General features: G+C 41.6%; 2 protein-coding genes across 2 annotated transcripts in view; both read right to left on the bottom strand.

Annotated features, from left to right (window-relative positions):
- Positions 1–33,314: 33,314 nt before the first annotated feature.
- On the bottom strand, positions 33,315–109,509 carry LOC139766862 (transmembrane protein 138-like). Its single transcript, XM_071695849.1, has 6 exons — positions 109,484–109,509; positions 108,167–108,251; positions 51,940–51,977; positions 45,209–45,281; positions 41,459–41,633; positions 33,315–33,580 (listed from the first exon to the last, which is right to left on the bottom strand). Exons 1-6 carry the CDS (start codon positions 109,492–109,494, stop codon positions 33,486–33,488), a joined length of 477 nt encoding a protein of 158 aa, XP_071551950.1. The 5' UTR covers positions 109,495–109,509; the 3' UTR covers positions 33,315–33,485.
- A 13,878-nt stretch (positions 109,510–123,387) lies between these two features.
- LOC139766861 (uncharacterized) overlaps positions 123,388–144,179 on the bottom strand; it is a 53,803-nt gene continuing 33,011 nt past the window's right edge. Inside the window, exons 3-4 of the mRNA XM_071695848.1 lie at positions 141,524–141,789; positions 123,388–125,712 (exon numbers count right to left, since the gene is read on the bottom strand). The gene's annotated coding sequence lies outside the window, so the exon portion shown is untranslated. The remainder of the gene's footprint in view (positions 125,713–141,523; positions 141,790–144,179) is intronic.

Genomic DNA, 144,179 nt, shown 5'->3' with positions numbered 1-144,179 from the left:
AGTGAGGTAGCACAAGGAAACAGATGAAAGAATGGCCCAACTCACCCACATACACACGTATATACATACACGTCCTCACTTGCACATATACATACCTATACATTTCAACGTATACATATATATACATACACAGACATACATATAAACACATGCACATAATTCATACTTGCTGTCTTTATTCATTCTCATTGCCACCCCGCCACACATGAAATGACACCACCTCCTCCCGCACGCGTGCGAGGTAGTGCTAGGAAAGGACAACAAAGGCCACATTCGTTCACACTCAGTCTCTAGCCGTCATGTGTAATGCACTGATATCACAGTTCCCTTTCCACATCCAGGCCTAACAAAACTTTCCATGGTTTACCCCAGATGTTTCACATGCCCTGGTTCAGTCCATTGACAGCAAGTCAACCCCGGTATACCAAATCGTTCCAGTTCACTCTATTCCTTGCACGCCTTCACCCTCCTGCATATCCAGGCCTCGATTGCTCAAAATCTTTCTCACTCCATCCTTCCACCTCCAATTAGGTCTCCCACTTCTCGTTCCCTCCACCTCTGACACATATATCCACTTTGTCAGTCTTTCCTCACTCATTCTCTCCATGTGACCAAACCATTTCAATACATCCTCTTCTGCTTTCTCAACCACACTCTTTTTTATTACTTATTACTTATTTTATTTATATATTTATTACTTATTTTATTACTTATTTCATTACTTATTTGATCAGACCACCTCACACCACATATTGTCCTCAAACATCTCATTTCCAACACATCCACCCTCCTCTGCACAACTCTATCTATAGCCCACGTTTTGCAACCATATAGAATTCTTGGCACCCCTATTCCTTCAAACACCCATTTTTGCTCTCTGAGATAATGTTCTTGCTTCCACACATTCTTCACTGCTCCCAGAATCTTAGCCCCCTCCCCCACCCTGTGACTCACTTCCGATTCCATGGTTCCATTCACTGCCAAATCCACTCCCAGATATCTAAAACACTTCACTTCCTCCAGTTTTTTCTATTCAAACTTACCTCCCAATTTACTTGTCCCTCAACCCTACTGTTCCTAATGACCTTGCTGTTATTCACATTAACTTTCAGCTTTCTTCTTTCATACACTTTACCAAACTCAGTCATCCGCTTCTGCAGTTTCTCACCCAAATCAGCCACCAGTGCTGTATCATCAGCGAACAACAAGTGACTCACTTCCCAAGCCCTCTCCTCCACAACAGACTGCATACTTGCCCCTCTTTCCAAAACTCTTGCATTTACCTCTCTAACAGCCCCATCCATAAACAAATTGAACAACCATGGAGACATCACACACCCCTGATGTAAACTGACATTCACTGGGAACCAATCACTTTCCTCTCTTCCTGCTCGTAGGAGGTAAGTTTGAGTGGAGAAAAACTGGAAGTGAAGTGTTTTAGATATCTGTGAGTGGATTTGGGAGCGGATGGAACAATGGAAGTGGAAATGAGTCTCAGGGTGGGGGAGGGGGCGAAGGTTTGTGGAGCGTTGAAGTATGTGTGAAAGGCGAGAATGTTATCTCGGAGCAAAATTAGGTATGTGTGAAGGAATATTGGTTCCAACAATGTTATAAGGTTGTGAGGCATGGGCTATAGATAGGGTTGTGCAGAGGAGAGTGAATGTGTTAGAAATGAGATGTTTGAGGACAATATGTGGTGTGAGGTGGTTTGATCGAGTAAGTAACGTAAGGGTAAGAGAGATGTGTGGAAATAAAAAGAGCGTGGTTGAGAGAGCAGAAGAGGGTGTTTTGAAATGGTTTGGGCACATGGAGAGAATGAGTGAGGAAAGATTGACCAAGAGGATATATGTGTCGGAGGTGGAGGGAACGAGGATAAGTGGGAGACCAAATTGGAGGTGGAAAGATGGAGTGAAAAAGATTTTGTGTGATTGGGGCCTGAACATGCAGGAGGGTGAAAGGAGGGCAAGGAATAGAGTGAATTGGATCGATGTGGTATACTGGGGTTGATGTGCTGTCAGTGGATTGAATCAGGACATGTGAAGCGTCTGGGGTAAACCATGGAAAGCTGTGTAGGTATGTATATTTGCGTGTGTGGACGTATGTATATACATGTGTATGGGGGTGGGTTGGGCCATTTCTTTCGTCTGTTTCCTTGCGCTACCTCGCAAACGCGGGAGACAGCGACAAAGCAAAAAAAAAAAAAAAAAGTCTTGTGTATGTATATGTATGTATATGTTGAAATGTATTGGTCTGTGTATGTATATGTATGTATATGTTGAAATGTATAGGTATGTATATGTGCATATGTGGGCATTTATGTATATACATGTGTATGTGGTTAGGTTGGGCCATTCTTTCATCTGTTTCCTTGCGCTACCTTGCTAATGCAGGAGACAGCGACAACTCTCTATCCATATCCAGGCCCCACAGTCCTTTCCATGGTTTACCCCAGACATTTCACTTTCCCTGGTTCAGGCCATTGACAGCACGTCAGTATTATACTTGTTTATTAGACTTGATAGCTGTTTCCTCTGTCACAGTAGCATCAGCATAGTAGATTCCATCCACATTTTTATATATTATATATATTTATCATATTAATATATATAACTATATAATCCACTTCCGCTTCCATGGTTCCATCCGCTGACAGATCCACTCCCAGATATCTAAAACACTTCACTTCCTCCAGTTTTTCTCCATTCAAACCATGTATATATATATATACACACACACACACATATACGCATACATGTACATATACATATCAACATATATACATACACATGCACAGATATACACATATATACACATGTACATATTCATACTTGCTTGCCTTCATTCATTCCTGGTGCTACCCCATCCCACAGGAAATAGCATTACTACCCCATGTTTCAGTGAGGGAGCACTGGGAAAACAGGAAAAAAAAAAGGGGGCCACATTTGTTCACACTCAGTCTCTAGCTGTCATGTGTAATGCACTGAAACCTCAGCTCCCTATCTACATCCAGGCACTACAGACCTTTCCATGGTTTATCCCAGACATTTCACATGCCCTGGTTCATTCTGTTGATCGCATTTTGACCCCGATATATTACATCGTTCCCATTCACTCTAATCCTTGCACGCCTCTTACCCTCCTATATGTTCAGGCCCTGATCGCTTAAAATCTTTTTCACTCCATCCTTCCACCTCCAATTTGGTCTCCCGCTTCTCCATGTTCCTCCACCTCTGACACACTGACACATTTATCCTCTTTATCCACCTTTCCCCACATATTCTCTCCATATGTTCAAACCATTTCAACACACCCTCTTCTGCTCTCTGAACCACTCCCTTTTTATTACCACACATCTCTCTTACCCTTTCACTACTTACTAGATCAAACAACCTCGCACCACATATTGTCCTCAGAAATATATTATGCACATCTCCCATAGCATTTTGATGGTCACTGACTTGTTCCATTGAAAAAGTTTGGGCTAAGGATGTAGGATCATTTCTCAAGTTCCTAGTAATCCTTTCCTTACTCACAACTTTGCTAATTTTAAGTGCCCCACTGTATATACAGCAGTCATATATCAGAGTTGTTCTTTACTGTAATAACAACACCAGCAACCACTAGGTTAAGGGAACTTTAACTTAAAAATTAGTACAGTTTTCCCCCTTTGTATGCAAAAGAATGAAAAATGGAATTCCTTTATGAAATGATATATATATGCATGCAAAAGTGCAAAAAATACACCATAAATGCATAAGCACACATCATATACCTTTCATTTTTTAGGAGTGTTAGGGTGCTGAGAGAGACAGTATAATATAGCACTTATGTGTCGTGATTTTTTTCTCTTCATGTAAAGAATGGTGGACATTACTGTCAGGTTTTTTATTTTCTCTCCCAGTTTGTCATATCTTACACTAGTTTCTTACACAGGCTTAACATCTTTGGTGAATATATGAATATGAATAACATTTGCATTGTTTAAATGTTTGATATTATATAATCTCCATACTTTCTACTTTTATATACTCGGTGAACATTTTTATAATTTTGAATAATACAGTTTTATACGCATTTAGCACTTGAATTATTGGTAAACCATAAAAATGCAGAAAAATATATTTCTTCATTTGTTTTGGCATGTTGTATAATGCAGTAGAACATGTTGCTGCATCTGGTGTGATCTTTCCTCTCTTCTCAGTAATAAAGATTCTTATTTTGGTCTTGCATGTTTGTTTCCTGTCACTTATTGTAACTCTTTACTCAGATTTCTTTTGCAGCGATAACACTTGTGGTGAATAAGATGAATGATATTTATGCTGAGAGCTCCACTTGTGTATCCTTGTATTTTATACTTTTACATTGCTCAGTGTACTATTATGTGCATTTCCTGTACTGAGGTATTGGTTCTTGTACTTGCCAGGGATTGAAAGTTTCTGCAACATTCATCATTACACTAACCAGTCCCACATTCTTAGCAACATGCCAGCTAATTGTCTTGTTCACTCACTTTATAGTGTACATATTTATGTAGTGCTGTCTTTGTGCCATTGCTTTTTTCCTTTGTGTGGCACTGGTTCGAGTGTTGTGACATTTTGTTGTGACCAGTCTGTCTGGGGGATGGTTACCACTCACAGGTTAAGAGTGTTTGGTGATGCCTCTTGTACTGATCTCATTTCTTACGTAATTCTACAAAAATTAGTATCTATAACTCATTTATTTCATTGCATTTTTTTATGATAGTTTTCTTCACTTTCCTACTAAATGTATGCATATCATAAGTGCTCCTTGAACTTGTGTAGCTCATCCCACTGTTTGAAGAAAAAAAATATCCATGGAGTCACCATGGAAGCACAGCCTAAGGCTGAAGGCTGTGCACTTATATTGATGGTTGTAGGAGAAGTGAGAAGAGAATTTCATCCTGTGTTTTTTTTAGTGACAAGAGATATCCACATTATAGGCTGCTAATAGTATTAGAAGTTAATTGGATGTTTAAACAGTCAAGAAGAGTTAAATTATGACAGTGATGTGAGTAGTTCTGTAAGGATTTTCAGTTGAATGGGAGCAGGAAGGGTTAAAGCTTTATAATTTTTCATCAGTTTGGCATTTGATTAGAGGAATAATGCTAACTTTTCCAGATGATTATAAATTGGTAATGTCAGATGGTTTTTTAATATGTCATGCAGGGCACATAATATATTTTATTACATATTATGAAATATCCCTGGGGATAGGGGATTAAGAATACTTCCCACGTATTCCCTGCGTGTCGTAGAAGGCGACTAAAAGGGGAGGGAGCGGGGGGCTGGAAATCCTCCCCTCTCGTTTTTTTTTTTTTTTTTTTTTTTTTTTTTTTTTTTTTTAATTTTCCAAAAGAAGGAACAGAGAATTGGGCCAGGTGATGGTATTCCCTCAAGGCCCAGTCCTCTGTTCTTAACGCTACCTCGCTAATGCGGGAAATGGCGAGTAGTTTGAAGGAAAAGGATATATTTTTATATTTATTTTATAAAAAAAAAAAAAATATATATATATATATATATATATATATATATATATATATATATATATATATATATATATATAATATTATTATTAATTGCCGTCTCCTGTGGTAGCGAGGTATTGCAAGGAAACAGACGAGGAATGGCCCAACCCACCCACATACACATGTATATACATGTATATACATAAAAGCCCACACACACACATATACATTTCAACATATATATACATAAACATAGACAGACATATACATATTCATACTTACTACCTTCTTCCATTCCCTTCGCAACCCTGTCACACACACCCCAAGCAAGGCAGCACTAGGGAGACAAAAAAGGCCACATTCGTTTACACTCAGTCTTTAGCTGTCATGTGTAATGCGCTGAAACCATAGCTCCCTCTCCATATCTGGGCCCCACACACCTTTCCATGGTTTACACCAGACACTTCACATGCCCTGGTTCAATCCATTGACAGCAGGTTGACCCCTGGTATACCACATCATTCCAATTCACTCTGGTCCTTGCCTACCACTAGCCTTCCTGCATGTTCAGGCCCTGATCACTTAAAATCTTTTTCACTCCATCCTTTCACCTTCACTTTGGTCTCCCTTTTCTTGTTCCCTGCACCTCTGACACATATATCCTCATTTGTCAATGTTTCCTCACTGATTCTCTACATATGACCAAACTGTTTCAACACACCTTCTTATGCTCTTTCAACCACACTCAATTTATTTCCATTCATCTCTCTTATACTTTCATTACTTACTCGATTAAACCACCTCATACCACATGTTGCCCTCAGACATTTCATTTCTAACACATCCACCCTTCTCCATACAACCCTATCCATAGCCCATGCCTCATAACCATATTCTATTGTTGGAACTACTATTCCTTCAGACATATCCATTTTGCTCTCTAAGATAATGTTAACGTCCTCTCCTTCCACACATTCTTCATTGCTCTCAAAACCTTAGCCTCCTCCCCCACCCTGTAACACATCCTCTTCCATTATTCCATTCGCTGCTAAATCTACTCCTAGATATCTAAAACTCTTCACTCTTCCAATTTTTCTCCATTCAAACTCACATCCCTAATAACTTGCTCCTCAACCCAGTGAACCTAATAAACGTGCTTATATTATCATTTATTCTCAACTTTCTCATTTCACACATTCCAAACTCAGTTTTCAACTTCTGCAGTAAAATTTCAAAAAGGGGAAACAGAGGGAGCCAGGCAGGGAATGTTTATCCTTCTTGAAGGCTCAGATTAGGGTGTCTAAGAAGAGAGGAGAGATAGGTAGTGTGTTTGAGGAAAGAAACACAGGTGTTATGTCTCTGAACAAAATGAAGCTGAAGGGTAAGAGGGAAGAATGGTTTGGAAATATCTTTGGAGTAAAGTCAGGGGATGGTGAGTGGATTAAGAGCTAAGGAAGTTGTAGCACTGCTTCTGAAGCAGGAACTGTGGAAGTGTGTGTGTAAGAAAGTAAATTGTGGATTGATGTTGGTAAAGCTGAAAGTGGATGGTGAGTTGGGTTATTATTGGTGCTTATGCACCTGGTCATGAAGAGAAAGATCATGAGAGGCAAGTGTTTTGGTAGCATCTGATTGATTGCATCAGCAGTTTTGGTGCATTAGACTGGGCACTAGTAATGGTTGATTGAAATGCGAAAGTAAGTAATGCAGTTAAGGGTATAATTAGGTTCACATGGGGTATTTGGTGTTATGAATGGAAATGAAGAGCTTGTAGAATTTTGTGCTGAAGAATGACTGATGATTGGGAATGCCTGGTTTGAAAAGATAAACGCAAGTATGTGTATGTGAGTAGGAGAGATGGTCAACAGGCATTATTAGATCATGTATTAATTGATAGACATGTAAAAGAGAGACTCTTGGATGTAAATGTGTTGAGAAGGGCAGCTGGCAGAATGTCTGATCATTATCATATGAAGGGAAGGGTGAAGATTTGTAGAAGTTTTTGAAAAGGAGGAAATAATGTTGGGGAGAAGAGAGTGGTGAGAGTAAGTGAGCTTGGAAAGGGGACATGTATGAATAAATACCAGGAGAGATTGACTGTAGAATGGCAGAAGGGAAAAGAGAGCAAATGAAGTGAGGGGAGTGGATGTGGGAATGGGAGGTGTTTAGGGAAGCAGTGATAGCATGTGCAAGAGATGCACGTGGCATGCGAAAGGTGGGAGGAGGGCAGATTAGAAAGGGTAGTGAGTGGTGGGACAAAGAAGTAAAGTTGCTAGTGAAAGAGAAAAGAGAGGCATTCGCATGGTACTTACAGTTAAGGAGTGCAAATGATTGGTAGTTGTATAAAAGAAAGTGGCAGGGGGTCAAGAGGAGGGTACAGGGGTTGAAAAAGAGGGCAAATGAGTTGGGTAGAGTATAATTAAACTTCACTGAGAATAAATAGATATTTTGAGAAGGTAAATAATGTGTGAAAAACAAGAGCAAATGGGAACATTGGTGAAGGGGGCAAAAGAAGAAGAGAGAACAGGTAGTGATGAAGTGAGTATTTTTAAGGATTGTTAAATGTTATTGATAGAGTGGCACATGTAAGGTGTTTTGGTCAGGGTGGTATGTGAAGTGAGAGAGTCATGGAGAGTGCTTTGGTGAAGAGAGAAGAGGTGGTGAAAGCCTTGCGAGAGATGAAATCTGGCAAGGCAGCGGGAGTTGATGGTGTTGCAGTTCAGTATATTAAGAAGGGGTTGACTGTGTTGGTTGGTTGGTAAGGGTATTTATTGTATGTATGGATCATGGTGAGGTGCCTGAGGTTTGGAGGGATGCATGTATAGTGTCATTTTATAAAAGAAAGGAGAAAAAGGCGAGTGTTCAAACTACAGAGGTATAAGGTTGTTGAGTAAACCTGGTAAGATGTATGGGAGGGTATTGATTGAAAGGGTGAAGGAATGTACAGAGCATCAGATTGGGGAGGAGCAGTGTGGTTTCAGAAGTTGTAGAGGAGGTGTGGATCAGGCATTTGCTTCAAAGAATGTGTTTGAGAAATACTTAGGAAAACAGGTGAAGTTGTATGTGGCCTTAATGGATCTGTAGAAGGCATCGCTGAAAATAGGTGGATTTGTATGTGGCCTTTAAGAGTCTGTAGAAGGCATAGATAGGGTTGATGGAGATGCTTTGTGGAAGGTCTTAAGAATATATTTTTTGGGAGGAAAGCTGGTAGAAGCAGTCAGGAGTCTTTATTGCATGTGTAAGGCATATGTATGGATAAAAAGAAAGGAGAGACGAATCGTTCCAAGTGAAGGTCAGTTTGTGGCATTGGTGTGATGTCAACATGGTTATTTACTTTATTTATGGATAGGGTGGTATGGGAGATAAATGCAAGAGTCTTAGAGAGAGGGGCCTTGTCAAAGGTAACTTTTCATACCTGCTGTAACCTCAAGCCAGCAGAATCCAGTAGCATGTGTACATACATACGGGTGTTACCCAACTTTGTCTGATTGAGGTCATACCATGAGTAAAAAGTCAACCTTGGTAAGATTGTACCATCATCAGTTGACAAAATAGAGTACAGTCACTTTAAAGAACTACTTTCTTTAAAGGAATCCATCCTATCCTTGAGAATAATTCTATCCTTGAAGGTGCAAGAGCTACTGGATCACAGAGAAAGAGGTCCTTGGGTTGTATAATAATGATGATGATGTATACTGTCCACAAAAAATGTCCTCCCGTATATTTTCAAAGGCAGTATACGGCTAAGGTTTATTGTGGGTACAAGCATGTGACACTCTGGGTGAAATCATCATACATGTGGTTGGTGAGACTAGTGTTTCTAACAGTGTGAGCACCAGCAGCTTGCCTGAGCATGACTCAGGCTATCTTGAGAGAATGATGCTCTTTCTTTACTCCTCCAGACAGCCATTTCATATTGGAATTTTGCCTATGGGTGTTGTATTTCATCTGTGCTCCAAGATTTTTGGCTCTAGCCTTTCTAAGGGGGAGAAAGTCAAAATTCTAGCCTGGAAGCTAGAAAATAAGGGTATATGTGAGATTATTAGGAACACTGGGCGCTCAAAATGCACAATCAGATGGCTGCTTCATGCAGCACCTCATTCAAATGATCAACTATATGGGCTCAAAACATAGACCCAAAATGCTTTAGGAACCTTGCCAAAGGAGAGAAAACAAAGTACTAAAATGTAAGTGTGACAATACCTTTTAAATGCATGGGGAGGCAGACAAGGTTTTTTTACCGACACTAAATAAGTGTAACCAGATAGCTTGCTTGTGGTTTACACTGAGTGAAAATTCACCTATGGTGAGTCTTTATTATTATCAACAGAGGAATAGGATAGCAACTTCTCAAGAACGTTCTTGTTCCACAGAAGTCCATTTCCCTCATTTGCATGAGTAATTATTTGTAAATATTTGTTTGTACTTATAGGATAGGAATTTTACATTCACTGGGCCCCATCTCTTTGACTGCTGTCATACAGCCTCTTAAATGTATGTATTCCATCTGCATTAACCATGGCCTCAGTCAGTCTTGTTCAATTCATCCACCACTCCAATGGTATAAAAGTATTTCCTTCCATCCTTATTCACAAGTTTCTTACACAATTTCATGTTATGTCCCCTGGTTGCTCTCTCCCTGCATTCTCTCAAAGAACAGTTTACTGACCATTTTTAAAACGTAGATTTAAAAAACTTAAAGGTTGTGATCCAATCACCGCTCAATTTTCTTTCTTCCAAGGTGGGTAAATATAAGGCCTCCAGTCATGAAGCTGCAGCAACCTTACAATAGAGATCCTGGATTTGTACAATAATGATTATTTATGTATATCTTTATACAGTACAGTTGTTGGCTGTTTTCCACCTTAAGAAGGAAGCATCAGGAGCTGATGACCGAGCCTTTAAGGAAAAATAATTTTACCTTTTTTTGTACCCACTTTTAGAAAGTAATAAGGGATTGGGTGATTTCTAGCTACCGTCTACCCCTTTTCATTGCCTTCTATGACATACAGGAGGTAGAGATATATAGTCTGTATTTTCTCCTGTAATTTGGTTTTTAATTCAGATTTAAAATTATGGCTTTACCTTCTGCTTGGAGAGAAAACTTTACTTGTAAGTTAGATATGTAGATGTAATATCAAAGACTCATTTTTAAGCACTGAAATTACAGACTGTAAGTCTGAAAGAAGATTTCTTCTGAATCAAGAATAATTTAAACAAACTTCGTATATGTGTTGAATGTAAATCAATGAAGTGGTAGGCAGCAGCTGAAGCTTGGCAGGAAAAAAGTAAATTACACACTAAGCAGCAGCACTGGAATCTAGAGTGGAAAAATTTTTCAAAAAGCTTATAGAGTGATCCAAAATGTGTGTATGGGTTCTGGTTACTTTCAAATGCATTTGTAGTGGGAGACATTGGAGTTTCTGTATACCAGAGGTTTCTGGTTAGTTAAATGCCAGATAATAAAGCTTTTCCAATTTTTTCTTATATAATTTTAATCAATGTAAAGTGAAACGAGCTCATTGTAAATGTATCATTCCTGTAGTTGATACCCTCACATTCACTGATAAAGTGAGAAATGCTGCTAATGTAACTTGGCTTGGCTTGGATTAAGCCTTTCAGCTTTGACCCGTTTCTTTTCATTTTTTTGTAACAGTGAGGGTCACATGTATTTTAAGTGATACTAAGTGAGAAATGTGATTTATATGCTTTGCAAGGGGTAATCAGTTTTCAAGTCTTCTTGACATTACTTCCTCTCTTAAAACTAGTGAATTATCATGATTACTGCTAGCAGAAGTAAGAATAGAGCCTACACCATTTTTTTTGTTTAATATTACATTACTTATATTGGCATAACCCAATTATAGTTACTCAGTAAATTGTGATTTATCACAATTCAAGAAAGTGATTTTGCTTCTATTTCTTACCATTTATCATTTGATGATTAAAATGTTTATGTAGACCTGAATAAATTCCTTTGTATCACTAATAATGACCCCCACTGGATTTGCTTTTTTTCTGAATTATTAATGACTGTTATTTCAATCTTGTCCATTTGCTTGATGAGGACATTCATTGAATGTGTTTTTATATTGAATGTACTTTGAGCATTTACAGTACTGTAGTAATATATGATTCCAGGTTATAGTGGAAAGAGTACATAAAGTGCCTGCTTATTGGCTACTGGACGTACATTGCTTTCTTTTGAGTGTTACTGTGGTTTTAGATATGTGTAACATGTCATGTATAGTTGACCCATGGTAATAATGACAAGTGCAGTTTTCTTGTCCTCATGTTGAAACAATCACCTGGCCAGGAACTGAAATTCTGTACCATTTGCTTTGGTCAGTTATTCAGGGATATTGGTTAGTTGTAGCTAGCATTGACAATTTTGTAATTTTTATACATAGAGCATTTGTAAATACTTCATTTTTAAAAACTAATACTTCTCAAGTTCAATACTCCAATGACATGTATTTCATCAGTGGTCCAGTAGTCATTCTTAAGATTATTAACTCATTGCACTGAGTTATTGTTGTGGTATGTTGGAATGAAGTTTATATTCTGAAGAGTTTGTATGATTGAACTTATTTGTACTATGTATGATTTTAGAAATTCAAATAGTACATTTAAAAAATAGATCTTTGAAGTGTCTGTTTTTAACATTTTTATTATTCACAAGCATTAGGCTTTGAGTGAAGGATCTAAATAGAATGACTACGAAACTATACAATCCATTGCTGGTAGTCATGTGCAGACTACTCCATCACAACCATGTACCTGATGTCTAAAGCAGTCTACTATTTGAGCAAGAAATAAACAACAGAGAACCAATTTTGTTTAAATATACGCGCACAATTTCATTTTAGTCCCCTTAGTTGGTAAAATTTTGATTTATTTTTACCCATGTATTTCCACTATTCCTAACATTAACATTCAGCAGATCCTAACTTATGCTGTTTACAATTTCTAGACAGTTGATAGTTTGATGGTTTCTATTTTATGTAGATAATATTCATACTTGAAGTCCTTCCCTCCTGTTTTACTTTCCAAAATAAGGTACAGAGGCAAGTTGTTAGAAGCAGTGAAAAGTTTTTATCGAGGATGTAAGGCATGTGTACGTGTAGGAAGAGAGGAAAGTGATTGGTTCTCAGTGAATGTAGGTTTGCGGCAGGGGTGTGTGATGTCTCCATGGTTGTTTAATTTGTTTATGGATGGGGTTGTTAGGGAGGTGAATGCAAGAGTTTTGGAAAGAGGGGCTAGTATGAAGTCTGTTGAGGATGAGAGAGCTTGGGAAGTGAGTCAGTTGTTGTTCGCTGATGATACAGCGCTGGTGGCTGATTCATGTGAGAAACTGCAGAAGCTGGTGACTAAGTTTGGTAAAGTGTGCGAAAGAAGAAAGTTAAGAGTAAATGTGAATAAGAGCAAGGTTATTAGGTACAGTAGGGTTGAGGGTCAAGTCAATTGGGAGGTAAGTTTGAATGGAGAAACACTGGAGGAAGTAAAGTGTTTTAGATATCTGGGAGTGGATCTGGCAGCGGATGAAAACCATGGAAGCGGAAGTGGATCATAGGGTGGGGGAGGGGGGGAAAATTCTGGGAGCCTTGAAGAATGTGTGGAAGTCGAGAACATTATCTCGGAAAGCGAAAATGGGTATGTTTGAAGGAATAGTGGTTCCAACAATGTTGTATGGTTGCGAGGCGTGGGCTATGGATACAGTTGTGCGCAGGAGGATGGATGTGCTGGAAATGAGATGTTTGAGGACAATGTGTGGTGTGAGGTGGTTTGATCGAGTAAGTAACGTAAGGGTAAGAGAGATGCGTGGAAATAAAAAGAGCATGGTTGAGAGAGCAGAAGAGGGTGTTTTGAAATGGTTTGGGCACATAGAGAGAATGAGTGAGGAAAGATTGACCAAGAGGATATATGTGTCGGAGGTGGAGGGAACGAGGAGAAGAGGGAGACCAAATTGGAGGTGGAAAGATGGAGTGAAAAAGATTTTGTGTGATCGGGGCCTGAACATGCAGGAGGGTGAAAGGAGGGCAAGGAATAAAGTGAATTGGAGCGATGTGGTATACTGGGGTTGACGTGCTGTCGGTGGATGGAATCAAGGCATGTGAAGCGTCTGGGGTAAACCATGGAAAGCTGTGTAGGTATGTGTATTTGCGCGTGTGGACGTATGTATATACATGTGTATGGGGGTGGGTTGGGCCATTTCTTTCGTCTGTTTCCTTGCGCTACCTCGCAAACGCGGGAGACCGACAAAAAAAAAAAAATATATATATATATATATATATATATATATATATATTTATTTATTTATTTTGCTTTGTTGCTGTCTCCCGCGTTAGCGAGGTAGCGCAAGGAAACAGACGAAAGAATGGCCCAACCCGCCCACATACACATGTATATACATACGTCCACACACGCAAATATACATACCTACACAGCTTTCCATGGTTTTCCCCAGACGCTTCACATGCCCTGATTCAATCCACTGACAGCACGTCAACCCCGGTATACCACATCGATCCAATTCACTCTATTCCTTGCCCTCCTTTCACCCTCCTGCATGTTCAGGCCCCAATCACACAAAATCTTTTTCACTCCATCTTTCCACCTCCAATTTGGTCTCCCACTTCTCCTCGTTCCCTCCACCTCCGACACATATATCCTCTTGGTCAATCTTTCCTCACTCATTCTCTCCATGTGCCCAAACCATTTCAAAACACCCTCTTCTGCTCTCTCAACCATGCTCTTTTTATTTCCACTCATCTCTCTTACCCTTACATTACTTGCTCGATCAAACCACCTCACACCACACATTGTCCTCAAACGTCTCATTTCCAGCACATCCACCCTCCTGCGCACAACTCTATCCATAGCCCACGCCTCGCAACCATACAACATTGTTGGAACCACTATTCCTTCAAACATACCCATTTTTGCTTTCCGAGATAATGTTCTCGACTTCCACACATTCTTCAAGGCTCCCAGGATTTTGGCCCCCTCCCCCACCCTATGATTCACTTCCGCTTCCATGGTTCCATCCGCTGCCAGATCCACTCCCAGATATCTAAAACACTTCACTTCCTCCAGTTTTTCTCCATTCAAACTTACCTCCCAATTGACTTGACCCTCAACCCTACTGTACCTAATAACCTTGCTCTTATTCACATTTACTCTTAACTTTCTTCTTTCACACACTTTACCAAACTCAGTCACCAGCTTCTGCAGTTTCTCACATGAATCAGCCACCAGCGCTGTATCATCAGCGAACAACAACTGACTCACTTCCCAAGCTCTCTCATCCACAACAGACTGCATACTTGCCCCTCTTTCCAAAACTCTTGCATTCACTTCCCTAACAACCCCATCCATAAACAAATTAAACAACTATGGAGACATCACACACCTCTGCCGCAAACCTTCATTCACTGAGAACCAATCACTTTCCTCTCTTCCTACATGTAAACATGCCTTACATCCTCGATAAAAACTTTTCACTGCTTCTAACAACTTGCCTCCCACACCATATATTCTTAATACCTTCCACAGAGCGTCTCTATCAACTCTATCATATGCCTTCTCCAGATCCATAAATGCTACATACAAATCCATTTGCTTTTCTAAGTATTTCTCACATACATTCTTCAAAGCAAACACCTGATCCACACATCCTCTACCACTTCTGAAACCACACTGCTCTTCCCCAATCTGATGCTCTGTGCATGCCTTCACCCTCTCAATCAATACCCTCCCATACAATTTACCAGGAATACTCAACAAACTCATACCTCTGTAATTTGAGCACTCACTCTTATCCCCTTTGCCTTTGTACAATGGCACTATGCAAGCATTCCGCCAATCCTTAGGCACCTCACCATGAATCATACATACATTAAATAACCTTACCAACCAGTCAACAATACAATCACCTCCTTTTTTAATAAATTCCACTGCAATACTATCCAAACCATCTGCCTTGCCAGCTTTCATCTTCAGCAAAGCTTTTACTACCTCTTCTCTGTTTACCAAATAATTTTCCCTAACCCTCTCACTTTGCACACCACCTCGACCAAAACACCCTATATCTGCCACTCTATCATCAGACACATTCAACAAACCTTCAAAATACTTTCTCCTTCTCATATCACCACTACTTGTTATCACCTCCCCATTAGCCCCCTTTACTGAAGTTCCCATTTGCTCCCTTGTCTTACGCACTTTATTTACCTCCTTCCAGAACATCTTTTTATTCTCCCTAAAATTTAATGATACTCTCTCACCCCAACTCTCATTTGCCCTCTTTTTCACCTCTTGCACCTTTCTCTTGACCTCCTGCCTCTTTCTTTTATACATCTCCCACTCATTTGCATTTTTTCCCTGCAAAAATCGTCCAAATGCCTCTCTCTTCTCTTTTAATAATAATCTTACTTCTTCATCCCACCACTCGCTACCCTTTCTAATCAACCCACCTCCCACGCTTCTCATGCCACAAGCATCTTTTGCACAAGCCATCACTGCTTCCCTAAATACATCCCATTCCTCTCCCACTCCCCTTACCTACTTTGATTTCACCTTTTTCCTTTCTGTACTCAGTCTCTCCTGATACTTCCTCACACAAGTCTTCTTCCCAAGCTCACTTACTCTCACCACTCTCTTCACCCCAACATTCTCTCTTCTTTTCTGAAAACCCCTACAAATCTTCACCTTCGCCTCCAGAAGATAATGATCAGACATCCCTCCAGTTGTACCTCTCAGCACATTAACATCCAAAAGTCTCTCTTTCGTGCGCCTATCAAGAAACACGTAATCCAATAAAGCTCTCTGGCCACTCCCCTACTTACATGCATATACTTATGTATCTCTCGCTTTTTAAACCAGGTATTCCCAATCTCCAGTCCTTTCTCAGCACATAAATCCACAAGCTCTTCACCATTTCCATTTACAACGCTGAACACCCCATGTATACCAATTATTCTCTCAACTGCCACATTACTCACCTTTGCATTCAAATCACCCATCACTATAACCCAGTCTTGTGCATTGAAACCACTAACACACTCTTTCAGCTGCTCCCAAAACACTTGCCTCTCATGATCTTTCTTCTCATGCCCAGGTGCATATGCACCAATAATCACCCATCTCTCTCCATCAACTTTCAGTTTTACCCATATCAATCTAGAATTTACTTTCTTACACTCTATCACATTCTCCCACAACTCCTGTTTCAGGAGCAGTGCTACTCCTTCCCTTGCTCTTGTCCTCTCACTAACCCCTGACTTCACTCCCAAGACATTCCCAAACCACTCTTCCCCTTTACCCTTGAGCTTCGTTTCACTCAGACCCAAAACATCCAGGTTCCTTTCCTCATACATACTACCTATCTCTCCTTTTTTCTCATCTTGGTTACATCAACACACATTTAGACACCCCAATCTGAGCCTTCGAGGAGGATGAGCACTCCCCGCGTGACTCCTTCTTCTGTTTCCCCTTTTAGAAAATCAAAATACAAGGAGGGGAGGGTTTCTGGCCCCCCCGCTCCCGTCCCCTTTAGTCGCCTTCTACGACACGTGAGGAATGCGTGGGAAGTATTCTTTCTCCCCTATCCCCAGGGATATATATATATATATATATATATATATATATATATATATATATATATATATATATATACGAATAAAGTGTATATGAACGCGCACCTTCATAGAACATACAAAGCTCCATCAGCCAGGATCAAACCTGGGACCCCTTGTGCAAGAGGCAGGCATGCTAACCGCTAGGCTAAGGGACTGTATAATAGGAAACAACTATTCGAAATACTAAGTACTCGAATACCCTTTGTCTCACTATGGTGAGCAACGGGGTCTATCGGTTGTTTCTGAACAGAACACATAGCCAGCTGAAAGCGTTTTTCCGAACCTGACTGTACAACGCGGAGTTATATGAATACGAATAAAGTGTATATGAACGCGCACCTTCATAGAACATACAAAGCTCCATCAGCCAGGATCGAACCTGGGACCCCTTGTGCAAGAGGCAGGCATGCTAACCGCTAGGCTAAGGGACTGTATAATAGGAAACAACTATTCGAAATAAATAAATAAATAAATATATATATATATATATATATATATATATATATATATATATATTAAGTATTATACTTTGTCGCTGTCTCCCGCGTTAGCGAGGTAGCGCAAGGACACAGATGAAAGAATGGCCCAACCCACCTACATACACACGTATATACATATATGTCCACACATGCACATATACATACTTATACATTTCAATGTATACATATATATACATACACAGACATACACGTATATACACATGTACATATTTCATACTAGCTGCCTTTATTCATTCCCATCACCACCCCGCCATACATGAAATGACAACCCCCTCCCCCCCGCATGCGCACGAGGTAGTGCTAGGAAAAGACAACAAAGGCCACATTTGTTCACACTCAGTCTCTAGCTGTCATGTATAATGCACCGAAACCACAACTCCCTTTCCACATCCAGGCCCCACAAAACTTTCTATAGTTTACCCCAGACACTTCACATGCCCTTGTTCAATCCACTGACAGTACGTCGACCCCGGTATACCACGTCGTTCCAATTCACTCTATTCCTTACATGCCTTCCACTCTCCTGCATATTTAGGCCCTGATCGCTCAAAATCATTTTCACTCAATATTTCCACCTCCAATTTGGTCTCCCACTTCTCATTCCCTCCACCTCTGACACATATATACTTTGTCAATCTTTCCTCACTCGTTCTCTCCATTGACCAAACCATTTCAATACACCCTCTTCTGCTCTCTCAACCACACTCTTTTTATTACCACACATCTCTCTAGCCCTTTAATTACTTACACAATCAAACCACCTCACACCACATATTGTCCTGAAACATGTCATTTCCAACACATCCATCCTCCTCCGCACAATGCCTTGCAACCATATAGCATTGTTGGGATCACTGTTCCTTCAAACATACCCATTTTTGCTTTCTGAGATAATGTTCTCGCCTTCCACTTTTTTCAACTCTCCCAGAACTTTCGCCCCCTCCCCCAGCTTGTGACTCACTTCTGCTTCCATGGTTCCATCTGTTGCCAAATCCACTCCCAGATATCTAAAACACTTCACTTTCCCCATTTTTTCTCCATTCAAACTTACTTCCCAGTTGATGTGTCCCTCAACCCTACTGTACCTAATAACCTTGCTGTTATCTACATTTACTCTCAGCTTTCTTCTTTCACACACTTTACCAAACCCAGTCACCAGCTTCTGCAATTTCTCACCCGAATCATCAGCGAACAACAACTGACTCACTTCCCAAGCTCTCTCATCCTTAACACACTGCTTACTTGCCCCTCTCACCAAAACTCTTGCATTCACCTCCCTAACAACCCCATCCATAGAAAAATTAAACAACCATGGAGACATCACGTACCCCTGATGCAAACCAATGTTCACTGAGAAGCAATCACTTCCCTCTCTTCCTACTCATACACATGCCTTACATCCTCGATAAAAACTTTTCACTGCTTCTAGCAACTTGCCTCCCACACCATATATTCTTAATACTTCCACAGAGCATCTCTATCTTATGCCTTCTCCAGATCCATAAATGCCACATACAAATCCATTTGCTTTTCTAAGTATTTCTCACATACATTCTTAAAATCAAACACCTGATCCACACATTCTCTACCACTTCTGAAACCACACTGCTCTTCCCTAATCTGATGCTCTCTACATGCTTTCACCCTCTCAATCAATACCCTCCCATATAATTTTCCAGGAATACTCAACAAACTTATACCTCTGTAATCTGAGCACTCACCTTTATCCCCTCTGCCTTTGCACAATGGCACTATGCATGCATTCCACCAATCCTCAGGCACCTCACCATGAGTCATACCTCTGTAATTTGAGCACTCACCTTTATCCCCTCTGCCTTTGTACAATGGCACGATGCATGCATTCCACCAATCCTCAGGCACCTCACCATGAGTCATACATACATAAAATATCCTTACCAATTAGTCAACAACACACACCCCCTTTTTTAATAAATTCCACCGGAATACCATGCAAACCCGCTGCCTTGTCGGCTTTCATCTTCTGCAAGGCTTTTATTACCTCTTCTCTGGTTAGCAAATCATTCTCCCTAACCCTCTTACTTTGCACACCATGTCGACCGAAACACCCTATATCTGCCAGTCTATCATCAAACACAATCAACAAACCTTCAAAATACTCACTCCATCTTCTCACATCACTACTACTTGTTATTACCTTCCCATTAGCCCCCTTCAAAGATGTTCCCATTTGTTCTCTTGTCTTACGGACTTTATTTACCTCCTTCCAAAACATCTTTTTATTCTTCCTAAATTTTAATGGTACTCTCTCACCCCAACTCTCATTTGCCCTCTTTTTTGCCTCTTGCACATTTCTCTTGACCTCCTAGTCATTTGCACTATTTCCCAGCAAAAATCATCCAAATGCCTCTCTCTTCTCTTTCACTAATAATCTTACTTCTTCATCCCACCACTCACTACCCTTTCTAATCTGCCCACCTCCCACACTTCTCATGCCACAAGCATCTTTTGCGCAAGCCATCACTGCTTCCCTAAATAAAACCCATTCCTCCCCCACTCCCCTTACATCCTTTGCTCTCACCTTTTTCCATTCTGCACTCAATCTCTCTTGGTACTTCCTCCTGGTACTTCCTCACACAAGTCTCCTTCCAAGCTCACTTACTCTCACCACTCTCTTCACCCCAAAATTCCCTCTTCTTTTCTGAAAATCTCTACAAATCTTCACCCTTCGCCTCCACACGATAATGATCAGACATCCCTCCAGTTGCACCTCTCAGCACAATAACATCCAAAAGTCTCTCTTTCGCGCGCCTATCAATTAACACATTAACCAATAACGCTCTCTGGCCATCTCTCCTACTTACATATGTATACTTATATAAATATATCTCATTTTAAACCAGGTATTACCAATCACCCATCCTTTTTCAGCACACAAATCTACAAGCTCTTCACTATTTCCATTTAGAACACTGAACACCCCATGTACACCAATTATTCCCTCAACTGCCAGATTACTCACCTTTGCATTCAAATCACCCATCACACTATATATATATATATCCCTGGGGATAGGGGAGAAAGAATACTTCCCACGTATTCCCTGTGTGTCGTAGAAGGCGACTAATAGGGAAGGGAGCGGGGGGGCTGGAAATCCTCCCCTCTGTTTTTTTTTTAATTTTCCAAAAGGAGCAGAGAAGGGGGCCAGGTGAGGATGTTCCCTCAAAGGTCCAGTCCTCTGTTCTTAACGCTACCTTGCTAACGCGGGAAATGGCGAATAGTATGAAAAAAAATATATATATATATGTGGAAGGTATTAAGAATATATGGTGTGGGAGGCAAGTTGTTAGAAGCAGTGAAAAGTTTTTATCGAGGATGTAAGGCATGTGTACGTGTAGGAAGAGAGGAAAGTGATTGGTTCTCAGTGAATGTAGGTTTGCGGCAGGGGTGTGTGATGTCTCCATGGTTGTTTAATTTGTTTATGGATGGGGTTGTTAGGGAGGTGAATGCAAGAGTTTTGGAAAGAGGGGCTAGTATGAAGTCTGTTGTGGATGAGAGAGCTTGGGAAGTGAGTCAGTTGTTGTTCGCTGATGATACAGCGCTGGTGGCTGATTCATGTGAGAAACTTCAGAAGCTGGTGACTGAGTTTGGTAAAGTGTGTGAAAGAAGAAAGTTAAGAGTAAATGTGAATAATAGCAAGGTTATTAGGTACAGTAGGGTTGAGGATCAAGTCAATTGGGAGGTAAGTTTGAATGGAGAAAAACTGGAGGAAGTAAAGTGTTTTAGATATCTGGGAGTGGATCTGGCAGCGGATGGAACCATGGAAGCGGAATTGGATCATAGGGTGGGGGAGGGGGCGAAAATCCTGGGGGCCTTGAAAAAAGGGGGGAAGTCGAGAACATTATCTCGGAAAGCAAAAATGGGTATGTTTGAAGGAATAGTGGTTCCAACAATGTTGTATGGTTGTGAGGCGTGGGCTATGGATAGAGTTGTGCGCAGGAGGATGGATGTGCTGGAAATGAGATGTTTGAGGACAATGTGTGGTGTGAGGTGGTTTGATCGAGTGAGTAACGTAAGGGTAAGAGAGATGTGTGGAAATAAAAAGAGCGTGGTTGAGAGAGCAGAAGAGGGTGTTTTGAAGTGGTTTGGGCACATGGAGAGAATGAGTGAGGAAAGATTGACCAAGAGGATATATGTGTCGGAGGTGGAGGGAACGAGGAGAAGAGGGAGACCAAATTGGAGGTGGAAAGATGGAGTGAAAAAGATTTTGTGTGATCGGGGCCTGAACATGCAGGAGGGTGAAAGGAGGGCAAGGAATAGAGTGAATTGGAGCGATGTGGTATACCGGGGTTGACGTGTTGTCAGTGGATTGAATCAAGGCATGTGAAGCGTCTGGGGTAAACCATGGAAAGCTGTGTAGGTATGTATATTTGCGTGTGTGGACGTATGTATATACATGTGTATGGGGGGGGGGTTGGGCCATTTCTTTCGTCTGTTTCCTTGCGCTACCTCGCAAACGCGGGAGACAGCGACAAAGTATAATAAAAAATAAAAAAAATAAACATATATATGTTAATGTGCTGAGAGGTGCAACTGGAGGGATGTCTGATCATTATCTTCTGGAGGTGAAGGTGAAGATTTGTAGGGGTTTTCAGAAAAGAAGAGAGAATGTTGGGGTGAAAAGGGTGGTGAGAGTAAGTGAGCTTGGGAAGGAGACTTGTGTGAGGAAGTACCAGGAGAGACTGAGTACAGAATGGAAAAAGGTGAGAACAAAGGAGGTAAGGGGAGTGGGGGAGGAATGGAACGTATTTAGGGAAGCAGTGATGGCTTGCAAAAAAGATGCTTGTGGCATGAGAAGCGTGGGGTTGATTAGAAAGGGTAATGAGTGGTGGGATGAAGAAGTAAGATTATTAGTGAAAGAGAAGAGAGAGGGATTTGGATGATTTTTACAGGGAAAAAATGCAAATGAGTGGGAGATGTAAATAAAAAAAAAAGAGACAGGAGGTCAAGAGAAAGGTTCAAGAGTTGAAAAATAGGGCAAATGAGAGCTGGGGTGAGAGAGTATCATTAAATTTTAGGGAGAATAAAAAGATGATCTGGAAGGAGGTAAATAAAGTGCGTAAGACAAGGGAGCAAATGGGAACTTCAGTGAATGGGGCTAATGGGGAGGTGATAACAAGTAGTGGTGATGTGAGAAGGAGATGGAGTGAGTATTTTGAAGGTTTGTTGAATGTGTGTGATGATAGAGTGGCAGATATAGGGTGTTTTGGTCGAGGTGGTGTGCAAAGTGAGAGGGTTAGGGAAAATGATTTGGTAAACAGAGAAGAGGTAGTAAAAGCTTTGCGGAAGATGAAAGCCGGCAAGGCAGCAGGTTTGGATAGTATTGCAGTGGAATTTATTAAAAAAGGGGGTGACTATATTGTTGACTGGTTGGTAAGGTTATTTAATGTATGTATGATTCATGGTGAGGTGCCTGAGGATTGGCGGAATGCGTGCATAGTGCCATTGTACAAAGGCAAAGGGGATAAGAGTGAGTGCTCAAATTACAGAGGTATAAGTTTGTTGAGTATTCCTGGTAAATTATATGGGAGGGTATTGATTGAGAGGGTGAAGGCATGTACAGAGCATCAGATTGGGGAAGAGCAGTGTGGTTTCAGAAGTGGTAGAGGATGTGTGGATCAGGTGTTTGCTTTGAAGAATGTATGTGAGAAATACTTAGAAAAGCAAATGGATTTGTATGTAGCATTTATGGATCTGGAGAAGGCATATTATAGAGTTGATAGAGATGCTCTGTGGAAGGTACTACGAATATATGGTGTGGGAGGCAAGTTGTTAGAAGCAGTGAAAAGTTTTTATCGAGGATGTAAGGCATGTGTGCATGTAGGAAGAGAGGAAAGTGATTGGTTCTCAGTGAACGTAGGTTTGCGGCAGGGGTGTGTGATGTCTCCATGGTTGTTTAATTTGTTTATGGATGGGGTTGTCAGGGAGGTGAATGCAAGAGTTTTGGAAAGAGGGGCAAGTATGAAGTCTGTTGGGGATGAGAGAGCTTGGGAAGTGAGTCAGTTGTTGCTCGCTGATGATACAGCGCTGGTGGCTGATTCATGTGAGAAACTGCAGAAGCTGGTGACTGAGTTTGGTAGAGTGTGTGAAAGATGAAAGTTAAGAGTAAATGTGAATATGAGCAAGGTTATTAGGTACAGTAGGGTTGAGGGTCAAGTCAATTGGGAGGTAAGTTTGAATGGAGAAAAACTGGAGGAAGTAAAGTGTTTTAGATATCTGGGAGTGGCTCTGGCAGCGGATGGAACCATAGAAGCAGAAGTAAATCATAGGGTGGGGGAGGGGGTGAAAATCCTGGGAGCCTTGAAGAATGTTTGGAAGTCAAGAACATTATCTCAGAAAGCAAAAAATGGCTATGTTTGAAGGAATAGTGGTTCCAACAATGTTGTATGGTTGCGAGGCATGGGCTATGGATAGAGTTGTACGCAGGAGGGTGGATGTGCTGGAAATGAGATGTTTGAGGGCAATATGTGGTGTGAGGTGGTTTGATCGAGTAAGTAATGTAAGGGTAAGAGAGATGTGTGGAAATAAAAAGAGCGTGGTTGAGAGAGCAGAAGAGGGTGTTTTGAAATGGTTTGGGCACATGGAGAGAATGAGTGAGGAAAGATTGACCAAGAGAATATATGTGTCGGAGGTGGAGGGAACGAGGAGAAGTGGGAAACCAAATTGGAGATGGAAAGATGGAGTGAAAAAGATTTTGAGTGATCGGGGCCTGAACATGCAGGAGGGTGAAAGGCAGGCAAGGAATAGAGTGAATTGGATCGATGTGGTATACTGGGGTCGACGTGCTGTCAATGGATTGAATCAGGGCATGTGAAGCGTCTGGGGTAAACCATGGAAAGTTCTGTGGGGTCTGGATGTGGAAAGGGAGCTGTGGTTTCGGGCATTATTGCATGACAGCTGGAGACTGAGTGTGAGCCAATGGGGCCTTTGTTGTCTTTTCCTGGTGCTGCCTCGCGCACATGAGGGGGGAGGGGGATGTTATTCCGTGTGTGGCAGGGTGGCGATGGGGGTGAGTAGGGGCAGACAGTGTGAATTGTGTGCATGTGTGTATATATGTGTGTACGTTGGGATGTGTGGGTGTGTATGTTTGCATGTGTGGGGGTGGGTTGGGCCATTTCTTTCGTCTGTTTCCTTGCACTACCTCGCAGGCGCGGGAGATAGCGACAAAGCAAAATATATATAAATATAAATAAACAACAATAATAATGTGAAGTGTCTGGGGTAAACCATGGAAAGGCCTGTCGGGCCTGGATGTGGATAGGGAGCTGTGGTGTTGGTGCATTACACATGACAGCTAAAGGCTGCATGTGAGCGAATGTGGCCTTTGTTGTCTTTTCCTAGCGCTACCTCGCGCATGCGCGGGGGAGGGGGTGCTGTTTCGTGTGTGGCTGGGTGGCGATGGGAATGGATGAAGGCAGCAAGTATGAATATGTACATGTGTATATATGTATATGTCTGTGTATGTATATGTATGTATACAATGAAATGTATAGGTATGTACATGTGCATATATGGGCGTTTATGTATATGCATGTGTATGTGGGTGGGTTGGGCCATTCTTTCGTCTGTTTCCTTGTGCTACCTTGCTACCACGGGAGATGGCGACTAAGTATAATAAATAAATATAAATATATCTTTTTCTTTTGTGAAGCGTCTGGGGTAAACCATGGAAAGCTGTGTAGGTATGTATATTTTCGTGTGTGGACGTATGTATATACATGTGTATGGGGGGGGGTTGGGCCATTTCTTTCGTCTGTTTCCTTGCGCTACCTCGCAAACGCGGTAGACAGCGACAAAGTATAATAAATAAATAAATAAATAAATCTTTTTCTTTCATACTATTCGCCATTTCTCGCCTCAGCGAGGTAGCATCAAGAACAGAGGACTGGGCCTCTGAGGGAATATCCTCACCCGGCCCCCTTCTCTGTTCCTTCCTTTGGAAAAAAAAAAAAAAAAAATTATTTTGCTTTGTCGCTGTCTCCCGCGTAAACGAGGTAGCGCAAGGAAACAGACGAAAGAATGGCCCAACCCACCCACATACACATGTATATACATACACGTCCACACACAGCACATATACATCTCAATGTATACATATATATACACACAGACATATGCATATATACCCATGTACATAATTCATAGTCTGCCTTTATTCATTCCCATCGCCACCCCGACACACATGGATTAACAACACCCTCCCCCCCCATTGTGTGTGGGGTAGTGCTAGGAAAAGACAACAAAGGCCCCATTCATTCACACTCAGTCTCTAGCTGTCATGTAATAACGCATCGAAACCACAGCTCCCTTTCCACATCCAGGCCCCACAGAATTTTCCATGGTTTACCCCAGACGCTTCACATGCCCTGGTTCAATCTATTGACAGCACATTGACCCCGGTATACCACATCGTTCCAATTCACTCTATTCCTTGCACGCCTTTCACCCTCCAATTTGGTCTCCCACTTCTTGTTCCCTCCACCTCTGACACATATACCCTCTTGGTCAATCTTTCCTCATTCATTCTCTCCATGTGCCCAAACCATTTCAAAACACCCTCTTCTGCTCTTTCAACCACACTCTTTTTATTACCACACATCTCTCTTACCCTATTATTACTTACTCGATCAAACCACCTCACACCACATATTGTCCTCAAACATCTCATTTCCAGCACATCCACCCTCCTCTGCACAACTCTTTCTATAGCCCATGCCTCACAACCATATAACATTGTTGGAAATACTATTCCTTCAAACATACCCATTTTTGTTTTCCGAGATAATGTTCTCGACTTCCAAACATTCTTCAAGGCTCCCAGAATTTTCGCCCCCTCCCCCACCCTATGATTCACTTCCGCTTCCATGGTTCCATCCGCTGCCAAATCCACTCCTAGATATCTAAAACACTTCACTTCCTCCAGTTTTTCACCATTCAAACTTACCTCCCAATTGACTTGTCCCTCAACCCTACTGTACCTAATAACCTTACTCTTATTCACATTTACTCTCAGCTTTCTTCTTTCACACACCTTACCAAACTCAGTCACCAGCTTCTGCAGTTTCTCACCCGAATCAGCCACCAGCGCTGTATCATCAGTGAACAACAAGTGACTCACTTCCCAAGCTCTCTCATCCACAACAGACTGCATACTTACCCCTCTCTCCAAAACTCTTGCATTCACCTCCCTAACAACCCCATCCATAAACAAATTAAACAACCACGGAGACATCACGCACCCCTACTGCAAACCAACATTCACTGAGAACCAATCACTTTCCTCACTTCCTACACATACATATGCCTTACATCGTCAACAAAAACTTTTCACTTCTGATAACTTACCTCCCACACCATATTTTTTAATACCTTCCATAGACCATCTTTATTAACTCATATCATATGCCTTCTCCAGATCCATAAATGCTACATACAAAGCCATTTGCTTTTCTGAGTATTTCTTACATACATTTTTCAAAGCAAACACCTGATCCGCACATCCTCTATCACTTCTGAAACCACACTGCTCTTTCCCAATCTGATGCTCTGTACATGCCTTCACCCTCTCAGTCAATACCCTCCCATATAATTTACCAGGAATACTCAACAAATTTATACCTCTGTAATTTGAGCTCTCACTCTTATCCCCTATGCCTTTGCATAATGGCACTATGCAAGCATTCTGCCAATCCTCAGGCACCTCACCATGAATCATACATACATTAAATAACCTTACCAACCAGTCAACAATACAGTCACCCCTTTTTTAATAAATTCCACTGCAATACCATAAAAACCCAGTGCCTTGCCAGCTTTTATCTTCCGCAAAGCTTTTACTACCTCTTCTCTGATTACCAAATCATTCTCCCTAACCCTGTTCCTTTGCACACCACCTCGACCAAAACACCCTATATCTGCTACTCTATCATCAAACACATTCAACAAATATTCAAAATACATTCTCCATCTCCTTCTCACAGAGAAGGGGGCCGGGTGAGGATGTTTCCTCAGAGGCCCAGTCCTCTGTTCTTAACGCTACCTCGCTGATGCAGGAAATGGCGAATAGTATGAAAGAAAGAAAAGATATATATATATATATATATATATATATATATATATATATATATATATATATATATATATATATATATATATATATATTGGATTACCTTTATCTTGTGGAGGCTAAGGTGAAGATTTGTATGGGTTTTCAGAAAAGAAGAGTGAATGTTGGGGTGAAGAGGGTGGTGAGAGTAAGTGAGCTTGGGAAGGAGACTTGTGTGAGGAAGTACCAGGAGAGACTGAGTACAGAATGGAAAAAGGTGAGAACAATGGAAGTAAGGGGAGTGGGGGAGGAATGGGATGTATTTAGGGAATCAGTGATGGATTGCGTAAAAGATGCTTGTGGCATGAGAAGAGTGGGAGGTGGGTTGATTAGAAAGGGTAGTGAGTGGTGGGATGAAGAAGTAAGAGTATTAGTGAAAGAGAAGAGAGAGGCATTTGGACGATTTTTGCAGGGAAAAAATGAAATTGAGTGGGAGATGTATAAAAGAAAGAGACAGGAGGTCAAGAGAAAGGTGCAAGAGGTGAAAAAAAGGGCAAATGAGAGTTGGGGTGAGAGAGTATCATTGAATTTTAGGGAGAATAAAAAGATGTTCTGGAAGGAGGTAAATAAAGTGCGTAAGACAAGGGAGCAAATGGGAACTTCAGTGAAGGGCGCAAATGGGGAGGTGATAACAAGTAGTGGTGATGTGAGAAGGAGATGGAGTGAGTATTTTGAAGGTTTGTTGAATATGTTTGATGATAGAGTGGCAGATATAGGGTGTTTTGGTCGAGGTGGTGTGCAAAGTGAGAGGGTTAGGGAAAATGATTTGGTAAACAGAGAAGAGGTAGTAAAAGCTTTGCAGAAGATGAAAGCCGGCAAGGCAGCAGGTTTGGATAGTATTGCAGTGGAATTTATTAAAAAAGGGGGTGACTGTATTGTTGACTGGTTGGTAAGGTTATTTAATGTATGTATGACTCATGGTGAGGTGCCTGAGGATTGGCGGAATGCGTGCATAGTGCCATTGTACAAAGGCAAAGGGGATAAGAGTGAGTGCTCAAATTACAGAGGTATAAGTTTGTTGAGTATTCCTGGTAAATTATATGGGAGGGTATTGATTGAGAGGGTGAAGGCATGTACAGAGCATCAGATTGGGGAAGAGCAGTGTGGTTTCAGAAGTGGTAGAGGATGTGTGGATCAGGTGTTTGCTTTGAAGAATGTATGTGAGAAATACTTAGAAAAGCAAATGGATTTGTATGTAGCATTTATGGATCTGGAGAAGGCATATGATAAGAGTTGATAGAGATGCTCTGTGGAAGGTATTAAGAATATATGGTGTTGGAAGGAAAGTTGTTAGAAGCAGTGAAAAGTTTTTATCGAGGATGTAAGGCATGTGTACGTGTAGGAAGAGAGGAAAGTGATTGGTTCTCAGTGAATGTAGGTTTGCGGCAGGGGTGTGTGATGTCTCCATGGTTGTTTAATTTGTTTATGGATGGGGTTGTTAGGGAGGTGAATGCAAGAGTTTTGGAAAGAGGGGCAAGTATGAAGTCTGTTGGGGATGAGAGAGCTTGGGAAGTGAGTCAGTTGTTGTTCGCTGATGATACAGTGCTGGTGGCTGATTTATGTGAGAAACTGCAGAAGCTGGTGACTGAGTTTGGTAAAGTGTGTGGAAGAAGAAAGTTAAGAGTAAATGTGAATAAGAGCAAGGTTATTAGGTACAGTAGGGTTGAGGGTCAAGTCAATTGGGAGGTGAGTTTGAATGGAGAAAAACTGGAGGAAGTGAAGTGTTTTAGATATCTGGGAGTGGATCTGGCAGCGGATGGAACCATGGAAGCGGAAGTGGATCATAGGGTGGGGGAGGGGGCGAAAATTCTGGGAGCCTTGAAGAATGTGTGGAAGTCGAGAACATTATCTCGGAAAGCAAAAATGGGTATGTTTGAAGGAATAGTGGTTCCAACAATGTTGTATGGTTGCGAGGCGTGGGCTATGGATAGAGTTGTGCGCAGGAGGATGGATGTGCTGGAAATGAGATGTTTGAGGACAATGTGTGGTGTGAGGTGGTTTGATCGAGTAAGGAACGTAAGGGTAAGAGAGATGTGTGGAAATAAAAAGAGCGTGGTTGAGAGAGCAGAAGAGGGTGTTTTGAAATGGTTTGGGCACATGGAGAGAATGAGTGAGGAAAGATTGACCAAGAGGATATATGTGTCGGAGGTGGAGGGAATGAGGAGAAGAGGGAGACCAGATTGGAGGTGGAAGGATGGAGTGAAAAAGATTTTGTGTGATCGGGGCCTGAACATGCAGGAGGGTGAGAGGAGGGCAAGGAATAGGGTGAGTTGGAGCGATGTGGTATACCGGGGTTGACGTGCTGTCAGTGGATTGAATCAGGGCATGTGAGGCGTCTGGGGTAAACCATGGAAAGCTGTGTAGGTATGTATATTTGCGTGTGTGGACGTATGTATATACATGTGTATGGGGGTGGGTTGGGCCATTTCTTTCGTCTCTTTCCTTGCGCTACCTCGCAAACGCGGGAGACAGCGACAAAAAAAAAAAAAATATATATATATATATATATATATATATATATATATATATATATATATATATATATATATATATATATATATATATAAAAGGGGGTGACTGTATTGTTGACTGGTTGGTAAGGTTATTTAATGTATGTATGACTCATGGTGAGGTGCCTGAGGATTGGCGGAATGCGTGCATAGTGCCATTGTACAAAGGCAAAGGGGATTAGAGTGAGTGCTCAAATTACAGAGGTATAAGTTTGTTGAGTATCCCTGGGAAATTATATGGGAGGGTATTGATTGAGAGGGTGAAGGCATGTACAGAGCATCAGATTGGGGAAGAGCAGTGTGGTTTCAGAAGTGGTAGAGGATGTGTGGATCAGGTGTTTGCTTTGAAGAATGTATGTGAGAAATACTTAGAAAAGCAAATGGATTTGTATGTAGCATTTATGGATCTGGAGAAGGCATATGATAAGAGTTGATAGAGATGCTCTGTGGAAGGTATTAAGAATATATGGTGTTGGAAGGAAAGTTGTTAGAAGCAGTGAAAAGTTTTTATCGAGGATGTAAGGCATGTGTATGGGTAGGAAGAGAGGAAAGTGATTGGTTCTCAGTGAATGTAGGTTTGCGGCAGGGGTGTGTAATGTCTCCATGGTTGTTTAATTTGTTTATGGATGGGGTTGTTAGGGAGGTAAATGCAAGAGTTTTGGAAAGAGGGGCAAGTATGAAGTCTGTTGGGGATGAGAGAGCTTGGGAAGTGAGTCAGTTGTTGTTCGCTGATGATACAGCGCTGGTGGCTGATTCATGTGAGAAACTGCAGAAGCTGGTGACTGAGTTTGGTAAAGTGTGTGGAAGAAGAAAGTTAAGAGTAAATGTGAATAAGAGCAAGGTTATTAGGTACAGTAGGGTTGAGGGTCAAGTCAATTGGGAGGTGAGTTTGAATGGAGAAAAACTGGAGGAAGTGAAGTGTTTTAGATATCTGGGAGTGGATCTGGCAGCGGATGGAACCATGGAAGCGGAAGTGGATCATAGGGTGGGGGAGGGGGCGAAAATTCTGGGGGCCTTGAAGAATGTGTGGAAGTCGAGAACATTATCTCGGAAAGCAAAAATGGGTATGTTTGAAGGAATAGTGGTTCCAACAATGTTGTATGGTTGCGAGGTGAGGGCTATGGATAGAGTTGTGCGCAGGAGGATGGATGTGCTGGAAATGAGATGTTTGAGGACAATGTGTGGTGTGAGGTGGTTTGATCGAGTGAGTAACGTAAGGGTAAGAGAGATGTGTGGAAGTAAAAAGAGCGTGGTTGAGAGAGCAGAAGAGGGTGTTTTGAAGTGGTTTGGGCACATGGAGAGAATGAGTGAGGAAAGATTGACCAAGAGGATATATGTGTCGGAGGTGGAGGGAACGAGGAGAAGAGGGAGACCAAATTGGAGGTGGAAAGATGGAGTGAAAAAGATTTTGTGTGATCGGGGCCTGAACATGCAGGAGGGTGAAAGGAGGGCAAGGAATAGAGTGAATTGGAGCGATGTGGTATACCGGGGTTGACGTGCTGTCAGTGGATTGAATCAAGGCATGTGAAGCGTCTGGGGTAAACCATGGAAAGCTGTGTAGGTATGTATATTTGCGTGTGTGGACGTATGTATATACATGTGTATGGGGGGAGTTGGGCCATTTCTTTCGTCTGTTTCCTTGCGCTACCTCGCAAACGCGGGAGACAGCGACAAAGTATAATAAATAAATATAAATATATATATATAAAGATATATATATATGGAGAAAAACTGGAGGAAGTGAAGTGTTTTAGATATCTGGGAGTGGATTTGGCAGCGGATGGAACCATGGAAGCGGAAGTGAATCATAGGGTGGGGGAGGGGGCGAAAATTCTGGGAGCCTTGAAGAATGTATGGAAGTTGAGAACATTATCTCGGAAAACAAGTATGGGTATGTTTGAAGGAATGGTGGTTCCAACAATGTTGTATGACTGTGAGGCATGGGCTATGGATATGGTTGTGCAAAGGAGGGTGGATGTACTGGAAATGAGATGTTTGAGGACAATATGTGGTGTAAGGTGGTTTGATCGAGTAAGTAATAACAGGGTAAGAGAGATGTGTGGTAATAAAAAGAGTGTGGTTGAGAGAGCAGAAGTGGGTGTTTTGAAATGGTTTGGTCACATGGAGAGAATGAGTTAGGAAAGATTGACCAAGAGGATATATGTGTCAGCAGTGGAGGGAACAAGAAGTGGGAGACCAAATTGGAGGTGGAAAGATGGAGTGAAAAAGATTTTGAGTGATCGGGGCCTGAACATGCAGGAGGGTGAAAGGCGTGCAAGGAATAGAGTGAATTGGAACGATGTGGGAGCGGGGGGCTGGAAATCCTCCCCTCTCGTTTTTTTTTTTCATTTTCCAAAAGAAGGAACAGAGGGGGCCAGGTGAGGATATTCCAAAAAAGGCCCATCCTCTTTTCTTAGTGCTACCTCGCTAACGCGGGAAATGGCGAATAGTTTAAAAGAAAAAAGAAAAGGAACGATGTGGTATACCGGGGTTGACGTGCTGACAATGGATTGAACCAGGGCATGTGAAGTGTCTGGGGTAAACCATGGAAAGTTCTGTGGGGCCTGGATGTGGAAAGGGGGTATACCCATCTACAACATAAACAAAGTTAGTGTGTTAACTTTTAAAAGTCCTTTTGCTGCATATCATGGCTCCTTTCACTGGAAATCATACATAGCAGCCAACATGTGGAGGCAGTACAATGTCTGCTTTACACCTGAGATTAATATTGACTCTCCGTCATGTCTTTTACATGACTAATCCAATGTGCAGTAAGTTATAAAGCTTCCCATGGAAAAAAGCAATCTTAGATATAATGCATTTACAATAAGACTTATTTTGGCTGAACTCGAATGGTTACCAAGGCATGTAAACCCCAACACTCATCAGGGGTATATCTATTTAAACCTGTATCAAGTATTGTTTTCATTAAGAAAGCTCAAACAGTTCCAATGATTCAATCACCCTATACATCTAGGCATTACTGTGCCTAAGATCCATTACCAAAGGTCAGAGGATCTGTGAATGAAAAATCTAGAACATCTTTAAAAGCCTTTAATACTGGTAATGTCCAAAAATAATCTACATTTCTTTAAAATATTAATGAAGTGCACACAACTGATAAGGTTATTTCCTCAAAATAATCTATACATTCTCATGAAATTATTATTCAAACAAATGTGATTATATTCCTATCAAAAGGTGTACACTTTACTTGAAGCTCTCCACGGGCAATTGGGTGTAAAAGTTCTTGTCAGAAAGGTGTAGGATTGTACGCTTGTACAGATAATAGTGAAGGCCACCCACTGAAAAATAGTTATAATTTAGAGAATACAGTCTAGTAAAGTATTAGCTAAAAAGCTTCACTTAATCAGTTCCTCAATAACATTCCTTAAACCTAGTAAAACTACATTAAAATTCAAAAATAGTTAAAAATTTTTTAAAGACTGAGTCAGCATATAGGAGAGAAGTATGTGATAAAATGAAGAAAGATAATAATGTATGAAACTGAAACAACAAGTGGGGCATAAAAGTCATGAAGGATAAAAAACCATTTCTTCACCATAGGCAGACTGCTACAAGCACCTGAGATACCACTTATTCAGTAAAGGGTTAAACATCATTGTAACCCTAAATACAATTTATCCATGTGCATTCATCACTTTTGACCATCAGCAAACATGTTTGGCTGGATGATGTTCCTTTACATGGATTTGATGACTGTATAGCAACCCTTTCAGCCCTGTCATATCAGAGTGAGGTAATGCCAAGCAACCAGCTCCACCCATCACTTACTTACCCATAGCATTTGTGCCTCAAGCATGTTGTTGCTGTCAAGAATCAAAAGATGATTTCTTGATGAGTTATGAGGAAAAAGGGAAGGAGGGGGAAGATAATGATCTACCTACAGTAATGAATTTTTATTTCATCTAAATTGACACATCTATGAATAAAGCCTTTTGAGGAACTTAAAAATGAAAAGAAAACTTCGCACTTTAAAGATGATCTGGCCTCTTTCAGAACAAGAGTCTCCCGAATGAAGAGAATAGAAAGTTAAACCAAATCCAGCAAGATATTGTCAAACAAAAGTGTAAAATGTAAAAAAAAAAAAACTAGCTAATCTCATCCAAAGAAACTCAGGGTAAATCTGAATCAATCCTCACAAGGGAAGGTCTTTTGAGACGTATAAGTAAAACATTTCTAGAATCTATTCACTCTGTCTATATCTCTGATGCCTTTTCCAACCGGAACTCCCTCAAAGGGGTGGCCATGGCAACCGAGTCTACATAACTAAAGAACTCAGTGCATATGGCACATCAACATAAATTAAAAAACTCATGAAATTCTCTGATGATTAACTCGGGCATAGAATTACCCTTTGCAATAAACAAAACCTCGTTTAGCACTAAGAAATCATGGACATACAAATTTCCATCTTGGCTCCTTCCTCCATCCCTTCCTTTGGAAATTAATACAAGAGAGGATTTCCAGTCCTCATGCTTATGCCCCTCTTAGTCACTTTCTATGACGCACTGACTATGTGCGTAGTGTTCCTTCTCCCCTAACCCCAGGGTTAATTATGCCCAAATTTCATGAATATTCTCCAAAAGCACGTCGCCATCAAAAAATTAATTTACTATTTTGATTATTCTTATTGCTTTATCTTTATAAAAAACAAGTTTTCCACATCTGACCTTTGAATTCTTTGAAAATCCGAAGAGAAAAATATGGTCTTTATTATAAAAACGTGAAAAAAATACTGTTCATTAAAGCGCATAGTATCCATCCAATTGTTTTACTGAGGGGCCAGTACTAATCTACAGGTATGAATAAAGTTATAAATAACTAAATTAATAAATCACAATTTAAAAGATCAGCAAATTTTTCTTACTTAAATTTTGGTAAGAAAATTGAAAATATGGAAAGTGATTTCCAATAACATGCATTGCCTTTGCCCAACTATTTAACTGTGAGGCTAAAACTAATCCAGAAAAATGTATATTGTTTTATAATCGTATATCAATGTGTAATTCAACATATCACCACAAATCACATTCAAATTATTCTTCTAACTGCTAAATAAAGAAAGAAAAAATACAATAAGGATGATTTTATTCATGGAATTTCTTAGAATAAGCACAGTGACAAATATTTAAATATTCTCAGTTTTTGATAGGCAAAAACCATCATAAATTCACCTCTGCTGCAATAACTTCTTTTATATCTGATGGTGTGCAAAAGAAGAAAGTTAAAAGTAAATGTGAATAAGAGCAAGGTTATTAGGTACAGTAGGGTTGAGGGTCAAGTCAATTGGGAGGTAAGTTTGAATGGAGAAAAACTGGAGGAAGTAAAGTGTTTTAGATATCTGGGAGTGGATCTGGCAGTGGATGGAACCATGGAAGCGGAAGTGGATCATAGGGTGGGGGAGGGGGTGAAAATTCTGGGAGCCTTGAAGAATGTGTAGAAGTCAAGAACATTATCTCAGAAAGCAAAAATGGGTATGTTTGAAGGAATAGTGGTTCCAACAATGTTGTATGGTTGCGAGGCGTGGGCTATGGATAGAGTTGTGCGCAGGAGGATGGATGTGCTGGAAATGAGATGTTTGAGGACAATGTGTGGTGTGAGGTGGTTTGATCGAGTAAGTAACGTAAGGGTAAGAGAGATGTGTGGAAATAAAAAGAGCGTGGTTGAGAGAGCAGAAGAGGGTGTTTTGAAATGGTTTGGGCACATGGAGAGAATGAGTGAGGAAAGATTGACCAAGAGGATATATGTGTCGGAGGTGGAGGGAACGAGGAGAAGTGGGAGACCAAATTGGAGGTGGAAAGATGGAGTGAAAAAGATTTTGTGTGATCGGGGCCTGAACATGCAGGAGGGTGAAAGGAGGGCAAGGAATAGAGTGAATTGGATCGATGTGGTATACTGGGGTTGACGTGCTGTCAATGGATTGAATCAGGGCATGTGAAGCGTCTGGGGTAAACCATGGAAAGCTGTGTAGGTATGTATATTTGCGTGTGTGGACGTATGTATATACATGTGTATGGGGGTGGGTTGGGCCATTTCTTTCGTCTGTTTCCTTGCGCTACCTCGCAAACGCGGGAGACAGCTGAAAAAAAAAAAAAAAAAAAAAAAAAAAATATCTGATGGTGAAATATCTTCCCATTTGCCCTTGTGGTAAGTGCCTCAATTTAACTAATCTACATTGAGCACATTTATTAGTTTCCGTTGCAACAATTTCATTTTTTTTTTTTTGCCGCTGTCTCCCGTGTTTGCGAGGTAGCGCAAGGAAACAGACGAAAGAAATGGCCCAACCCACCCCCATACACATGCATATACATACGTCCACACAATAAGAATTTTCGTCCCCTCCCCCACCCTATGATTCACTTCCGCTTCCATGGTTCCATCCACTGCCAGATATCTTAAACACTTTACTTCCTCCAGTTTTTCTCCATTCAAACTTACCTCCCAATTGACTTGACCCTCAACCCTACTGTACCTAATAACCTTGCTCTTATTCACATTTACTCTCAACTTTCTTCTTTCACACACTTTACCAAACTCAGCCACCAGCGCTATATCATCAGCAAACAACTGACTCACTTCCCAAGCTCTCTCATCCACAACAGACTGCATACTTGCCCCTCTTTCCAAAACTCTTGCATTCACCTCCCTAACAACCCCATCCATAAACAAATTAAACAACCATGGAGACATCACACACCCCTGCCGCAAACCTACATTCACTGAGAACCAATCACTTTCCTCTCTTCCTACACGTACACATGCCTTACATCCTCGATAAAAACTTTTCACTGCTTCTAACAACTTGCCTCCCACACCATATACTCTTAATACCTTCCACACAGCATCTCTATCAACTCTATCATATGCCTTCTCCAGATCCATAAATGCTACATACAAATCCATTTGCTTTTCTAAGTATTTCTCACATACATTCTTCAAAGCAAACACCTGATCCACACATCCTTTACCACTTCTGAAACCACACTGCTCTTCCCTAATCTGATGCTCTGTACATGCCTTCACCCTCTTGATCAATACCCTCCCATATAATTTACCAGGAATACTCAACAAACTTATACCTCTGTAATTTGAGCACTCACTCTTATCCCCTTTGCCTTTGTACAATGGCGCTATGCAAGCATTCCACCAATCCTCAGGCACCTCACCATGAATCATACATACATTAAATAACCTTACCAACCAGTCAACAATACAGTCACCCCCTTTTTTAATAAATTCAACTGCAATACCATCCAAACCTGCTGCCTTGCCGGTTTTCATCTTCCGCAAAGCTTTTACTACCTCTTCTCTATTTACCAAATCATTTTCCCTAACCCTCTCACTTTGCACACCACCTCGACCAAAACACCCTATATCTGCCGCTCTTATCATCAAACACATTTAACAAACCTTCAAAATACTCACTCCATCTCCTTCTCACATCACCACTACTTGTTATCACCTCCTATTAGCCCCCTTCACCGAAGTTCCCATTTGCTCCCTTGTCTTACGCACTTTATTTAGCTCCTTCCAAAACATCTTTTTATTCTCCCTAAAATTTAATGATACCCTCTCACCCCAACTCTCATTTGCCCTCTTTTTCACCTCTTGCACCTTTCTCTTGACCTCCTGCCTCTTTCTTTTATACATCTCCCACTCATTCGCATTTTTTCCCTGCAAAAATCGTCCAAATGCCTCTCTCTTCTCTTTCACTAATAATCTTACTTCTTCATCCCACCACTCATGACCCTTTCTAATCAACCCACCTCCCACGCTTCTCATGTCACTAGCATCTTTTGCGCAAGCCATCACTGCTTCCCTAAATACATCCCATTCCTCCCCACTTCCCTTACCTCCTTTGTTCTCACCTTTTTCCATTCTGTACTCAGCCACTCCTGGTACTTCCTCACACAAGTCTCCTTCCCAAGCTCACTTACTCTCACCACTCTCTTCACCCCAACATTCTCTCTTCTTTTCTGAAAACCCCTACAAATCTTCACCTTCGCCTCCACAAGCTAATGATCAGACATCCCTCCAGTTGCACCTCTCAGCACATTAACATCCAAGTCTCTCTTTCATGCGCCTATCCATTAACACATAATCCAATAACGCTCTCTGGCCATCTCTCCTACTTACATATGTATACTTATGTATATCTCGCTTTTTAAACCAGGTATTCCCAATCACCAGTCCTTTTTCAGCACATAAATCTACAAGCTCTTCACCATTTCCATTTACAACACTGAACACCCCATGTATACCAATTATTCCCTCAACTGCCACATTACTCACCTTTGCATTCAAATCACCCATCACTATAACCTGGTCTTGTGCATCAAAACCACTAACACACTCATTCGGCTGCTCCCAAAGCACTTGCCTCTCATGATCTTTCTTCTCATGCCCAGGTGCATATGCACCAATAATCACCCATCTCTCTCCATCAACTTTCAGCTTTACCCATATCAATCTAGAATTTACTTTCTTACACTCTATCACGTACTCCCACCACTCCTGTTTCAGGAGTAGTGCTACTCCTTCCCTTGCTCTTGTCCTCTCACTAACCCCTGACTTTACTCCCAAGACATTCCCAAACCACTCTTCCCCATTACCCTTGAGCTTCGTTTCACTCAGAGCCAAAACATCGAGGTTCCTTTCCTCAAACATACTATCTATCTCTCCTTTTTTCCCATCTTGGTTACAACCACTCACATTTAGACACCCCAATCTGAGCCTTCGAGGAGGATGAGCACTCCCTGCGTGACTCATTCTTCTGTTTCCCCCTTTAGAAAGTTAAAATACAAGGAGGGGAGGGTTTCTGGCCCCTCGCTCCCGTCCCCTTTAGTCGCCTTCTACGACACGTGAGGAATGCGTGGGAAGTATTCTTTCTCCCCTATCCCCAGGGTTATGATTTATATGTTACATTATTCACTCTAGACCATGAAGGCACTCTAGATATATCAGCACTGCTGTTAAATGGGGCTGTAGAAAAAGGTGCAATCTTGCAGCATTGGCTTGCTGGAATTGTCTTGTTTCTGTTTTCTGAGACAGACCTCAGGGATTCTTCATTCTAAGAGACTCACAACTCAGCTCAAATTTCTTTTGTTTCTAGCAAGTGTCTTTCCCATCTTCATACTCACAATGCCCTGGAGAAAAAAAAAATAAAGGATAAAACACAAGTTTACAGGGATGCACATGAGCATGCTTGCCAGCTGAGTTGACGCCACTTTATCTCCAGTGTTTATTTCTCATCAAAACATGTTAAAAATATACGTATTTTCATATATAGCAAAGTAACGCATACAGCATACATTCACAAATCATATCAGATTGTTATACTATCCATACTGTACCTGGATTTTTGGTAAAAATGCTGAGGAAGTACACACTGCTGACCTCTGGTAGTCTCTCGAGAGCAGTGTTGGAGTGAATGGTGCCAGATTTGCTTGTTTCTGTTTATTAATGGCTCAAACAGATGGCAGCACAGACTAAAGTCTATATACCACAACAAGATTCAAAGAAAAATGTAGTTCACCACATGAGGGTAGACATTTTTAAATGGGTTTGGAGTGTCAAGGGGAACGGAGCTCAGAGTGATACTAAGACTGTCACACTCAATGGTTCTAGGTGATTTTGGCTCCTTAAACACTGAATCATACTCCTTTAGTATCTGACTCATCTCCTTTCTATAGTCTTTGTATGCCATCTTTGATTCTTAATCGGAATTTTGTATATGAAGAGAAACATTTTGGGCTTCTCTCTAGTTTATATAGCTCTTTCTTTATTTCTTCCTGAGTTTTGTATGATATTTTGGGTCCAATCCTTTGGAAAGGTTTGCTCTTCATTGTTGGGTGAACTATAGCTCCCTCACAAGGTTTAACTCATTTCCACATTGTATAAAGAGAGCTTCTAACTTAATCTAGTCAGGGCCTTTTGCAATACTGTCTCATTGGTACTTGTCTAGTTTATATTTGGAACGTTCCTGTAGATAACAATTCAAACACTATTCTTGTCTCATGCCACTCACTAATAATTTATATTGTACAAGAGACAGCTCTATTAAATTCTTCCCACTTATACTCATCAATAATGTACTTCCATTATGATGCAATGTAAGTGCTGTCTAAAATGGTTATGCCACATACTCAGTAACAGCTATGAATATACACCAAGGGAATATAAAAAACAACTCTCCAATAAGACCAGCCTAGAAACAATATAAAAGAATCCAAAGATATAAACTACATGGGGTTAGGAGCTGATAAAACCTTATGTCTGATAATGATTAAGAATAAAGAATGAGGTAATGAAATCCACTGTATTATTTTTTCTAGCTGGCTACACTTTCTATTATCAGAGAGACAATTTGCAACACACTTAAAAACAAGTCCCTTTTGTGCTTCTGTTTCAATATAAATTCTCAGCTATACTGATATTTCCACTTCATTTATGGCAGGTTGGTAAGATTATGTCTGGAATCAGGTTTTAAAAGCTATCAGAGAAAGATTCTTCATTTATTAGTTGTTCTATAACCTTAGGTCTGAAATCTGGTGACTTTTAGATTAATGCATTCCCATTACCTGTTTAAAGTTTTTAATCATGACAGCTCTCACTTCCACTACATCACTGGAGGAATGCAATCACAGTTATCAAATGTTATAAGCAAATCTTTAATGTACAACCCAGCTCTTCCAATTCTATCACATCTGGATTGGTTATAATTTGAGATCTAGACCTCATTGACCAAGTAATCTTTTATCTAGGTTTCAGTGAAGGCTGCAAATACAGTAACTGTCTAAAATGTTGAAAGGCAGCCACATTATTTAGGTCAAGAACAGAAAAATGGAATTATTTTTTGGCAGGATTAAATAAAACTGGTAAAACCAACACAATTGTTTGTGAGAGAAGTGAAGGTCTGAGAAATAGCAAAAAGGCTACAAAAAGCAAGGTGTACTGGATTTTCATGAAAACTAATGTAAGGTTAGAAAAGGGAATAACTAATGAGAGGAAATCTGAGGGGAGGAAAATATTATGAGGACCAACTATTATAGTAAAAACATTGCATTAAGATGCTGTTGGCATGATTAAAGAGTGAAAAACATAGTAGTTGCTTTCAATTATCATAAGTGGTATTACCTCAATTCTTATGTAAAGCTTACCTACTCTCTGAATGGTGAAAAGTGAAACCAGTCCATATGTCCAGATGTATATGTCAGGCTTCTGCCACTGTTGCTTCAGTGACCAAGAGTGAAGGCCAACTGATAAACCCAGGTAAGTAACAGCTATGAATATACACCACTGGAATTTATGGAACAACTCTCCAATAAGACCAGCCTGGAAATAGCAGAAAAATCCATAGATATAAACTGCATGGGGTTAGGAGCTGATAATACCTAATGTCTGATAATGTTTAGGAAAAAAAATAAGGTAATAAGTAATTAATTCTGTGAGCTAAGAGGACTACAGGAAAATCCTTACTTACTATTACTTGTATAATCTGTAAAGCAAACATCATATCAAGATGGGCATGGTGGAATGTCATGAATCCTCCCAATTCATATGTGGTAACGAGTGAATATATTCATTGTAGTTGTATTATTATATTATTCTTATCATACTCAGTCGCTGTCTCCTGCATTAGCAAGGTAGCGCAAGGAAACAGACAAAAGAATGGCTCAACCGACCCACATACACATGTATATGCATAAACGTCCTCACACGCACATGTACATACCTATATATTTCAACGTATACATACATATACATACACAGACATATACATATATACACAATGTTTTGGACAATCAGATGTTTACCAAATGGCTTCCTAGCTTCGTCTCTTCGATGTATATAAACTGACTTATATTTCTTTACTGTGTCTCCCCTGATGATGTGATTATTACACAAAAATGCACTTGGGAACTTTTCGTGTTTCATTTTTTCCCATGGACTCATAGGAATATATACACAAGTACATATCCATACTTGCTGCCTTCATCCATTCCCATCAACACCCCGCCACACATGAAAATGGCACTCCCTCCCCCCGTGTGCATGCGAGGTAGCGCTAGGAAAAGAAAACAAAGGCCACATTCATTCACACTCAGTCTCTAGCTGTCATGTGTAATGCACCGAAACCATAGCTCCCTTTCCACATCCAGGCCCCATAAAACTTTCCATGGTTTACCCCAAATGCTTCATATGCTTTGGTTCAGTCTACTGATATCACATCAACCCTGATATACCATTTCATTCCAATTCATTCTATTCCTTGCATTGTAGTTGTAGTTGTACCAAGATAAAATTTAAAGCATGCAATAAGTTTGTTTATATGTGTCAATGAAGGACTGATAAGTTCATATATTTAACACATGACACTTTATGTACAAAGTCGTACATGGCCACCATAATGTCATATGCACATCTTCATTATGTACCATTCGTAACAAACCTGCAAAGTTCCCGTTTAAACCTCTAACTGTGAGAAGTAATTAAACAAATTAGGTGCTGTGCTTACAAATATGGCTAAAAAAAATTACTATGTCTACTCCACACAAGTTTTGCAAAAATTCATTTATAGCCACCACAATCAAACATGCACATCTTCAATATGTACAATATTTCAATATGATCCACTGATAACTGTGAGATGAAGTGAGGACACATGTTAGTTACTGTTCTTTTCAAACTTTCAAGTTAAAAATATGACTTTAGGAACAATACATGACAATTTTGTAAAATTTCATTAATGGCAAACAAATTGTCTATCTATATCTGTTATGCCTGTTCCAACTGGAACTCCCTCAAGAGGGGTTGGAGCGACAATAGTCTCTCCAAAACTAGAGAACTCCATTGGCCGCTTCTTAGCCTCCAATACCTCACCTTTAACAGGCCACCAGCAGAGGGCAACTCTAGCACAGTGTTTGAGGAGGCTCTGACCAAATGTTCCTACTGCATAGTGCTCACCGCAGGAAAATCTAGTTTCAAAGAATGAGCTGTGTGAGTTAAGTGTTGTCAGGTGTTCTGCATGACATGGAGACATTGTATGTTTGTAGACAAAATGCCAGTAATCCAGGTGTGGGTGAGGCAGAAAGAAAAGACAGCTACCGGGTTCAGAGGAGTGCAGTTTAACCACTATAGTGCTGATGCACTATGCAGCCATCACTTGCACTCCCATTACCATGGTAGGGAGTACTGGTACTATACCTCCCTAGTTGTTGGTTTCCTACCAGCTACAGTAAAATCATTACAACTAACTATACAAACTTCCCATTTTAGAACTTGAGAAAGTTACTGCTGGCAAGTCTCTGAAATCACTATTCTTTATCATACACATGTCATTCCTGGACAAAACTAATTTGTCTTGGCACTACAACTGGAAAAAAAAATATCTTGATACTGTATATAGCATATGTACATCACATTTTACAAAATATAATGATCTCTTTAACCTTAATACTTGCATATTGACATTCATCATGCAATTCAAACTATCTACCACTGTGTTGATCATGCCCATCAACAGATGATGCTAGTTGTGACATGTCGCAAATTTTGCTATATGTAATATTTTCGTGGTTCATGTTCAAAAGTCTTCCTTCAAGCAAGAGGTGAGCACCACGACCAGCTCATCTGGAGGAGTGGCTATGCAAGACTCATGCTTGAAAAATTTGTTTCTTAATAAAATGCAAAAGGAAAAACATTTATCCCCACTTTACAGGTGCCTGATATGCAGAAATTCACCTTTACAGAACATTTATTTAGAAACAATGCTGCAATTTCTTTGTAAAAACCCCATAGTTATGAACTCCATTCTTCAGTTTTTTGACCTATGAAAATGATGAAGATAAGTTCAGTTTCTATGGAACATAGAATATTTTATTAAATATTAAATAAACTTATCCCTGGGGATAGGGGAGAAAAAATACTTCCTATGTATTCCCTGCATGTCGTAAAAGGCGACTAAAAGGGGAGGGAGCAGGGGACTGGAAATCCTCCCCTTCAGTTTTTACTTTTCTAAAAGCAGGAACAGAGAAGGGGGTCAAGTGAGGATTTTCCCTCTTTGGCTCAGTCCTTTGTTCTTAGTGCTACCTGGCTAATGTGGGAAATGGCAAATATGTATGAAAAAAATACAAAATATAATAAACCACAAAGCACGAAGAAAGTTACAAAAAACTATTTGTTTTATTATACATAATCGTTGTTTCCCGTGTCAATGATGCAGTGCCAGGAAACTGACGAAGAATGGCCTATCCACTCATATACTCATATATATACATAAACACCCATATACGTGCATATACATACATATACATAACAACATATACATACACACACAGACATATACATATATATATACACATGCGCATGTTCATACTTGTTGGCCTTCATCCACTCCTGTCGCTACCTCACCCCATAGGAAACAGCATCGCTACCCCATGCTTTAGCAAGGTAGTGCCAGGAAAACAGTCAAAAAAAGCCACATTTGTTCACACTCAGTCTCTACCTGTCATGTGTAATGCACCAAAACCATAGCTCCCTATCCACATCCATGCCCCACAGAGTTTTCCATAGTTTGCCCCAGAAGTTTCACAACCATGTCTTAGGTTTTCTGTCACTCAAAAAGAATCTCATATACATGAGAGAAAATATCATAAACAGTAGTACTTTAAATATTTCTGCTATACTGAAATGCTTGTCGAGGCCAAATGTTTTAATGACTGGTGTCATCATAACTACGAAGGAGGTAAAATGGCCCATCTACATGGAGAGAGTGATGGCTTGAAATTTAAGCAGTCATTTCAAAACAAAATGGAAATTTTTCTGACTATGGAAGAACCTCCTTGGAATGCTCTTTGCTGATGTAAGCTGTCTGACTGCAACGTTTCTTAGAAAATACCAAGACATACCTGAGAGAGGGTTGTAGAGAACAGGGCCAGAAACAGTAAGATGAGGGAGAAAACCAGACAAACATCTTGTATGCTGCAAAAGAAAAAACAACTTTACAGGGCCAGAAACAGTAAGGTGCGGGTCAAAACCAGGCAAACATCTTGTATACTTCAAGAGAAAAATGAACTTCCTATGAAATGAATAATATGATTCCCTGATTCATAACTAACAAAAAAGTCAAATTATCCAACTTTCAGTAACATGATTATTCTAATAATTTATCCTGATTCATCCAAATTTGGTTACTACCAATTATATATCCATTAAAAGACTAGTTATCTGCAATTTTTTAACCTAAAATGAAAATTCTTTCGTGCACCTGAACTTGCTATAGTTCACAATGTTGAGTCATTTGCTGTGTTTCTTAAGAGGTCATTTTCAGTTTATCAAAGAAAGTAATCATTCCTTCACACAGTGCAAGCTCATCAGTAAGTTCACTGGGAAGCAGTACAAAGAAAAGGTGATAAGTATTCAGTAAAACACTAGCATTATAAAGTATGGTGAAAAGGTGTGCCTCAGGCTAGACTGCGCTATACATCTGGCACAGGTAAGACAACTTTAGAAAAGACTCCATTTTACTTACACTTATGTTGCAAGACCTTAAGAGGGACTTAAGCATCTTTTTTGGAGTCTATAAGAAAATACTGCACAATCAATTTATTTATTTATTTATTTTGCTTTGTCGCTGTCTCCTGCGTTAGCGAGGTAGCACAAGGAAACAGACGAAAGAATGGCCCAACCCACCCACATACACATGTATATACATACACGTCCACACACGCAAATATACATACCTATACATCTCAATGTTCACATATATATACACACACAGACATATACATATATACACATGTACATAATTCATACTGTCTGCCTTTATTCATTCCCATCGCCACCTCGCCACACATGGAATAACAACCCCCTCCCCCCTTATGTGTGCAAGGTAGCGTTAGGAAAAGACAACAAAGGCCCCATTCATTCACACTCAGTCTCTAGCTGCCATGTAATAATGCACCGAAACCACAGCTCCCTTTCCACATCCAGGCCCCACATAACTTTCCATGGTTTACCCCAGACGCTTCACATGCCCTGGTTCAATCCATTGACAGCACGTCGACCCCGGTATACCACATCGTTCCAATTCACTCTATTCCTTGCACGCCTTTCACCCTCCTGTAGGTTCAAGCCCCGATCACTCAAAATCTTTTTCACTCCATCTTTCCATGTCCAATTTGGTCTCCCACTTCTCCTTGTTCCCTCCACCTCTGACACATATATCCTCTTGGTCAATCTTTCCTCACTCATTCTCTCCACGTGACCAAACCATTTCAAAACACCCTCTTCTGCTCTCTCAACCACACACTTTTTATTTCCACACATCTCTCTTACCCTTACATTACTTACTTGATCAAACCACCTCACACCACATATTGTCCTCAAACATCTCATTTCCAGCACATCCACCCTCCTGCGCACAACTCTATCCATAGCCCACACCTCACAGCCATACAACATTGGTGGAACCACCATTCCTTCAAACATACCCATTTTTGCTTTCCAAGATAATATTCTCGACTTCCAAACATTCTTCAAGGCTCCCAGAATTTTCGCCCCCTTCCCCACCCTATGATTCACTTACGCTTCCATGGTTCCATCCACTGCCAGATCCACTCCTAGATATCTAAAACACTTTACTTCCTCCAGTTTTTCTCCATTCAAACTTACCTCCCCATTGACTTGACCATCAACCCTCCTGTACCTAATAACCTTGCTCTTATTCACATTTACTCTTAACTTTCTTCTTTCACACACTTTACCAAACTCAGTCACCAGCTTCTGCAGTTTCTCACATGAATCAGCCACCAGCGCTGTATCATCAGCGAACAGCAACTGACTCACATCCCAATTAATTTACCTTTTGTATATCTTTGATCCATCCTTCTTCATCCCACCACTCACTGTATGTAAATATATTTCTTTATCTATGTATTCATTTATTTATTTATTTATCTATTATACTTGATCACCATTTCCCACATCAGTGAGGCAGCACCAGGAAAAATATGAAGAAAGACCCAACTACTCAATATACACATCAACATATACACATATACCTACATAAACACTGCCCTATACACATATACCCATGTATATATATTCATACTCACTTGCCTCCATCCATTCCTGGTGCCACCCCGCCCCACAGGAAACACCATTGCCAAACCACAGCATCAGTGAGGTAGTGCGTGGAAAACATACAAAAAATGCCACATTCCTTCACACTCAGTCTCTAGCTGTCATGTGTAATGCCCCAAAACCACAACTCCCTATCCACATCCAGGCCCCACAAACCTTTCCATGGTTTACCCCATATATTTCACATTGACAGCATATTGACCCTAACATTCCAATTTGCTCTATTCCTTGCATGCCTTTCACCCTCCTGCATGTTCAGGCCCCAATTACTCAAAATCTTTTTCACTCCATCCTTCCACCTCCAATTTGGTCTCCTGCTTCCCCTTGCTCCCCCCACCTCTGGCACATATATACTCTTTGTCAATCATTCCTCACTCATTCTCTCCATATGTCCAAACCATTTCAACACACCCTCTTCTGCCCTCTCAACCACACTTTTTATTACCACACACCTCTCTTACTCTTTTATTACTTACTCAATCAAACCACTTCACACCAAAAACTGACCTCAAACATTTCATTTCTAACACATCCACCCTCCTCCGTACAACCCTATCTATAGCCCATGCCTCATAACCATATAACATTGTTGGAACCACAATTCTTTCAAACATACCCATTTTTGCTCTCTGAGATAATGTTCTCGCCTCCCAGAACCTTTGCCCTCTCCCCCACCCTGTGACTCACTTCCACTTCCATGGTTCCTTTTGCTGCTAAGTCCACTCCCAGATATCTAAAACACTTCACTTCCTCCAGTTTTTCTCCATTCAAACTTATCTACCAATTAACTTCATTCCTCAACCCTACTGAACCTAATAACTTGCTCTTATTCACATTTACTCTCAACTTTCTCCTTTCATACACTTTACTAAACTCAGTCACCAACCTCTGCAGTTTCTCACCCGAATCAGCCACCAGCGCTGTATCATCAGCGAACAACTGACTCACTTCCCAGGCCCTCTAATCCCCAACAAACTGCATACTTGACCCTCTCTCCAAAACTCTTGCATTAACCTCCCTAACCATCCCAACCATAAACAAATTAAACAACCATGGAGACATCACACACCCCTGCCACAAACCGACATTCACTAGGAACCAATCACTCTCCTCTCTTCCTACTCGTACATATATACACATATACATATAAATAGGTTGAGCATCCATAATCAGAAATGTTCCAAAATCTGAAACTTTTTGGGCAGTAACATGATGTTACAAGTGGAAAACTCCACACGTGACCTCGCATGCCCATGCTAGGCTCTGATGCTCTGTTGGAGCCAGTTTGTTATAAACCATCATCACTGCCAGACCTACAAGCATTACTCAGTGTTTTTTGCTTATTCTCTGCTGTGTGTGAATAAGTCTAAGAAAATGATTGCTTATCAGTAGCATATAAATTCTGAGTTAGGAATGAAGATGATGTCAAACAAACACAGGCTGTCCACATGGGTGGATGACATGATACCTTAGCTTTCTGATGGTTCAGGGTTACACAAACTTTGTTTAATGTGCAAAATTATTAAAAACATTGTATACATTACCTTCAGGCTATGAGTATGAGTTATATATGGAACAAAAATGGATTTTGTGTTTAGACTTGGGTCCCATCCCTGAGATATCTCATTATCTATCGCGACAAATGTGGAAAACAGGATGGTATGGAAACACACCTCAACGTCTCAACTGTTCAACGGTCTTCTTCAGGAGATACTGATTCCAGCATTCGGCAGAACTGTGTTTCCCCCCGCAAGTGATGGTCACTCAGTCAGACTCCTTGGTGTGTCACTCTCTGATTCAATTGCTTGTCCTGCTGCTTCCATCCGTTCAAAGCAAACTCCGCTGCCTGACATAACAAGCAGATGAACCAAGACCTTGTGTTAACATGCTTAATCTCTTCCTCTAGGTAAGTTCTAACACTATCACTAAACGGTCGACATCAACAATGCCAAGGCAACATCAGGCAAGTGACAAACCATTTTGTGATAGTGTGAGAACTTACCTACAGGAAGGGAAAGAAGAACATTAACACAAGGTCTGGTTTCACCTACTTGTCACATCAGGCAGTGGAGATTGCTGTGAAAGGGTGGAGGCAGCAGGACAAGCGATCAAATCAGAGCAACACACCAAGGCAACCAACCGGGTGACAATCACTTGCTGGGGAACACAGTCCCGCCGAATGCTGGAATCAGTATCTCCTGAGGAAGACTGTTGGATGGCTAAAACATTAAGGTGTGTTTCAGCTCTAACCCGTTTGTTTCCATATCATCCTGTTTTCCACATATCATGTTAACTTACTATACTTCATCAACGTTTCCCATGTCAGTGAGAGAGCGCTAGGAAGAATGGCCCATCCACCCATATTGACATAAATGCCCATACATGCACATATACATTTTTTTTTTTTTTTTTTTTTCATACTATTCGCTATTTCCCGCGATAGCGAGGTAGCGTTAAGAACAGAGGACTGGGCCTTTGAGGGAATATCCTCACCTGGCCCTCTTCTCTGTTCCTTCTTTTGGAAAAAAAAAAATACATTTTAACTTATACATAAATACTTACCTATACATACACATACAAATATAAATACAAGTACATATTCATAATTGCTTGCCTTCATCCATTCCTGGCACTACCCCTATCCAAATGAAACAGCATCACTGCCCCCTGTTTCAGCAAGGTGGAACCAGGAAAACAGATAAAAAAGGCCACATTCATTCAAACTCAGTCTCTAACTGTCATGTGTAATGCACTGAAACCACAGCTCCCTTTCCACATCTAGGCCCCACAAAACTTTCCATGGTTTACCACAGACATATCACATGCCCTGGTTCAGTCCACTGACAACACGTCGACCCCCGGTATACCACATCATTCTTATTCACTCTATTCCTTGCATGCCTCACCCTCCAGCATGTTCAGGCCCCAATCAAAGTCTTTTTCACTCCATCCTTCCACCTCCAATTTAGTCTCCCACTTTTTCTTGTTCCCTCAACCTGATACATATATCCTCTTTGTCAATCTTTCCTCACTCAATTTCTCCATATGTCCAAACTATTTCAACAAACCCTCTTCTGCTCTTTCAACCAAACTTCTTAATGCCACACATCTCTCTTACCCTTTCATTACTTACTTGATCAAACCACCTCATACCACATATTGTCCTCAAACATTCAATTCCAACACATCATCCCTCCTCCGTACAACCCTATCTATAGCCCATGCTTTGCAACCATATAAAATTGTTAAAACTACTATTCTTTCAAACATACCCATTTCTGCTCTCTGAGATAATGTTCTCCCCTTCCAAACATTCTTCATTGCTCCCAGAACTTTTGCCCCCTAACCCTGACTCGTTTCCGCTTCCATGGTTCCATTCACTGCTAAGTCCACTCACAGTTATCTAAAACACTTCACTTCCTCCAATTTTTCTCCATCTATACTTACATCCCAATTAACTTGTCCCTCAACCCCACTGAACCTCATAATTAACCTCGCTCTTATTCTCAATCACACTCAACTCTCCTTTCACACACTTTTCCAAACTCAGTCACCAACCTCTGCAGTTTCTTACTCGAATAAGCCCCTAGAGCTGTATCTTCTGTGAACAACTGGCTCACTTCACAGGCCCCTCTCATCCCCAAAAGACTTCACAGTCACCCCTCTCTCCAAAGCTCTTGCATTTACCTCACTAACCATCCCATCCATAAACAACTTAAACAACCATGGGGGCATCACATACCACTGCCAAAGACCGAACTTCACTGGGAACCAATCCCTCTCCACTCTTCCTACTTGTATACATGCCTTACATACTTGGCAAAAAATTTTCACTGCTTCTAACAACTTACCTCACACCATATACTCTTAAAATGTTCCACAAAGCATCTCTATCAACCCTATCACATGCCTTCTCCAGATCCATAAACACTACATACAAATCCAATTTGTTTTTTGAAGTACTTATCACATACATTCTTTAAAGAAAACACCTGATTCAGACATCCTCTACCATTTCTAAAACTACACTGCTCCTCCCCAATCTGATGCTCTATACATGACTTCACCCTCTCAATCAATACCCTCCCATATAATTTCCCAGGAATACTCAACAAACTTATGTTTCTGTAGTTTTAACACTATTTATCCCCTCTACCTTTGCATGACATACGCATATTCCACACCCTGCACTTCACGATTCATACATACACTGATCCCTTTTATTCCACACATGACCAATACAGTTACCCCTTTGTTACTTAATCTATGTAATACCATCAAACCACTCAGCCAGTACCCATTTTGAAACATATGGGAATGGAGGGTTAATTGGACCAACAACCATGACCAGGATTCGAACATATCCTTACCCACACACTACAGGTACATAAAATCATGCATTGTGTGGGGGCAAACAAAGGATTTTCATACAAACATGCCAAAAAATTAGATACGGAAACCTTTACAGTAACAAGTAATGCTATCATGTACTTACATATATACAAGAAGCCCAACATATTTAGATGAAAAGACCTGGAAAATAGAATTCAGTGTAAGATCTGCCAAGAGTAGAGCCAGAGTGCATCCGCAATTACAGTGATACCTCCTTCACTCATTGGTTCCCTTCACCCTTCCTCACTCGAACAAAAGCTCTTGAATGCTATTTCATCAAATTCCCTATGATCCATCTAATCAAAATTAAATACTAACTTCATGCAAGAACTCAATGTTTTTAAATTTCCTAAACACTGTCCACATACTAAGTTACTTACTCGATTCTAATGATCCGCCTAACCGTGGTACAAAAGTGTGCACAAAAAAAAACATACATATTATCTACGTACAACTTATCATAGCCCACCTCTCGCAGTCTCCTTGGACCTATTCTCAACTACCCAGTTTTTCTTTCCATTGTTCCGTTCCACTTCTTAGCTCCAAATTCCCTCCCCCCCTATGATCCCTTCCGCTTCTGGTTCCATCCCTGCCATCCCCCAGTATCTAAACACTTCACTTCCTCCAGTTTTTCTCCATTCAAACTCACCTCCCAATTGACTTGACCCTCAACCCTACTGTACCTAATAACCTTGCTCTTATTCACATTTACTCTTAACTTTCTTCTTCCAACACTTTACCAAACTCCGTATATATATATATATATATATATATATTATATATATATATATTATATATATATTATATATATATTTTTTTTTTTTTTAAAAAAAAAAAAAAAAAAAAAAAAAAAAAAAAAAAAAAAAAAAAAAAAAAAAAAAAAAAAAAAAAAAAAAAAAAAAAAAAAAAAAAAAAAAAAAAAAAAAAAAAAAAAAAAAAAAAAAAAAAAAAAAAAATTCTCTTCCTCCAGTTTTCACCATTCAAACTCACCTCCCAATTGACTTGACCCTCAAACCCTACTGTACTAATAACCTTGCTCTTATTCACATTTACTCTTAACTTTCTTCTTCTCAACACTTTACCAAGTGGATCTGGCAGCGGATGGAACCATGGAAGCGGAAGTGGATCATAGGGTGGGGGAGGGGGCGAAAATTCTGGGAGCCTTGAAGAATGTGTGGAAGTCGAGAACATTATCTCGGAAAGCAAAAATGGGTATGTTTGAAGGAATAGTGGTTCCAACAATGTTGTATGGTTGCGAGGCGTGGGCTATGGATAGAGTTGTGCGCAGGAGGATGGATGTGCTGGAAATGAGATGTTTGAGGACAATGTGTGGTGTGAGGTGGTTTGATCGAGTAAGTAACGTAAGGGTAAGAGAGATGTGTGGAAATAAAAGAGCGTGGTTGAGAGAGCAGAAGAGGGTGTTTTGAAATGGTTTGGGCACATGGAGAGAATGAGTGAGGAAAGATTGACCAAGAGGATATATGTGTCGGAGGTGGAGGGAACGAGGAGAAGAGGGAGACCAAATTGGAGGTGGAAAGATGGAGTGAAAAAGATTTTGTGTGATCGGGGCTCTGAACATGCAGGAGGGTGAAAGGAGGGCAAGGAATAGAGTGAATTGGAGCGATGTGGTATACGGGGTTGACGTGCTGTCAGTGGATTGAATCAAGGCATGTGAAGCGTCTGGGGTAAAACCATGGAAAGCTGTGTAGGTATGTATATTTGCGTGTGTGGACGTATGTATATACATGTGTATGGGGGTGGGTTGGGCCATTTCTTTCGTCTGTTTCCTTGCGCTACCTCGCAAACGCGGGAGACAGCGACAAATATAAAAAAAAAATATATATATATATATTATATATTATATTATATATATATTAACTTATTACTCATTTTATTCATAGTAAAGTTTGTTTTTATATTGTTTTTAATTTTTATAGTATATATGTTGTTGTGTGTGTTGTGTGTGTGTGTGGGTGTTTATATATGTATATTATCCTGGGGATAGGGTGAAGAATACTTCCACGTATTCCTGGTGTCGTAGAAAGCGACTAGAGGGGAGGAGGGGGGGCGGAAATCCTCCCTCCTTGTATTAACTTTCTAAAATGGAAACAGAAGAAGGAGTCACGCGGGGAGTGCTCATCCTCCTCGAAGGCTCAGAGTGGGGTGCCTAAATGTGTGTGGATGTAACCAAGATGTGAAAAAAGGAGAGATAGGTAGTATGTTTGAGGAAAGGAACCTGGATGTTTTGGCTCTGAGTGAAACGAAGCTCAAGGGTAAAGGGGAAGAGTGGTTTGGAAATGTCTGGGGAGTGAAGTCAGGGGTTAGTGAGAGGACAAGAGCAAGGGAAGGAGTAGCAATACTCCTGAAACAGGAGTTGTGGGAGTATGTCATAGAATGTAAGAAAGTAAATTCTCGATTAATATGGGTAAAATGAAAGTTGATGGAGAGAGGTGGGTGATTATTGGTGCATATGCACCTGGGCATGAGAAGAAAGATCATGAGAGGCAAGTGTTTTGGGAGCAGCTAAATGAGTGTGTTAGCGGTTTTGATGCACGAGACCGGGTTATAGTGATGGGTGATTTGAATGCAAAGGTGAGTAATGTGGCAGTTGAGGGAATAATTGGTATGCATGGGGTGTTCAGTGTTGTAAATGGAAATGGTGAAGAGCTTGTAGATTTATGTGCTGAAAAAGGACTGATGATTGGGAATACCTGGTTTAAAAAGCGAGATATACATAAGTATACTTATGTAAGTAGGAGAGATGGCCAGAGAGCGTTATTGGATTACGTGTTAATGGACAGGCGTGCGAAAGAGAGACTTTTGGATGTCAATGTGCTGAGAGGTGCAACTGGAGGGATGTCTGATCATTATCTTGTGGAGGCTAAGGTGAAGATTAGTATGGGTTTTCAGAAAAGAAGAGTGAATGTTGGGGTGAAGAAGGTGGTGAGAGTAAGTGAGCTTGGGAAGGACACCTGTGTGAGGAAGTACAGGAGAGACTGTGTACAGAATGGAAAAAGGTGAGAACAATGGAAGTAAGGGGAGTGGGGGAGGAATGGGATGTATTTAGGGAATCAGTGATGGATTGCGCAAAAGATGCTTGTGGCATGAGAAGAGTGGGAGGGTGGGCTGTTTAGAAAGGGTAGTGAGTGGTGGGATGAAGAAGTAAGAGTATTAGTGAAAGAGAAGAGAGAGGCATTTGGACGATTTTTGCAGGGAAAAAATGCAATTGAGTGGGAGAAGTATAAAAGAAAGAGACAGGAGGTCAAGAGAAAGGTGCAAGAGGTGAAAAAAAGGGCAAATGAGAGTTGGGGTGAGAGACTATCAGTAAATTTTAGGGAGAATAAAAAGATGTTCTGGAAGGAGGTAAATAGGGTGCGTAAGACAAGGGAGCAAATGGGAACTTCAGTGAAGGGCGTAAATGGGGAGGTGATAACAAGTAGTGGTGATGTGAGAAGGAGATGGAGTGAGTATTTTGAAGGTTTGTTGAATGTGTCTGATGACAGAGTGGCAGATATAGGGTGTTTGGTCGAGGTGGTGTGCAAAGTGAGAGGGTTAGGGAAAATGATTTGGTAAACAGAGAAGAGGTAGTAAAAGCTTTGCGGAAGATGAAAGCCGGCAAGGCAGCAGGTTTGGATGGTATTGCAGTTGAATTTATTAAAAAAGGGGGTGACTGTATTGTTGACTGGTTGGTAAGGTTATTTAATGTATGTATGACTCATGGTGAGGTGCCTGAGGATTGGCGGAATGCGTTGCATAGTGCCATTGTACAAAGGCAAAGGGGATAAGAGTGAGTGCTCAAATTACAGAGGTATAAGTTTGTTGAGTATTCCTGGTAAATTATATGGGAGGGTATTGATTGAGAGGGTGAAGGCATGTACAGAGCATCAGATTGGGGAAGAGCAGTGTGGTTTCAGAAGTGGTAGAGGATGTGTGGATCAGGTGTTTGCTTTGAAGAATGTATGTGAGAAATACTTAGAAAAGCAAATGGATTTGTATGTAGCATTTATGGATCTGGAGAAGGCATATGATAGAGTTGATAGAGATGCTCTGTGGAAGGTATTAAGAATATATGGTGTGGGAGGCAAGTTGTTAGAAGCAGTGAAAAGTTTTTATCGAGGATGTAAGGCATGTGTACGTGTAGGAAGAGAGGAAAGTGATTGGTTCTCAGTGATGTAGGTTTGCGGCAGGGGTGTGTGATGTCTCCATGGTTGTTTAATTTGTTTATGGATGGGGTTGTTAGGGAGGTAAATGCAAGAGTTTTGGAAAGAGGGGCAAGTATGAAGTCTGTTGGGGATGAGAGAGCTTGGGAAGTGAGTCAGTTGTTGTTCGCTGATGATACAGCGCTGGTGGCGGATTCATGTGAGAAACTGCAGAAGCTGGTGACTGGAGTTTGGTAAAGTGTGGGAAGAAGAAAGTTAAGAGTAAATGTGAATAAGAGCAAGGTTATTAGGTACAGTAGGGTTGAGGGTCAAGTCAATTGGGAGGTGAGTTTGAATGGGAAAAAACTGGAGGAAGTGAAGTGTTTTAGATATCTGGGAGTGGATCTGTCAGCGGATGGAACCATGGAAGCGGAAGTGGATCATAGGGTGGGGGAGGGGGCGAAAATTTTGGGAGCCTTGAAAAATGTGTGGAAGTCGAGAACATTATCCGGAAAGCAAAAATGGGTATGTTTGAAGGAATAGTGGTTCCAACAATGTTGTATGGTTGCGAGGCGTGGGCTATGGATAGAGTTGTGCGCAGGAGGATGGATGTGCTGGAAATGAGATGTTTGAGGACAATGTGTGGTGTGAGGTGGTTTGATCGAGTAAGTAACGTAAGGGTAAGAGAGATGTGTGGAAATAAAAAGAGCGTGGTTGAGAGAGCAGAAGAGGGTGTTTTGAAATGGTTTGGGCACATGGAGAGAATGAGTGAGGAAAGATTGACCAAGAGGATATATGTGTCGGAGGTGGAGGGAACGAGGAGAAGAGGGAGACCAAATTGGAGGTGGAAAGATGGAGTGAAAAGGATTTTGTGTGATCGGGGCCTGAACATGCAGGAGGGTGAAAGGAGGGCAAGGAATAGAGTGAATTGGAGCGATGTGGTATACAGGGGTTGACGTGCTGTCAGTGGATTGAATCAAGGCATGTGAAGCGTCTGGGGTAAACCATGGAAAGCTGTGTAGGTATGAATATTTGCGTGTGTGGCGTGTGTATGTACATGTGTATGGGGGGGTTGGGCCATTTCTTTCGTCTGTTTCCTTGCGCTACCTCGAACGGGCGGGAGACAGCGACAAAGTATAAAAAAAAAAAAAAAAAAAAAAAAAAAAAATATTATATATATATATTATTATATATATATATATATATATAGATATTGATAGAGATGCTCGTGGAAGGTATTAAGAATATATGGTGTGGGAGGCAAGTTAGTTAGAAGCAGTGGAAAAGTTTTATTATCGAGGATGTAAGGCATGTGGTATACGTGTCGGAAGAGAGGAAAAGTGAATTGGTTTAGTGATGTAGGTTTGCGGCAGGTGGTGTGTGATGTCTCCATGGTTGTTTAATTTGTTTATGGATGGGTTGTTAGGGAGGTGAATGCAAGAGTTTTGGGAAGAGGGGCAAGTATGAAGTCTGTTGGGGATGAGAGAGCTTGGGAAGTGAGTGTAGTCAGTTGTTGTTCGCTGATGATACAGCGCTGGTGGCTGATTCATGTGAGAAACTGCAGAAGCTGGTGACTGAGTTTGGTAAAGTGTGTGAAAGAAGAAAGTTAAGAGTAAATGTGAATAAGAGCAAGGTTATTAGGTACAGTAGGGTTGAGGGTCAAGTCAATTGGGAGGTGAGTTTGAATGGAGAAAAACTGGAGGAAGTGAAGTGTTTTAGATATCTGGGAGTGGATCTGGCAGCGGATGGAACCATGGAAGCGGAAGTGGATCATAGGGTGGGGGAGGGGGCGAAAATTCTGGGAGCCTTGAAGAATGTGTGGAAGTCGAGAACATTATCTCGGAAAGCAAAATGGGTATGTTTGAAGGAATAGTGGTTCCAACAATGTTGTATGGTTGCGAGGCGTGGGCTATGGATAGAGTTGTGCGCAGGAGGATGGATGTGCTGGAAATGAGATGTTTGGGGACAATGTGTGGTGTGAGGTGGTTTGATCGAGTAAGTAACGTAAGGGTAAGAGAGATGTGTGGAAATAAAAGAGCGTGGTTGAGAGAGCAGAAGAGGGTGTTTTGAATGGTTTGGGCACTGGAGAGAGTGAGTGAGGAAAGATTGACCAAGAGGATATATGTGTCGGAGGTGGAGGGAACGAGGAGAAGAGGGAGACCAAATTGGAGGGGAAAGGGATGGAGGGGAAGGGATTTTGTGTGATCGGGGCCTGAACATGCAGGAGGGTGGGGGGAGGGCAGGGAGTAGGGTGAATTGGAGCGATGTGGTATACCGGGGTTGTGATGCTGTCAGTGGATTGAATCAGGGCATGTGAAGGCGTCTTGGGGTAACCCTTGGAAAGCTGTGTGGTATGTATATTTGCGGTGTGTGGATGTATTTTATACATGTGTTATGGGGGTGGGTTGGGCATTTCTTTGTCTGTTTCTTGCGGTACCTCGCAAACGCGGGAGACATCGACAAAGCAATAAAAAAAAAAGCAGTGAAAAGTTTTATCGAGGATGTAAGGCATGTGTACGTGTAGGAAGAGAGGAAAGTGATTGGTTCTCAGTGAATGTAGGTTTGCGGCAGGGGTGTGTGATGTCTCCATGGTTGTTTAATTTGTTTATGGATGGGGTTGTTAGGGAGGTAAATGCAAGAGTTTTGGAAAGAGGGGCAAGTATGAAGTCTGTTGGGGATGAGAGAGCTTGGGAAGTGAGTCAGTTGTTGTTCGCTGATGATACAGCGCTGGTGGCTGATTCATGTGAGAAACTGCAGAAGCTGGTGACTGAGTTTGGTAAAGTGTGTGGAAGAAGAAAGTTAAGAGTAAATGTGAATAAGAGCAAGGTTATTAGGTACAGTAGGGTTGAGGGTCAAGTCAATTGGGAGGTGAGTTTGAATGGAGAAAAACTGGAGGAAGTGAAGTGTTTTAGATATCTGGGAGTGGATCTGGCAGCGGATGGAACCATGGAAGCGGAAGTGGATCATAGGGTGGGGGAGGGGGCGAAAATTCTGGGGGCCTTGAAGAATGTGTGGAAGTCGAGAACATTATCTCGGAAAGCAAAAATGGGTATGTTTGAAGGAATAGTGGTTCCAACAATGTTGTATGGTTGCGAGGCGTGGGCTATGGATAGAGTTGTGCGCAGGAGGATGGATGTGCTGGAAATGAGATGTTTGAGGACAATGTGTGGTGTGAGGTGGTTTGATCGAGTGAGTAACGTAAGGGTAAGAGAGATGTGTGGAAATAAAAAGAGCGTGGTTGAGAGAGCAGAAGAGGGTGTTTTGAAGTGGTTTGGGCACATGGAGAGAATGAGTGAGGAAAGATTGACCAAGAGGATATATGTGTCGGAGGTGGAGGGAACGAGGAGAAGAGGGAGACCAAATTGGAGGTGGAAAGATGGAGTGAAAAAGATTTTGTGTGATCGGGGCCTGAACATGCAGGAGGGTGAAAGGAGGGCAAGGAATAGAGTGAATTGGAGCGATGTGGTATACCGGGGTTGACGTGCTGTCAGTGGATTGAATCAAGGCATGTGAAGCGTCTGGGGTAAACCATGGAAAGCTGTGTAGGTATGTATATTTGCGTGTGTGGACGTATGTTTATACATGTGTTGGGGGGGGGTTGGGCCTTTTCTTTGTTGTTCCTTTGCGCTACCTCGCAAACGGGGGAAAGGACAGGACAAAGTATAAAAAAATAAAAAAAAATTATATTATTTTTAAATATTATATATATATATATATTTTTATAGGGGTTTTTAGGGGAAAAAAGAATACTTCCCACTTTATTCCCTGGTGCTTTAAAAGGCGACAAAAAGGGAAAGGAGGGGGGGTGGAAATCCTCCCCTCTGGGTTTTTTTTTTTTTTCTTTTTTTTAATTTTTCCAAAAAAAGAAAACAGAGAGAGGGCCAGGTGAGGGATATTTTCCTCAAAGGCCGTCCTCTGTCCTTAACGCTACTCGCTGTGCGGGGGAAATGGCGGATAGTATGAAAAAAAAAAAAAAAAAAATATATATTATTTATTTATTATATTTGTCGCTGTCTCTTGCGGAAAGCGAGGTGCGCAAGGAAAGACGAAAGAAATGGCCCCACCCACATACCATGATATACCACACACCCACCATCCCACTCATACATACATATTCTAAAATTTATACATATTTTATTATTACACAGCAATACATTTTTTCAATGACAAATTCATACTGCTGCCCTTTTTCATTCCGTCCCCTGCCACACTTGAAATGAAAACCCCTTCCCCCGCTTTATGCGCGGGGTTAGCGCTGGGAAAAAGACAACAAAGGCCCATTTTTCACCTCAGTCTTAGTGTCATGTTAATGCAAAAAAAACCACAGCTCCTTTCAACATTCAGGCCCCACAGAACTTTCCATGGTTACCCCAGAGTTTTATGCCGGGTTTCCACCCCATTGACAGCAGTTGACCCATTTATACAAATCGTCAAATTTTCCTCTATTCCGTTTCACCTTTCACCCTCCTGATGTTCAGGCCCTTTTTCACTCAAAATCTTTTTCACTCATCTTTCCAAACCTCCATTCGTCTCCAATTTTTCCCCATTCCTCCACCCCCTGAAAAAATTTTTCCTCTTTGTCAATCTTCCTCATTCTGTCCAAGTGACCAACCATTTTAAAAACCCTCTTTGCTCTCCAAAAAAAAACTTTTTTTATCCCCCAAATCTCTCTTACCCTTCGTTACTTACTCGATCAAACCACCTCACACCACAACATTGTCCTCAAACATCTCATTTCCAGCACATCCATCCTCCTGCACAACTCTATCCATAGCCCACGCCTCGCAACCATACAACATTGTTGGAACTACTTTTTCCTTTCAAACATACCCATTTTTGCTTTCCGGGATAATGTTCTCGACTTCCACACATTTTTCAAGGCTCCCAAAATTTTTTCGCCCCCTCCCCCACCCTATGATCCATTTTCCGCTTCCAGGGTTCCATCCGCTGACAATCCATCCCAGATATCTAAAACACTTCACTTCTCCAGTTTTTCCCATTCAAACTCACCTCCCAATTGACTTGACCCTCAACCCTACTGTACCTAATAACCTTGCTCTTATTCACATTTACTCTTAACTTTCTTCTTCCACACACTTTACCAAGTGGATCTGGCAGCGGATGGAACCATGGAAGCGGAAGTGGATCATAGGGTGGGGGAGGGGGCGAAAATCTTGGGGGCCTTGAAGAATGTGTGGAAGTCGAGAACATTATCTCGGAAAGCAAAAATGGGTATGCTTGAAGGAATAGTGGTTCCAACAATGTTGTATGGTTGCGAGGTGTGGGCTATGGATAGAGTTGTGCGCAGGAGGATGGATGTGCTGGAAATGAGATGTTTGAGGACAATGTGTGGTGTGAGGTGGTTTGATCAAGTAAGTAACGTAAGGCTAAGAGAGATGTGTGGAAATAAAAAGAGCGTGGTTGAGAGCGCAGAAGAGGGTGTTTTTGAGCACATGGAGAGAATGAGTGAGGAAAGATTGACCAAGAGGATATATGTGTCGGAGGTGGAGGGAATGAGAAGTGGGAGACCAAATTGGAGGTGGAAAGATGGAGTGAAAAAGATTTTGTGTGATCGGGGCCTGAACATGCAGGAGGGTGAAAGGAGGGCAAGGAATAGAGTGAATTGGATCGATGTGGTATACCGGGGTTGACGTGCTGTCAGTGGATTGAATCAGGGCATGTGAAGCGTCTGGGGTAAACCATGGAAAGCTGTGTAGGTATGTATATTCGCCATTTCCCGCATTAGCAAGGTAGCGTTAGGAACAGAGGACTGGGCCTTTTTTGGAATATCCTCACCTGGCCCCCCTCTGTTCCTTCTTTTGGAAAATTAAAAAAAAAATGAGAGGGGAGGATTTCCAGCCCCCCGCTCCCTCCCCTTTTAGTCGCAAACGTTTGAGACCGGCAAAAAAGAAAAAAAAAAATATATATATATATATATATATATATTGTACAAAGGCAAAGGGGATAAGAGTGAGTGCTCAAATTACAGAGGTATAAGTTTGTTGAGTATTCCTGGTAAATTATATGGGAGGGTATTGATTGAGAGGGTGAAGGCATGTACAGAGCATCAGATTGGGGAAGAGCAGTGTGGTTTCAAAAGTGGTAGAGGATGTGTGGATCAGGTGTTTGCTTTGAAGAATGTATGTGAAAAATACTTAGAAAAGCAAATGGATTTGTATGTAGCATTTATGGATCTGGAGAAGGCATATGATAGAGTTGATAGAGATGCTCTGTGGAAGGTATTAAGAATATATGGTGTGGGAGGCAAGTTGTTAGAAGCAGTGAAAAGTTTTTATCGAGGATGTAAGGCATGTGTACGTGTAGGAAGAGAGGTAAGTGATTGGTTCTCAGTGAATGTAGGTTTGCGGCAGGGGTGTGTGATGTCTCCATGGTTGTTTAATTTGTTTATGGATGGGGTTGTTAGGGAGGTGAATGCAAGAGTTTTGGAAAGAGGGGCAAGTATGAAGTCTGTTGGGGATGAGAGAGCTTGGGAAGTGAGTCAGTTGTTGTTCGCTGATGATACAGCGGTGGTGGCTGATACAGCGCTGGTGGCTGATTCATGTGAGAAACTGTAGAAGCTGGTGACTGAGTTTGGTAAAGTGTGTGGAAGAAGAAAGTTAAGAGTAAATGTGAATAAGAGCAAGGTTATTAGGTAAAGTAGGGTTGAGGGTCAAGTCAATTGGGAGGTGAGTTTGAATGGAGAAAAACTGGAGGAAGTTAAGTGTTTTAGATATCTGGGAGTGGATCTGGCAGCGGATGGAACCATGGAAGCGGAAGTGGATCATAGGGTGGGGAAGGGGGCGAAAATTCTGGGAGCCTTGAAGAATGTGTGGAAGTCGAGAACATTATCTCGGAAAGCAAAAATGGGTATGTTTGAAGGAATAGTGGTTCCAACAATGTTGTATGGTTGCGAGGCGTGGGCTATGGATAGAGTTGTTCGCAGGAGGATGGATGTGCTGGAAATGAGATGTTTGAGGACAATGTGTGGTGTGAGGTGGTTTGATCGAGTAAGTAACGTAAGGGTAAGAGAGATGTGTGGAAATAAAAAGAGCGTGGTTGAGAGAGCAGAAGAGGGTGTTTTGAAATGGTTTGGGCACATGGAGAGAATGAGTGAGGAAAGATTGACCAAGAGGATATATGTGTCAGAGGTGGAGGGAACGAGGAGAAGAGGGAGACCAAATTGGAGGTGGAAAGATGGAGTGAAAAAGATTTTGTGTGATCGGGGCCTGAACATGCAGGAGGGTGAAAGGAGGGCAAGGAATAGAGTGAATTGGAGCGATGTGGTATACCGGGGTTGACGTGCTGTCAGTGGATTGAATCAAGGCATGTGAAGCGTCTGGGGTAAACCATGGAAAGCTGTGTAGGTATGTAGATTTGCGTGTGTGGACGTATGTATATACATGTGTATGGGGGTGGGCTGGGCCATTTCTTTCGTCTGTTTCCTTGCGCTACCTCGCAAACGCGGGAGACAGCGGCAAAAAAAAAAAAATATATATATATATATATATATATATATATATATATATATATTAACCATTATGTGACGTTCATTTTTTCATTCATTTCAAGCTAAAAGTTTGTTTTCTATATTGTTTCTTACATTTTTCATATGTATATATATGTATGTGTGTGTGTGTGTGTGTGTGTGTGTGCGTGTGTTTATATATGTATATTATCCCTGGGGATAGGGGTGAAAGAATACTTCCCACGTATTCCTCGCGTGTCGTAGAAAGCGACTAGAGGGGACGGGAGCGGGGGGCCGGAAATCCTCCCCTCCTTGTATTAACTTTCTAAAATGGGAAACAGAAGAAGGAGTCACGCGGGGAGTGCTCATCCTCCTCGAAGACTCAGAGTGGGGTGCCTAAATGTGTGTGGATGTAACCAAGATGTGAAAAAAAGGAGAGATAGGTAGTATGTTTGAGGAAAGGAACCTGGATGTTTTGGCTCTGAGTGAAACGAAGCTCAAGGGTAAAGGGGAAGAGTGGTTTGGAAATGTCTGGGGAGTGAAGTCAGGGGTTAGTGAGAGGACAAGAGCAAGGGAAGGAGTAGCAATACTCCTGAAACAGGAGTTGTGGGAGTATGTCATAGAATGTAAGAAAGTAAATTCTCGATTAATATGGGTAAAATTGAAAGTTGATGGAGAGAGGTGGGTGATTATTGGTGCATATGCACCTGGGCATGAGAAGAAAGATCATGAGAGGCAAGTGTTTTGGGAGCAGCTAAATGAGTGTGTTAGCGGTTTTGATGCACGAGACCGGGTTATAGTGATGGGTGATTTGAATGCAAAGGTGAGTAATGTGGCAGTTGAGGGAATAATTGGTATGCATGGGGTGTTCAGTGTTGTAAATGGAAATGGTGAAGAGCTTGTAGATTTATGTGCTGAAAAAGGACTGATGATCGGGAATACCTGGTTTAAAAAGCGAGATATACATAAGTATACTTATGTAAGTAGGAGAGATGGCCAGAGAGCGTTATTGGATTACGTGTTAATGGACAGGCGTGCGAAAGAGAGACTTTTGGATGTCAATGTGCTGAGAGGTGCAACTGGAGGGATGTCTGATCATTATCTTGTGGAGGCTAAGGTGAAGATTAGTATGGGTTTTCAGAAAAGAAGAGTGAATGTTGGGGTGAAGAAGGTGGTGAGAGTAAGTGAGCTTGGGAAGGAGACCTGTGTGAAGAAGTATCAGGAGAGACTGTGTACAGAATGGAAAAAGGTGAGAACAATGGAAGTAAGGGGAGTGGGGGAGGAATGGGATGTATTTAGGGAATCAGTGATGGATTGCGCAAAAGATGCTTGTGGCATGAGAAGAGTGGGAGGTGGGCTGTTTAGAAAGGGTAGTGAGTGGTGGGATGAAGAAGTAAGAGTATTAGTGAAAGAGAAGAGAGAGGCATTTGGACGATTTTTGCAGGGAAAAAATGCAATTGAGTGGGAGAAGTATAAAAGAAAGAGACAGGAGGTCAAGAGAAAGGTGCAAGAGGTGAAAAAAAGGGCAAATGAGAGTTGGGGTGAGAGACTATCAGTAAATTTTAGGGAGAATAAAAAGATGTTCTGGAAGGAGGTAAATAGGGTGCGTAAGACAAGGGAGCAAATGGGAACTTCAGTGAAGGGCGTAAATGGGGAGGTGATAACAAGTAGTGGTGATGTGAGAAGGAGATGGAATGAGTATTTTGAAGGTTTGTTGAATGTGTCTGATGACAGAGTGGCAGATATAGGGTGTTTGGGTCGAGGTGGTGTGCAAAGTGAGAGGGTTAGGGAAAATGATTTGGTAAACAGAGAAGAGGTAGTAAAAGCTTTGCGGAAGATGAAAGCCGGCAAGGCAGCAGGTTTGGATGGTATTGCAGTGGAATTTATTAAAAAAGGGGGTGACTGTATTGTTGACTGGTTGGTAAGGTTATTTAATGTATGTATGACTCATGGTGAGGTGCCTGAGGATTGGCGGAATGCTTGCATAGTGCCATTGTACAAAGGCAAAGGGGATAAGAGTGAGTGCTCAAATTACAGAGGTATAAGTTTGTTGAGTATTCCTGGTAAATTATATGGGAGGGTATTGATTGAGAGGGTGAAGGCATGTACAGAGCATCAGATTGGGGAAGAGCAGTGTGGTTTCAGAAGTGGTAGAGGATGTGTGGATCAGGTGTTTGCTTTGAAGAATGTATGTGAGAAATACTTAGAAAAGCAAATGGATTTGTATGTAGCATTTATGGATCTGGAGAAGGCATATGATAGAGTTGATAGAGATGCTCTGTGGAAGGTATTAAGAATATATGGTGTGGGAGGCAAGTTGTTAGAAGCAGTGAAAAGTTTTTATCGAGGATGTAAGGCATGTGTACGTGTAGGAAGAGAGGAAAGTGATTGGTTCTCAGTGAATGTAGGTTTGCGGCAGGGGTGTGTGATGTCTCCATGGTTGTTTAATTTGTTTATGGATGGGGTTGTTAGGGAGGTAAATGCAAGAGTTTTGGAAAGAGGGGCAAGTATGAAGTCTGTTGGGGATGAGAGAGCTTGGGAAGTGAGTCAGTTGTTGTTCGCTGATGATACAGCGCTGGTGGCGGATTCATGTGAGAAACTGCAGAAGCTGGTGACGGAGTTTGGTAAAGTGTGTGGAAGAAGAAAGTTAAGAGTAAATGTCAATAAGAGCAAGGTTATTAGGTACAGTAGGGTTGAGGGTCAAGTCAATTGGGAGGTGAGTTTGAATGGTGAAAAACTGGAGGAAGTGAAGTGTTTTAGATATCTGGGAGTGGATCTGTCAGCGGATGGAACCATGGAAGCGGAAGTGGATCATAGGGTGGGGGAGGGGGCGAAAATTTTGGGAGCCTTGAAAAATGTGTGGAAGTCGAGAACATTATCCCGGAAAGCAAAAATGGGTATGTTTGAAGGAATAGTAGTTCCAACAATGTTGTATGGTTGCGAGGCGTGGGCTATGGATAGAGTTGTGCGCAGGAGGATGGATGTGCTGGAAATGAGATGTTTGAGGACAATGTGTGGTGTGAGGTGGTTTGATCGAGTAAGTAACGTAAGGGTAAGAGAGATGTGTGGAAATAAAAAGAGCGTGGTTGAGAGAGCAGAAGAGGGTGTTTTGAAGTGGTTTGGGCACATGGAGAGAATGAGTGAGGAAAGATTGACCAAGAGGATATATGTGTCGGAGGTGGAGGGAACGAGGAGAAGAGGGAGACCAAATTGGAGGTGGAAAGATGGAGTGAAAAGGATTTTGTGTGATCGGGGCCTGAACATGCAGGAGGGTGAAAGGAGGGCAAGGAATAGAGTGAATTGGAGCGATGTGGTATACAGGGGTTGACGTGCTGTCAGTGGATTGAATCAAGGCATGTGAAGCGTCTGGGGTAAACCATGGAAAGCTGTGTAGGTATGAATATTTGCGTGTGTGGACGTGTGTATGTACATGTGTATGGGGGGGGTTGGGCCATTTCTTTCGTCTGTTTCCTTGCGCTACCTCGCAAACGCGGGAGACAGCGACAAAGTATAAAAAAAAAAAAAAAAAAAAAAAAAAAATATATATATATATATATATATATATATATATATATATAGATATTGATAGAGATGCTCTGTGGAAGGTATTAAGAATATATGGTGTGGGAGGCAAGTTGTTAGAAGCAGTGAAAAGTTTTTATCGAGGATGTAAGGCATGTGTACGTGTAGGAAGAGAGGAAAGTGATTGGTTCTCAGTGAATGTAGGTTTGCGGCAGGGGTGTGTGATGTCTCCATGGTTGTTTAATTTGTTTATGGATGGGGTTGTTAGGGAGGTGAATGCAAGAGTTTTGGAAAGAGGGGCAAGTATGAAGTCTGTTGGGGATGAGAGAGCTTGGGAAGTGAGTCAGTTGTTGTTCGCTGATGATACAGCGCTGGTGGCTGATTCATGTGAGAAACTGCAGAAGCTGGTGACTGAGTTTGGTAAAGTGTGTGAAAGAAGAAAGTTAAGAGTAAATGTGAATAAGAGCAAGGTTATTAGGTACAGTAGGGTTGAGGGTCAAGTCAATTGGGAGGTGAGTTTGAATGGAGAAAAACTGGAGGAAGTGAAGTGTTTTAGATATCTGGGAGTGGATCTGGCAGCGGATGGAACCATGGAAGCGGAAGTGGATCATAGGGTGGGGGAGGGGGCGAAAATTCTGGGAGCCTTGAAGAATGTGTGGAGGTCGAGAACATTATCTCGGAGAGCAGAAATGGGTATGTTTGAGGGAATAGTGGTTCCAACAATGTTGTATGGTTGCGAGGCGTGGGCTATGGATAGAGTTGTGCGCAGGAGGATGGATGTGCTGGAAGTGGGGTGTTTGGGGGCAATGTGTGGTGTGAGGTGGTTTGATCGAGTGGGTAACGTGAGGGTGGGAGAGATGTGTGGAAGTAGGGGGAGCGTGGTTGAGAGGGCAGAGGGGGGTGTTTTGAAGTGGTTTGGGCACGTGGAGAGAGTGAGTGAGGAAAGATTGACCAAGAGGATATATGTGTCGGAGGTGGAGGGAACGAGGAGAAGAGGGAGACCAAATTGGAGGCGGAAGGATGGAGTGGGGGGGGATTTTGTGTGATCGGGGCCCGAACATGCAGGAGGGTGGGGGGAGGGCGGGGAGTAGGGTGAATTGGAGCGATGTGGTGTACCGGGGTTGATGTGCTGTCAGTGGATTGAATCAGGGCATGTGAAGCGTCTGGGGTAACCCATGGAAAGCTGTGTAGGTATGTATATTTGCGTGTGTGGATGTATGTATATACATGTGTATGGGGGTGGGTTGGGCCATTTCTTTCGTCTGTTTCCTTGCGCTACCTCGCAAACGCGGGAGACATCGACAAAGCAAAAAAAAAAAAGCAGTGAAAAGTTTTATCGAGGATGTAAGGCATGTGTACGTGTAGGAAGAGAGGAAAGTGATTGGTTCTCAGTGAATGTAGGTTTGCGGCAGGGGTGTGTGATGTCTCCATGGTTGTTTAATTTGTTTATGGATGGGGTTGTTAGGGAGGTAAATGCAAGAGTTTTGGAAAGAGGGGCAAGTATGAAGTCTGTTGGGGATGAGAGAGCTTGGGAAGTGAGTCAGTTGTTGTTCGCTGATGATACAGCGCTGGTGGCTGATTCATGTGAGAAACTGCAGAAGCTGGTGACTGAGTTTGGTAAAATGTGTGGAAGATGAAAGTTAAGAGTAAATGTGAATAAGAGCAAGGTTATTAGGTACAGTAGGGTTGAGGGTCAAGTCAATTGGGAGGTGAGTTTGAATGGAGAAAAACTGGAGGAAGTGAAGTGTTTTAGATATCTGGGAGTGGATCTGGCAGCGGATGGAACCATGGAAGCGGAAGTGGATCATAGGGTGGGGGAGGGGGCGAAAATTCTGGGGGCCTTGAAGAATGTGTGGAAGTCGAGAACATTATCTCGGAGAGCAAAAATGGGTATGTTTGAAGGAATAGTGGTTCCAACAATGTTGTATGGTTGCGAGGCGTGGGCTATGGATAGAGTTGTGCGCAGGAGGATGGATGTGCTGGAAATGAGATGTTTGAGGACAATGTGTGGTGTGAGGTGGTTTGATCGAGTGAGTAACGTAAGGGTAAGAGAGATGTGTGGAAATAAAAAGAGCGTGGTTGAGAGAGCAGAAGAGGGTGTTTTGAAGTGGTTTGGGCACATGGAGAGAATGAGTGAGGAAAGATTGACCAAGAGGATATATGTGTCGGAGGTGGAGGGAACGAGGAGAAGAGGGAGACCAAATTGGAGGTGGAAAGATGGAGTGAAAAAGATTTTGTGTGATTGGGGCCTGAACATGCAGGAGGGTGAAAGGAGGACAAGGAATAGAGTGAATTGGAGCGATGTGGTATACCGGGGTTGACGTGCTGTCAGTGGATTGAATCAAGGCATGTGAAGCGTCTGGGGTAAACCATGGAAAGCTGTGTAGGTATGTATATTTGCGTGTGTGGACGTATGTATATACATGTGTATGGGGGGGGGGTTGGGCCATTTCTTTCGTCTGTTTCCTTGCGCTACCTCGCAAACGCGGGAGACAGCGACAAAGTATAATAAAATAAAAAAAAATATATATATATATATATATATATATATATATATATATATATATATATATAGGGGGATAGGGGAGAAAGAATACTTCCCACGTATTCCCTGCGTGTCGTAGAAGGCGACTAAAAGGGAAGGGAGCGGGGGGCTGGAAATCCTCCCCTCTCGTTTTTTTTTTTTTCTTTTTTTTTAATTTTCCAAAAGAAGAAACAGAGAAGAGGGCCAGGTGAGGATATTTCCTCAAAGGCCCAGTCCTCTGTTCTTAACGCTACCTCGCTGTCGCGGGAAATGGCGGATAGTATGAAAAAAAAAAAAAAAAAAAATATATATATATTTATTTATTATACTTTGTCGCTGTCTCTTGCGGTAGCGAGGTAGCGCAAGGAAACAGACGAAAGAATGGCCCAACCCACCCACATACACATGTATATACACACACATCCACACATGCACTCATACATACCAATACATCTCAACATATACATATATATATACATACACAGACATATACATATATACACATGCACATAATTCATACTGTCTGCCCTTATTCATTCCCGTCGCCACCCTGCCACACATGAAATGAAAACCCCCTCCCCCCGCATATGCGCGTGGTAGCGCTAGGAAAAGACAACAAAGGCCACATTTCTTCACCCTCAGTCTCTAGCTGTCATGTATAATGCAACAAAACCACAGCTCCCTTTCTACATCCAGGCCCCACAGAACTTTCCATGGTTTACCTCCAGATGCTTCACATGCCCTGGTTCAATCCATTGACAGCACGTTGACCCCAGTATACCACATCGTTCCAATTCACTCTATTCCGTGCAAACCTTTCACCCTCCTGCATGTTCAGGCCCTGATCACTCAAAATCTTTTTCACTCCATCTTTCCACCTCCAATTTCGTCTCCCAATTCTCCTCATTCCCTCCACCTCTGAAACATATATCCTCTTTGTCAATCATTCCTCACTCATTCTGTCCAAGTGACCAAACCATTTTAAAACACCCTCTTCTGCTCTCTCAACCACACTCTTTTTATTACCACACATCTCTCTTACCCTTTCATTGCTTACTCGATTAAACCACCTCACACCACATATTGTCCTCAAACATCTCATTTCCAGTGCATCCACCCTCCTCCGCACAACTCTATAGCCCACGCCTCGCAACCATATATCATTGTTGGAACCACTAATCCTTCAAACATACCCATTTTTGCTTTCCAAGATAACGTTCTCGACTTCCACACATTCTTCTACGCTCCGAGAACTTTCGCCCCCTTCCCCACCCTATGATTCACTTCCGCTTCGATGGTTCCATCCGCTGCCAAATCCACTCCCAGATATCTAAAACACTTCACTTCCTCCAGTTTTTCTCCATCCAAACTTACCTCCCAGCTGACTTGTCCCTCAATCCTACTGTACCTAATAACCTTGCTCTTATTCACATTTACTCTCAGCTTTCTTCTTTCCCACACTTTACCTAACTCAGTAACCAGCTTCTGCAGTTTCTCACATGAATCAGCCACCAGCACTGTATCATCAGCAAACAACAACTGACTCACTTCCCAAGCTCTCTCATCCACAACAGACTGCATACTTGACCCTCCTTCCAAAACTCTTGCATTCACCTCCCTAACAACCCCATCCATAAACAAATCAAACAACCATGGAGACATCACACATCCCTGCTGCAAACCAACATTCACTGAGAACCAATCACTTTCCTCTTTTCCTACACATACACGTGCCTTACATCCTCGAAAAAACTTTTCACTGCTTCTAACAACTTGCCTCCCACACCATATATTCTTCTTAATACCTTCCACAGAGCATCTCTATCAAATCTTATCATATGCCTTCTCCAGATCCATAAATGCTACATACAAATCCATTTGCTTTTCTACCACTTCTGAAACCACACTGCTCTTCCCCAATCTGATGCTCTGTACATGCCTTCACCCTCTCAATCAATACCCTCCCATATCATTTCCCAGGAATACTCAACAAACTTATACCTCTGTAATTTAAGCACTCACTTTTATCCCCTTTGCCTTTGTACAATGGCACTATGCAAGCATTCTGCCAATCCTTAGGCACCTTACCATGAGTCATACGTACATTAAATAATCTTACCAACCAGTCAACATTACAGTCACCCCCTTTTTTAATAAATTCTACTGCAATACCCTCTAAACCCGCTGCCTTGCCAGCTTCCATCTTCCGTAAAGCTTTTACTACCTCTTCTCTGTTTACCAAATCATTCTCCCTAACTCTCACTTTGCACGCCACCTCGACGAAAACACCCTATATCTGCCACTCTATCATCAAACACATTCAACAAACCTTCAAAATACTCACTCCATCTTCTCACATCACCACTACTTGTTATCACATCTCAATTTGCCCCCTTCACTGATGTTCCCATTTGTTCCCTTGTCTTACGCACATTATTTACCTCCTTTCGAAACATAATTTTATTCTCCCTAAAATTTAATGATACTCTCTCACCCCAACTCTCATTTGCTCTCTTTTTCACCTCTTCCACCTTTCTCTTGACCTCCTGCCTCTTTCTTTTATACATCTCCCAGTTATTTGCATTATTTCCCTGCAAAAATCGTCCAAATGCCTCTCTCTTCTCTTTCACTAATAGCCTTATTTCTTCATATATATACATACATATATTTATCATACTCTGTCGCCATCTCCAGTGTTAGCGAGGTAACACAAGGAAACAGACGAAAGAATGGCCCAACCCACCCACATACACATGTATACACATACACGTCCACACACGTACATATACATACCTATACATCTCAACGTATACATACACACACACACACAGACATATACATATATACACATGTACATAATTCATACTTTCTGCCCTTATTCATTCCCGTTGCCACCCCGCCACACATGAAATGACAACCTTCTCCCCCCACTGTGTGCAAGGTAGTGCTAGGAAAAGACACAAAGGCCATATTCATTCACACTCAGTCTCTAGCTGTCATGTATAATGCACCGAAACCACAGCTCCCTTTCCACATCCAGGCCCAACACAACTTACCATGGTTAACCCAGACGCTTCACATGCCCTGGTTCAATCCATTGACAGCACGTCGACCCCAGTATACCCCAATCTGTGCCTTCGAGGAGGATGAGCACTCCCCGCGTGACTCCTTCTTCTGTTTCCCCATTTTGAAAGTTGAATACAAGGAGGGGAGGGTTTGTAGCCTCCCACTCCTGTCCTCTTTAGTCGCCTTCTACGACATGTGAGGAATGCATGGGAAGTATTCTCTCTCCCCTATCCCCAGGGATATATATATATATATATATATATATATATATATATATATATATATATATATATATATATATATTTTTTATTTTTTTTATTATACTTTGTCGCTGTCTCCCGCGTTTGCGAGGTAGCGCAAGGAAACAGACGAAAGAAATGGCCCAACCCCCCCCCATACACATGTATATACATACGTCCACACATGCAAATATACATACCTACACAGCTTTCCATGGTTTACCCCAGACGCTTCACATGCCTTGATTCAATCCACTGACAGCACGTCAACCCCGGTATACCACATCGCTCCAATTCACTCTATTCCTTGCCCTCCTTTCATCCTCCTGCATGTTCAGGCCCCGATCACACAAAATCTTTTTCACTCCATCTTTCCACCTCCAATTTGGTCTCCCTCTTCTCCTCGTTCCCTCCACCTCCGACACATATATCCTCTTGGTCAATCTTTCCTCACTCATCCTCTCCATGTGCCCAAACCACTTCAAAACACCCTCTTCTGCTCTCTCAACCACGCTCTTTTTATTTCCACACATCTCTCTTACCCTTACGTTACTCACTCAATCAAACCACCTCACACCACACATTGTCCTCAAACATCTCATTTCCAGCACATCCATCCTCCTGCGAACAACTCTATCCATAGCCCACGCCTCGCAACCATACAACATTGTTGGAACCACTATTCCTTCAAACATACCCATTTTTGCTTTTCGAGATAATGTTCTCGACTTCTACACATTCTTCATGGCCCCCAGAATTTTCGCCCCCTCCCCCACCCTATGATCCACTTCCGCTTCCATGGTTCCATCCGCTGCCAGATCCACTCCCAGATATCTAAAACACTTCACTTCCTCCAGTTTTTCTCCATTCAAACTCACCTCCCAATTGACTTGACCCTCAACCCTACTGTACCTAATAACCTTGCTCTTATTCACATTTACTCTTAACTTTCTTCTTCCACACACTTTACCAAACTCAGTCACCAGCTTCTGCGGTTTCTCACATGAATCAGCCACCAGCGCTGTATCATCAGCGAACAACAACTGACTCACTTCCCAAGCTCTCTCATCCCCAACAGACTTCATACTTGCCCCTCTTTCCAAAACTCTTGCATTTACCTCCCTAACAACCCCATCCATAAACAAATTAAACAACCATGGAGACACCACACACCCCTGCCGCAAACCTACATTCACTGAGAACCAATCACTTTCCTCTCTTCCTACACGTACACGTGCCTTACATCCTCGATAAAAACTTTTCACTGCTTCCAACAACTTGCCTCCCACACCATATATTCTTAATACCTTCCACAGAGCATCTCTATCAACTCTATCATATGCCTTCTCCAGATCCATAAATGCTACATACAAATCCATTTGCTTTTCTAAGTATTTCTCACATACATTCTTCAAAGCAAACACCTGATCCACACATCCTCTACCACTTCTGAAACCACACTGCTCTTCCCCAATCTGATGCTCTGTACATGCCTTCACCCTCTCAATCAATACCCTCCCATATAATTTACCAGGAATACTCAACAAACTTATACCTCTGTAATTTGAGCACTCACTCTTTTCCCCTTTGCCTATGTACAATGGCACTATGCACGCATTCCGCCAATCCTCAGGCACCTCACCATGAGTCATACATACATTAAATAACCTTACCAACCAGTCAACAATACAGTCACCCCCTTTTTTAATAAATTCCACTGCAATACCATCCAAACCTGCTGCCTTGCCGGCTTTCATCTTCCGCAAAGCTTTCACTACCTCTTCTCTGTTTACCAAATCATTTTCCTTAACCCTCTCACTTTGCACACCACCTCGACCAAAACACCCTATATCTGCCACTCTATCATCAAACACATTCAACAAACCTTCAAAATACTCACTCCATCTCCTTCTCACATCACCACTACTTGTTATCACCTCCCCATTTGCGCCATTCACTGAAGTTCCCATTTGCTCCCTTGTCTTACCACTTTTTTTTTACCTCCTTCCAGAACATCTTTTTATTTTTCCCCCAAAATTTAATGATACTCTCTCAAACCCCAACTCTCATTTGCCCTTTTTTTTCACCTCTTGCACCTTTCTTCCCTTTACCTCCCTGCTCCTTTTCCTTTTATACATCCCCACTCAATTGCATTTTTTTCCCGCAAAAAAAACGTCCAAATGCCTCTCCCCTTCCTTTCACTTTAAAACCCTTAATTCTTCATCCCACCACTCACGACCCTTTCTAATCAAACCCACCTCTCACTCTCTCATGCCCCATAGCAAACTTTTGCGCATCCATCACTGATTCCCTAAATACACCCATTCCTCCCCCACTCTCCCCTTACTTTCCCATGTTTTTTTCACCTTTTTCCCCCTTCTGGGACTCAGGTTTCCCCCCCCCCCCCCCCTCTCCCGGTTAAATTCCTCACAAAAAAGTCTCCTTCCCAAGCTCAAATTAAATCTCACCACCCTTTCACCCCAACATTCACTCTTCTTTTCTGAAAACCCATACAAATCTTTTACCTTAAGCCTCCCCCAAAAAAATACAGACATCCCTCCAGTTGCACCTCTCAGCACATTTAACATCCAAAAGTCTCTCCTTTTCGTAACCCTGTCAATTTAAAACGTAATCCAATAAAAGCTCTCTTGGCCATCCTCCTACTTACATAAGTAAGTTAGTGAGTGCTCAAATTACAGAGGTAAAAGTTTTTGATATTCCTGGTAAATTATATGGGAGGGGATTGATTGAAGAGGGTGAAGGCATGCAAAAGCATCAGATTGGGGAAGAGAATGGGTTTCAGAAGTGGGAAGAATGTGTGGAAACAGGTTTTCTTTGAAGAATGTATGTGAGAAATACTTAAAAGCAATGGATTTGTATGTAGCTTTATGGATCTGGAGAAGGCATATGATAGAGTTGATAGAGATCTCTGGGAAAGGGTATTAAGAATATTGGTGTGGGAGGAAATTTTGTTAGAAGCTGAAAAGTTTTAAATCGAGGATGTAAGCCATGTGTACGTGAAGGAAAAAGAGGAAAGTGATTGGTTTTTCATGAATGTAGGTTTGCGGCAGGGGTGTGTGATTTTCCCAAAGGGTTTTGTTTAATTTGTTTATGGATGGGGTTGTTAGGAGGTAAATGCAAGAGTTTGAAAGAGGGGCAAGTATGAAGTCGGTTTAGGGATGAAAAGACTTGGGAAGATGAGTCAGTTGTTGTTCGCTGATGATACAGCTGGGGGGCTGATTCATGTGAGAAACTGCAGAAGTTTGGTGACTGAGTTTGGAAAAAGGGTGGTGGAAGAGAAAGTTAAGGGAGTAATGTTAATAAGAGCAAGGTTATTTAGTTACAGTAGGGTTGAGGGTCAAGTCAATAGGAGGTGAGTTGAATGAGAAAAACGGGGAGGAATGAAGTGTTTTAGATATGGGGGAGTGGACTGGCAGCGGATGAACCATGGAAGCGGAAGTGGATCATAGGGTGGGGGAGGGGGCGAAAATCCGGGGGGCCTTGAAGAAATGTTGTGGAAAGTCGAGAAAAATTATCTCGGAAAGCAAAAAGGGGTTTATTTTTTTGAAGGAATATGGTTCCAAATTGTTTTTAGGGTTTTGGAGGCGTGGGCTTGGATAAAGTTGTGCGCAGGAGGATGGATGTCCCTGGAAATTTGAGATGTTTGAGGACATGTGTGGTGTGGGAGGGGTTTATCGAGTGAGAAAACGAAGGGTAAGAGATGTGTGAAATAAAAAGAGCGGGTTGGAGAGCAAAGAGGGTTTTTTTTGAATGGATTGGGCATTTTGGAGAGGAAAAATTTGAGGAAAAAAATGACCAAAGGGATATATTTTTCCCTAGGTGCGGGAGCAAGGAAAAAGAGGGAACCAAAAATTGGGAGTTGGAAAGAGGGAGTGAAAAGATTTTTGTTGAATCGGGCCTGAACATGCAGAGGTTGAAAGGAGGGCAAGAATAAAAAGTGAATTTGGAGCGATTTTGGAAATTACCGGGGTTGCCCGTGCTGTCAGTGGATTGAATCAAGGCATGTAAGCGTCTGGGGTAAACCATGGAAAAAGCTGTGTAGTAATGTATATTATGCATGTGTGGACGTTTTGAATACATTGTGTATGGGGGGGGGTTGGTTTTTTTCTTTCGTCTGTTTCCCTTTGGCCTAACCTCCCCAAACGCGGGAGAACACGACAAAGTTATAAAAAAAAATATATATATATAAAAAAAAAAAAATATATAAAAAATTTTTTTTTCATACTTTTCCCGCCATTTCCCCGATAACGTTAAGAACAAGGGGACTGGGCCTTTGAGAAATATCCTCACCTGGCCCCCTTCTCTGTTCCTTCTTTTGGAAAAAATTAAAAAAAAACGAAGGGGAGGGAAATTATATATATTATAGATATATATATATATATATATTTTTTATATATCTATTCTGTTTTTGCGCTGTCTCCCACTTAGTAAAGGTAGCGCAGGAAACAGACGAAAAATGGCCCAACCCACCCACATACACAGTACATACGTACAAGTCCAAAACCATCGCAAAAAATACATACCTATACAACATATACATATTTTAAAAACATGTACATAATTTATACTGTCGCCCTTTTTTCCCTTCCCAAACACCAAACCCTGCCAACCCAAAATAACAACCCTCTCCCCCCTCATGTGTAAAGAGGAAACGATAGGAATACAACAAAGGCCCCATTCGTTCACACTCCCGTCCTAGCTGTCATGTAAAAATGCAACCCGACACTACACTCCCTTTCCACATCCCAGGCCCCACACAACTTTCCCCCCGGGATACCCCAGAGACACTTCACAATGCCCTGGTTCAATCCATTGAAAAAGCCCCGGTCCGGATCCGGTTTTAAACCACATCCCCTTCCAATTCACTCAAATTTCCCTTTCCTGCCTTTCACCCTCCTGCATGTCAGGCCCCATCACTCAAAATCTTTTTTTTACTCCATCTTTCCACCTCCAATTTGGTCTCCCACTTCTCTTCGTTCCCTCCACCTTGACACAATATCCCCCTTGGTCAATCTTTCCCACTCATTCTCTTTCCCTGTGCCCAAACCATTTCCAAAACACCCTCTCTGCCCCTCAGCCCCCCACTCTTTTTATACCACACATCTCCTTACCCAAAATTTTTACTTATTGGGTCAAACCACCTCACACCACTATTGTCCTCAAACCATCTCATTTCCAGCACATCCACCCTCCTCCGCACAACTCTATCCATAGCCCACGCCTCGCAACCCCTACAAACATTGTTGGAACCACTATTCCTTCAAACATACCCATTTTTGCTTTCCGAGATAATGTTTCTTGACTTTCGACACATTCCCTTTAAGGCTCCCAAATTTTTGCCCCCTCCCCCACCCTATGATTCACTTACGCTTCCAAGGTTTTCCCTCCGCTGCCAAATCCACTCCCCGATATCTAAAACACCTTCACTTCCTCCGTTTTTTTTTCCATTCAAACCCCTTTCCTCCCAATTTTACTTTGACCCTCAACTCTACTGTAACCTAATAACCTTACTCTTATTCACATTTACCTCAACCCTTTCTCTTTTTCCCCCCACACTTCAACCCAAAATCATTTACTAGCTTCTCAGTTTTCCCCACAGAATCAGCCACCAGTGGCTGTATCATCAGCAACAACAAAATGACTCACTTCCCAAGCTATCTCATCCAAAAACAGAAATGCAAAACTTGCCCCTCTTAACCAAAACTCCTGCATTCACCTCCCTAACAACCCCATCCAAAAAAAAAAAAATTTTAAAAAACCATGGGGACATCACACACCCCTGCCGCAAACCAACATACTGAGAAACTATCACTTTCCCTTTCTTCCTGCACATACACATGCCTTACACCTCGATAAAAACTTTTCACTGCTTCTTTACAACGGGCCCCCCACCCCATAATTCTTAATACCTTCCACAGACATCTCTAAACAACTCTATCCCTATGCCTCCTCCAGATCCATAAATGCTACATAAAATCCTTTGCTTTTCTAAGTATTTTCTCAACATACATTCCCAAAGCAAACATCTAAACCACACATCCTCTACCACTTCGAAAACCACACTTCTCTTCCCAATCTGAGCCTTTAAAAGCCTTCACCCTCTCAATCAATACCCTCCCATAAAATTTTTACCAGGAATACCCCAACAAACTTTTTACCTCGTAATTTGAGCACCCCACTCTTACCCCTTTGGCCTTTGTACAATGGCACTATGAAACATTCCGCCAATCCTCAGGCCCCCAAAACCATGAATCATACATCCCATTAAATAACACTTCCCAAACCCAGTCAAAAAATAGTCACCCCCTTTTTTAATAAATTCCACTGCAATACCATCCAAACCTGCTGCCTTCCCTGGCTTTCATTTTCCCTGCAAAGCTTTTACTACCTCTCCTCTGTTTACCAATTCCATTTTTCCCTAACCCTCTCACTTGCACACCACCTCGACCAAAAATTCCCCTATATCTGCCACTTTAATCACAAACACATTCAACAACCTTTCAAAATACTCACTCCATCCCCCTTTTCTCACATCCCCCAAACTATTTGTTATCACCTCCCATTAGCCCCATTCACTGAATTTCCCCAAATTTGCCCCCTTTTGCCCTTACGCATTTTTTTTTAAAACCTCCTTCCAGATCATTTTTTTTATTCTCCCAAAAATTTTTAATGATACTCTCTCCCCCCACTCTCATTTGCCCTCTTTTCACCTCTTGCACCTTTCTTTTGACCTCCTCCCTTTCTTTTTATACATCCCCCACTCCTTTTTTGCTTTTTTTTCCACAAAAATTGCCCCAAAATCCCTTATACTTCTTAAACCCACCACTCCACTACCCCTTTCTAATCAACCCGACCTCCCCCACCTCGTGCCACAAGAAACCCCTTTTGCGCAAGCCATCACTGCTTGATAATATACATATATATATATAAATAAAAAATATATAAATATAAATATATATATATATATATATATAAAAATATATGTATAAAAGCTTTGCGGAAGATAAGCCGGCAAGGCAGCGGGTTTGGGTAGGGTATTGCAGTGGAATTTATTAAAAAAGGGGTGACTGAAATGTTGACGGGTTGGTAAGGTTTTTAATGTATGTATGACTCAGGGTGAGGGCCTGAGGATTGGCGGATAGGGCGGCAAAAGTGCCATTGTCCCAAAGGCAAAGGGGGTAAGAGTGAGTCTCAAATTACAAGGTAAATTTTTTTAGTATTCCTGGTAACTTATATGGGAGGGAAATTTATTGAGAGGGTGAAGGCAGTACAGAGAATCAGTTGGGGAAGAGCAAGTGTGGTTTCCGAAGTGGTAGAGGATGTGTGGATCAAAGGGGTTTGCTTTGAAGAATGTATGTGAGAAATACTTTTGAAAAGCAAATGGATTTGTAAAGAAACATTTATGGATCTGGAGAAGGGAAGATAGAGTTTTTATAGAGAATTCCTCTGTGGAAGGAATTTTTAAGAATATATGGTGTGGGAGGCAAGTTGTTAGAAGCATGAAAATTTTTATGAGGATGTAAGGTCATGTGAAGTGTAGGAAGAGAGGAAAGATGATTGGTTCTCAGTGAATGTAGGTTTTTTCGGCCCGGGGTGGTGAAAGTCTCCATGGTTGTTTTTTAATTTGTTTTTAAAGGATGGGGTTGGGTTTGGGAGGGGAATGCAAGAGTTTTTGGAAAGAGGGGCAAGTTATGAGTCGTTTGGGGATGAAGAGCTTGGGAAGTGATCCCGATTGTTGTTCCTGATAGATACAGCCTGGGGCTGATTCATGTGAAAAAAACGCAGAAGCTGGTGACTGAGTTTGGTAAAAAATGTGGGGGAAAGAAGAAAATTTGAGTTTAAAAGTGAATAAGAGCAAGGTTAATTTGGGACCGTAGGTTGAGGGTCAAGTCCAAATTGGGGTAAGTTTGAATGGAGAAAAACTGGAGGAAGTGAATGTTTTTAGAAAATCTGGGGGTGGATCTGGCAGCGGATGAACCATGGAAAACGGAAGTGGATCATGGGGTGGGGGAGGGGGCGAAAATCCTGGGAGCCTTGAAAATGTGTGAAAGTCAAGAACATTATCCTCGGAAAAGCAAAAACGTATGTTTGAAGGAATAGTGGGGTTCCCCAAAATGTTGTATGGTTTTCGAGGCGTGGCTAGGTTAAGTTGTGCGCAGGAGGATTTGGAAAGTGCTGGGGAAAAAGAGATGTTTGAGGACAATTGTGGTGTGGGTGGTTTGATCGATAAGTTTAAAGTAAGGGTAAGAAGATGTGTGGAAATAAAAAGAGCAAGGTTTTAGAGAGCAGAAGAGGGTGTATTTGAAATGGTTTTTGGGGACAAAGGAGAGGAATGAAATGAGGAAAGATTGACCAAGAATATAATGTTTTTCGGAGGTGGAGGGAAAGAGGAGAAAAATGGGAGAAAACCCAAAATTTGGAGGTGGAAAGATGGAGTGAAAAAAGATTTAGTGTGATCGGGGCCTAACAAAAGCAGAGGGTGAAAGGGGGGAAGGAATAGAGTGAAAAAAGGTCAATGTGGGATACCGGGGTTTACTGCTGTCAGTGGATTGAATCAGGGCATGTGAAGCCCTCCCGGGGTAAAAACCCTGGAAAGCGTGTAGGTATGTATATTTTGCGTGTGTGGACGTAGGTATAAAACATGGTATGGGGGGGGGGGGGGCCATTTCTTTCGCTGTTTCCTTTGCGCTACCTCGCAAACCCCGGGGCACAACCGACAAAGTATAAAAAAAAATATATATATATATATATTTAAAATCTAAAAATATATATATATATATATTATATATATATATATATATATTGTACAAAGGCCCAAAAGGGGGTTTAAAATGAGTGCTCAAATTCCCGAGGTATAAGTTTGTTGAATATTCCTGGTTTAAAATTTTATGGAGGGTATTTTATTGAGAGGGTGAAGGCATGTACAGAGCATCAGAAATTTGGGGGAAAAGCATGGGTTTCCAGAAGTGTAGAGGATGTGTGGATCATGTGTTTGCATTGAAGAAATTATGTGAGAAAATACTTAGAAAAGCCAAATGGATTGTATGTAGCATTTTTTGATCCTGGAGAAGGGGCATATAAATTTACTAGTTAATAAAGAGGATGCCCTCTGTGGAAGGGTTTTAAAAATATATGGGGTTGGGAGGCCCGTTGTTAGAAGCAGTGAAAATTTTATCGAGGATGTAAGGCATGTGTACATGTAGGAAGAGAGGAAAGTGATTGTTTCTCATGAATGTAGGTTTGCGGCAGGGGTGGTGTAAATGTCTCCATGGTTGTTTAATTTTTTTAAATGGATGGGGTGTTAGGGAGGTGAATCAAGAGTTTTGGAAAGAGGGGCAAGTTTTGAAGTCGTGGGGAATGAGAGACCCTGGGAAGTGGGGGTCAGTTTTGTTCGCTAAATGAACAGCGCTGGTGGCTTTTCATGTGAGAAACTCAGAAGCTGGTGACTGAGTTTGGAAAAGTGTGTGAAAGAAGAAAGTTAAAAAGTAAAGGGAAAAAAAAAGCAAGGTTATTAGGTACAGAAATGTTTGGGGGTCAAGTCAACTGGGAGGTGAGTTTGAATGGAAAAAAACCCTGAGGAATTTGAAGTGTTTTTAGATATCGGGGAGTGGTCTGGCAGCGAGGGAAAACCATTGGAAGCGGAAGTGGATCATAGGGTGGGGGGGGGGGGCGAAAATTCTGGGAGCCTTGAAGAATGTGTGGAAGTCAAACTTAATCTCGGAAAGCAAAAATGGGTATGTTTTGAAGGAATAGTGGTTCCAACAATGTTGTATGGTTTGCGAGGCGATGAGCTATGGATAGAGTTGTGCGCAGGAGGATGGATGTGCTGGAAATGAGATGTTTTGAGGAACAATGTGTGGTGTGAGGTGGTTTGATCGAGTAAGTAACGTAAGGGTAAGAGAGATGTGTGGAAATAAAAAGAGCGTGGTTGAGAGAGCAGAAGAGGGTGTTTTGAAATGGTTTGGGCACATGGAGAGAATGAGTGAGGAAAGATTGACCAAGAGGATATATGTGTCGGAGGTGGAGGGAACGAGGAGAAGAGGGAGACCAAATTGGAGGTGGAAAGATGGAGTGAAAAAGATTTTGTGTGATCGGGCCTGAAATGCAGGAGGGTGAAAGGAGGCAAGGAATAGAGTGAATTGGAGCATGTGGTATACCGGGGTTGACGTGCTGTCAGTGGATTGAATCAAGGCATGTGAAGCGTCTGGGGTAAACCATGGAAAGCTGTGTAGGTATTGTATATTTGCGTGTGTGGACGTATGTATATACATGTGTATGGGGGGGGGGGTGGGCTCATTTCTTTCGTCTGTTTCCTTGCGCTACCTCGCAAACGCGGGAGACAGCGACAAAGTATAAAAAAAAATATATATATAAAATTTTTTATAAATAATATAAATATATAATATATATATATAATATTTAAAAAAGGGGGAAAAGGGGGGAAAAAAATTTAGTATTCCCCCTGTGAAACCTTTTAAAAGGGAAAGGGGGGGGGGTGGAAACCTCCCCCCTTTTTTTTTTTTTTTTAATTTTAAAAGAAAAAAAGGGAAGGGGCCAGGGGAAAAATTTTTAAACCCCCCTTTTTTTTTAAAAAATTTGGGGGAAATGGGGTAGATGAAAAAAAAAAAAAAAAAAAAATATTTTTTATTAATTTTCCCCGCTTTTTTACGAGGAGGAAGGAAAAGACGAAAGAAGGAAAATCCATGAAAAAAAAATTTAATCCCAAAAAAATTTTTAAAAATTTTTTTTAAAAAACAAAATATTAAAACAATAATCTGTTTAATTTGCCCCCCTCCCCTGTGAAAACCCCCCCCCCCGATATCGTGGCCAGAAAAAACAAAAGGGACATTTTACCCCATTTTGGTATGTATAAGCAAAAAAACCCCCTTTTTTTCACACCAGGAAAAAAAATTTAGGTTTAAGGTTTAATCCCGGGTTAATCCATTGACGGACGTTTACCCCCCCAAAAAAAATTCCCTTTTGGCAAATTTTATCCGGGATTACCCCGAACCCAAAAAACTTTTTTAAATTTTCCCCCCCTTTTTTTTTTTTCCCCAAATTTATTTCCAGAAAATTTTTTTTAATTTTAAAATTTGTGTGAAAAATTTTTAAAAACCCCTTTTTTAAAAAAAATTTTTTATAAACCTTTTAAAAAGGGTTTGATTTCCCCCCAAAAATTGTTTAAAAATTTTTCCAGGGATACCCCCTGAAACTTAAAGCCCCCCTGAATTAAATTTTGGGGAAAAAAAATTTTAAAAAACCCTTTTTTAAAAAAATAAGTTTGATTACAATTTTTTCCCCTTTCGCCCCCTTCCCCACCCTATGATTCACTTCCGCTTCGATGGTTCCACCGCTGCCAGATCCACTCCCAGATATCTAAAACACTTCACTTCCTCCAGTTTTTCTCCATTCAAACTCACCTCCCAATTGACTTGACCCTCAACCCTACTGTACCTAATAACCTGCTCTTATTCACATTTACTCTTAACTTTCTTCTTCCACACACTTTACCAAACTCAGTCACCAGCTTCTGCAGTTTCTCACATGAATCAGCCACCAGCGCTGTATCATCAGCGAACAACAACTGACTCACTTCCCAAGCTCTCTCATCCCCAACAGACTTCATACTTGCCCCTCTTTCCAAACTCTTGCATTTACCTCCCTACAACCCCATCCATAAACAAATTAAACAACCATGGAGACATCACACACACCCTGCCGCAAACCTACATTCACTGAGAACCAATCACTTCCTCTCTTCCTACACGTACACATGCCTTACATCCTCGATAAAAACTTTTCACTGCTTCTAACAACTGCCTCCCACACCATATATTCTTAATACCTTCCACAGAGCATCTCTATCAACTCTATCATATGCCTTCTCCAGATCCATAAATGCTACATACAAATCCATTTGCTTTTCTAAGTATTTCTCACATACATTCTTCAAAGCAAACACCTGATCCACACATCCTCTACCACTTCTGAAACCACACTGCTCTTCCCCAATCTGATGCTCTGTACATGCCTTCACCCTCTCAATCAATACCCTCCCATATAATTACCAGGAATACTCAACAAACTTATACCTCTGTAATTTGAGCACTCACTCTTATCCCCTTTGCCTTTGTACAATGGCACTATGCAACGCATTCCGCCAATCCTCAGGCACCTCACCATGAGTCATACATACATTAAATAACCTTACCAACCAGTCAACAATACAGTCACCCCCTTTTTAATAAATTCCACTGCAATACCATCCAAACCTGCCTGCCTTGCCGGCTTTCATCTTCCGCAAAGCTTTACTACCTCTTCTCTGTTTAACCAAATCATTTTCCCTAACCCTCTCACTTTGCACACCACCTCGACCAAACACCCTATATCTGCCACTCTGTCATCAGACACATTCAACAAACCTTCAAAATACTCATTCCATCTCCTTCTCACATCACCGCTACTTGTTATCACCTCCCCATTTAGCGCCCTTCACTGAAGTTCCCATTTGCTCCCTTGTCTTACGCACTTTATTTACCTCCTTCCAGAACATCTTTTTATTCTCCTAAAATTTAATGATACTCTCTCACCCCAACTCTCATTTGCCCTTTTTTTTCACCTCTTGCACCTTTCTCTTGACCTCCTGTCTCTTTCTTTTATACATCTCCCACTCAATTGCATTTTTTCCCTGCAAAAATCGTCCAAATGCCTCTCTCTTCTCTTCACTAATACTCTTACTTCTTCATCCCACCACTCACTACCCTTTCTAATCAGCCCACCTCCCACTCTTCTCATGCCACAAGCATCTTTTGCGCAATCCATCACTGATTCCCTAAATACATCCCATTCCTCCCCCACTCCCCTTACTTCCATTGTTCTCACCTTTTTCCATTCTGTACTCAGTCTCTCCTGGTACTTCCTCACACAGGTCTCCTTCCAAGCTCACTTACTCTCACCACCTTCTTCACCCCAACATTCACATCTTCTTTTCTGAAAACCCATACTAATCTTCACCTTAGCCTCCACAAGATAATGATCAGACATCCCTCCAGTTGCACCTCTCAGCACATTAACATCCAAAAGTCTCTCTTTCGCACGCCTGTCAATTAACACGTAATCCAATAACGCTCTCTGGCCATCTCTCCTACTTACATAAGTATACTTATGTATATCTCGCTTTTTAAACCAGGTATTCCCAATCATCAGTCCTTTTTCAGCACATAAATCTACAAGCTCTTCACCATTTCCATTTACAACACTGAACACCCCATGCATACCAATTATTCCCTCAACTGCCACATTACTCACCTTTGCATTCAAATCACCCATCACTATAACCCGGTCTCGTGCATCAAAACCACTAACACACTCATTAGCTGCTCCCAAAACACTTGCCTCTCATGATCTTTCTTCTCATGCCCAGGTGCATATGCACCAATAATCACCCACCTCTCTCCATCAACTTTCAGTTTACCCATATTAATCGAGAATTTACTTTCTTACATTCTATCACATACTCCCACAACTCCTGTTTCAGGAGTATTGCTACTCCTTCCCTGCTCTTGTCCTCATCACTAACCCCTGACTTCACTCCCCAGACATTCCAAACCACTCTTCCCCTTTAACCCTTGAGCTTCGTTTCACTCAAGCCAAACATCCAGGTTCCTTTCCTCAAACATACTACCTATCTCTCCTTTTTTTCACATCTTGGTTACATCCACACACATTTAGGCACCCCACTCTGACCTTCGAGAGGGATGTCACTCCCCGCGTGACTCCTTCTTCTGTTTCCCATTTTAGAAAGTTAATACAAGGAGGGGAGGATTTCCGGCCCCCCGCTCCCGTCCCCTCTAGTCGCTTTCTACACACGCGAGGAATACGTGGAAGTATTCTTTCACCCCTATCCCCAGGATAATAAATATATATATAATATACTACATATACACACACATACACACATACCCCAAGTACATACGCACATATACACACAATATATATATATATATATTATATATATATATATATATATATATATAATATATATATATATATATATATTTTTTTTTTTTTTTTATACTTTGTCGCTGTCTCCCGCGTTTGCGAGGTAGCGCAAGGAAACAGACGAAAGAAATGGCCCTAACCCCCCCCCCATACACATGTATAAACATACGTCCACACACGCAAATATACATACCTACACAGCTTTCCATGGTTTACCCCGACGCTTCACATGCCTTGATTCAATCCACTGACAGCACGTCAACCCCGGTATACCACATCGCTCCAATTCACTCTATTCCTTGCCCTCCTTTCACCCTCCTGCATGTTCAGGCCCCGATCACACAAAATCTTTTTCACTCCATCTTTCCACCTCCAATTTGGTCTCCCTCTTCTCCTCGTTCCCTCCACCTCCGACACAATATATCCTCTTGGTCAATCTTCCTCACTCATCCTCTCCATGTGCCCAAACCACTTCAAAACACCCTCTTCTGCTCTCTCAACCACGCTCTTTTTATTTCCACACATCTCTCTTACCCTTACGTTACTTACTCGATCAAACCACCTCACACCACACATTGTCCTCAAACATCTCATTTCCAGCACATCCATCCTCCTGCGCACAACTCTATCCATAGCCCACGCCTCGCAACCATACAACATTGTTGGAACCACTATTCCTTCAAACATACCCATTTTTGCTTTCCGAGATAATGTTCTCGACTTCCACACATTCTTCAAGGCTCCCAAAATTTTCGCCCCCTCCCCCACCCTATGATCCACTTCCGCTTCCATGGTTCCATCCGCTGACAGATCCACTCCCAGATATCTAAAACACTTCACTTCCTCCAGTTTTTCTCCATTCAAACTCACCTCCCAATTGACTTGACCCTCAACCCTACTGTACCTAATAACCTTGCTCTTATTCACATTTACTCTTAACTTTCTTCTTCCACACACTTTACCAAACTCAGTCACCAGCTTCTGCAGTTTCTCACATGAATCAGCCACCAGCGCTGTATCATCAGCGAACAACAACTGACTCACTTCCCAAGCTCTCTCATCCCCAACAGACTTCATACTTGCCCCTCTTTCCAAGACTCTTGCATTTACCTCCCTAACAACCCCATCCATAAACAAATTAAACAACCATGGAGACATCACACACCCCTGCCGCAAACCTACATTCACTGAGAACCAATCACTTTCCTCTCTTCCTACACGTACACATGCCTTACATCCTCGATAAAAACTTTTCACTGCTTCTAACAACTTGCCTCCCACACCATATATTCTTAATACCTTCCACAGAGCATCTCTATCAACTCTATCATATGCCTTCTCCAGATCCATAAATGCTACATACAAATCCATTTGCTTTTCTAAGTATTTCTCACATACATTCTTCAAAGCAAACACCTGATCCACACATCCTCTACCACTTCTGAAACCACACTGCTCTTCCCCAATCTGATGCTCTGTACATGCCTTCACCCTCTCAATCAATACCCTCCCAAATTATTTACCAGAATACTCAACAAACTTATACCTCTGTAATTGAGCACTCACTCTTATCCCCTTTTCCTTGTACAATGGCATAAAGCAGCATTCCGCCAATCCTCAGGGACCCCACCCTGATAACATAAAATTAAAACCTTACCAACCAGTCAACAATACATCACCCCCCTTTTTTAAAAATTCCACTGCAATACCATCCAAACCCGCTGCCTTGCCGGCTTTTTTCTCCGCAAAGCTTACACTACTCTTCTCTGTTTAACAATAATTTCATCTAAACCCTCTCACTATGCACACCACCTCGACCAAAACCACCTATATCTGCACTCTATCATTTTTGTTTTTTTTTTTTCAAAAACACATTCAACAAACCTTCATAAATACTCACTCCATCTCCTTCTTCACATCACCACTACTCGTTTCACCTTCCCGTTTGCGCATCATTCACTGAAGTTCCATTTGCTCCCTTGTCTTAAGCACTTTATTTTACGCCTTCCAGAACATCTTTTTTATTTCCCTTTAAATTTAATGATTACTCTATCACCCCACTCTCATTTGCTTTTTGTCACCCTCTGGCACCCGTTTCTCTTGACCTCTGTCTCTTTCTTTTATAACATCTTACCACTCAATTGATTTTTGACTGCAAATATCGTCCAATGCCTCTTCTACTTCTCTTTCTCTAATACGCTTACTTCTTTCATCCACTCACTCACTACCCTTTCTAAACAACCACCTCTCCCCCTCTCTTTCGCATGCCACAAGCATCTTTTGCGCAATCAATCATGATTCCCTAAATAAGCCCATTCCCCACCACTCCCCTTTCTTCCATTGTTCGCACTTTTTTCCATTCTGTCTCAGTCTCTCTGGTTAATTCCTCCACACTAGTCTCCTTCCCATGGCTCACTTAACTCTCACCACCTCTTCACCCCAACATTCACTTTCTTTTCTGGGAAAACCCATAAAATCCGCACCTTAGCCTCACAGATAATGATCCAGACATCCTCCAGTTGCACCTCTCAGACACATTACATCCAAAAGTCTCTCTTTCGTAACGCTCTGTCAAATTAACACGTACTCATTAACGCTCTATGGCCATCTCTCCTACTTTTACATAAGTAAGTGAGTGAGATGCTCAAATTCAGAGGTATAAGTTTGTTGAGTATTCCTGGTAATTATATGGGAGGTATTGATTGAGAGGGTGAAGGCATGTAGCAGAGCATCAGATGTGGGGACGAGAAGTGTGGTTTCAGAAGTGGTAGAGGATGTTGTGTGATCAGGTGTTTGCTTTGGAAGAAAATGTATGTGAGAGATACTTTAGAAAGCAAATGGATTTGTATGTAGCATTTATGGATCTGGAGAAGGCATATGATAGAGTGATAGTGTATGCTCTGTGGAAGGTTATTAAGAATATATGGTTGTGGGAGGAAGTTGTTAGAAGGCAGTGAAAAGTTTTTATCGAGGATGTAAGGCCTGTGTACGTGAAGGAAGAGGGGAAAGTGATTGGTCTCAGTGAATGTTGGTTTGCGGCAGGGGTAGGGTGATTGTCTCCATGGTTGTTTTTAATTAGTTTATGGGGATGGGGTTTTGTGGTATAAGGGAAGAGAGTTAAAATGCAAGAGTTTTGAAAGAGGGGGCAATGTATGAGCTGTTAGGTATGAGAGAGCTTGGGAAGTGAGTCAGTTGTTGTTCGCTGATGATACAGCGCTGGTGGTCTGATTCATAGTGAGAAAACTGCAGAAGCAGTGACTGGAGTTTGGATAAGTGTGTGGAAGAGAAGTTAAGAGTAAATGTGAATAGAGCAAGGTTATTAGGTACAGTAGGTGTTGAGGGTCAAGTCAATTGGGAGGTGAGTTTGAATGGAGAAAAATGGAGGGGAAGTGAAGGTGTTTAGATATCTGGGAGTGGATCTGGCAGCGGATGGAACCATGGAAGGGAAGTGGATCATAGGGTGGGGGGAGGGGGCGGAAAATCCTGGGGGCCTTGAAGAATGTGTGGAAGTCGAGAACATTATCTCGGAAAGCAAAAATGGGTATGTTTGAAGGAATAGTGGTTCCAACAATGTTGTATGGTTGCGAGGCGTGGGCTATGGATAGAGTTGTGCGCAGGAGGATGGATGTGCTGGAAATGAGATGTTTGAGGACAATGTGTGGTGTGAGGTGGTTTGATCGAGTAAGTAACGTAAGGGTAAGAGAGATGTGTGGAAATAAAAAGAGCGTGGTTGAGAGAGCAGAAGAGGGTGTTTTGAAGTGGTTTGGGCACATGGAGAGAATGAGTGAGGAAAGATTGACCAAGAGGATATATGTGTCGGAGGTGGAGGGAACAGGAGAAGAGGGAGACCAAATTGGAGGTGGAAAGATGGAGTGAAAAAGATTTTGTGTGATCGGGGCCTGAACATGCAGGAGGGTGATAGGAGGGCAAGGAATAGAGTGAATTGGAGCGATGTGGTATACCGGGGTTGACGTTGTGTCAGTGGATTGAATTTCAAGGCTATGTGAAGCGTCTGGGCGTAAACCATGGAATGCTGTGTAGGTATGTATATTTGCATGTGTGGACGTATGTATATACCATGTGTATTGGGTGGGGGGTGGGGCCATCTTTGTCCTGTTTCCTGGCGTACCTCGCAATCGCGGGAGACAGCGACAAAGTATATAAAAAAAAATATATATATATAATAAAATAAAAAAAGATAGTTATATTTTTTTTTTCATCTATTCGCCTTTTCCCGCAGATAGCGTTTAAGAAAACAGAGGTCTGGGCCTTTGAGAGAATAGCATCTCTGGCCCCCCTTCTGTTCCTTCTTTTGGAAAATGAAAAAAAAAACGAGGAGGGGGGATGTATATATTTTATTTTTATATATATTATATATTTTTTATATCTATTCTGCTTTTGTCGCTGTCTCCCACGTGTAGTGTTGGTAGCGCAAGGAAACAAGGCGAAGAATGGCCAAACCCCCCTCATACACATGTACATAGTACATGTCCACACACGCAAAAAATATACCTTACCTATACAGCAGACTACATATATACACATGTACATAATTATTCTGTCTGCCTTTATTCATTCCCATCTCCACCTGCCTCACAAAAATTACAACCCTCTCCCCCCTCATGTGTACGATGGTAGCGCTAGGAATACAACATAGCCCATTCGTTCACATCTGTCTCCAGCTGTCTTGTAATTTGGCTACTGACATACAGCTACCTTTCCACATCCAGGCCCACATCCATACTTTCCTTGTATACCCAGGATCACTTCACATGCCCTGGTTCATCCATTGACAAGCACGTTCGTCCGGGATATACCACATCATTCCAATTCTCTCTATTCCTTGCATGCTTTAACCCTCCTCATGTTTCTGGCCCGTTCACGCACATCTTTTTCACTCCATCTTTCCACCTCCAATTTGGTCTCCCTCTTCTCCTCGTTCCCTCCACCTCCGACACATATATCCTCTTGGTCAATCTTTCCTCACTCATCCTCTCCATGTGCCCAAACCACTTCAAAACACCCTCTTCTGCTCTCTCAACCACGCTCTTTTTATTTCCACACATCTCTCTTACCCTTACGTTACTCACTCAATCAAACCACCTCACACCACACATTGTCCTCAAACATCTCATTTCCAGCACATCCATCCTCCTGCGCACAACTCTATCCATAGCCCACGCCTCGCAACCATACAACATTGTTGGAACCACTATTCCTTCAAACATACCCATTTTTGCTTTCCGAGATAATGTTCTCGACTTCTACACATTCTTCATGGCCCCCAGAATTTTCGCCCCCTCCCCCACCCTATGATCCACTTCCGCTTCCATGGTTCCATCCGCTGCCAGATCCACTCCCAGATATCTAAAACACTTCACTTCCTCCAGTTTTTCTCCATTCAAACTCACCTCCCAATTGACTTGACCCTCAACCCTACTGTACCTAATAACCTTGCTCTTATTCACATTTACTCTTAACTTTCTTCTTCCACACACTTTACCAAACTCAGTCACCAGCTTCTGCGGTTTCTCACATGAATCAGCCACCAGCGCTGTATCATCAGCGAACAACAACTGACTCACTTCCCAAGCTCTCTCATCCCCAACAGACTTCATACTTGCCCCTCTTTCCAAAACTCTTGCATTTACCTCCCTAACAACCCCATCCATAAACAAATTAAACAACCATGGAGACACCACACACCCCTGCCGCAAACCTACATTCACTGAGAACCAATCACTTTCCTCTCTTCCTACACGTACACGTGCCTTACATCCTCGATAAAAACTTTTCACTGCTTCCAACAACTTGCCTCCCACACCATATATTCTTAACACCTTCCACAGAGCATCTCTATCAACTCTATCATATGCCTTCTCCAGATCCATAAATGCTACATACAAATCCATTTGCTTTTCTAAGTATTTCTCACATACATTCTTCAAAGCAAACACCTGATCCACACATCCTCTACCACTTCTGAAACCACACTGCTCTTCCCCAATCTGATGCTCTGTACATGCCTTCACCCTCTCAATCAATACCCTCCCATATAATTTACCAGGAATACTCAACAAACTTATACCTCTGTAATTTGAGCACTCACTCTTTTCCCCTTTGCCTATGTACAATGGCACTATGCACGCATTCCGCCAATCCTCAGGCACCTCACCATGAGTCATACATACATTAAATAACCTTACCAACCAGTCAACAATACAGTCACCCCCTTTTTTAATAAATTCCACTGCAATACCATCCAAACCTGCTGCCTTGCCGGCTTTCATCTTCCGCAAAGCTTTCACTACCTCTTCTCTGTTTACCAAATCATTTTCCTTAACCCTCTCACTTTGCACACCACCTCGACCAAAACACCCTATATCTGCCACTCTATCATCAAACACATTCAACAAACCTTCAAAATACTCACTCCATCTCCTTCTCACATCACCACTACTTGTTATCACCTTCCCATTTGCGCCCTTCACTGAAGTTCCCATTTGCTCCCTTGTCTTACGCACTTTATTTACCTCCTTCCAGAACATCTTTTTATTCTCCCTAATATTTAATGATACTCTCTCACCCCAACTCTCATTTGCCCTTTTTTTCACCTCTTGCACCTTTCTCTTGACCTCCTGTCTCTTTCTTTTATACATCTCCCACTCAATTGCATTTTTTCCCTGCAAAAATCGTCCAAATGCCTCTCTCTTCTCTTTCACTAATACTCTTACTTCTTCATCCCACCACTCACTACCCTTTCTAATCAACCCACCTCCCACTCTTCTCATGCCACAAGCATCTTTTGCGCAATCCATCACTGATTCCCTAAATACATCCCATTCCTCCCCCACTCCCCTTACTTCCATTGTTCTCACCTTTTTCCATTCTGTACTCAGTCTCTCCTGGTACTTCCTCACACAAGTCTCCTTCCCAAGCTCACTTACTCTCACCACCCTCTTCACCCCAACATTCACTCTTCTTTTCTGAAAACCCATACAAATCTTCACCTTAGCCTCCACAAGATAATGATCAGACATCCCTCCAGTTGCACCTCTCAGCACATTAACATCCAAAAGTCTCTCTTTCGTAACGCCTGTCAATTAACACGTAATCCAATAACGCTCTCTGGCCATCTCTCCTACTTACATAAGTAAGTGAGTGAGTGCTCAAATTACAGAGGTATAAGTTTGTTGTGTATTCCTGGTAAATTATATGGGAGGGTATTGATTGAGAGGGTGAAGGCATGTACAGAGCATCAGATTGGGGAAGAGAAGTGTGGTTTCAGAAGTGGTAGAGGATGTGTGGATCAGGTGTTTGCTTTGAAGAATGTATGTGAGAAATACTTAGAAAAGCAAATGGATTTGTATGTAGCATTTATGGATCTGGAGAAGGCATATGATAGAGTTGATAGAGATGCTCTGTGGAAGGTATTAAGAATATATGGTGTGGGAGGAAAGTTGTTAGAAGCAGTGAAAAGTTTTTATCGAGGATGTAAGGCATGTGTACGTGTAGGAAGAGAGGAAAGTGATTGGTTCTCAGTGAATGTAGGTTTGCGGCAGGGGTGTGTGATGTCTCCATGGTTGTTTAATTTGTTTATGGATGGGGTTGTTAGGGAGGTAAATGCAAGAGTTTTGGAAAGAGGGGCAAGTATGAAGTCTGTTGGGGATGAGAGAGCTTGGGAAGTGAGTCAGTTGTTGTTCGCTGATGATACAGCGCTGGTGGCTGATTCATGTGAGAAACTGCAGAAGCTGGTGACTGAGTTTGGAAAAGTGTGTGGAAGAAGAAAGTTAAGAGTAAATGTGAATAAGAGCAAGGTTATTAGGTACAGTAGGGTTGAGGGTCAAGTCAATTGGGAGGTGAGTTTGAATGGAGAAAAACTGGAGGAAGTGAAGTGTTTTAGATATCTGGGAGTGGATCTGGCAGCGGATGGAACCATGGAAGCGGAAGTGGATCATAGGGTGGGGGAGGGGGCGAAAATCCTGGGGGCCTTGAAGAATGTGTGGAAGTCGAGAACATTATCTCGGAAAGCAAAAATGGGTATGTTTGAAGGAATAGTGGTTCCAACAATGTTGTATGGTTGCGAGGCGTGGGCTATGGATAGAGTTGTGCGCAGGAGGATGGATGTGCTGGAAATGAGATGTTTGAGGACAATGTGTGGTGTGAGGTGGTTTGATCGAGTGAGTAACGTAAGGGTAAGAGAGATGTGTGGAAATAAAAAGAGCGTGGTTGAGAGAGGAGAAGAGGGTGTTTTGAAGTGGTTTGGGCACATGGAGAGGATGAGTGAGGAAAGATTGACCAAGAGGATATATGTGTCGGAGGTGCGGGAGCAAGGAGAAGAGGGAGACCAAATTGGAGGTGGAAAGATGGAGTGAAAAAGATTTTGTGTGATCGGGGCCTGAACATGCAGGAGGGTGAAAGGAGGGCAAGGAATAGAGTGAATTGGAGCGATGTGGTATACCGGGGTTGACGTGCTGTCAGTGGATTGAATCAAGGCATGTGAAGCGTCTGGGGTAAACCATGGAAAGCTGTGGAGGTATGTATATTTGCATGTGTGGACGTATGTATATACATGTGTATGGGGGGGGGGTTGGGCCATTTCTTTCGTCTGTTTCCTTGCGCTACCTCGCAAACGCGGGAGACAGCGACAAAGTATATAAAAAAAAAAATATATATATATATAATAAAAAAAAAATATATATATATTTTTTTTTCATACTATTCGCCATTTCCCGCGATAGCGTTAAGAACAGAGGACTGGGCCTTTGAGAGAATATCCTCACCTGGCCCCCTTCTCTGTTCCTTCTTTTGGAAAATTAAAAAAAAACGAGAGGGGAGGATTATATATATATATATATATATATATATATATATATATATATATATATATATATTTTTTATATATCTATTCTGCTTTGTCGCTGTCTCCCACGTTAGTGAGGTAGCGCAAGGAAACAGACGAAAGAATGGCCCAACCCACCCACATACACATGTACATACGTACATGTCCACACACGCAAATATACATACCTATACAGACATATACATATATACACATGTACATAATTCATACTGTCTGCCTTTATTCATTCCCATCACCACCCTGCCACACAAAATAACAACCCTCTCCCCCCTCATGTGTACGAGGTAGCGCTAGGAATACAACAAAGGCCCCATTCGTTCACACTCAGTCTCTAGCTGTCATGTAATAATGCACTGACACTACAGCTCCCTTTCCACATCCAGGCCCCACACAACTTTCCATGGTATACCCCAGACACTTCACATGCCCTGGTTCAATCCATTGACAGCACGTCGACCGGTATACCACATCATTCCAATTCACTCTATTCCTTGCCTGCCTTTCACCCTCCTGCATGTTCAGGCCCCGATCACTCAAAATCTTTTTCACTCCATCTTTCCACCTCCAATTTGGTCTCCCACTTCTCTTCGTTCCCTCCACCTCTGACACATATATCCTCTTGGTCAATCTTTCCTCACTCATTCTCTCCATGTGCCCAAACCATTTCAAAACACCCTCTTCTGCTCCCTCAGCCACACTCTTTTTATTACCACACATCTCTCTTACCCTATTATTACTTATTTGATCAAACCACCTCACACCACATATTGTCCTCAAACATCTCATTTCCAGCACATCCACCCTCCTCCGCACAACTCTATCCATAGCCCACGCCTCGCAACCATACAACATTGTTGGAACCACTATTCCTTCAAACATACCCATTTTTGCTTTCCGAGATAATGTTCTTGACTTCGACATTCTTCAAGGCTCCCAGAATTTTTGCCCCCTCCCCCACCCTATGATTCACTTACGCTTCCATGGTTCCATCCGCTGCCAAATCCACTCCCAGATATCTAAAACACTTCACTTCCTCCAGTTTTTCTCCATTCAAACTTACCTCCCAATTGACTTGACCCTCAACTCTACTGTACCTAATAACCTTACTCTTATTCACATTTACTCTCAACTTTCTTCTTTCACACACTTCAACAAACTCAGTCACTAGCTTCTGCAGTTTCTCACATGAATCAGCCACCAGTGCTGTATCATCAGCGAACAACAACTGACTCACTTCCCAAGCTATCTCATCCACAACAGAATGCATACTTGCCCCTCTTACCAAAACTCTTGCATTCACCTCCCTAACAACCCCATCCATAAACAAATTAAACAACCATGGAGACATCACACACCCCTGCCGCAAACCAACATTCACTGAGAAACAATCACTTTCATTTCTTCCTGCACATACACATGCCTTACATCCTCGATAAAAACTTTTCACTGCTTCTGACAACTTGCCTCCCACCCCATATATTCTTAATACCTTCCACAGAGCATCTCTATCAACTCTATCATATGCCTCCTCCAGATCCATAAATGCTACATACAAATCCATTTGCTTTTCTAAGTATTTCTCACATACATTCCTCAAAGCAAACATCTGATCCACACATCCTCTACCACTTCTGAAACCACACTGCTCTTCCCCAATCTGATGCTCTGTACATGCCTTCACCCTCTCAATCAATACCCTCCCATATAATTTACCAGGAATACTCAACAAACTTATACCTCTGTAATTTGAGCACTCACTCTTATCCCCTTTGCCTTTGTACAATGGCACTATGCAAGCATTCCGCCAATCCTCAGGCACCTCACCATGAATCATACATACATTAAATAACCTTACCAACCAGTCAACAATAGTCACCCCCTTTTTTAATAAATTCCACTGCAATACCATCCAAACCTGCTGCCTTGCTGGCTTTCATCTTCCGCAAAGCTTTTACTACCTCTTCTCTGCTTACCAATTCATTTTCCCTAACCCTCTCACTTTGCACACCACCTCGACCAAAAATTCCTATATCTGCCACTTTATCATCAAACACATTCAACAAACCTTCAAAATACTCACTCCATCTCCTTCTCACATCACCACTACTTGTTATCAACTCCCCATTAGCCCCCTTCACTGAAGTTCCCATTTGCTCCCTTGTCTTACACACTATTTACCTCCTTCCAAAACATCTTTTTATTCTCCCTAAAATTTAATGATACTCTCTCCCCCCAACTCTCATTTGCCCTCTTTTTCACCTCTTGCACCTTTCTTTTGACCTCCTGCCTCTTTCTTTTATACATCTCCCACTCATTTGCATTTTTTCCCAGCAAAAATTGTCCAAATGCCTTCTTACTTCTTCATCCCACCACTCACTACCCTTTCTAATCAACCCACCTCCCACACTTCTCGTGCCACAAGCATCTTTTGCGCAAGCCATCACTGCTTGATATATATACATATATATATATATATATATATATATATATATATATATATATAAATATATATATATATATATATATATGTAGTAAAAGCTTTGCGGAAGATGAAAGCCGGCAAGGCAGCAGGTTTGGATGGTATTGCAGTGGAATTTATTAAAAAAGGGGGTGACTGTATTGTTGACTGGTTGGTAAGGTTATTTAATGTATGTATGACTCATGGTGAGGTGCCTGAGAATTGGCGGAATGCATGCATAGTGCCATTGTACAAAGGCAAAGGGGATAAGAGTGAGTGCTCAAATTACAGAGGTATAAGTTTGTTGAGTATTCCTGGTAACTTATATGGGAGGGTATTGATTGAGAGGGTGAAGGCATGTACAGAGAATCAGATTGGGGAAGAGCAGTGTGGTTTCAGAAGTGGTAGAGGATGTGTGGATCAGGTGTTTGCATTGAAGAATGTATGTGAGAAATACTTAGAAAAGCAAATGGATTTGTATGTAGCATTTATGGATCTGGAGAAGGTATATGATAGAGTTGATAGAGATGCTCTGTGGAAGGTATTAAGAATATATGGTGGGGGAGGCAAGTTGTTAGAAGCAGTGAAAAGTTTTTATCGAGGATGTAAGGCATGTGTACGTGTAGGAAGAGAGGAAAGTGATTGGTTCTCAGTGAATGTAGGTTTGCGGCAGGGGTGTGTGATGTCTCCATGGTTGTTTAATTTGTTTATGGATGGGGTTGTTAGGGAGGTGAATGCAAGAGTTTTGGAAAGAGGGGCAAGTATGAAGTCTGTTGGGGATGAGAGAGCTTGGGAAGTGAGTCAGTTGTTGTTCGCTGATGATACAGCGCTGGTGGCTGATTCATGTGAGAAACTGCAGAAGCTGGTGACTGAGTTTGGTAAAGTGTGTGAAAGAAGAAAGTTAAGAGTAAATGTGAATAAGAGCAAGGTTATTAGGTACAGTAGGTTTGAGGGTCAAGTCAACTGGGAGGTGAGTTTGAATGGAGAAAAACTGGAGGAAGTGAAGTGTTTTAGATATCTGGGAGTGGATCTGGCAGCGGATGGAACCATGGAAGCGGAAGTGGATCATAGGGTGGGGGAGGGGGCGAAAATTCTGGGAGCCTTGAAGAATGTGTGGAAGTCGAGAACATTATCTCGGAAAGCAAAAATGGGTATGTTTGAAGGAATAGTGGTTCCAACAATGTTGTATGGTTGCGAGGCGTGAGCTATGGATAGAGTTGTGCGCAGGAGGATGGATGTGCTGGAAATGAGATGTTTGAGGACAATGTGTGGTGTGAGGTGGTTTGATCGAGTAAGTAACGTAAGGGTAAGAGAGATGTGTGGAAATAAAAAGAGCGTGGTTGAGAGAGCAGAAGAGGGTGTTTTGAAATGGTTTGGGCACATGGAGAGAATGAGTGAGGAAAGATTGACCAAGAGGATATATGTGTCGGAGGTGGAGGGAACGAGGAGAAGAGGGAGACCAAATTGGAGGTGGAAAGATGGAGTGAAAAAGATTTTGTGTGATCGGGGCCTGAACATGCAGGAGGGTGAAAGGAGGGCAAGGAATAGGGTGAATTGGAGCAATGTGGTATACCGGGGTTGACGTGCTGTCAGTGGATTGAATCAAGGCATGTGAAGCATCTGGGGTAAACCACGGAAAGTTGTGTAGGTATGTATATTTGCGTGTGTGGACGTATGTATATACATGTGTATGGGGGTGGGTTGAGCCATTTCTTTCGTCTGTTTCCTTGCGCTACCTCGCAAACGCGGGAGACAGCGACAAAGCAAAAAAAAAAAAAAAAAAAAATATATATATATATATTCCCTGGGGATAGGGGAGAAAGAATACTTCCCACGTATTTCCTGTGTGTCGTAAAAGGCGACTAAAAGGGGAGGAAGTAGGGGTCTGGAAATCTTCCCCTCCAGCTTTTACTTTTCCAAAAGCAATAACAGAGAGGGGGGCCAAGTGAGGATTTTCCCCTCTTTGGCTCAGTTTTCTGTTCTTAGCGCTACCTTGCTAACGCTACAAGGACAGTGTAATGTAAGAAGAGAAATACATATGCTGCATTCAAATGTACTTATAATAGGTGAAATAAAACATTCAATAAATGCAAAATTTCAAGCTAAAAGTTTGTTTTCTAAATTGTTTCTTACATTTTTCATATGTATATATATGTATGTGTGTGTGTGTGTGTGTGTGTGTGTGCGTGTGTGTTTATATATGTATATTATCCCTGGGGATAGGGGTGAAAGAATACTTCCCACGTATTCCTCGCGTGTCGTAGAAAGCGACTAGAGGGGACGGGAGCGGGGGGCCGGAAATCCTCCCCTCCTTGTATTAACTTTCTAAAATGGGAAACAGAAGAAGGAGTCACGCGGGGAGTGCTCATCCTCCTCGAAGGCTCAGAGTGGGGTGCCTAAATGTGTGTGGATGTAACCAAGATGTGAAAAAAGGAGAGATAGGTAGTATGTTTGAGGAAAGGAACCTGGATGTTTTGGCTCTGAGTGAAACGAAGCTCAAGGGTAAAGGGGAAGAGTGGTTTGGAAATGTCTGGGGAGTGAAGTCAGGGGTTAGTGAGAGGACAAGAGCAAGGGAAGGAGTAGCAATACTCCTGAAACAGGAGTTGTGGGAGTATGTCATAGAATGTAAGAAAGTAAATTCTCGATTAATATGGGTAAAACTGAAAGTTGATGGAGAGAGGTGGGTGATTATTGGTGCATATGCACCTGGGCATGAGAAGAAAGATCATGAGAGGCAAGTGTTTTGGGAACAGCTAAATGAGTGTGTTAGCGGTTTTGATGCACGAGACCGGGTTATAGTGATGGGTGATTTGAATGCAAAGGTGAGTAATGTGGCAGTTGAGGGAATAATTGGTATGCATGGGGTGTTCAGTGTTGTAAATGGAAATGGTGAAGAGCTTGTAGATTTATGTGCTGAAAAAGGACTGATGATCGGGAATACCTGGTTTAAAAAGCGAGATATACATAAGTATACTTATGTAAGTAGGAGAGATGGCCAGAGAGCGTTATTGGATTACGTGTTAATGGACAGGCGTGCGAAAGAGAGACTTCTGGATGTCAATGTGCTGAGAGGTGCAACTGGAGGGATGTCTGATCATTATCTTGTGGAGGCTAAGGTGAAGATTAGTATGGGTTTTCAGAAAAGAAGAGTGAATGTTGGGGTGAAGAAGGTGGTGAGAGTAAGTGAGCTTGGGAAGGAGACCTGTGTGAAGAAGTATCAAGAGAGACTGTGTACAGAATGGAAAAAGGTGAGAACAATGGAAGTAAGGGGAGTGGGGGAGGAATGGGATGTATTTAGGGAATCAGTGATGGATTGCGCAAAAGATGCTTGTGGCATGAGAAGAGTGGGAGGTGGGCTGTTTAGAAAGGGTAGTGAGTGGTGGGATGAAGAAGTAAGAGTATTAGTGAAAGAGAAGAGAGAGGCATTTGGACGATTTTTGCAGGGAAAAAATGCAATTGAGTGGGAGAAGTATAAAAGAAAGAGACAGGAGGTCAAGAGAAAGGTGCAAGAGGTGAAAAAAAGGGCAAATGAGAGTTGGGGTGAGAGACTATCAGTAAATTTTAGGGAGAATAAAAAGATGTTCTGGAAGGAGGTAAATAGGGTGCGTAAGACAAGGGAGCAAATGGGAACTTCAGTGAAGGGCGTAAATGGGGAGGTGATAACAAGTAGTGGTGATGTGAGAAGGAGATGGAATGAGTATTTTGAAGGTTTGTTGAATGTGTCTGATGACAGAGTGGCAGATATAGGGTGTTTTGGTCGAGGTGGTGTGCAAAGTGAGAGGGTTAGGGAAAATGATTTGGTAAACAGAGAAGAGGTAGTAAAAGCTTTGCGGAAGATGAAAGCCGGCAAGGCAGCAGGTTTGGATGGTATTGCAGTGGAATTTATTAAAAAAGGGGGTGACTGTATTGTTGACTGGTTGGTAAGGTTATTTAATGTATGTATGACTCATGGTGAGGTGCCTGAGGATTGGCGGAATGCTTGCATAGTGCCATTGTACAAAGGCAAAGGGGATAAGAGTGAGTGCTCAAATTACAGAGGTATAAGTTTGTTGAGTATTCCTGGTAAATTATATGGGAGGGTATTGATTGAGAGGGTGAAGGCATGTACAGAGCATCAGATTGGGGAAGAGCAGTGTGGTTTCAGAAGTGGTAGAGGATGTGTGGATCAGGTGTTTGCTTTGAAGAATGTATGTGAGAAATACTTAGAAAAGCAAATGGATTTGTATGTAGCATTTATGGATCTGGAGAAGGCATATGATAGAGTTGATAGAGATGCTCTGTGGAAGGTATTAAGAATATATGGTGTGGGAGGAAAGTTGTTAGAAGCAGTGAAAAGTTTTTATCGAGGATGTAAGGCATGTGTACGTGTAGGAAGAGAGGAAAGTGATTGGTTCTCAGTGAATGTAGGTTTGCGGCAGGGGTGTGTGATGTCTCCATGGTTGTTTAATTTGTTTATGGATGGGGTTGTTAGGGAGGTAAATGCAAGAGTTTTGGAAAGAGGGGCAAGTATGAAGTCTGTTGGGGATGAGAGAGCTTGGGAAGTGAGTCAGTTGTTGTTCGCTGATGATACAGCGCTGGTGGCGGATTCATGTGAGAAACTGCAGAAGCTGGTGACGGAGTTTGGTAAAGTGTGTGGAAGAAGAAAGTTAAGAGTAAATGTCAATAAGAGCAAGGTTATTAGGTACAGTAGGGTTGAGGGTCAAGTCAATTGGGAGGTGAGTTTGAATGGTGAGAGGCTGGAGGAAGTGAAGTGTTTTAGATATCTGGGAGTGGATCTGTCAGCGGATGGAACCATGGAAGCGGAAGTGGATCATAGGGTGGGGGAGGGGGCGAAAATTTTGGGAGCCTTGAAAAATGTGTGGAAGTCGAGAACATTATCCCGGAAAGCAAAAATGGGTATGTTTGAAGGAATAGTAGTTCCAACAATGTTGTATGGTTGCGAGGCGTGGGCTATGGATAGAGTTGTGCGTAGGAGGATGGATGTGCTGGAAATGAGATGTTTGAGGACAATGTGTGGTGTGAGGTGGTTTGATCGAGTAAGTAACGTAAGGGTAAGAGAGATGTGTGGAAATAAAAAGAGCGTGGTTGAGAGAGCAGAAGAGGGTGTTTTGAAGTGGTTTGGGCACATGGAGAGAATGAGTGAGGAAAGATTGACCAAGAGGATATATGTGTCGGAGGTGGAGGGAACGAGGAGAAGAGGGAGACCAAATTGGAGGTGGAAAGATGGAGTGAAAAGGATTTTGTGTGATCGGGGCCTGAACATGCAGGAGGGTGAAAGGAGGGCAAGGAATAGAGTGAATTGGAGCGATGTGGTATACAGGGGTTGACGTGCTGTCAGTGGATTGAATCAAGGCATGTGAAGCGTCTGGGGTAAACCATGGAAAGCTGTGTAGGTATGAATATTTGCGTGTGTGGACGTGTGTATGTACATGTGTAGGGGGGGGGGGGGTTGGGCCATTTCTTTCGTCTGTTTCCTTGCGCTACCTCGCAAACGCGGGAGACAGCGACAAAGTATAAAAAAAAAAAAAAAAAAAAAAAATGCAAGATGATATTAGAAGTGCCAGAAATACACAAACAGCAATTGGGATCATACAAGTACAGGAAATACATAAACAGGAACTGGGGTCATACAAATGCCTTTAGATAAGTCAACAAAAAGTGGATGCATACTGTGTCTTAATAACAGATAACCTTAACTACTGTAACACACAGGGGTGATTTCTTTATAGCCATGCTCTCCCATTTCTTGCTTGCATACTTTCTGGCACTTCCATCTGTATATTATTTCATACTTTTTAAACCATGACATTTATGAAGCTCTAACTGTTCTGAAATGATTTACAATGTCTGGATTCTAGCTCTACTTGTACGGGTTGCTACTTTCTGTCCTCATCTAAATGAGAAGGTTCACTTTATCAATATGGAGAGATGTTTCATGTCATGAACAACTATAATTACTGGTGAGGAAAAAAATAAGTGTCAGTTACCAAAGTTGGTTGCATAGACAAGAGCACTGGGACTCTAGCTATACCAGTAGAGGTTGCCTCTTCCTGCTATCATTCAAATTGGTAGCAATGGTCTATTAGTATGTACAAACCCTTACATCACAAGCAATTACAATTAGCATCAAGACGGAATCCTTCAGTGCCAGTTATCCATATAATATGATGGGGGAAGTATGGCTCTCGAGCAAGTGCTCTGTACACCCCTAGCAAATTAGTTGTGATAATCTTTGAGGTATTAATGATAGTGATAATGATAGTGTGGAAGTGAAACTGTTAGTGCTGGAAAAAAACTCTGTCCATCAGTTACCCACTATTGACGTTGGGGAAGAGAAGATGAGTATTAAAAAACAGCAATAAACCAAGCATGCAAGGTTTAACAAGTTAAAATGTCTGTACAGCAACAATAAGTCCAATTTGGCTGAATTTCTTTTCATTTTTTCTTACTTTTCTTATCAACTAATAGATGAGTGTTTTTCCTCAATATTTCCATAACCTTTCATCCCGAAAACCCATTTAAGCTTTCTTTGCTCCATCCTTAACTCCTTACTACCTCAGTTAGCTTTCATTTCCAACCCTGTGAACCTAATATTCTGTATGCTGTATATGTATTCAACCTTATTACCTCAAAGATTTTCATATAAAAATGAAGAAAATCACAGGTATAGTTCTTTCTTGTCACAATATAAGCATTAGATACCCAGCTCCTTAGTAATTCTGGCTGAGTTTAAAAGAACCAGATCCATTTCCCTATCTTGCCTCTTTTTTTTTTCTTTTTTACTTTGGATACCTTTCTTTTCCAGGGAGTACTCACACTACATAAACAAAATTCTCAACCCTAAAATTCCTCTCAACTTCTCTTTGCTTCATCCAAATATCATGGGCGACTAAGGTACAATCCAGAGTAGAAAGAAGAAATGATAGCCTCATATTCAATGTACCTAAAAGTGATAGTAACTTTAAAGAAACAGACCAAGCTGAGGACTCAGATACTCTTCTAAAAATATGTAAAAAATTTGACATTGAAATACAACCAGAAGATATTATAAACATGAAATGAATTGGTAAGAAGAATCAGACTAGAATAATTAGGGGTGAAAAATACTAGCCCCATGACCACCGTTAATAACCTTGAAGGACAACTCAAAACACAAGGTTATGAGAAATGTGTATAAACTCAGAAATGCGGAGGACCTGTATCACTTTATGAGTGTGGTCAGGGGAATGCCATGGGAAAGGCATACACAAAAAACAAGTCAAGAAAAATCAGTAAGAAAAGGACCAAGAGCTAGAAAACTATGAAGTCTCCCAAAAAACAGTGACCTAGTAACAAATGAAAAAAAAAAAGGTTCTTAACGTAAACAGTTTTAAAGTTTGTTTACAAATTCAAAAACTTTTACACAAAATAAGTTACAGGAACTAAAACTGAAAATTGTAGATAGCAAACCATCAGTCATAGCCATATCAGAAGTAAAATCAGAGAACTTTAAACATGAGATACTACAATCTGAATTTACCATAGTGGGATGTGAGATTTTATCTGTAAATCTTAGTAGGGATTTGCTGGGAAGAGGAATGTTGATGTATATTAAAGACTCGCTTAGATTAAATGAAAAAACGGTATTGGGGTCACTATACAGAAGCCCTAATGGATCTGAAGATAACTTTAAGCAGCTGCATGATGTATTTATAGATACCACAAATAAAAAAATTTCTGAAGTAATACTGTTTGGTGATTTAAATCTTATGAATATAACATGGGATAGTTACAGTACAAATGGTTCTGTAGAAAATAAGGAATCTAAATTTACAAAGAAAGAGCATTCTTCCTCAGTTGTAAATGCTCTACCATGTTTTGGTGTAGTAATATGCTGATACATAAATCAGCATATTACTACACCAAAACATGGTAGAGGATCAGATAATCCAAGTGTCAAAGACACAGCATTTACAACTGAGGAAGAATTTATAAGCAATATATCCATCAACCCACCACTTGGCAAAAGTGACCATTCAACTATAAAACAAGGGTGTAATATAAATGAGAAAATTGACTTAGCTAAGAAAATAAGATATAAGTTTGACAAGGGAAAATATAATAAACTAAAGGAATGTTGGATTTAGACTGGTAAGAAAAATTTGTTAATTGTAATGTCCATAAACAATGGAATAAGTTTAGAAATGTACTTGAAAAAGGAATAGAAGAAGCAATTCCAAAGAAAGTTATAAACCAGACAGGGAAAAGGAAGAAGGATGCTAATCATCCAGTGCCTTTGAATCTTAAGGTTCTATCCGAGATTAAAAGAAAAGAAAGATTATGGACTGGATATTTGAATACCAGGGATGGACAAACATCTGCAAAATACTGTAAGACTAGGAACTAAATCCAGGCTATTACCAGGAAAGTAACAAAGGAATATGAGAAGCAAATAGCTCAACAGGTCAAACAAAATCCAAAGAAATTCTGGAAATATGCAAGGTCGAAAACTAAGACAAAATCCAGTATCCCCTATTTAAGCACTCGTCAAAAGGAATCAACTATGACTGACAAGGAGAAGGCCAACATTTCAGCAGACTTCTATACATCGGTATTTACAATCAAGACTGACACCGAAATGCCAGAGGTGGAAAAAGTAAATGCACCTCTATTACAAACAATGACATTCAGCACAGAGAAAGTTAAGAAAAAAATTAGACAAGATGAACATCTCTAAATCACCAGGTCCAGATGGGATACACCCTAGAGTACTCAGACAAGTCAGCAGTATCATACGTACTCCCTTAGTAATTATACTTCAAACATCCATTAACAAAAGAGAACTTACGGAGGACTGGTAATGTGCTATTTTGACTAGTATAGTATGCAAGCTAATGGAGTCACTAGAGAGAACAAATAATTAAGCATATGAAAAGACAGACATTACTTAGTAAGAATCAATTGGGCTTTATTAGCAGTAATTCTAGTGCTACAACTACAAGTTCTAGACAAACAGACAGAGATAATGGACAGAGGGGGCTGTGGGGCTGTAATATACTGCAATTTCATGAAAGCTTTTGAAAAAAGTACCACACCTACGCCTACAACACAAACTAGAAAAATACCAAATCACTGGTCAGTACAGTGCATGGATAAGATCTTTTTTGCTTGGACGGAAACAGCGTGCTAAAGAGTTAATGGGGAGAAATTGGAATGGAAAGAAGTCTCGGGTGGAATACCTGAAGGATCAGTGCTGAGTTCCATTCTGTTTGTATTATACATTAACAACATGCCAGAACTCACCAGTTCAGGTACTAATACTTAATTATTTGCAGATGATACCACAGCATTTAGAGGAATATTTCTGCACAGTGATCATGAAAACTTATAGAAAGACATACATGCATTATATAAATGGTCTAAAAAATGGCTTCTATGCTTCAACTTGGAGATATGTAAAGTTATGAGAATTGGAGAATCAAAAGAACAGAAAGCGTACAATCGGAAGGATAGTTTACCACCCATGGAGTATGTGAAAACAGAGAGGGATATTAGAGTGACTATCGAAACCAAACTGTCATTTGAACAACATGTCAGATAAGATCAACAGGGCAAGCTCAATTATGGGTGTACTAAGAAAAACAATGGAAAACATGGATTGTAAGACCTTTAAACTACTATACACAGCACTGGTGAGACCTCATCTTGAGCATGCCATCAAGGTATGGTGTCCACATCTAAAGAAACATGTTGAAACTATAGATAATGTCCAGAGAAGAGCAACCAAACAAGAACCAAGACTAACAACACTTTCATACGAAGAACGACTGAAGAAATCAAACTTCCCAACTCTGGCATATAGATGATCTAGAGGTGATATAATTGAGATGTACAAGATACTAACCAGAAAATATGAAAATGTGTCCTGTTTTATACAACCCCATGATGACTTCACCACCCATGGGCACCAGCTTAAACTGTATAAATCAAGATCAAGATTAGATATTAAGGAATAATCGTTTACACAAACAGTAGCAACATGGAACAGCCTACCTGAGAAATTAATAACAGGACCGCCAATATAGTCCTTTGAAGCAAGACTAAATCGTTTCTGGGAAACCCAAGCACAGGATCATAACTAAAATGAGAAAATACACATGACCCGACATGAATTAAAAAATTCAAGTTTAGATGAGGAGCTGACAGAAGAGGACTCCACAGGAGGCCTACAGTTATAAGAGGATCAGTGAGCATCTTTGAATATATGTCTAATACTAATTTCATTGTAAGGTGGGCTGACTTTACCTCATATACATTTTTCATTTATCTTAATCATAGTCTCTCTAATTCTGAAGAATGTTAACACATCAGAATTAATCGAGCATGTTAGTCAATTAGGTTAGGCTAGGTTACTGATATTAAATTTGGTTAGATTACATTATACTACAGTACTAAATCAGATAAAATTTTGACAGTGGTATATTTAATTGTGTTTTTCATGGTTTCCCAATGCTCTAGTTTCCCTCAGCTTTAATTTGTGCATACACTAAACATTTTTGATGGTTATCTTATAATGTCATCTCTACACCAACAAAAACTGTTGTTTTGAGTTTCTTGATACCAGTCTGATGTAGTTTCAGCCCAATAAAGATGAAAGGGTATGCTGATAAATTACCCATTCTATAACGTAATAACTATGAAAATAAAATTCCAGTAACTACAACAAATCCACAGATATGATTTTTGTTGAAAGTAATGCTGAGCAACTTATTAAAAGTTGTGTAACTCCAAGAATGCACTGCATATGATGGAAAATAAAGTACTAATTTGCATAAGGTTATCATCAAGAAGTGGTATAAAATAGAAAAGGGTTAATAGAGGTGTAAAAAAAAATCCAACAAAGTGGCCAAGTGTAGCCAATAAAATCATATATATATGATTCTTAGCTTCTCATTATAACCACCTTTAGTTAATGGATTATGTTTTGAGACCATATAATTAAGTAGAAGAAATACCTACCAAGACCAATGCATCTTATCTTTTATATTAAACTACATTTAATAGTGCACTGGTAGTTTTTTCAAGGATTATGGAATATAATCGATATAATATGTACAATACAGTATTTATAAATCAACAGAACCTATGAAAACATCACCCATGTTCCCTACCAGTTTTGTCTTAATGATCAATATTTCAGTTGAAATCCTGCATTATCAATGTAAAACATATTCCCTCCATATCCATAGCAATAATGATGAGAAGCTACCCTAGACACTTACAGCTTGACCTTCCCTACCCACTTAAACTGTATGTGCCTCTATACAAAAATTTCAATAATCAACCATTCTTGGAATTATTTCCACAAACCAGAAGCCCATGCTATACACAGTTCAGTTCACCATTTGCCACGAAAAGTTACCAATAAACGCAATAAAATACACTCATTCACGTAGTCCAATAGCTTATGGCATTTCAACCATAACAATCGAATTCATTCGCAATATATCACCCACCTAATCCAGGGAAATGCTGATAACAATGGTAATTACGCCAAAGACACTACTTATTCTGCTGGGGAAGAGAATGTCGGGAAGTCCACAACATTACACACGCACAGTTGCCAACTCAAAATTTCAGATGGCGTTAGATTCACTCCCGAAAAGCGCTGAAAATGCGCTAAACTTGCTAAAATGACAGCAAAAAATGTTCTTCGAATCATTTCTACTCTTTAACCTACCAAATTATTAATAATATGTATGTATGCCTTTCTGTGGTTAGTGAGGCACTTCTCTAACCCCACAGCTCGGTGGATGCATTTTCTGAGGTTCCTCTCAACCATTACTGTTCGGTCTACAGTCCAACGCTTTTCTTGTTTCGGTCACCTGGCAGAAATCACCGTCTGCGTAAGCTGCAGTTTTCTGTGTAGCGTTACAAAGGCAAGCCGAGGACACAGATGACTGGGGTAGGGAGGCTGTGACTCTGGGAGTGTGAAGGATCTCCTGTGGGTCACAGACAGAAACTAAACACACACACACTCACCATTATTCGAGATTAGCTAATTCCCAATCTGCAATCTCTTCGTCCCCAGTGTCCTTGGACTGTGATAGTACATGCGAGTCCTGGTTGCGGTTGCGATGACTCATGCTTTCAATGACCCATGACCCAATGTTCTTCAGTGCTTCCTTAAGCAGTTTATATTTAAAACAGTTTCCATTTCTTCTAAGTCCATACTTGATAGTATTGCATTTAAGCTTTTGATCGTCTATTTCGAAGCTTTGACTTCACATGCCTAAGACGCTCTACATCAGCTTTGGAGACAACCAAGATGTCACTGGCGGGGTTTTCTCCTGTTGCATCCCTGACGAGGTCATTTCAGCCCAGGGTGCCAGCGTTCTGTTTCCACAATGCATGATGAAGCTTCCTCCACTGGAATTCGATGCGTGTGAGAATTTCTTCGTTATCAGTAAACATCTTTGCTAATTCCAATATGTCAGGCTTTATGAGTTGCATGCATTCACTTGCTCTGTGATGACATTGACTGTAACACTTGGATATTGTCTGGAAAACGTTGACGAAGCTGTTTCATCAACTCCACTACAAACTATATGCATCTTCCTCGAATATCCTTTTCATCAGGAAACTTCTTACATCGTGCCGTCTTTTCAAACTTGTACTCCAAGGGCGGATGTGTGTCTAAGTAGTTCTCTACTGAATTTCCTTCCTTAATTTTCAGCCTGGGATGAGGATTTTAGAACTTATGGAATTAAAAAGTTGAAAAAGGTTACTTAGCAGTTTGGCGGCATCCTGTACCTTCGCTTCAAATTTCTCACTTACACGCTGAACTTCTCCAAGAATATGCTTAAGATATATCAACGCATAGTTTTTCTTTTCACAGAACATGTCACAGAGGATCTGAGATGTGAAACACCTTTCACCATTTCTTGCCATTTCAGAGTGAGTCTTAAGTTCAACCCACTAACAATTGCTGATTCAACTGACAGCCATCGAGTCTGGCTTAGCAATATTAATTTCAATGGAGCTTGACCATCATTGATCAAAGAAAAGATTTTGTACCTTGCTTGGCGAATGGCAGAGTGGGAGAACCAATTATAGGTCTCTGCATAATATCCAAGTTCCTAGGGAGACACTGCTGCAGCATGAGACACAGACACTTGTAGAGAATGAACCACTTGATCAGGATCTGATGAGGAACTTCCAACTTGAGTTTAGAATACACTTCTGTTAACGCCTATCATAACGAAAGCATTGTCGGTGCCAAATGCAACAAGGTTTTGTAACTCCAACCCATTATCATTAGCTTTACAGTCAGTCGGCTCAACTAGGTCCAAGAAAGTATTATAATCTAACTTTCAGAATAGAACCGGATGGCGATATCCAAGTTTCTTTACCGTAATGTCATAACTCTTATCAATTAAGAGGCTTAACTTCTGATCGTCTATATCACTTTTCAAGTCGCTTAAAATGCGGGGTAATCACGCAATCACATTTCACACAACTGCACTACACTTTGACCTTTTTAATTTGAAAGTCTTGCATCATTTACTGTCTGCAAATTGTGCTTTGCACAGCTCGCTGAAATGACCAGTAACACGTAATGAACGGTGTTCTGCAATGAACAGTGATAATTTTCCTTCAATTTCCCGTGCGTCATCACTCACTTTTTCTAGCGGAATTGCGGTTTGTCTTTGAGTGCTGTCTTTCAGTGTCACTAAGTTTGGCAGACAATGGACAATGGCAGTACTTGCCTTTAAACTTTGTGTCATCCCTTTCTACTTTTCTTCACCATTATCTATATATGGGGTCTTTCAACCACTCTGCTCCAAAATGTTGAGTACATTTCTTACTCATTGTTGTGTTCGTTAGATGTAATGGCCTGCACACACACACACACACAACCAGCAATGCTACTGTCTTTCATAGCCCACGGATAGTTGTGACACCACTGAGAGTCCGACTGAACGTGATTTCGGAACTGATCGGGGACTTGAGGAGGGGAAGCTCGCGGAATATACTCGATCTGAATCAGTTCAAAAAAAATCGAACATGTTCATTTCGATGAAGTTAAATTACGTGCAATATTTGTGTTGTTTTCCTTGTTATCTTAATAAGTTTCGATTTAACTCTAAATCAATTTTACATTTTAGATAATGTTTGAATTTTCTCATATATTGAAATAACACTAAGTTTGGAGCTAAAAACAAAAAAAGGCACCGAAAAACGCGCTAAGGCGGTAAATACGAAATTTAGGCGCTAGATATAGCACCAAAGTTGCTAAGCTGGCAAATCTGAACACACGTGTCACACACAGTCGTGCATTCACACAACACCTAATGATAACCGATTCGTTAACACGTGCCCATAATAGGAAACTGAATACGTTTGTATTTTCATCTAGTTACATTTGTGAACTTCCCTCTACTTCCACAGAGAGTCCAAGGGAGGGCAGTCATTGACCAGAGCCAGTAACCTCCGGAATCTAAAAAGATAGCAACCCGACATCCAACACCATCCAGGGTCCCTTTCCTAGCGTCTGCTGCAGCTTCCCGTCCCGTAATGCTCTCTCGTCTTTCCCTAACTCTGTTTTCGTGTGTTCCACATCTACTTATATCATTTATGAATCCACTATCATGTATTCTTTTCACATGACCATAATACTTCAGTGCATTCAATTTCACCCACCTTATGACAACGCCCCGTTTATCTTCATCGGTATCAGGTACTGGATTAACTGTTTGTGAAATTCTAGGCCAATTTAAATATTTTCAGGAAGATCGAACGTAAGGCCATGATGTGTGAGAAAAGCAAATTTCGTAATATTGATATTATTACATTATAAAAGAAAGCACGTTATTGGAAACCATACTTATTCAAATTAATCGATTTCTAGAGACTGACCAATACTTCAACACAAAGCCTTAGGTATTGGGATGCGGGGCCATAGCCTAACTGGCCTATGCCTTAATCCAGCCGTCTATCATTGTTCAAGATCACATGAATTTAGTGTTCCATATGTTAACACAAAATCCTCTCAAATATCTCGCTTTATCAGTCTCAGTCGTAGAACGGCTCCTTGCGATGTATACGTGTTATGCTTAACCTGTGCTGTTCCTTAATGTTTTAGCTTTCTTTTTTCTTTTGACATCCATCACATTTTAGTCAGCAACGATTTCATGGCAACAATATATACACGGCAACACCAACGAACTCTGCAGAACTGTTGGTTCATTTGCATCATACAAACGTGAACCAGTGAGAGCAGAACATAGTGCTTCAGGCCTCTACTTTGTTGATTCGTACATCACCACTTTTAGAAGTTGCAATCAAAGACTGTCTTCTGTCCCAAACTCAAGCCAAGGCAGGTATCGCCCGCCTGATGATCCAACATAGCAACTTCAATACTTTGAACTTTTTATATATTGTAATACTATATATATATATATATATATATATATATATATATATATATATATATATATATATATATATATATATCCATGGTTATCTAATTTGTTTATGGATGGGGTTGTTAGGGAGATGAATGCAAAAGCTTTGGAGAAAGTGGCAATATGCAGTCTGTTGTGGATGAGAGAGCTTGGGAAGTGAGTCAGTTGTTCGCTGATGATACAGCGATGGTGGCTGATTCAGGTGAGAAATTGCAGAAGCTGGTGACTGAGTTTGGTAAAGTGTGTGAAAGAAGAAAGCTGAGAGTAAATGTGAATAAGAGCAAGGTTATTAGGTACAGTAGGGTCGAGGGACAAGACATTTGGTAGATAAGTTTGAATGGAGAAAAACTGGAAGTGAAATTTTTTAGATATCTGGGAGTGGATTTGGCAGCGGATGGAACCATGGAAGCGGAAGTGAGTCTCAGGGTTGGGGAGGGGGCGAAAGTTCTGGGAGCGTTGAAGAATCTGTGGAAGGCGAGAACATTATCTCGGAAAGCAAAAATGGTTATGTTTGAGGGAATAGTGGTTCCAACAATGTTATATGGTTGCGAGGCGTGGGCTATAGACAGGGTTGTGCGGAGGGTGGATGTGTTGGAAATGAGACGTTTGAGGACAATATGCGGTGTGAGGTGGTTTGATCGAGTAAGTAATGAAAGGGTAAGAGAGATGTGTGGTAATAAAAAAAAAGTGGTTGAGAGAGCAGAAGAGGGTGCATTGAAATGGTTTGGTCACATGGAGAGAATGAGTGAGGAATGATTGACAAAGAGGATATATGTCAGACGTGGAGGGAATGAGAAGTGGGAGACCAAATTGGAGGTGGAAGGGAGTGAAAAAGATTTTGAGTGATCGGGGCCTGAACATGCAGGAGGGTGAAAGGCGTGCAAGAAATAGAGTGAATTGCAACGATGTGGTATACCGGGGTCGACGTGCTGTCAATGGATTGAACCAGGGCGTGTGAAGCGTCTGGGGTAAAACATAGAAAGTTTTGTGGGGCCTGGATGTGGAAAGGAAGCTGTGGTTTCGGTGCATTACACATGACAGCTAGAGACTGAGTGTGGACGAATGTGGCCGTTATTGTCTTTTCTTAGCGCTACCTCGCGCGCGTGTATATGTGCGTGTGTGGGCGTTTATATACATGCGTATGTGGGTGGGTTGGGCCATTCTTTCGTCTGTTTCCTTGCACTACCTCGCTAACGCGGGAGACAGCGACAAAGTATAATAAATATATATATATATATATATATATATATATATATATATATATATATATATATATATATATATATATATATATATCTTTTCTTTTGTACTATTCGCCATTTCCCGCATTAGCGAGGTAGCGTTAAGAACAGAGGACTGGGCCTTTGAGGAAATATCCTCACCTGGCCCCCTTCTCTGTTCCTTCTTTTGGAAAATTAAAAAAAAAATGAGAGGGGAGGATTTCCAGTCCCCCGCTCCCTTCCCTTTTAGTCGCCTTCTACGACACGCAGGGAATACGTGGGAAGTATTCTTTCTCCCCTATCCCCAGGGATAATATATATATATATATATATATATATATATATATATATATATATATATATATATATAGAGAGAGAGAGAGAGAGAGAGAGAGAGAGAGAGTCTTTTCTATGTTGTCAATGATTACAAGTTATTCAATAGGAGGAGAGAAACATTTGGTCATTATAATTTAATTGACGTAATTATATATATATATATATATATATATATATATATATATATATATATATATATATATATATATATATATATAGAGAGAGAGAGAGAGAGAGAGAGAGAGAGAGAGAGAGAGAGAGAGAGAGAGAGAGAGAGAGAGAGAGAAGAGAGAGAGTCTTTTCTATGCTGTCAATGATTACAAGTTATTCAATAGGAGGAGAGAAACATTTGGTCATTATAATTTAATTGACGTAATTATATACACACGGATAAAATATACATGATATTCATGTATTACTAATAAATTGTTTTTATCATACATTATAAAATCATAATGGCATTTCCAGTCTGGTGACTAATAACTGCATCACAAAGTAATCTATATGGAACACGGGGATTAATAAATCTCCACCCACCTTCCTAAATGTTATGAGGATTGATAAAAAATTAAGAAAGTCTACAAATGTCAATTACAATAAGTGACAGTATTTATTAACGAGAAACATTCTAAGTATACTCATTAGCTCAATGTTATACCTGCAATCTCCAGAAGAATAAAATAAAATCCATTTAATAGTAATAAAGATATACATATAAATTTGATCCCAATCATACATACACTTATGGAACAAGCATATCAGAATTTGAATGCTAAAATGCTTTTAACACCAGACAAAGGAAGTTTTGGATATTTAAAACAAACTTATCATTCTTACTAGATAATGTCTGCATGACTTCCGTCATTTACAGGGGCGACACCCATCACCAGAAGCACAGCAGCACAAAACTGGGAAAGGCATTGATTACGAAATACACGGCTGAAAAATATTTTACATCATCGGTCACTTACGAAAGCTAAGATACATCACATAAAGTTATACGTATAAAATACATTTGTATACATCATTATGAACTTTTCACTAAATACTTTTTGTAGAAGTTAGATGGGAAGAATGATTACCACCTACTGTCACATATACAATACATAGGATGAAGCCTAAGACTTGCTAATATATATTTTGTGATAACTTATCAATTATTGTCCTTTAGGATCGTTCAAAGTATTACATATCAAGAGGATGAAATCCCAATAATCCTTTAGCTCCGTGAACTTGATGATAAGAAGCGAACAGAGATGAAAAGGTTGTTAACAAAATGCCACTTGAGTCATTTAAGTAGTTTGAGGAGGTTAGTCTGTGACTAGCTGGGTCTTAAAGGTTATTGATAACAAGTAAGGAGTAAATGAACTTGAGACTAAGAGAAAAGTCATGACAAGTAAAGGAGTTTAGAATTATGATTCTTAATAGTAAGAGGATTGTAGGGCTGGAATCTATGAGCTGAAAAGTTGGTCATTTTCAGAATACAAATGATAGAAGAAAAAACAATTTGGAACCGAGTTAAAAGATAATCTATGAAGTTATGAAGAAAAATCATGGTCACCTTGCTGAACTATGAAGGATGACTCATGATCACATTATGGAAGCTATTTAAGAATTTTCATTGAGAGTGAAATTAAAATGTAGTGAGTCATGACTGAAAAGGGACGTGAACAAAGCCTTGAATGGCGTAGAACATTAAGAGGAAAACTATGATATTACACCTAAGTAATGAACGCTTTGAGTTCAAACACCCAACTAATGCCTACTTTCCATAAGAAAAAGAAAATCTATTGAACAGAGAAATGTAAGAAACTTTTTTCAATAAGGTCCTGTTAGGCTTAATTGTAGTTAACGATAATAGATCATTTTACATCATACATTCAGTGTTATAGGGAGTGAATATTCACCGTATGTACAGCCAATAAGCTGAAGAACAGTGACAGTATGAATATCAACAAATTACACTTTTCCAGTGATTCAATCCAAGATTACAATTAAGTCACACTGACAAGTATTTTGAAAAACGCTGCGCAGATTGTAATAATAATAATAATAATGATAATAATGATAATAATAATAATAATGATAATAATAATAATAATAATAATAATAATAATAATAATAATAATAATAATAATAATAATAAAATTATGATAATGATAATGATAATAATGATAATGACGGTTTATCTAATAAGAAAGTTAAACATAGTATAATAACATTGTCTTGATTTACAATATTATTTACGGTAAAATGATGAAAAATAAATTAGACTTCATTGTTAAGATCCCTGGGAAAATGGGGTTCTTATTCACATATTAAGTTTACAGTAACTCGATTAATGGGCCATAAGTTGAATTACAAGTTACTAGGAATGTAACTAGACAGTAGAGACTAGAATGTGACTAACTCGTGGTGTAAATACAAGAATTATCCTATTCATAAAGGCTGACAAGATACACTTGTAGTTGTAGGCACATATATGTTGTAGCAATGGGGAAACTGGTAAAAGGCTTGTTGTCAAGTTGTAACCTGTGACTACAAGTTGAGAATACTAAGCCATGTAAGTTGAGGCTAAGTTAATTCCTTTACCCAAGGCTGCGCTCGACTGTACTTGACACCATACCCAGGAAGAACCAAGTCTACTCCGAGTCTTTTGATCACAGTAATGATTACTACTAATTACAGCTTAAAATGCTTTCACTGCCGCATGTGCTTTTGCGGCTGGAAATAATGTTGCAAAAATACTGTCGATTTTAATGAATCAATGAGAGTAATGACCATTTTCATAGATAGACTCCACGAAGTAACCGTTGCTTTTGTCAAACTGAATCGTGATATAGCCTGGCGCTTTATGTTTTCAATGCGTTTTTATCTTACAGATAGAAATTGAATTGGATAATGCTTTCTCAGTGAAGAAAACTAGGATTCGAAAAGCATTTGTACCATCGTAGTCTGACACACTTACTTTACCATATCGGAGATGGAGGCCTTGCGTTACCAGTACTTTGTTATTGATCATTGAACAGAAACTGGTTATTCGACGACGATACAAAACGACAAACCGTCGTTTACAGAAGATATGCCAGCAAGTGCTTTTCAAGTAAATAGAATTAATTTAGCAAATGTCTCTACATCAATTATTTCAAGACAATCTCGTATACAAAAACATTGTAAAAGTTATTATACACGCCAAAAACAGTGGCCTGCCATGACTAGTGTAGCCAGGAGACATGCACTTAACAGCATGGACCGTTTCTGTCATATAGAAATGATAAGGTGGATCTGTCGCCATTATGAGACGATATCATCAATCGTTTCGAAAACTTACTTAACCAGTCCTCGCCGCTAGGTTTGCTTATGACCCCTCGAGTGGGTTTATATCAAGAACTAACATCTCATATCTTCATAATTTGTTGGAAAAAGTTTAACTAAACTATTCACCACTATCCTGTATATTCACAATTGCCCTAAAAATAAATAAGTAAAGCCACTGACGTAATTCTAATTATTCTAGGAATCACTTCGTGATATTGTGTTCATGACATAATAAGACGGCGCAGGTTTGTAGATGAAGTATTGTATAATCTGTTTACTATATAGAGGAAATTTGGATTCGATAATTATTGTGTACATTTTTCTTTTCCTTGTGGCTATGCCGGATAAGATGTACCCGAACGTACAGTACAGGAGTCAAGTTTGTCATACGGCTCCTCAGTCAACAAGTTGGTTGTTTTGTTGCTGGCAACTTGCTGTGCACGAAGCCTTGGGTCATCATGCAAGACTAACTAACATCCTTTATCAATACACAAACGACAGTGTTTACGTAATCACGTATCAATAAGTCTGTATTACGTATACAAGATGAAAGCCAACCGATATTGTTCTCTGCATCACAAGTGATTATCATAATTATTTGGCAACCACACGCTACTCCTCCCACCCGTACAACAACAATGAAAAAAATAACATGAACACCTGGCTTTTATATAGATGAAAAAAACTGGTAAACACTTAACACTTATATAAGTAACACGCTTGAAGTCACTTGAACACGTACACTTACAGTGATTACCTACAACGATACACTGCAGGTATCTGTATGACAAGGAAACATGCATGGTGTATATACGTATTTGCCTCTCTTGTTGGAAGTACTCCAACATGTGTGGGAATGGCTATACATAACGGGTTTTCCTTCACAGACGGGAAGCGTTGTGACGAGGTTGTCGTCAGCTGAGTTGCAGTCATTAAAAATCTCTGTGAGAGCGTCACGAAGAGCACGATACTGTGTTTTTCTTATGTGATTCTCGACTATATATTATCTACTGTACGGCCTATCTCAATGAGAATACCCACGTCATCGTTAACATGATGTCCTTTGGTGTAGAGATGTCTCATGATGCAGCCCACCACAGTGTAGAGGTGTCTCATGATGCAGCCCACCACAGTGTAGAGGTGTCTCATGATACAGCCCACCACAGTGTAGAGGTGTCTCACGATACAGCCCACCACAGTGTAGAGGTGTCTCATGATACAGCCCACCACGGTGTAGAGGTGTCTCACGATACAGCCCACCACAGTATAGAGGTGTCTCACGATACAGCCCACCACAGTGTAGAGGTGTCTCATGATACAGCCCACCACAGTGTAGAGGTGTCTCATGATACAGCCAACCACAGTGTAGAGGTGTCTCACGATACAGCCCACCACAGTGTAGAGGTGTCTCATGATACAGCCCACCACAGTGTAGAGGTGTCTCACGATACAGCCCACCACAGTGTAGAGGTGTCTCATGATACAGCCCACCACAGTGTAGAGGTGTCTCATAATACAGCCCACCACATTATAGAGGTGTCTCATGATGCAGCCCACCACAGTATAGAGGTGTCTCATGATACAGCCCACCACAGCATAGAGGTGTCTCACGATACAGCCCACCACAGTGTAGAGGTGTCTCATGATACAGCCCACCACAGTGTAGAGGTGTCTCACGATACAGCCCACCACAGTGTAGAGGTGTCTCACGATACAGCCCACCACAGTATAGAGGTGTCTCATGATGCAGCCCACCACAGTGTAGAGGTGTCTCACGATATAGCCCACCACAGTGTAGAGGTGTCTCATGATACAGCCCACCACAGTGTAGAGGTGTCTCACGATACAGCCCACCACAGTGTAGAGGTGTCTCATGATACAGCCCACCACAGTGTAGAGGTGTCTCATGATACAGCCCACCACAGTATAGAGGTGTCTCATGATACAGCCCACCACAGTGTAGAGGTGTCTCATGATACAGCCCACCACAGTGTAGAGGTGTCTCACGATACAGCCCACCACAGTGTAGAGGTGTCTTATGATACAGCCCACCACAGTGTAGAGGTATCTCATGATACAGCCCACCACAGTATAGAGGTGTCTCACGATACAGCCCACCACAGTGTAGAGGTGTCTCTTGATGCAGCCCACCACAGTATAGAGGTGTCTCATGATGCAGCCCACCACAGTGTAGAGGTGTCTCACGATACAGCCCACCACAGTATAGAGGTGTCTCATGATACAGCCCACCACAGTATAGAGGTGTCTCATGATACAGCCCACCACAGTATAGAGGTGTCTCACGATACAGCCCACTACAGTATAGAGGTGTCTCATGATACAGCCCACCACAGTATAGAGGTGTCTCATGATACAGCCCACCACAGTGTAGAGGTGTCTCACGATACAGCCCACCACAGTATAGAGGTGTCTCACGATACAGCCCACCACAGTATAGAGGTGTCTCATGATACAGCCCACCACAGTATAGAGGTGTCTCACGTTACAGCCCACCACACTTTAGAGGTGTCTCATGATACAGCCCACCACAGTATAGAGGTGTCTCACGATACAGCCCACCACAGTGCAGAGGTGTCTCATGATACAGCCCACCACAGTGTAGAGGTGTCTCATGATACAGCCCACCACAGTGTAGAGGTGTCTCACGATACATCCCACCACAGTATAGAGGTGTCTCATGATACAGCCCACCACAGTGTAGAGGTGTCTCACGATACAGCCCACCACATTATAGAGGTGTCTCATGATACAGCCCACCACAGTGTAGAGGTGTCTCATGATACAGCCCACCACAGTGTAGAGGTGTCTCACGATACAGCCCACCACAGTATAGAGGTGTCTCATAATACAGCCCACCACAATATAGAGGTGTCTCATGATACAGCCCACCACAGTGTAGAGGTGTCTCACGATACAGCCCACCACAGTATAGAGGTGTCTCATGATACAGCCCACCACAGTGTAGAGGTGTCTCATGATACAGCCCACCACAGTGTAGAGGTGTCTCACGATACAGCCCACCACAGTATAGAGGTGTCTCATAATACAGCCCACCACAGTATAGAGGTGTCTCATGATACAGCCCACCACAGTGTAGAGGTGTCTCATGATACAGCCCACCACAGTGTAGAGGTGTCTCACGATACAGCCCGCCACAGTGTAGAGGTGTCTCATGATACAGCCCACCACAGTATAGAGGTGTCTCATGATACAGCCCACCTTAGCCTGGCCACATCTTGATGCATCCTGTCCAAAAACCCGTTGTACATGTACAGCGAGGTCTTCTGAACAAAATTGACCTAGATATCTCAGTGTCAGACATATGCACACATTCCCACTGTATACACAAAGTGAAGGCTGTTCATCGAGTGTCACACACACACACACACACACACACACACACCCACACACATATATTAAAGGGATGGTACCCCTTGAGTGTTAAATTGTCTCCCTGCACATTACATATATTGTCACACAAAACATATAAACATGTCTGCCGGGGCCAACTGTACAGGAAGACTGCTAAGAGGGACTAATCTAGTTTTAATGATGCGTCTCACTTTATTATCATTTGCCAAAACGGGAAAGTTTTCCGAATGGTTTAGAAATATCCGACTTTCACAGACTTCAAGTTTGCTTAGGGAATTGTAGTGCGAGTTTTATGTTTACTATGCATGTGTCTGGATATTTTCCTATTAAGTACAGTAAATAGTTGTATTTCAGGTGTACTGGTACGCTGATAAATCGATATGTTCCACAGATACTTCACTCCATAAATATGTGTTACTTGTAAAAAATTATACATTTGATAACTTCAGAATTCATATCTCCTTTGAGATTTTATCTTTGAACGTATCAAGTAATCAAATTTAAAAGGTACGTTATGTAGACACACAAGGACAAATTTAACGTAATGATATTTTTTTCATTTGATTTAATTTGAAGATTTAGTAAGTGTTCGTTAATTTGTTCATTTCTATCATGATTTCCATGAGAGAATTTATAGACTGAATGTTCAGACCATCATCAGACGCTCACTCAGGGCATCTTGTGGCACACCTGGTACTGACCTGCTCCATCTCACGACCTCCTGGACTTCTCAGTTCTAGATGAACTGTGACCAAGCTGGAAACACCGTCAAGTGGGTCTCGAGCCAGCGATCATATAGTTAGGCGGCGAATTTTACTTCCAGGCATTGTTCTTGAGTATTCATTAACCAAAAAAATCTGTATGTGATGTGCTCGATCACGACCATAAAGCTATGATACATTTCGACATGACCTTCAAGGGTTGCGTCATCATACCCAAGAGTTTTATCATCAAGTTCATGTCGTCCAACAACCACAACAATGACAAGGCTCAAACTGAGATACTGAGGTAATTTATCGAGATCAACGACCCAAAGTGCAACACCCACTCTCACTTAGATTTTTCAAAGTACGCATTTTACATAATTTCCAGGCGCTCTTGTTGTCAGGTTTTCAATTACTTTCTAGATTTATTTAATCAGACTTCACGACTTCCCAGTTGTCATCGCTATCGAGTTACTTTTGTCATCATTCTGGAACTTTTAATCCAGCATTTACCACATCTACTCCACTAACTGACTTGTGATCTATATCTGACAGTCCTGACCTAATCTCAAAGTGCCACTGCTATATATATATATATATATATATATATATATATATATATATATATATATATATATATATATATATATATATAAGAAATCGCACTTCAGCAGGATTTCATACAATTTTATTCAGCGTAATTTTCTAGGCATGTGGCACATGTATAGATGAATCACATGTTAAATAAAATTATATGAATTACTAAAGTGCGATTTCACCTTCATGACTTTCATCACGGATCAGTGTGATCATCATTATCTATCTATCTATCTATCTATCTATCTATCTATCTATCTATCTATATATATATATATATATATATATATATATATATATATATATATATATATATATATATATATATATATATATATATATATCAATTCGAATGAATCATGTATTGTTACAAATTTTTTTCATCACAAAAGCTGGTAATTGAGTGATGTGTAGAAAGGTTACATTTAAATTTCTTTACTTTTAACGTAATCCACCAGGTCAATGATAAACAAATTTTGTCACACTGACCGAAAATGATATATGCCAGCTGAATGAATGATTAACCAAATGATGACGATGACAGCAATTGCGGATCAATAACTGTGTCAGGCAAACTAAATTTGGAAGAAAGCCGACAGACAGACGCATTGGGCTTACGCAGGTAGACATATAGATATGTACCTCTCGCCTATATACTGCACCATACGCTGTCTAACACGACGAAGTTTATTGTGATAGAAATAGTTGGATCATCTATGTTATTTTCTGTATCACCGAATGTTCTCTACGCTAATAATCATGATATTTGCTAAGGAAAAGTAAAGTTGCCAGCAATCCATCTCGACAAGCCGGGGTAAAAGAGTTTCCTTACTACTTTGTTAGTTGCTGAAATAATGTGCAAACGTTTCCGGTGTGACGCATTCTGAAGTAGTTTCCAATTTTCAATATCTAACCTACGGAATGGAAATTCAATCGAACCTTAAGATACACCAATTCGAGACTTACGAAACATATGGTATATAAACTTGAGCAGTACTTTAGAAGTATTGCAATTCTAAACCGTCAACATTTCAATATATAACTGGAATCAACATGTAACATTTGGTATTCTTGGTGATTTTGAATACTGTACTGTGACTCTTCAGATTTGTATATTTCCAAATCATGAGTTATTTCCTGTTGTGACAGTTTAGTAGTGAGTTTAATTTTCATTTAATACGGGAAAGACGACCTAAGGGACCTGAACCTAGGACACAGAACATCCTGTACTGTGACATATGACATCCGTCACAGACAACCTGAATACTTAAACTGCTTCGGTAATGAAGGAAATGCAGTGATGACTTTGAAGCAACTGCTGTATCTTATATATATATATATATATATATATATATATATATATATATATATATATATATATATATATATATATATATATATATATATATATATATATATATATTTCTTTTTCTTTCACACTATTCGCCATTTCCCGCGTTAGCGAGGTAGCGTTAAGAACAGAGGACTGAGCCTTTGAGGAAATATCCTCACCTGGCCCCCTTCTCTGTTCTTTCTTTTGGAAAAAAAAAAAAAAACGAGAGGGGAGGATTTCCAGCCCCCCGCTCCCTCCCTTTTTAGTCGCCTTCTACGACACGCAGGGAATACGTGGGAAGTATTCTTTCTCCCCTATCCCCAGGGATCATATATATATATATATATATATATATATATATATATATATATATATATATATATATATATATATATATATAACATAGAGGGAATATCCAGTAAATTAATTCCATGGCGTGTTTAGCGAATATGGATTTTGGCTTGCTGGTGGTGCATGAGCAGCCGACGGCCATGAAATCCACCAACAGAGATACGGACATAACTAGCACACGGGGCCTCGGGGACTGAGGAGAAAGTATCACAGACAGGTTTACACAGAAATTAACACCTACACTCATATACAGTGAAGACAGCAAAAAATGTCTATCAAGTGTATGTTAGAAAAAATAGAAAAACAAAGAGGTTTAATAAAAGTGATATAAAAAAGTTCAACCTGCTTTGTTTTTACTTATTTTCTAATAAGATTTTCTGGATACACTGCCGCCTCTGTATGGAATATATACAAAGAAAACGATTGTGTTAAGGTATTGAAGGTATGAACCTACTTACTTTTACCGTATTTTTTCCTCTATACCAAAGTATTTTGTGCACAATTTCACTACCTCGTATCTACAAAAATCCTTGTAGGGATATATATATATATATATATATATATATATATATATATATATATATATATATATATATATATATATATATATATATATATATATATATATATATATATATATATGCAAGGCAGGGTTCATAATGCTTGGGAAGACCAATATGATGAGGGCCTGCCATTATAGGCAACATTGTTCTCGTTTCTACTTCACCTTCAGCTTACGTCTCCTCGCTGTTCCGCTTTCCATCTTTGATTGCCTCATTTTCTTTATCCTTGGTTCTGTTTCCATGTTAAGTCTCTCCAGGTCCTTTTATGATCATCCTTGTTCCTCACGTCACCAACTAAGCACCCAGTCCATTGTATTCTGCAATATAAGAAAGTTAATCTCTCTCTCTCTCTCTCTCTCTCTCTCTCTCTCTCTCTCTCTCTCTCTCTCTCTCTCTCTCTCTCTCTCTCTCTCATGAATAGGAGAGGAGGGTGGGTGAGTAGTTCCCGGTGAGGGTGGGCCTGCAGCAGAGGTGTGTGATGTCATCATGGCTACTCACCTTGTTTATGGATGGGGTGGTAAGGGAGGAGAATGCGAGGGTTTTTGGAGTTAAGTGTAGGTCTGCATGTTGTGGATCAGGGAGGTGAGTCACTTACTGTTTGCTGATGACACTATTACAATTGACTTCTCTGTTATGACATGGACTCTTGAAATTCATAGCCTATATTTTTCTATCTTTTTCAGAATAGAGAATTTCTCTTTTTTCAAATGCATTTTTTGCAAATAATCCATTTTCTCTCTTACATTAAGATAATGAACATAGATATATCTATCTGTAGCTAAATTTTCATTTATAAGCTATTCAGCGTTTGGCTTCATATAAATGTTCAATGATAAAAATTTGGATAACCAACAAACAACACTATAAATATTTGTCTAATTTCTTGCTTATTCTTTGGTTGTTTATTGCATGTTTTAAAATCTTTTGGTAACTAAATATTTAAATGAATTACATCAAATATAATGATGTACAAAGGAAATTAATTATTGACAAAAAGAATCATCTTAAGCAATTCTTACTTAAAAAAAATAATTGTATCTCAGACATGGAGACGACAACAGGGTAACGTGCCTCACACTAGCAAATCTCATAAATATCAGTAAAACATGAAATGTTTTGGTAGACTCAACAAATTATCAAATTCAGGAAAATATGAATACAAAAATACTGGTCATATTCTACGCGATATATATATATATACATATATATATATATATATATATATATATATATATATATATATATATATTTTTTTTTTTTTTTTTTTTTTTTTTTATACTTTGTCGCTGTCTCCCGCGTTTGCGAGGTAGCGCAAGGAAACAGACGAAAGAAATGGCCCAACCCCCCCCATACACATGTACATACACACGTCCACACACGCAAATATACATACCTACACAGCCTTCCATGGTTTACCCCAGACGCTTCACATGCCTTGATTCAATCCACTGACATCACGTCAACCCCTGTATACCACATCGCTCCAATTCACTCTATTCCTTGCCCTCCTTTCACCCTCCTGCATGTTCAGGCCCCGATCACACAAAATCCTTTTCACTCCATCTTTCCACCTCCAATTTGGTCTCCCTCTTCTCCTCGTTCCCTCCACCTCCGACACATATATCCTCTTGGTCAATCTTTCCTCACTCATTCTCTCCATGTGCCCAAACCATTTCAAAACACCCTCTTCTGCTCTCTCAACCACGCTCTTTTTATTTCCACACATCTCTCTTACCCTTACGTTACTTACTCGATCAAACCACCTCACACCACACATTGTCCTCAAACATCTCATTTCCAGCACATCCATCCTCCTGCGCACAACTCTATCCATAGCCCACGCCTCGCAACCATACAACATTGTTGGAACTACTATTCCTTCAAACATACCCATTTTTGCTTTCCGGGATAATGTTCTCGACTTCCACACATTTTTCAAGGCTCCCAAAATTTTCGCCCCCTCCCCCACCCTATGATCCACTTCCGCTTCCATGGTTCCATCCGCTGACAGATCCACTCCCAGAAAGAGGGGCAAGTATGAAGTCTGTTGGGGATGAGAGAGCTTGGGAAGTGAGTCAGTTGTTGTTCGCTGATGATACAGCGCTGGTGGCGGATTCATGTGAGAAACTGCAGAAGCTGGTGACGGAGTTTGGTAAAGTGTGTGGAAGAAGAAAGTTAAGAGTAAATGTCAATAAGAGCAAGGTTATTAGGTACAGTAGGGTTGAGGGTCAAGTCATTTGGGAGGTGAGTTTGAATGGTGAGAGGCTGGAGGAAGTGAAGTGTTTTAGATATCTGGGAGTGGATCTGTCAGCGGATGGAACCATGGAAGCGGAAGTGGATCATAGGGTGGGGGAGGGGGCGAAAATTTTGGGAGCCTTGAAAAATGTGTGGAAGTCGAGAACATTATCCCGGAAAGCAAAATATATATATATATATATATATATATATATATATATATATACTTAATCACCGTTTCAAGCGTTAGCAAAGGCAGCGCAAGGAAACAGACGAAAGAATGGCCCAACCCACCCACATACGCATGTATATACATAAACGCCCACACACGTGCATATACATACCTATACATTTCAAAGTATACATTCATACACATACACAGACATATACATATATACACATGTGCATATTCAAACTTACTGCCTTCATCCATTCTCGTCGCCACCCCGCCACACATGAATAGCATCCTCCCCGCGAGGTAGCGTTAGGAAAAGACAAAAAAAGCCACATTCGTCCACACTCAGTCTCTAGCTGTCATGTGTAATGCATTGAAACCACATCTCCCTTTCCACATCCAGGCCCCACAAAACTTTCCATGGTTTACCCCAGACGCTTCACGCCCTGGTTAAGTCCAATGACAGCACGTCGACCCCGGTATGCCACATCATTCCAATTCACTCTATTCCTTGCACGCCTTTCACCCTCCTGTATGTTCAGGCCCCGATCGCTCAAAATCTTTTTCACTCCATCCTTCCACCTCCAATTTGGTCTCCCACTTCTCATTCCCTCCACGTCTGACACATATATCCTCTTTGTCAATCATTCCTCACTCATTCTCCCCATGTGACCAAACTATTTCAACAGAACCTCTTCTGCTCTCTCAACCACACTCTTTTCATTTCCACACATCTCTCTTACCCTTTCATTACTTACTCGATCAAACCACCTCACACCACATATTGTCCTCAAACATTTTATTTCCAACACATCCACCCTACTCCGCACAACCCTATTTATAGCCCACGCCTCGCAACCATATAAACATTGTTGGAACCACTATTCCTTCAAACATAACCACTTTTGCTTTCCGAGATAATGTTCTCGCCTTCCACACATTCTTCAACGCTCCCAGAAGTTTCGCACCCTCCCCCACCCTGTGACTCACTTCCGCTTCCATGGTTTCATTCACTGCCAAATCCACTTCCAGATATCTAAAACACTTCACTTCCTCCAGTTTTTCTCCATTCAAACTTACCTCCCAATTAACTTGTCCCTCAACCCTACTGTACCTAATAACCTTGCTCTTATTCACATTTACTGTCAGCTTTCTTCTTTCTCACACTTTACCAAATTCAGCTACCAACTTCTGCAATTTCCTACCCGAATCAGCCACCAGCGCTGTGTCATCAGCGAACAACAAGTGACTCACTTCCCAAGCCTTCTCATTCACAACAGACTGCATACTTGCCCCTCTCCAAAACTCTTGCATTCACCTCCCCAACCACCCCATCCATAAACTAATTAAACAACCAAGAGAGACATCACGCACCCCTGCCGCAAACCGACGTTCATTAGGAATCAATCACTTTCCTCTCTTCCTACTCCTACACATGCCTTACATCTTGATAAAAACATTTCACTGCTTCTAGCAACTTACCTTCCACACCATGTACTCTTAATACCTTTCACAGAGCATCTCTATCACCTCTATCATATGCCTTCTCCAGATTCATAAATGCTACATACAAATCCATTTGCTTTTCTAAGTATTTCTCACACACATTCTTCAAAGCAAACACCTGATCCACACATCCTCTACCACTTCAGAAACCACACTGCTCTTCCCCAGTCTGATTCTGTACATGCCTTCACCCTCTCAATCAATACCCTCCCATATAATTTCCCAGGAATACTCAACAAACTTATACCTCTGTAATCTGAACACTCACCTTTATCCCCTTTGCCTTTATACAATAGCACTATTCATGCATTCCGCCAATCCTCAGGCACTTCACCATGATCCATAAGTACACTGAATATCCTTAACAATCAATCAATAACACAGTCACCCCTCTTTTTTTCATTTTATAAATTCCACTGCAATACCATCCAAACCCGCCGCCTTGCCGGTTTTCATCTTCCGCAAAGCCTCTCACTTCGCACACCACCTCGACCAAAACAGCCTATATCTGCCACTCTATCATCATACACATTCAACAAACATTCAAAATACTCACTCCATCTCCTTCTCACATCACCACTACTTGTTATCACCTCCCCATTAGCCTCCTTCACCGATGTTCCCATTTGTTCCCTTGTCTTACGCACTTTATTTACCTCCTTCCAAAACATCTTTTTATTCTCCCTAAAATTTAATGATACTCCCTCACCCCAACTCTCAATTGCCCTCTTTTTTCACCTCTCGCACCTTTTTCTTGACCTGACTTTCTTTTATACATCTTCCAGTCATTTGCACTATTTCCCTGCAAAAATCGTCCAAACGCCTCTCTCTTCTCTTTCACTACCAAAGATACTACTTCATCCCACCACTCACTACCCTTTCTAATCTGTTCTCCTCCCACCTTTCTCATGCTACATGCATCTTTTGCTCAAGCCATCACTGCTTCCCTAAATACATCCCATTCCTCACCAACTCCCCTTACGTCATTAGCTCGCACCTTGTGCTACTCTACACTCAATATATAGTTTTGGAAAGAGGGGCAAGTATGAAGTCTGTTGGGGATGAGAGAGCTTGGGAAGTGAGTCAGTTGTTGTTCGCTGATGATACAGCGCTGGTGGCTGATTCATGTGAGAAACTGCAGAAGCTGGTGACTGAGTTTGGTAGTGTGAAAGAAGAAAGTTAAGAGTAAATGTGAATAAGAGCAAGGTTATTAGGTACAGTAGGGTTGAGGGTCAAGTCAATTGGGAGGTGAGTTTGAATGGAGAAAAACTGGAGGAAGTGAAGTGTTTTAGATATCTGGGAGTGGATCTGGCAGCGGATGGAACCATGGAAGCGGAAGTGGATCATAGGGTGGGGGAGGGGGCGAAAATTCTGGGAGCCTTGAAGAATGTGTGGAAGTCGAGAACATTATCTCGGAAAGCAAAAATGGGTATGTTTGAAGGAATAGTGGTTCCAACAATGTTGTATGGTTGCGAGGCGTGGGCAATGGATAGAGTTGTGCGCAGGAGGATGATGTGCTGGAAATGAGATGTGTGAGGACAATGTGTGGTGTGAGGTGGTTTGATCGAGTAAGTAACGTAAGGGTAAGAGAGATGTGTGGAAATAAAAAGAGCGTGGTTGAGAGAGCAGAAGAGGGTGTTTTGAAATGGTTTGGGCACATGGAGAGAATGAGTGAGGAAAGATTGACCAAGAGGATATATGTGTCGGAGGTGGAGGGAACGAGGAGAAGAGGGAGACCAAATTGGAGGTGGAAAGATGGAGTGAAAAAGATTTTGTGTGATCGGGGCCTGGACATGCAGGAGGGTGAAAGGAGGGCAAGGAATAGAGTGAATTGGAGCGATATGGTATACCGGGGTTGACGTGCTGTCAGTGGATTGAATCAAGGCATGTGAAGCGACTGGGGTAAACCATGGAAAGCTGTGTAGGTATGTATATTTGCGTGTGTGGACGTATGTATATACATGTGTATGGGGGGGTTGGGCCATTTCTTTCGTCTGTTTCCTTAGGCTACCTCGCAAACGCGGGAGACAGCGGCAAAAAAAAAAAAAAAAAAAAAAAAAAAAAAAAAATATATATATATATATATATATATATATATATATATATATATATATATATATATATATATATATATATATATATATATATATATATATTTCTTTTCTTTCCCGTTCCTTCTTTTGGAAAATTGAAAAAAAAAAAAAGAGGGGAGGATTTCCAGGCCCCCGCTCCTCCCCTTTTAGTCGCCTTCTACGACACGCAGGGAATACGTGGGAAGTATTCTTTCTACCCTATCCCCAGGGATCATATATATATATATATATATATATATATATATATATATATATATATATATATATATATATATATATATATATATATATATATATTCTTTCTTTCAAACTATTCGCCATTTCCCGCATTAGCAAGGTAGCGTTAAGAACAGAGGACTGGGCCTCTGAGGGAATATCCTCACCTGGCCTCGTTCTCTGATTATATTTTGAGATTGTTACATATGTTTTTTTTTTTTTTTTTTTTTTTTTTTTTTTCCAAAAGAAGGAACAGAGAATTGGGCCAGGTGAGGGTATTCCCTCAAGGCCCAGTCCTCTGTTCTTAACGCTACCTCGCTGGTGCGGGAGGTGGCGGGTGGTTTGAAAGTTACATATGTTTCATATGTGTGTGTTTTTCGCATAATGCCACTTTTCATTTAAATATAGTTTGAAAATAATGATAATTAGACATGTTTTCATGCTAACTCTGGATATTCAACCATACATTTGGCTAAGTTGACATAGATGTAACATTGTATCTCTTACACGATGGGAATTCCCTGTCGGTCAAATGTTGAGCGTGGGTGTACATGTACTGAGGGAATGATATGCTAACTTGACAGCAGCAGCGATATGTTCATAACGTAGTGATGTATAGTGAACTGTGTTCATCACCATCTTAAACAAACGCAAGGTTTATATCATGGCACTAATGATAAGAATACCACCGCAAGGCCATGTTTGCTGTGCTACCTCTCTGTACCATGTTTGCTGTACCACCTCTCTGTATCATGTTTGCTGTACCACCTCTCTGTATCATGTTTGCTGTGCTACCTCTCTGTTCCATGTTTGCTGTACCACCTCTCTGTACCATGTTTGCTGATCCACCTCTCCGTACCATGTTTGCTGTGCCACCTCTCTGTACCATGTTTGCTGTGCCACCTCTCTGTACCATGTTTGCTGATCCACCTCTCTGTACCATGTTTGCTGTGCCACCTCTCTGTACCATGTTTGCTGTGCCACCTCTCTGTGCCATGTTTGCTGATCCACCTCTCTGTACCATGTTTGCTGTGCTACCTCTCTGTACCATGTTTGCTGATCCACCTCTCTGTACCATGTTTGCTGTGCCACCTCTCTGTACCACGTTTGCTGTGCCACCTCTCTGTACCATGTTTGCTGTGCCACCTCTCTGTACCATGTTTGCTGTGCTACCTCTCTGTATCATGTTTGCTGATCCACCTCTCTGTACCATGTTTGCTGTACCACCTCTCTGTACCATGTTTGCTGTGCCACCTCTCTGTACCATGTTTGCTGTGCCATCTCTATATACCATGTTTGCTGATCCACCTCTCTGTACCATGTTTGCTGATCCACCTCTCTGTACCATGTTTGCTGATCCACCTCTCTGTACCATGTTTGCTGTGCCACTTCTCTGTACCATGTTTGCTGTGCCACCTCTCTGTACCATGTTTGCTGATCCACCTCTCTGTACCATGTTTGCTGATCCACCTCTCTGTACCACGTTTGCTGTGCCACCTCTCTGTACCATGTTTGCTGTGCCACCTCTCTGTATCATGTTTGCCGTGCCACCTCTCTGTACCGTGTTTGCTGTGCCACCTCTCTGTGCCATGTTTGCTGATCCACCTCTCTGTACCATTTTTGCTGTGCCACCTCTCTATACCATGTTTGCTGATCCACCTCTCTGTACCATGTTTGCTGTGCCACCTCTCTGTGCCATGTTTGCTGGTCCACCTCTCTGTACTGTGTTTGCTGTGCCATCTCTCTGTACCATGTTTGCTGTGCCACCTCTCTGTACCATGTTTGCTGTGCCACTTCTCTGTACCATGTTTGCTGTGCCACCTCTCTGTACCATGTTTGCTGTGCCACCTCTCTGTACCATGTTTGTTGTGCCACTTCTCTGTACCATGTTTGCTGTGCCACCTCTCTGTACCATGTTTGCTGTGCCATCTCTCTGTATCATGTTTGCTGTGCCACCTCTCTGTACCATGTTTGCTGTGCCACTTCTCTGTACCATGTTTGCTGTGCCACCTCTCTGTACCATGTTTGCTGTACCACTTCTCTGTACCATGTTTGATATGCCATCTCTCTGTACCATGTTTGCTGTGCCACCTCTCTGTACCATGTTTGCTGTGCCACTTCTCTGTACCATGTTTGCTGATCCACCTCTCTGTACCATGTTTGCTGTGCCACCTCTCTGTACCATGTTTGTTGTGCCACTTCTCTGTACCATGTTTGCTGTGCCACCTCTCTGTACCATGTTTGCTGTGCCATCTCTCTGTACCATGTTTGCTGTGCCACCTCTCTGTACCATGTTTGCTGTGCCACCTCTCTGTACCATATTTGCTGTGCCACCTCTCTGTACCATGTTTGCTGTGCCACCTCTCTGTACCATGTTTGCTGTGCCATCTCTCTGTATCGTGACGTCTCTCTTTCTATAATTGTTTCTGTTTTTGTGGTTGCTACAGACCATTACTGCCTCACCTGGCTCCCGCATGGTGAACCTTCCTTAACGGTTTCCTTCTCATGCTATGGACTGATCCGGGACACATGTGACGTATCGTTACGTCAGCGGCTAAGAAATGAATGACGTCACGGGAGAAGTAATAATATTAGTCGTTTAGTGATGACGTCTGTTGTCAGGGATGACGTCATTAGAAAGGTATAGAATGAAGTCATGATATACGGAAACCGTCACTGGTGTGTGAGAGACATCTTTACACATATACTTAATAATTCAGTCAAGCTGGTCTAGTTAGCACATGAGGTCGTTAAGCTAGTGTAGTGAGGTCGTTAAGCTGGTCTAGTGAGGTCGTTAATGATGTGTGAACCATTAAAGGTTCTAGACAAGTAAGTTACCAAGTATAACCTCGATATAGCATTATCCTTACATCATCAGCGCCTGTCTGTCTATCTTCTCCTCACACTCCGCGATAATTAGTTTCCATTAATTGATAACCAGTTAATTAATTGTGTCTGGCAGGCATGGATGAGGACACATCGCTGTCTCCAGCTTACACGTAGTAGGTACCATCACCACCTTCCTCCTGCTGCTGGTGGTAGGTACACATTACTCTCCACAACATACCCCACACATTACTCTCCACAACCCCCACAACATACCCCACACATTACTCTCCACAACATACCCCACACATTACTCTCCACAACCCCACACAACATACCCCACACATTACTCTCCACAACATACCCCACACATTACTCTCCACAACCCCACACAACATACCCCACACATTACTCTCCACAACCCCCACAACATACCCCCACACATACTCCACAACCCCCACAACATACCCACACATTCTCTCCACAACCCCCACAACATACCCCACACATTACTCTCCACAACCCCCACAACATACCCCACACATTACTCTCCACAACCCCCACAACATACCCCACACATTACTCTCCACAACCCCCACAACAAACCCCACACATTACTCTCCACAACCCCCCACAACATACCCCACACATTACTCTCCACAACCCCCACAACATACCCCACACATTACTCTCCACAACCCCCACAACATACCCCACACATTACTCTCCACAACCCCCACAACATACCCCACACATTACTCTCCACAACCCCCCACAACATACCCCACACATTACTCTCCACAACCCCCCACAACATACCCCACACATTACTCTCCACAACCCCCACAACATACCCCACACATTACTCTCCACAACCCCCACAACATACCCCACACATTACTCTCCACAACCCCCCACAACATACCCCACACATTACTCTCCACAACCCCCCACAACATACCCCACACATTACTCTCCACAACCCCCCACAACATACCCCACACATTACTCTCCACAACCCCCACAACATACCCCACACATTACTCTCCACAACCCCCCACAACATACCCCACACATTACTCTCCACAACCCCACACAACATACCCCACACATTACTCTCCACAACCCCCACAACATACCCCACACATTACTCTCCACAACCCCCACAACATACCCCACACATTACTCTCCACAACCCCCACAACATACCCCACACATTACTCTCCACAACCCCACACAACATACCCCACACATTACTCTCCACAACCCCCACAACATACCCCACACATTACTCTCCACAACCCCCACAACATACCCCACACATTACTCTCCACAACCCCCACAACATACCCCACACATTACTCTCCACAACCCCCACAACATACCCCACACATTACTCTCCACAACCCCCACAACATACCCCACACATTACTCTCCACAACCCCCACAACATACCCCACACATTACTCTCCACAACCCCCACAACATACCCCACACATTACTCTCCACAACCCCCACAACATACCCCACACATTACTCTCCACAACCCCCACAACATACCCACACATTACTCTCCACAACCCCCACAACATACCCCACACATTACTCTCCACAACCCCCACAACATACCCCACACATTACTCTCCACACCCCCACAACATACCCCACACATTACTCTCCACAACCCACACAACATACCCCACACATTACTCTCACACACCCCCACAACATACCCATACATTACTCTCCAAACCCCACAACATACCCACACATTACTCTTCACAACCCCCACAACATACTCCAACACATACTCTCTACAACCCCACAACATACCCACACATTACTTCCACAACCCCCCACAACATACCCACACATATTACTCTCCAAACACAACCCCCTCCAACACATATTACCCACACATTACTCTCCACAACCCCACAACATACCCCACACATTACTCTCCACAACCCCAAACACATACCCCACACATTACTCTCCACAACCCCAACAACATACCCCACACATTACTCTCCACAACCCCACAACATACCCCACACATTACTCTCCACAACCCCCACAACTTACCCCAACACATTACTCTCCCCACAACTCCCACAACATACCCCACACATTACTCTCCACAACCCCCACAACATACCCCACACATTACTCTCCACAACCCCTACAACATACTCCATACATTACTCTCCACAACCCTCACAACATACCCCACACATTACTCTCCACAACCCCCACAACATACTCCATACATTACTCTCCACAACCCCTCACAATATACCCCACACATTACTCTCCACAACCCCAACAACATACCCCACACATTACTCTCCACAACCCCCACAACATACCCCAAACATTACTCTCCACAACCCCTACAACATACTCCATACATTACTCTCCACAACCCCAACAACAACCCCACACATTACTCTCCACAACCCCCACAACATACCCCACACATTACTCTCCACAACCCCCACAACATACTCCATACATTACTCTCCACAAATCCACACAATATACCCCACACATTACTCTCCACAACCCCCACAACATACCCCACACATTACTCTCCACAACCCCCACAACATACTCCATACATTACTCTCCACAACCCCTCACAATATACCCCACACATTACCCTCCACAACCCCAACAACATACCCCACACATTACTCTCTACAACCCCCCAAAACATACCCCACACATTACTCTCCACAACCCCCACAACATACCCCCCACATTACTCTCCACAACTCCCACAACATATTCCACACATTACTCTCCACAACCCCCACAACATACCCCACACATTGCTCTCCACAACCCCCACAACATACCCCACACATTACTCTCCACAACTCCTACAACATACACCACACATTACTCTCCACAACCCCACAACATATTCCACACATAACTCTCCACAACCCTCCACAACATACCCCACACATTACTCTCCACAACCCCCCACAACATACCCGACACATTACTCTCCATAGCCCCTTAAAACATACCCCACGCATTACTCTCCACAACCCCCTACAACATACCCCACACATTACTCTCCACACCCCCACAACATATCCCACACATTACTCTCCACAACCCCACACAACATACCCAACATATTACTCAACACATCCCCCACAATATACCATACATATTACTCTCCAGAACCCCCACAACATATCCCACACATTACTCTCCACAACCCCCACAATATACCCCACACATTACTCTCCACAACCCCCACAATATACCCCACACATTACTCTCCACAACCCCATACAACATGCCCCACACATTACTCTCCACAACCCCCATAACGTACCCCACACATTACTCTCTACAACCCCCACAACATACCCCACACATTACTCTCCTCAGCACCCCACAACATACCCCACACATTACTCTCCACAACACAACATACCCCACACATTACTCCCCACAACTCCAACAACATACCCCACACATTACTCTCCACAACGCCCCACAACATATACCCCACACATTACTCTCCATAGCCCCCCACAACATACCCCACACATTACTCTCCATAGCCCCCACAACATACCCCACACATTACTTTCCACACCCCCACAACATACCCCACACATTACTCTCCACTACCCCACACAACATACCCCACACATTACTCAACACATCCCCCCACAATATACTCCATACATTACTCTCCATAACCCCCACAACATACCCTACACATTACTCTTTGCAACCCCCACAACATACTCCACACATTACTCTCTACAAGCCCCATAACATACCTCACACATTACTGTCCACAACCCCCACAACATACCCACATATTACTCTCCACAACCCCCATAACATATTGCACACATTACTCTGCACAACCCCAACAACATACCCCACACATTACTCTCTACAACCCCAAACATCATACCCCACGCATTACTCTGCACAACCCCAACAACATACCCCACACATTACTCTCCACAACCCCACAATATACCCCCACACATTACTCTCCACAACCCTCCACAACATACCCCAAACATTACTCTCCACAACTCCCACAACATACCCCACACAGTACTCTCCACAACACCACACAACATACCCCACACATTACTCTCCACAACCCCCACTTCATACTCCACACATCACTCTCCACAACTTTCACACATTACTCTCCACAACCCCCACAACATACCCCACACATTACTCTCCACAGCCCCCACAACTTACACCACACATTACTCTTCACAACCTCCCATAACATACCCCACACATTACTCTCAACAACCCCCACAGCATACCCCACACAGTACTCTCCACAACCCCACACAACATACCCCACACATTACTCTCCACAATCCCCCACAATATACCCCACACATTACTCTCCACAACCCGCACAACATTCCTCACACATTACTCTCCACAACCCCCACAACATACCTCACACTTTACTCTCCACGACTCCCACAACATACCCCACACATTACTCTCCACAACCCCCACAATATACCCCACACATTACTCTCCACAACCCCCACAACATTTCCCCCACATTACTCTCCACAACCCCCACAACATACCTCACACTTTACTCTCCACAACTCCCACAACATACCCCACACATTACTCTCCACAACCCCCCACAATATACCCCACACATTACTCTCCACAACTCCCACAACATTCCCCACACATTACTCTCCACAACCCCCACAACATACCTCACACTTTACTCTCCACAACTCCCACAACATACCCCACATATTACTCTCCACAGCCCCCACAACATACCCCACACATTACTCTCCACAACCCCCACAACATACCCCACACATTACTCTCCACAATCCCCCACAATATACCCCACACATTACTCTCCACAACCCCCACAATATACCCCACACATTACTCTCCACAACCCCCCACAATATACCCCACACATTACTCTCCACAACCCCCACAATATACCCCACACATTACTCTCCACAACCCCCCCACAACATACCCCACACATTACTCTTCACAACCCCACACAACATTCCCCACACATTACTCTCCACAACCCCCACAACATACCTCACACTTTACTTTGCACAACTCCCACAACATACCCCACACATTACTCTCCACAACCCCACACAACATACCCCACACATTACTCTCCACATCCCCCACAATATACCCCACACATTGCTCTCCACAACCCCACACAACATACCCCACACATTACTCTGCCCAACCCCCACAACATACCCCACACATTACTCTCCACAACCCCACACAACATACCCCACACATTACTCTCCACAACCGCCTCAGCATACCCCACACATTACTCTCCACAACCCCACACAACATACCCCCACACATTTCTCTCCACAACCCCCACTACATATCCCACACATTACTCTCCACAACCCCCACAACATAACCCACACATTAGTCTCCACAACCCCACTCAACAAACCCCACACAGTACTCTCCATAAACCCCCACAACATACTCCACACATTACTCTCCACAACCCCCTACAACATACCCCACACATTACTCTCCACAACCCCCGCAACTTACCCCACACATAACTCCACATCCCCACAATATACCCCACACATAACTCTCCACAACCCCCACAACATACCCCACACATTACTCTCCACAACCCCACACAACATACCCTACATAGTACTCTCTACAAACTCCCACAACATACCCCACACATTACTCTCCACAACCCCATACAACATACCCCACACATTACTCTCCACAACCCCACACAGCATACCGCACACATTACTCTCCACAACCCCCACAATATACCCCACACATAACTCTCCACAACCCCCACAACATACCCCACACATTACTCTCCACAACCCCCACAACACACCCCACACATTACTCTCCTCAACCCCCACAACATACCCCACACATTACTCTCCACAACCCCCACAACATACCCCACACATAACTCAACCCCACACATAACTCTCCACAACCCTCACAACATACCCCACACATTACTCTCCACAACCCACACAACATACCCCACACATTACTCTCCACAACCCCACACAACATACCCCACACATTACTCTCCACCCCCCCCCCCCCCCCACAACATACCCAACACATTACTCTCCACAACCCCACACAACATATTCCACACATAACTCTCCACAACCCCACAAGATACCCCACACATTATTCTTCACAACCCCACACAACATACCCCACACATTACTCTCCACAACCCCACACAACATACCCCACACATTACTCTCCACAACCCCCCACAACATACCCCACACATTACTCTCCACAACCCCACACAACATACCCCACACATTACTCTCCACAACCCCACACAACATACTCCACACATTACTCTCCACAACCCCCACAACATACCCCACACATTACTCTCCACAACCCCCACAACATACCCCACACATTACTCTCCACAACCCCCACAACATACCCCAAACATTAGTCTCCACAACCTTCCACAACACAACCCAGACATTACCCTCCACAACACAACCCAGACATTACCCTCCACAACCCAGCCCAGACAGATGGTGGGAGAATGTAATCAGTGATGGGTAGGATATGAGATGTTTGTGGAGCAGGAGGTGAATATGAGAACCAACTTGTTAGTCCAGCAATAAAACCACAATACATGGTCGGTAAGTTCTTCATCACTTGAAAACTTAAGAAAGAAGTTATGATGATGACAAGAGTGGCCAAGGGGAAATACACGAGAAGTTAGTGTATGATAATGCTGGGCTTCATATCTTAATGATACTATTGCATTTGGCATTATGAAGCTTTAACTGTGGTGGAGGAGACCTGAACTGTGGCGGGTGGTGGGGAAACCTGTCGGTAGCAACTTATGGAAACTTTGGTGTCTTGATTCGGTGTCTGTCATATTGCTGTTCGTCGTGTTATGTGTGTATGTGTGTGTGTGTGTGTGTGTGTGTGTGTGTGTGTGTGTGTGTGTGTGTGTGTGTGTGTGTGTCGTCCCTCCCTCCTACACCATCTTACCTCACAGATGTAGTGCTGCTGCTGCTGCTGCTCCTGCTGCCTCACCCTCCATCTTGCCTGGTCCGGACACATGGGGATGTGAACGTCGAAGGTAAAGTAGACGTGAACGTGGGCGGCCGTCTGTTGCCTGGGGTGGGTGGGTGGGTGGGTGGGCTGGGGGTTGGGGGTTGGGGGAGGCTCAGCCAGGGGCATCCCAGGTAGTGGCACAAGGATCTGCTACTCAGGAAGCCTCCCTCCCAGTCTTACCAGGCTGCCGACTCATCTTTCTGACGGAGAAAAAAAACAAACTTGTTAATGTTGATTAATGGCTGACCTGCACGACCCCACCTGAACCTTGATATGCAGGTGTGCTAGTTATGTTATGAACATATTCTTCATAGCACCAGAACAAATGTTATGATGTCTCTAAAGGTGCCCAATGACTTTTATCTCCCTATATATATATATAGGGAGCTGTGGTTTCGGGTATTATTACGCGTCAGCTAGAGACTGAGTGTGAACGAATGGGGCCTTTGTTGTTTTTTCCTAGCGCTACCTCGCACACATGAGGGGGGAGGGGGAAGGTATTCCATGTGTGGCGAGGTGGCGATGGGAATGAATAAAGGCAGACAGTATGAATTATGTACATGTGTATATATGCATATGTCTGTGTGTGTATATATATGTGTACATTGAGGTGTATAGGTATGTATATTTGCGTGTGTGGACGTGTATGTATATACATGTGTATGGGTGTGGGTTGGGCCATTTCTTTCGCCTGTTTCCTTGCGCTACCTCGCAAACGCGGGAGACAGCGACAAAGCAAAATAAATATGGATGGTATTGCAGTGGAATTTATTAAAAAAAGGGGGTGACTGTATTGTTGACTGGTTGGTAAGGTTATTTAATGTATGTATGATTCATGGTGAGGTGCCTGAGGATTGGCGGAATGCGTGCATAGTGCCATTGTACAAAGGCAAAGGGGATAAGAGTGAGTGCTCAAATTACAGAGGTATAAGTTTGTTGAGTATTCATGGTAAATTATATGGAAGGGTATTGATTGAGAGGGTGAAGGCATGTACAGAGCATCAGATTGGGAAAGAGCAGTGTGGTTTCAGAAGTGGTAGAGGATGTGTGGATCAGGTGTTTGCTTTGAAGAATGTATGTGAGAAATACTTAGAAAAGCAAATGGATTTGTATTTAGCATTTATGGATCTGGAGAAGGCATATGATAGAGTTGATAGAGATGCTCTGTGGAAGGTACTAAGAATATATGGTGTGGGAGGCAAGTTGTTAGAAGCAGTGAAAAGTTTTTATCGAGGATGTAAGGCATGTGTACGTGTAGGAAGAGAGGAAAGTGATTGGTTCTCAGTGAATGTAGGTTTGCGGCAGGGGTGTGTGATGTCTCCATGGTTGTTTAATTTGTTTATGGATGGGGTTGTTAGGGAGGTGAATGCAAGAGTTTTGGAAAGAGGGGCAAGTATGAAGTCTGTTGGGGATGAGAGAGCTTGGGAAGTGAGTCAGTTGTTGTTCGCTGATGATACAGCGCTGGTGGCTGATTCATGTGAGAAACTGCAGAAGCTGGTGACTGAGTTTGGTAAAGTGTGTGAAAGAAGAAAGTTAAGAGTAAATGTGAATAAGAGCAAGGTTATTTAGTACAGTAGGGTTGATGGTCAAGTCAATTGGGAGGTAAGTTTGAATGGAGAAAATCTGGAGGAAGTGAAGTGTTTTAGATATCTGGGAGTGGATCTGGCAGCGGATGGAACCATAGAAGCGGAAGTGGATCATAGGGTGGGGTAGGGGGCGAAAATCCTGGGAGCCTTGAAGAATGTGTGGAAGTCGAGAACATTATCTCCGAAAGCAAAAATGGGTATGCTTGAAGGAATAGTGGTTCCAACAATGTTGTATGGTTGCGAGGCGTGGGCTATGGATAGAGTAGTGCGCAGGAGGGTGGACGTGCTGGAAATGAGATGTTTGAGGACAATATGTGGTGTGAGGTGGTTTGATCGAGTAAGTAATGTAAGGGTAAGAGAGAGGTGTGGAAATAAGAAGAGCGTGGTTGAGAGAGCAGAAGAGGGTGTTTTGAAATGGTTTGGGCACATGGAGAGAATGAGTGAGGAAAGATTGACCAAGAGGATATATGTGTCGGAGGTGGAGGGAACGAGAAGTGGGAGACCAAATTGGAGGTGGAAAGATGGTGTGAAAAAGATTTTGAGGGATCGGGGTCTGAACATGCAGGAGGGTGAAAGGCGGGCAAGGAATAGAGTGAATTGGATCGATGTGGTATACCGGGGTCGACGTGCTGTCAATGGATTGAATCAGGGCATGTGAAGCGTCTGGGGTAAACCATGGAAAGTTGTGTGGGGCCTGGATGTGGAAAGGGAGCTGTGGTTTCAGGCATTATTGCATGACAGCTAGAGACTGAGCGTGAACGAATGGGGCCTTTGTTGTCTTTTTCTAGCGCTACCTCGCACACATGAGGGGGGAGGGGGAGATGAGAATGAATAAAGGCAGACGGTGTGAATTGTGTGCATGTGTATATATGTATATGTCTGTGTGTGTATATATATGTGTACATTGAGATGTATGGGTATGTATATTTGCGTGTGGGGACGTGTATGTATATACATGTGTATGGGTGTGGGTTGGGCCATTTCTTTCGTCTGTTTCCTTGCGC

The sequence above is a fragment of the Panulirus ornatus genome, chromosome 58, assembly GCF_036320965.1.
Source record: "Panulirus ornatus isolate Po-2019 chromosome 58, ASM3632096v1, whole genome shotgun sequence".
In the NCBI taxonomy this organism is placed as follows: Eukaryota; Metazoa; Arthropoda; class Malacostraca; order Decapoda; family Palinuridae; genus Panulirus; species Panulirus ornatus.
This window is presented reverse-complemented; position numbering and strand designations above follow the sequence as displayed.

What these genes read in the sequence shown, in the direction of transcription:
- LOC139766862 (XM_071695849.1), bottom strand. An exon ending in GTTGGGCTTCTTGTATATAT is followed by an intron (nt 45,282 to 51,939) that starts GTAAGTACATGA and finishes TTTCTTTTGCAG; the next exon opens with CATACAAGATGTTTGTCTGG. An exon ending in TTTCACCATTCAGAGAGTAG is followed by an intron (nt 33,581 to 41,458) that starts GTAAGCTTTACA and finishes ACTATTTTTCAG; the next exon opens with TGGGTGGCCTTCACTATTAT.